Here is a 134,640-nt window from a genome sequence, read left to right as displayed (position 1 = left end):
CTGAGCTCAAACGATCCGCCCGCCTCGGCCTCCCAGAGTGCTAGGATTACAGGCGTGAGCCACCGCGCCCGGCTGGTTTTGAACTCTTGACATCAAGCGATCCTCCCTCCTCAGCCTCCCAGAGGGCTAGGATTACAGGCGTGAGCCACCGCACCCAGTGAGATAAATCCCACAAAATGTTCGTCAAAGTGGTTTCTGCCAGATTTCTTCTCTGCACAGGTACTATGGGAGCCCTTGTTTTGTTGAAGCTAGGGAACTAAAAAAAACATTTTGAGCTCTCATTTTAGGATTATATTCAGAGTCTCTTTGAATTGCCCAGGAAAACAAAACAAAAGGCCTCCTTCACACAGGCAGCCGTGGAAAGTGAAAGCATGAAGGAGCCTCAGGGCCACCGAGGTGTTTCTTGGTCTTGTCTCATTTCCGCTAAGCTTTGCTCTCTTTTTTCCCCCAAGTGCCTCCCTCCCCAGCGGTCCCTCCAGCAGCCCCGGGAGCATCCCTGCCACTGTGCCTGTGCAGATGCCAAAGCCCAGCAGGGTCCAGCAAGCGCTCGCAGGTAGGTGCCCTGTTCTTGGGTTCCAGAACAGATTATGCCCTGTGGGACTTGGTGGGAAGGAGACTGTGGGGTGGTGGCCTTGTCACCTTCTGACCTCACCGAAAACCAGAAGGTGCTCCTTGGGAGGAGCGGTACCTCTTTTAGGTGATGGTGTCCCCTTAGAGTGAGCCTGGGTGCCCCTTCCTTTGGCTCTGGGGAAGTCGGGCCTGATGACTGTGGGGGCCTGGGTGTGGTTCTTTCATGTCCTTTTAAATTTTTGCATCAAATTGAATTATAGTTGAAGAGTCACTTTTCTGTCCTTAAATGCTTGAAGCATTTCCATAAAGGGACCCTCTGGGGAATTCCCTAGAACTCTTTTGGCTGTGGTTGACATTTTGTCTTGAATAAGCATCTTTGGGTCCAGCTAGATCTTTTGCTGCCCTTAGGTCTTGGAACTGTTTTTAAAAGTCCTTTTATAGGTGTTATGGAGCCACTGGGTTTACACTGCTGCTGGGGTTGGGGTTGGAGAGGGGAGTGGGAGCCACCGAGGCTGCGGAGCCACTGGGTTGAGCTTACGGGAAATGCAGAGTGTATAAAAAGGTGGACAGAACAGTGTAGTGTGCCTCCATCAGTCACAGGTTGATGTGGAGGACTTCGATAGCCAGAGCTGGCGTTTTAAGTGAGTCACTGTCATAGTGTAGGGTGGCTTAGAGGGGACAGCCCTGGAGGCAAGGAGGCCGATGCGGGGCCTGACCTCACACTTCAGTGGACCGACTAGGTTCATGGCAGTGGGATGGAGCCGTGGGCTTGGCTTGAGACATTCAGAGGAGAGAGCCTTCTGCCATTTCAGCTGGGTTGGTTGTGAGAGAAGACGAGGGGCAGGGTGAGGCCTGCTGCGACTTTGACCCGGTGCTCTCACATCTTGGAAATCACCCAGGACTCTGCATGTGTGTCGATTAGTTTCATCCCTATATAACTGTGAGGTGGGGGCTTTTGTTCCCATTTTAAATTGGAGGAAGCTGAGGTTAAAATTCTCTGGCAGCCACCTCGTGGCAGAGCTGGGACACAGCCCAGGCATCCTGGCCTTAGATCTGGCTCTTCCTCATCACTGTTGGGTGCTTCTGAGTCTGGTGGGAGCATCGGAAGGGGGCGATGGCTGTGATGTGGCAGGTGTAGCTGTCCCAGGGCAGTGGGGCTTTGGGTGTGTGTCTCAGAGGAGCATTTGGGGGAATAGGTGCCCTTGGCCCCCCGGGGGAGTGTGTGAGCCTTCAGAGACCACCGGCAGCATGCTGGGAAGAGGAGCTCTTGAGGGACACGGAAGGAACAGCCAGAGAGGTGGGGGTGGGAAGCCTGGGAGGGAGACCCTGCCCAGCAGGCTTTCTTGAACGTGTTTCAGCTGCCTGGGCCGAGAGAACAGAGTGAGCAAAGATGTGCTGACTGGAAAGTTCCTGCCCAGTTGAGGTCACCTCGTGGCATTGGGAGTCACAGGATAGTCAGACTGCGTGTGTGTATGTGTGCGGTAGTGTTGGAGAAAGGTTGCCGGTAAACAGGCAGGGCTCCCTATGGCCCAGCCCCTTCCAGCTCTGGGCTCTGAGGCTTTCTTGAGCCTTTGTGGCCCTGACATGGCTAACCTCTGAGGCTGTATGCAGATGTTGCAGTGACCTCTCTTAAGTGAAATGGCTCCTCTCTTAGGGTGCCCTGGGCAGTGAGTGGCACCTGCTCCCTTTGCTCAGAGGCTGAGGACCCTCTCCAGGCTGCCTCCCACATTGTCCTTCACGTCCCCTGTCACCCTGGCTCTCAGGGCAATCCTGGAGCTAGGCTGATGTCTTAACCTCCTTTTACTTAAGGGAGAAACAGCCCCCAAAAGTTCAGGAACTTGGTCCCAGCTAGGAGATAAGGGAGACTGGAGCCTGTGGCCAGACCGCTGTCGCCCTGAAATTTGAGGCTCAGGGATTGGGACCTATTGATGGGACTGAAGTCTGGGGCCCCAGGGAATGAGAGGAGCCTGGCCAGCTCCTGAGAAGCCAGAGCTGGACAGTGTCCTGTCACCTGGGGCCGTGACCTCAGGGAGGTGAGCATTTGGGCACTGGATTTATACCACTGTGGGGGTTGGGGTGGGGGGGTTAGCAGCCTGCCTGAGACAGGGCGAGGCCAGCTGCCTGAGCCCAGGTTGGGGAAGCCAGAGTGGAAGGAAGGTGGGCTTGGATCTCAGCCCTGGTCACTAGATGAAAGACTGGCCTTTGGTGTCAGAAAGGGGGTGCTTGCAAATTGGGAGATGAGGGTCTGAATGGGGCTTCCCTCTCGGGGCTCTGACAGTGGGAGTCCTGTCCCATGACTGGAGAAAAAGCTATGGCTGTCCCAGCTGTTTAGGTGATTTGGGGGTGTCAGGAGTTTGGGGTTGTCCCTGAGCCCTTGCTATTGAGGAAGATGATGGTGCACCCTTGGAGGCCCCCACCCGTCCTGCCCATCTGATGCTGCTTTGTGGGTGTGGGTGGTGTTCAGGCTTGTTTGTGGAGGTGACCCTCAGCGGAGCGGCTGCTTTCCCTCCAGGCTTCTGGGTTGGGACTTATATGTCTGTGGCTCGAATTCCAGGGAGTGGGTCCTGTGTTGAGAAGGGCAGGAGTGGTTCTCATGCTGGCCTCTTGGGGGCTGCTGATGGTGGCCTCGGGGATGTCTTCGCTCCTCAGCACACATGGACCATGGGCCTCAGTAGACCAGGCACTGGGCGCTGGAGACAGCCATTGGCAGAGTCCTCGCCTCACAGAGCTCATGCTCAGGGAAGACACCAAGAACAGATGTGTGAGTGACTTGGGCAGGAAGAGGGCAGAGGGGCTGGCGAGGCGGAGGGAAGTGGCTATTAGGAGAGGGTGTTCTTGTATGCTTGGGATAGAGCAGTCGACTGCCGAGAGTGTTCAGGGAAGGCATGCCCACCGAGGTGACACTGGAGGAGAGATCTGGAGGGCAGCTGGTGGGGAAGGTGTGTTCTGGTCAGAGGATATGGGCAGTACAAAGGCCCCAGGTTCTTGTGAAGAAAACCACACCTGTTCCTATTCTCTCCCATCTTTCTGCCACCTGTGCCTGCTTGTCATTCTGTCCACCTGACGTTTAGTTTCCATGAGAACCGCATTTGAGCCCAGGAACAACCTTGGGATGTTGGTGGCATTACGATAACTGACGCGGAATCTAGGCTGGAACCTCAGTCTTCTGACATGCACGTCAGTGACCCGTGCTGAGCGGCCACCACACTCACCCTGCGTGACTTGGCTGTGCTGCCCAGGCTGGTGGCTGGCCTCTGCTTCTGTCCCCTTCTGGGCACATTTGCCAGAATACGAGTGGTTTTATTCTTCTAGTGGAGGCCCAGTGGCTGGCATGGTTGCCTCCCATGCCTCTGAGTTGCCTCTGGGGATGTCCAGCAGGAGGACACGCTGTGACCCTGGAGTGTTGGGTCATCAGAGAGTGTGGAGGAGGTGTGGGGGGGGTCTAGCCAGGATGCCTGTGGGGCACCAGGCTGAGGAGCCAGGCCTGCCCCCGCGGGCACCAGGCAGTAGTGAGCTCTGGAAGCAGAGGCTGTCCACGTCGGCACAGCTGCCTGCTGTGGGTCCACCCTCGCTTGAGGGCACCAGAGAAGGAAGCCACACCCTGGGGCCTTTGCTGCCATAGCAGAGCCTCCCAGGGACCATGGGGGCGCCTCAGCATGGGAGCCATCTCAAGAGGCAGTGGTCCTGCTCTCCCACCCCGGTGCTGTCACTGTAGGCCGTGGCACCTGGATAAGCCAAATGGGGCATGGGCAGCAGACAGTGCCCCACTGGAGGCAGAGTGACCTGGAGCCAAGAGGGCATGATCAGGCCAGGGGGCTCTAGGGGCCTGGGGAAGGCTGAGCCCTTGAAGCCAGCAGGTGACCCCGTCTTTGCTTCTGGAGCTTGGCTGCGCCCTTCCACGTTGCCCCTTCTGCTCCCTTCCCTGCAGCTGGCACAGGGGATGCCACTTTGAACTTCACAGGCAGCTTTCTGGAGTGGTGTTCTGCCCTCTGTTCTCTGCTCTCCTGAAACAAATGACCACTACCACCTGCACGCTGTGGGCCGGGGCTGGTCTGTTGCTTATACAGACATCTGTGCAACCTGGGGATGGGTGCAGATGAGCCAGGCCGTTTCCTGGGCCTTCTGATTCCTGGCCTGGAGCTCCGTCCTGCCAGCCTGGGCCGGCCCTGGGAGCCTCCAGAGGCCGGATACCCCAGGGAGCTTCGTGGGTCCCAGTGGCCATTCACGGAGCTACCTCCCGGCCTCAGCAGAGTTTGTTGACGTCGTATGCCAAATGATTCCTTCTAATGTTTCTCCCCCTCTCTGCATGTCTGATCTCACATCCCGTGTAGGCATGACGAGTATTCTGATGTCAGCCATTGGACTCCCTGTGTGTCTTAGCCGCGCACCCCAGCCCGCCAGCCCTCCCGCCTCCTGTCTGGCCTCTAAAAGTCACAACTCAGTTAAGAGATTGAGGAAAATGTCCATGAAAGGTAGTTCCTATTCACAAATGCTCTCTGGCCTTTGCTAAGCCTCCTACAAGTCTTGCTGCCTCTGACTCTCCACATGGATGGCTCTTTTTTCTCCGCTTCCTGTCCCCTGGGGGGATGGGCTCTGTGGCCCTTGCTCAGCAGCAGAGATGGTGCCTGGGATCTGACTTTCCACTCAAGACCCGGAGTTCAGCTTCTTCCTCTCTCCCTGGCACAGCTGGGTTGAGAGGGGCTTGTTCTTCAGACATTGTGGCTTTGTAAACACCAAAGTATAGGCAAGGGGTGGGGCCTGGCTCAGGATGGGGACAACTGTCCCTTCCAGTGGGGCCAGTGTCTCACAAAAGACCCCCACAGAGCAGCCCAGTCCTGTTGCCCTGGCCTCCGGCCCTGTCTGGGTGCCCATGTGAGCTATTTGAGAGGGGTCCTCTAATGACTGCTGCCCTGCCTGTCGTGTGGCCAGGGAAGAAGGGATTTCAGAACCACTGCGGGTGTTAGGAGTTTTAACAAGACTTGTGTGGAGGGGCCTGTGGTAGTAAGTTCTGGACCTTTCTTAAGCTAGTGGTGGCTATGCCTCCCTCACTGGGCTATAGAAGCACGGACTGCTGCGAGTCCAGCATGGTGCTGTGCAGGGAGGTGGCCATGGCTCCACCAGTGCCCCCAGCTTTGTGATCTTACGCAGGTCCTCTCCATTCATGAGCCAGTGCCTCCTACTTAGCAGATTGCTTGGTGAGGAATAGGAAATAGACAAATGAAGCGCCTGGCGCGTAGTGACAGTGGCTGTTCCAATTGTGTCCATTGTCTGATCCAGCCCCTGCCCCACGGGCAAGGAGCTAGGCTCAGGGAGGGGTGGGCCTTGAAGCCCCTGACCCCAGCCCAGGGCTCTGCTCACTCTGCTCTTACCCTGCCATGGAGGTAGAGATGCATCTGTGGCAAGCCAGGCTGGCAGCTTCCTCTGGTACTTGAGTTTGCCTGGGAAAGACACAGGCTCTTGGCCTACCTGGACTCAGATGTCCCTTTTGTGTGAGTCCCTTTTGATCTTCACCTGGCCAGCTCCCTTTGAGAAATGTGGCTAAATGAAAAGCTTCCTTGGTTCTGGAAGGCTGCCTGGGCTGGGGTGAGCAGGGGAAACGGATGCTGAGCCAGCCGTGGCGGGGCAACGGTTCCAGGCTCACCTGGAGACGGGCCTAGAGCCAGCAGGCTTTTCAAAAGAGGCTCCTCAGGCCGGGCGCGGTGGCTCACGCCTGTAATCCTAGCACTCTGGGAGGCCGAGGCGGGTGGATCGCTCAAGGTCAGGAGTTCGAGACCAGCCTGAGCAAGAGCGAGAACCTGTCTCTACTGAAAAATAGAAAGAAATGATCTAGACAACTAAAAATATATATAGAGAAAAAATTAGCCGGGCATGGTGGCGCATGCCTGTAGTCCCAGCTACTCAGAGGGGCTGAGGCAGAAGGATTGCTTGAGCCCAGGAATTTGAGGTTGCTGTGAGCTAGGCTGACGCCATGGCACTCACTCTAGCCCGGGCAACAAAGCAAGACTCTGTCTCAAAAAAAAAAAAAAAAAAAAGAGGCTCCCCCAACCTGAGTAAGATGTCCCAGCCATCAGGACGGCCACCCTGTGCCAGCGGTCGGTGTTGTGGTCTGGCTTTCTCCCCATAGTGCCCAGGGTGTGGGGCCTGGAAGTCTGTTGGTGTATATGGGTGTGGGTGGGGTGTGGGGCTGTGTGTGGTCTTCCTTTGTCTGCAGCTGCCTTTCACACGATAGCAGCTAATGCCATTACAGCAGTGACAGCTGTGTTAGGTATTAAGCTTTCACTTTTGGTGGTGTGATTTGGTCCTAGCAGCAGCCAGACTCAAACTCAACGTTCATGTGCTTCCCTCAGCCGCATCCCCGGGTCGCTGTCCACCTGGCTGCCTCTGATCTAGAAGGAGTTCAGCCATACAAGTCTCTGCAGCCCCAGGCTGACGGCTGTGAGCTCAGAGTCAAACCAGAGCCCCCTGTGGTCTCAGAGGCAGGGCCCAGCAGCCCATGGTGACCTGAACTAGAGCCCCTGCCACAGTCGCTTTCTCAGGGCTGCCCTGTTCTTCCTGGTCCCTCCTTTTGCTCCCCTACAGGCTTGGCTGCAATTCTCCAATTCTCTGATTCTGCTGCTCCTACTTCCTGGAGAAACCCCCAGGCCATGCCAGTTCTCTTTCACTAGTCCCGGGAGTTTCTTGTCCTTAGGTGGGACCTATTTGGTGCAGAGTTTGGTGTTTATAGAGACATAGCGCCTGCCCCCCTAGCTAGCTGTGCGCATATGTGCATAGACCAGAGTAGGGCAGCCAGGGAGTACTGCATCTCGGCTCCTCCCCAGAGTCACTCGGCTTAGGAACCGGTAGGCATGCGACTGAGGCTCCCACGGTCAGACACAGGCTGTTTACCACAATAGGGTCAGTGTGGCCGGTGTCTGCAATTGGCGTGCATGCAGGTGCCCGCATGGAGTAGGTTCCCGGTACACACTGGACTCAAAACTTTCTTCTCTTGCTGAGAATAATGAAAGTTGCATAAAATAATGTGGCCAGAACATCCTATGGAGTAGTTCGTTCTTGAAACTGCTCTCTGACTCTCCTGGGCATCGTGAGAAGAGCCTGGGTCAGGCTTCGTGACCAAGTGTGTGCTGGGATGCAGCTCCTAAGAGACGTGCGCCTCTGTCTGCCCTCTTCTGCCTCCTCCAGGGCTCCTGGGGCTGGGCTGGCCCCCACGCGGTTGGGCCTGGATGGGGCTTTGTCTGGCAGAGCTCTGGAGTGTTCTGTGCCTGGCGCTGAGGCTCTCCTGTCTTGCACGCTAACCTTCCCCGTCTCGGCCCTTCTAACGTTTCCTCCTGGCAGCTTGGACTCTCCCTTGTCTTCCTTCCTCTCTGGCATCCTCTGCAGTTCGTACTCTTTGGGACACTGCTTATGTTCTTCTCTCTTCTAGGAGGCTCTCCAAAGCCAGAGCCAGAGCAGGTGATAAAAAACTACACTGAAGAGCTAAAAACACCCCCGGATGAGGTACGTGTCCTGGGAGCCAGGCTGCTTTCATTTTTGTTTGGAAAAAGGGTTGCCTCCAGATGGAAAGGACATCAGCCCATTCTCTGCTTCAAGGGCACTTCCCGGGCATCCCTAGGTGCCAGGGCCATGCTCCAGGCCCTTTGGCTGAGTCTTCCAGCCTCCTGCTGCAGGTGGTGGCTGTGGCTCCTAAGCCCACATCGTTCTGGTCTGAGCTTTGCCACTAAGGAGCTGTGGTCGTGCGCCAAGCTCTCCCGTCCTGGCCCAGGCCTCTGTGTAGCCTGAGGGCCATCCTGGGCCCGGGAGTCCTGGAGACAAGGGTGGGGTATGTCCACTCTACCCCCGGGCTCACGGTGGTATAGAAGTGAGGTGGCCTTGTCCAGGTGGCAGCCCTGCCTCTCTGGCTATTGGGAGAGCTGGGCGTGGTTCCTGTGATTAACAGGCCCCGCCAAATTGCCACAGCTTTAGAACCCAAACCCCTCTGCTGAGCCATGTTTTTGGGGGCTACAGCACCACTTTTCCCCATTTGAACAGAGAGTCCTGGAGATACTGGAGGGATGGGTTAAAGGTCAGGCGTGCCCGTGCAGAACCAAGGACCCTATCGTTCGCTTGCATCTTTTTCCTGAAAACTGAGTATGTGAGAAGAATCTGGTTAGCATAGGTTTGGACAGAAGCCTGAAAGTCCTCATGGCATGTGCCACCCTTCCTCAAGCCCTCACCGTATTCCTCCTTCCCAGCACTCAGATCTGTCTCTTTGTCCTTGTGCCCATCTGGCATAACTGGGCCGTTTGGCCCGGGTTTCCCTCCAAGCTGCCATCTGCATAGCCAACACGCAGCCCAGCTTGTGGACGTGCTCCCTGCACAGTGCTCCCCAGCAGGGTCCCTTGACTCCCAAAATAAGGCCCCAGCTCCTGAGCATAGAGGTCAGAACCTTCCAGGATCCCATCCTCTCTCAGCCCTTTTCTCATCTCCCACCCCCATTGAGGCCTTGCCCCCTTTAGGTGTCCACGAGCTGATTATGTGTTTCAGAACATTGTCTCCCTCTTCCTGGAATGGCCATTCTCTGCTTGTCCGCCTGGCAGTTCTGCCTCTTTTGTAAGGCCTGGCTCGGGGGACTCTCCCCTGAGGAGCCTGCCCTCTTCCGTCCTACCCCTTTGGCTGTTCCTGCTGCTGTCTCAGGCCTGTGCTTCTGGTAAGCCCTTCAAGGGCACAGGTCCTGGTGACTCATCTGTGTTCCCAGCCTATGGAACGAATGACTACTGAATTGACTTTGACCGTAACTCTAGCATCTTGGCAGATGAAGACTTTTTCTACAAGACTGGCCTGCTTCAGCCCAGCCGACATTGGCGAGCACGCCTGTGTTTGTTCTGTCTCTAGGACTGCATCATCTGTATGGAGAAGCTGTCCATGGTATCTGGATACAGTGACGTGACTGATAGCAAGGCCATCGGGCCCACGGCTGTGGGCCGCCTTACCAAGTGCAGCCATGCCTTCCACCTGCTGTGCCTACTGGCCATGTACTGCAATGGCAACAAGGTGCCCATGCTGCCCTGGGGGTGGGGAGCAGGGTGGCCTGCCCCACAGCCCTGAGGTGTCCTCCTCAGTCCTGGCCCTGCAGCAGGGTAAGGGTCCTGAGGGCTAGCTGCCGGGCTCTGGGGACAGTTGCAGGATCACTCCTCCAGCAAAAGATGATTGTGGGCATGTAGAGCCAGCGTGGAGACCTTGGTGGCCCAGCTGGCTGTCTTAGGCCTGCCCCATGCTTTAGGAAGGGAGGCCAGTGGGGCTGGTTCCCCCAACCCCTCTAGCCAGGCCTGGGGTCACCTGGGCTCCTGAGGAGCAGGGCACCATCTTGCTCTCAGCCACTTACACGTGCTCACTCCTTCCTTATGACATCCCTGTGCCGTCAACACGGTACTGACGAAGAGGAGGCCCCATGCCACCCTCCACGGGGAGAGTCCCATTCGAGCCCTCAGCAGCTAACACCAGCTGCTGTTCCTCTAGTGGAGTTTAGCCAAAATGGACAGAGTTTGAGAGGATGAGAGAACCAAGTCATGTGACAGCCCTTCCTGCCTGGACTCTCTCCCCAGTACCCCTGGCCATCCTGTACCAGCCAGAGGCCAGCACCAGCAGGTCAAGTGCAGGAGTTTCTGTTTGATTTTTAACATGATTCAACTGTGGAGACTGGCTCATGAACCTACTTTCCTACTTGATGTCAGTCTCCTGATGTCTCAACCCCCTTATGAAAATTGCATAACTAGTTTCTGGTGCAAAACTTAGCTTTCTAAGGAAGCTGTTAGAATCCAGTTCTGAGAGGGGAGGCTGCCTCAGAGCCAGGCGATCTGCCAGCAACTCTGTAACAGGGTTGGCCCGGTCCTCCGGGCTTCTTCCTATCTAGACAGGGAAGTGACTGTCCAGGCGTTCTCTCAGGGCCACTGGCTCAGTCTGTCGCATCTGCCCTATCCCAGGATGGAAGCTTGCAGTGTCCTTCCTGCAAAACCATCTACGGAGAGAAAACTGGGACCCAGCCCCAGGGGAAGATGGAGGTGATGAGGTTCCAGATGTCACTCCCAGGCCATGAGGACTGCGGGACAATACTTATCATTTACAACATTCCTCACGGCATCCAGGTAAGGGGGACCCCACACTAAGAGGAGCCTCCTGGGAACTTTCTTGAATCTGTCACTCCTGGGCACTCCTTTTCCTAGCCCACGCCTCTCTCAGTGGTCTGCGCCCTGGATCGGGGGTGAGGACGCCTATTGTGCGATGCTCAGGCTCCCAGTTCCCCTTCAGGCCGGAGCTGGGGAGGGCCAGGAACCTGGGGGTAGTAGTGCTGGGAGTTGGGCCAGACTCTTAGGCTGTGGAAATAGAGAGGTGGCCTCAACCCTTGCCTGAGCCAGGGAGCCTTCCTGGAGGAGGAGACATCTTAGCTGGACTTACACTGGGCAGCTAGGGACCCACGGGAAGCGTGTGCGGTGAGGAGCCCTCTGGGTGGCAGAGTATGGGCAGGAGGGGCTGAGGAGCCTGGCAGGACCCTTGTTTTTGAGACCTAGGCCTAGGTTGGCAGCGGCAGGGCCTGGTCTGGGTGTCAGGAGCCGAAGCACAGGTCCAGGGGTCCTGGTGGAGACTGAAGTAAGAGCCCTGACCCTCTGGGTCCCATGCCTGGGGCCGGGGGGGAGGACAGGGTGGCAGCGGGCACCAGGTGCCAGATGGGGTCCGTCTGTCCTCTTGAACCACGTGCCTTTCCCCTGGTTTCCCTTCTCCATGGCTCAGGGAAATTTAGAAACACTCCAGACAGGCTAGCACCTCAGGGCAAAGGAGAATTTCCAGTTGTACACAGACCTGTCCCTGAGTAGCAGAGAGCAGGGGCCATGGGCTGTCCCAGCGCCTCGCCTGTCCAGTGAGCCACTTCTGTCCCAGGGCCCCTCCAGCCTGTTCTCAGTGTTCTCAGGGCTGTGCAGCCCAACATGAGAGCAGAGGGTGTGGCGTGTGGTGTGTGTGGGGTCACGAGGAAGGTCCTTCCATTCAGGCCAGAGAACCCTGTGCCTGGAGGGTCGCCAAAGTAGGAGAGTCTGGCCCTGCCTCTGAAGGGTTCCCAGTGTCATCAGGGAAAGAGAAAGTTAGCAGGAGGTGTCTCGTGCCAGGCAGAGTGGCGCAGGTTCGAGGGAGGGCAGTTGTGGGTTGCGGGGCTGTATGCACTTTAGGTCTCTGAGGGGCGGAACTTATTTGGTCACTTCAGCGCAGGAATGGACTGCAGCCAAGAAGGCCGAGGGGTGAGGCTGGGTGTCTGTGTCCTTCCTGCAAGCCTCTGCGGCTGGCTGGGTGGGCCCTCAGATCACTCCGTCCTTGTGCCTGTTCCCCTTGCAGGGCCCCGAGCACCCCAACCCTGGAAAGCCTTTCACCGCCAGAGGGTTTCCCCGCCAGTGCTACCTTCCGGACAACGCCCAGGGCCGCAAGGTAAAGTCCCCTCCGCCCATTCAGGGCAGGGAAGGTCCCTGACTGCCAGTGGGAGGCCAGGCAGTCACACTCGACCCTGCCTGTGCAGTGGGAGGACAAGACGCAAGGGCTGGTGTTTGCTGCTCCTTCCTGAGGACCCGTCGTGGATACAGGGAGAGAAGCCCGGACGGCACAGGGCTCCCAGCAACCTGCTAGGCCGGGTCACGAGCTCTTCAAAGTCAGAGATTTGAAGGCGGGGGGGACTAGGTGACCCAGGACGGCCTGAGGAGTTGTGTCCACACTGAGACCTGGATGGGGACTTTGCAGCTACAGGAAGGTCAGGGACAAGCTGCACAGAGAGGGCTTGTGAAGGTAGGGCCAGCCCCCAGGCCCACCCTAGGAGCAGGGTGAACCTGAGCACCCTCGGAACCTTGCGGGTGGAGCTGCTGACGCAAGGTTCGGAAAGCTCCTCTGGCTGCGATGGAGAGAGGAAAGGCCCCAGGTGGCCAGGCAGGGAGGCAGGGAGCTCACCCAGCATGGATTTGGGAAGCAGAAGGACTCAGGGTGTTGGCCTGGCAACTAGGCACATGGCGGTGCTGGGCACTGAGGCGGGGCCGGGCTCGTGTGGGATCCTTTTGGGCTGCCCGGTGGGCAGGGCTGGGTGAGACCACCGGGAGGGAGCCCACACTTGCTCACTGGGCCTTCCCTCCTCCCTCCCTCCCTCACCCCCTTCTTCCTCTTCCTCCTCCTGTTGTCTCCTCCTCTCCCCTTACCCCCTCCTCTTCCTCCCCGTCCTCCGGCAGGTCCTGGAGCTCCTGAAGGTGGCCTGGAAGAGGCGCCTCATCTTCACCGTCGGGACGTCCAGCACCACGGGCGAGACCGACACGGTGGTGTGGAACGAGATCCACCACAAGACAGAGATGGACCGCAACGTGACAGGCCACGGCTACCCCGACCCCAACTACCTGCACAACGTGTTGGCTGAGCTGGCCGCCCAGGGGGTGACTGAAGACTGCTTGGAGCAACAGTGACCTGCCAGCCTCCCACACCTGCCTCTGGTGGCCGCCCACCCCCCTTGCTGGGTGGGCAGGCAGGAAGGTGCCCGTCCTGAGAGGCTGGAATGTTTGTTGGGGTGCAGGGCGGGGTGTGCGCCACCTGAAGCCAGGGCCTCTCTCGCCTGCCCCCTGCCTTCCCTCAGCACAGACCTGCACGGGAATTGGGCACGTATCGGCGTGGGAATCGGGTGGCCCTGGGGAGTTGTACTCATGGGGGCTTAAGATGCAGCTACCTCAGTGCACAGGGCCCTTCTGTCCTCCAGGGAGCTGCTTTGGGCCCACAGGACCCAGGGCCTGGCATGGGGCAAGTGGAGACTGCCCCAGCCTGGGCAGACATGGGTTCTGGATCAGCTTCTCATACCTCAGATTTTGTTTGCAATAAATAAATATAGCCAAAGCCAAAAGGCCCTGGTGTGTTGTTAGTGCAGAGCGTGTGTGTGATCTGATCCCTGTTCAGAGGCCAGCACACGTCTGGCTGCCTCAGAGCAGGAAGCCTCCATCCCGCCCCCGTGTGATGAATGCAGAAACAAGCCTCGGCAGGGCTGAAGCCCACGGGCTGGCCTGTGCTGCTTCCCCACCCCTACGCGGATTCTCCTGCAGTGTGCAGTCACCAGCCTGGGCCAGGCCTGTGGTCCCAGAGCAGCCCCTTGCATTCATGTCCCCAGGGTTCTGCTTTCCAAATGCCTTTCTCACAGGGTGGGTGCTGCTGTCTCTATTTTACAGATGAGGAAACAGGCTCAAAGGTGCAGTGAGTGGCCAGAGGTCCCAGGCTAGTTAGGTGATAGAGCCAGGGCTGGAATCCAGGGCAGGGTTGGTCTGATGCTAACCCTCCAAGTTCTAATTCTAGATCCTCTTAAAAGGAGGATTGGATACCCTCAGTCAAGACCTTGCTGCCTGCCCTGTAGGAGTAGTTCTGGCCCAGGGCAGGAGGGAGCAGAGCCACAGTGTGACAGTCACCACCAGGGGCACTTTTGCCTTTGTGAGCCCATTTCTCCATTAAATAATAAGTTCTGTTTACAATATGTTGGTATGAAGGTAAACATAGGGCCGGGTGTGATGGCTCACGCCCGTCATCCTAGCACTCTGGGATGCTGAGGCAGGAGGATTGCTTGAGTTCAGGAGTTCAAGACCATCCTGAGCAAGAGTGAAATCCTGCGTCTACTAAAAATAGAAAAAAAATTAGCCGGGCATGGTGGCGCACACCTGTAGTCCCAGCTGCTCGGGAGGCTAAGGCAGGAGGATGGCTGGAGCCCAGGAGTTTGATGTTGCAGTGAGCTATGGTGACACCACTGCACTTTAGCTGGGGTGACAGAGTAAGATTGTCTAAAAAGGAAAGATATAATAAGGCCATTTTTTTTTTCATGTAAAAGTTCATTTTTTTCCTTCTCACCTTAAAAGAAATCAAAAACATTTTCATGAGCTCCTGTAAGTATTGTGGGCCTGTGGCACTGTGTCTGATGTTAAATTGGTCCTGGGGAAAGGGAAGTGAGGCCTTGATAGAGGACCCCAGCTTGGCTGGACCCCACACCTGTTTGCTTCCACATTAGAGACTCGCCCTCAGGCTCACACGCCCCTGAGCGCAATAGGCTGCCGCCCTCCTAAGCCCCCAAACCTCCACTCTGTCCCATTGAAAGGTACTGAGAATCAGGATGGGAGAAAATACAAGTCACATACCTGGTAAAGGTCGAGGATCCAGAACATGCGTGTATATTTTAGAGACAGGCTCTGGCTGTCACCCAGGCTAGAGTGCAGTGGTGTCATCATAGCTGCAGCCTCAAGCTCCTGGCTTCAAGCAATGATAAAGGAACCACTGTGGAGCGGAAGTGGAGAAATTGGACCCTGTAGAATGTAAAATGCAGCCTGCAGCCGCTTTGGAAAACAGTTCCTTAGAAAATAGAATTAGCATGTGACTCAGCAATTCCACTCCCAGGAATACACCCAAGAGAACTGGAAACTTGTCCACACACAAACCTGTTCACAAGTGCTCATGGTGACATCATAATAGCCAAAAGGTGGAAACCACCGAAATATCTGTGGGCTGATGGCTCCAAAGCGTGGTCTGCCCACACACACGGTGGAACGTTGCTCAGGCGTTGAGGATGAAGCACTGACACAAGCTACAACATGGATGCACCTTGAACACGTGCTGAGTAAAAGGCCAGACACAAAAGGTTCCATCATGTGATTCCTTTCTGCGAAATGCCCACGTTAACAGGCAAACCCATGGAGATGGTAGATGAGCAGCTGCTCAGGGGTGCAGGGCATGGGGAGTGACTGTAATGGGTGCAGGGTTTCCTTCTGGGGGGATGGAAAGGTTGAATTAGTGGTGATGGTTGCACAACGATGTACTAAAATCCACTGAGCTGTGGATTTTATGGTCTGTGAGTTATATCTCAAAAGTCCACGTACTCCGCAGTGATAGTGTGCGTGGAGGGCTGGTCGGCTCTCGGGGGCTCTGCAGTCCTTCCTCTGAGTCCACGTTCTTCCTTTGTACAAGGAGCAGGCTGTGAGCTGGGAGGATGTGGCCCGGTGGGGGCAGGGCCGGCAGGGCTGGAGCCGGCAGGGTGGGGCTGCCCTGGGTGGGGAAGGAAGGCCAGGGGGAGGCTCCTGGCACCTGGGGGACAGGAATCTCAGGCATGCAGCCCTGAGCCAGTGTTTCCAGAGGCTGGGCCTACTCCCCAGGGCTGGGAGGCTGGGAGGACCCCAATCCAGACGTTGGACCCTGGGGTGGCCTGGTGGGCATCTGAGAGTCCAGTGGCCGCTCTCCCTCAGCCCCTGGCCCTGGTGGTGGAGCCAGGCACAGGCCTGCCCCACACCAGAGCCCACCCAGCTCCCTCCCTGTGACGGGCTTGACTGCTGGGGGGGCAGGGGAGTGTTTACAGGTCTTTCCAGCTGCCAGCCTGACTAACCAGCTTTTCCAGGCTGGGGGTGGGGTGCAGCCCTAGGCGCAGACCAGCCCCTGACCTCTGGGGTGCAGGCTGGTGGCATGGGGCTCCTCTGGAGGCAGCCTCCCCTGGAGCTGGTGCTCCTCCTCTTCCTCCTCACGGTGCTGAGCTATCTTGGGCCCAGCTTGAGCCTGGGTGAGTGGGGTCCAGGACGGATGTGCCTGGCCAGACCCAAGGGGCTGGGGCACCTGCCGGAATGGGTGGGAGCCCACCCCTGGGTGGGAACCCACCCCCCTACGACATGGGGAGGCAGCCCCAGGGGCAGCAGCTGGCCCCTCACTCCTGTCTCCAAGGCCCCCACCGCTCACTCTTGTGCCCCGTACCCACAGATCTGATCCCCTACACGCCGCAGATAACAGCCTGGGACCTGGAAGGGAAGGTTACGGCCACCACCTTCTCCCTGGAGCAGCCTCGCTGTGTCCTTGACGGACATGCCAGTGCCGGAGACACCGTCTGGCTGGTGGTGGCCCTCAGCAATGGTAAGGGGCTACTCTAGGGCCTGGGGAGTGTGGGGGCCGAGTGGCACGATGGCCTGAGAGTCCCTCACTAGCACCTGCAGTTGTTAGGTCTGCGGGGGGGTCCGCTGGGTGGGTGTGGATTGGGCTCCAACCCAACGGGGCTCTTAGAGGGTGACCAAGTCTGATTTGTGTCTGGACTGTCTCTGGGGGTCCCGAAGGAGGCGGTGATGCGGGGGTCAGGGCTGGAGAATGGTGAACACAGGCCCCCGGTCGGCATGACGAGGCCCATCTCTGCTCCCACATCCCCATCTATCTGCTCTTCCATTCTGCAGCCTCCAGGGGCTTCCAGAACCCGCAGACCCTGGCCGAGATCCCGGCCTCCCCACAGCTGCTGACTGACGGCTACTACATGACGCTGCCCCTGTCCTTGGACCAGCTGCCCTGTGAGGATCCCGCAGGGGGTAGTGGAGATGCCCCTCTGCTGCGGGTGGGCAATGACCACGGCTGCCACCAGCCGCTCTACTGCAACGCCCCCCTCCCCAGCCCTGGACCTTACAGGTGGGTCGTCCCTCCAGGGCTCTGGGAGTGGGCTGTGCATGGGGGGAGGGGGCTCTGAGACCTGCATTCTCCTCCCCAGCATCTTCCCAGAGTCAGCAGAGCAAGCGAGGGCTCATCCCAGTGGGGGCCCAAGGCCCAGGAGCAGGGGGTGGGCACCAGGAGAGGTGGAGATTTAGTCAAGGTGGGAGGGGGCTTAAGGCTGAAGTCAGGGCAGTAAATGGCCGGGGGGCTGGGTTCAGACCCAGTCAAGGGGGTATGAGGCAGAGAGCAGGAGAAATGGCTCCCACCACATTTTACAGATGGAGAAACTGAGGCACAGAGTGCCAAGTGGCCTGTCAAGGTCGGGGTGGAGCCGGGAGGGGAAAGCAGGTGTCTCCCCAGTGTCCAGATCACAACTGTCCGGCCGCAGGAGGAGGCCAGGTGTCCTCAGGCGGCCAGGGCCTAGGGTGAGCAGGAATGCAGGGTGGGTGTGGCTGGAACCTCCGACCCCCAGGCCCCCTCTGCCCTCTCACCCACCCTCTGTGTCCCTCTCCCCTCCTGTGCCGCACCCTGTCTCTGCTCCAGCCCCGCCCCACCCTATCCACAGCAGCCGCCAGCACCAGGGCCAGCCTGCTGCGTCCCTCACTGTGCTCAGACCTCCCAGGGCTCCCGCCTCACATGCTCTTGGTGCGGGGCCCCTGCCTCCCTCCCTGACCCGCCAACCCCCACTGGGCCTTTGCCAGTGACCTTCCCCATCAGGGGGCCCTCACTCTCCTTCCGTGGTCTCGCAGACCCCTCTGGGCCAGTGCTGCTTGTCTGGGAGGCCTGGGGCCCCCACGCCATGTGCCCTGCAGGGCTACCTCACCCTGCTTATTGTGTATGTGACATTTAGTAACAGGGGCCACTAAACCAGCATGCCCAGCCCAGACAGAGTAGAGAGGGACTGTCCTGGTGGACTGGGGCTGCTGGTGCAGGTCACCTGGCTGGAGGGGTCTCAGAGGGTTCTCAGAGCAGGACTGGCAGGTCATTCCCTGGGGCCTGGCCGCAGGGGGGGCGCCTGCCTGGGGCAGTTGAGTGTCTGAGCCTCACCCCACCTCCCCGACTGCCTCCTGCCTCCAGCGTGAAGTTCCTCCTGATGGACACCAGGGGCTCACCCAAGGCCGAGACCAGGTGGTCAGACCACATCACTCTCCACCAAGGTAGTGCTGCGGGGAGGGGCGCCCTGGCTTCCATGAGCCATGGACTCACCTGCCTCTCCGGCCGGAAACCCCCTGCACAACTGTCATGCGTGGCTGGCCCTCCCCTGCTCAGTGTCCAAGTCCGGCCCAACCCCCAACAGAGCCTGGGGCTGGGGGTGGGGCACTAGGCTAGTCCCATCGCCAGGGGCACCAGCTCTGCCCGTCCCCAGCGCTCACCAACCCTCGGGTATCCTGTCCTGGGCAGAAACACGTGGGCCTTCCCACTACAGGCCAGGCCCATGCCAGCCCCTGCTCGGTGGGAGGAGATGGGCATGGAGACCAGAGTCAGGGTCCAGGCTGGCTAGATCAGCAGGTTCTAGAGGCTTCTCTGAGCAAAGAAGTGAGCACGAGTCACCAGGCTGAGGAAACTGCACGTACCAAGGCCCGAGTCTCGGGTGTGGGGGTTGCCTGGGAGACAGACCAGGGTTGTGGGTGGGGGTCTTGTCATCGAAGGCCTTGACTGCTGCGCTCCAGGGAGCGGGGAGGTGCCCCACTCATTCCTGAGGCCTGGAGCACCCTGCCTGCCACATTCCGGCAGCGGGTGGGTGGGCACATGGTGGGAATAGCCTAGAAGGTGAGACTGGCTGCAGCTGAGGGTGGCCCAGGCTGGAAGAGCAGATGCTGTGCCGTCCTGAGACGGACAGATAAATGGGTTCAGGGGCCTGTCTGGGGACACAAATCGGCCAGGCCTTGAGGTATGAGCATGGATGGGGAGAGCAGGAGGTGACAGCCAGCCTTGGGGTCCACGGGCAGCCTCCCAGCAGCCACTGTGTGTGCAGGGAAGGCCCCAGGCTCCATTGACACGTGGCCAGGACGGCGAAGCGGCGGCATGATCGTCATCACCTCCATCCTCTCTTCTCTGGCTGGCCTCCTGCTCTTGGCCTTCCTGGCAGCCTCCACTGTGCGCTTGTGAGTAGCGACATCCCCGAGGGACACTTGCTGACAGAATGCCTTCCCTCTCCCAGGCCACAGCCTGGAAGCCCTCCACTCACGCTGCCATTAGAGCTGGGCGGTGCCCTTCCCAGGGACTGTGTATCTCTCCCCTCCGGGGTCAGTGAGGTGGTCCCACAGCCCCCCTGAGGGCAGGTTCGGGGAGGAGCCGCCTCAGTCCAGCCTGTCCCTCCATGTGTCCTTGGCCAGGACCCTTCCCTCCTGGGCCTTGTCTTCCCCATGGGCCCTCTGGCGAGTTAGTGACCTGACACCAGGGTAATCAGGGTGGCCACCTGGAGGAGGCAGTCCTCCAGCTGGTTCTAGAAGGGAGGAAGGTGGGATCAGAGGCTGCAGGTGAGGGAGCTGGGAAGGGGAGCAGGCCCTGACCTGGCAGCCGCCCCACCTGGCAGGGATATACACCTCCTCTTCCTCTCCCTGTCCAGCTCCAGCCTGTGGTGGCCCGAGGAAGCCCCCGAGCAGCTGCGGATTGGCTCCTTCATGGGGAAGCGCTACATGACGCACCACATCCCACCCAGCGAGGCCGCTACCCTGCCCGTGGGCTGCGAGCCTGGCCTGGACCCTCTCCCCAGCCTCAGCCCCTAGCCTGGACCTTGAGGCCGGGGACGGGGGCGGTGGGTGGAGAGCCAGTGCACGGCCTCATTTCCTGCCCCGTGCCCACATCCCCCAGCCCTGTGCCTCTTCCCTCAGCACAGCTCTGTCCTGCCTGGACCCGCCCCAACCGCCCCTTAGCAGCTCTGCTTCTGGCTTGGCCGTTTCTCTCCCTCTCCGGCTCCTGTAAGTTGCGGGAGAGTTTGGGGGAGGGCCGTCCCCACCTCTGCTCTGTCTGATTTCCTGTGCGCAAGGCTGGAGCAGTGGACAGAAACTTCCAGACCCCAGGAGGAGGCCTGCCGAGGACCTTGCTCTGCCCGGTGCAGGGGGCTGGGCTCATCATGGGACATATGAGGCCTGAGCCACCCTCTGTCCCTGTGTCCCCATCAGTGGCTGGGACCAGAGTGAGGTCTTCAGAGGTACCTCCACTGTCCCGGGCACAGGCCCTCATGAGGGGGACCCACCTGCTGGAAGGTCAGACAGTGCAGATGCACATTATGACCGTCTGCTACCGATTCTGGCCACCACTTCCAACCCCCCTGTGCACACGGATGGTTCATGCACTTACCCACTTACTTCATCAGCATTTATTGAGCATCTGCTGTATGCCACACAGTGTTAGCCATGGGGCTTCAAGTTTAGCCAGTCCTGACCTTGGGTAGCTCACCACTCTGGACCTCAGATGACCACATGTCTAGATATGACCTGTTACTGTTGGGGGGCTTTTGCACCCTGGACTGTCACCCCAATGCTCTCGCTGGGGTCCAGGAGCCCCCATCACTGGAAAGGACACACTCCAGACGCCCAAGCCTCCATCAGTCCGCAAGGCCGGTGGTTCCCATCATCGCCACACGGGGGCGCCAGGGCACCGCAGTCAGGCCGCCCGGCAGCCGGCCCGAGCGCATGCGCACTCCTATTCCTGGCCCCTCCCACCCCAGGCTACTTGAAGTCCGGAGGCGGCGCCGCTACGCGAGGTCTGCGGAAGTCAAGACTCCAGGTCACTTTCTGCCGAGCCAGAGGGGTGAGCAGTCATGCTCCCGCCTGAAAGCCAACTGTGTGCCGTCCGATCCATACAGCCGCAGCGATTATCTAGATGGAGAAACCGAGGCTCGGTGACGCCCACCACACTCCGTGCCCCCCTGGGCCGCCCGCCCTCCCAGGTGCTCTGGTCTGACCACACTGCCAGCATGCAGGCCCTGCCCGCGGGGGGCACCCGGTTGTGGCCCTTGGGCTGCAGCCCTGTTTGGAGGTGAATAAAAGTGATCTGGCTCCTCTACCGTGGCCGGGGTGGTGCCTGCACTAGGACAGGGGCGTTGCACCTGGGAGCGCAACCGCCCTGCTCAGCCTCTGCCCCGAGCCCCGGGGCTGCCCTGAGCCTGTCCCTTGACTGGTGTCCCTGCCTACTTTGGGATGTCCCCATCTCCTAACTGCCCCAGAGAAACCCACTCACACGTTTTGGGGCCGGGAAGCCCACTACCACACAGCGTGCGTGGATTGGGCAGTGCTCCCTCCCAGGCAAGCATTTTACTTTCAAGCCTTTGAACCCCTCCTCCCTGGAGGTCTCTCCCTGATCCTGCCTGCACCCCTCCCAGCCAAAATACCCCTTCCAGGAGTAGACGGAAGCAGATTCAGTCGCATGCTCTGGTGGCCTGGGTTACATCTGGCCATGGGAGCCAGCCCTTTGGGCAGCCACTTTTAAATTCCATTATGGAGCCCAGGTCTCTCTCTGCCTCTTGGAATTGGGAGAGGGTTAAATCCCCACCCCCATCAGCTACCCGGAGCAGAGCCTTCTCACACTGTCTTCTACAGGCCCCAGACACCCAGCTAGGGGCCTGGCTCAGGACGGGTATGACAGGGAGGAGGAGAGGCCGCTGGTGTTTGCTGAATGCAAATGTGAATGAATCCTCCCAGAGCCCAGGATCAGCTAGGAGCAGGCATTGCTACAGACTTTTGCATGACCTGGGGCCCTCCTGTACTTGCTCTTAGTGCCAGAATCCACGCAGATCTGAGGCACAGCCCCAGTGGCTTCCCCTGTGGCTGTACCTCCCTTTTGCACAGACTCTTGACTCCCTGGGGAGCTGCTCTTACCCCCTTGGGCTGCCTGGGGCCTGACCTTGGAAACTGCCTCCAAATAGACATGGCAACACTATGGGGTGAAGACTGAATCATAGCCCAAGGTGTATGGGGGCCCAGGGGAGGCTCCTGGCCCCAGCTGAGGGTCATGGGAGCTTCCTAGGGGTGATTTGCAAGCTGAGTCTCAAAGGGCAAGTGGAAGTCTGTCAGTAGAGGGGAGGAGACAGGAGAGAGGAGACAGGAGAGGGAGTTCCTCAGAGATACCAGGTGTGTTACCAAATCCACAAAGGGGTTCTGGTCTAGGTCTGTTTGCTCGCCACACAGAAAGCCAATTACTGAGACAACGAGGATTGCCAAGGAAGAAAGGGAATTTATTATGGTTGATGTCAGCCAGGAGACAGAAGAACTGCCTCAAATCTGTCTTCTCAACCAAGGGCAGGAGTTTTTATAATGGGTTCAGGAAGGCAGCTACATGCTTTGGGGCAGGTTGTGTTGAAATCAAGGTGTGTAGGAGTCTAACCCAGAATTCACAAGTTAGAGATGAGTCTCAGCATTGTTACCTGTGAAGAATCCACCATTCTGGAAAACACAAGATAAAAAGGTGAGCTAAACAGAAAGATTATAATGTTTTGGTCATCCAGCCCTACTGGCCTGGGAATCCCCAAACATAAGAAAGCCACAGGGAGAACATATATTGGGGGGGGTCACTTTGTGTTTGTTCATGGATCTGATAACAACTCCCCCCTTCTTTTTGTTCCTTCCTCAATCTTGGGGAATCAGGGTGTTGATCTATCTGGGTGCTTCCTGCTGAGATGGGCGTGGTTGGGGCATGAGGAGTGAAAATGCTGGTGAAAGTACTCGCAAGTCCTAAGTCGATGGTTAGATGTCTTCAACATCATTACTTTTGTGCTTTTGTCTATTGTTTTACAGCAACATTTTAACTCACACTGGATTAATATATTTGCCACCAGGCCGGGCGCGGTGGCTCACGCCTATAATCCTAGCACTCTGGGAGGCCAAGGTGGGCGGATTGTTTGAGCTCAGGAGTTCAAGAACAGCCTGAGCAAGAGCGAGACCCCGTCTCTACTAAAATTAGAAAGAAATTAATCGGCCAGCTAAAAATACATAGAAAAAATTAGCCGGGCATGGTGGCGCATGCCTGTAGTCCCAGCTACTCGGGAGGCTGAGGCAGAAGGATCATTTGAGCCCAGGAGTTTGAGGTTGCTGTGAGCTAGGCTGACGCCATGGCATTCACTCTAGCCCGGGCAAAAGAGTGAGACTCTGTCTCAAAAATATATATATATATATATATATTTGCCACCAGGTAAATTAGAAAAATAATTAGTAAAAGGGAGAGACCAAATTTTAGGATCCCAGAAAGAACAGAGCACATTCCCTGAGGAATGTGAGCGAATAGTCTTGAGAACCAGTCTCCCAGCCCTGGTCCATCCTCTCCCGCATGTTGCATCCAAGAAGCCTGCAGTCTGATTTTAGCAATATGTGCTTTTACTTCTGCTGAAGTATTTATATACCTGTAACATGAGGAATTAGCCATCACACAAACACTCCCTTGTTCTGCTAAGATATAAGCAAGAGCTATGCGATTATCAAGAACCACTTAGTCTAAAGAGTCTAGTGGTTTTTGCCGAGCAGCTATTGTAGCTGCAGTTTCATTAGCAATTGTCCTCAAGGTGATGGATAGATTGTGAAGCATGTGTTGTTGATCGGCCACCACCCACCAGGGCAGTAAGGTAAACCCAAAGAAATATCCGTCCCCATCTGGGATCCCTCCCAGGAGATACTGTCCTCGTGTTCCCCAGATGGAGTGTCCATCCAAAATTCCCCTAGTTGCCCATGAAAACAATTTTATGGTTGGTATCTGAGTCATCATGTACAGAGAAAGGAGCAATACAGTAGCTTAATAAACATTGACCCTCATCTCCCTCCTTAATGCATGCGTAGGCCCAAGGCTCTCCTTGTTGACATACAAAAACACATCCCTCTGGGGCATAAGTCATAAAATCGTATGAATGATAAGCTTGCAGAGCTATTTCTTCTAACCAAGGGTCTATGGTGGGCAAGTCACAGCCCTCTAGGGGAAATCTGTCCCAGGAGTCTGAGTGGAGTCTAACATTTTGGCTACAGGGCATGTTATCCAGATCCCTATTAGGGGAATATACTTCTTTCCCATCGGTCTGATTCCGAGGGTTTGTAGGGACTGGATGTCCCCACCGGGAGGCCAAGAAGAAATGAGGGGGCTTTCGAGTCCCAGTCGTTGACCAAGTGAGTCTTACTCAGCATTCCATTCTTTTAGGATTTCAAACGTGTTCAAAGGTACATTTGGGGACATCAGAAGAGTTGTACACTAATTGAGCTAGGGGATCATGATGGTGTAGGACCGACTGGGGTTTAGGGTGGCGTATCCAGCATGTGGGTAGATTAGCTGAGGAAGCAAGGGTCTGAGAGATTCAAACTAATGAATTGTCCTTCCAAGCAAAGGAGGACAGGACTGGCAGAATAATTACAATTCCAAGTTCGGGATTCCAATGCATCCTACCTGCTAGTGGGCTTAGCCTGAAATAATAATCTAAGATCACTCGGGCACTCACCAGCCCAATCTGACTTCATCCTTGGTTTAAGTTCAGGGGCAGCAAATTTTACCCCAGTATGATGAACCGGTGATTTCAGTGCTGCTAGCTTGACTGAAGAGTGAGTTGTCAGAGACCCCTCAACAGGGCCAATGCATGGTGGCTTTGGGATGCTGTTTCCTCCAAGTTTTCAGCAACATCTCGTCTCCCGCTTTAAGCAGTGGAGGGACACATCCCTGGGGAACTGGAGCCTGCTGGAAGCCAACTCAGCAGTAATAGTTAGCATATTACCCAGCTGTTTTCCATATGAACGAGCCTTCATTTCTAGGGGCAAGGGTCCTTAGGCAAGCCCTGATCGGAGGCTCTTAGGAAAGGTCCCCATGTAAAATTTCAAAAGGGCTAAGTGCCAACATACTTCTGGGGGCCACCAGAATTCTCAGCAAGGCAAGGGATAACATTTTGTCCCAAGGGAAGTTAGTTTCTTGACAAATTTTGGAGACAGTCTTTTTCAAAGTTCTATTTATCCGTTAAGTTTTTCCTGAAGACTGGGGTCTCCATGATGAATGTACCTTCCAGTCAATCCCTAGAATTGGAGATATTTTTTTGAGTAACTTTGACAACAAAGGTTGCTCTGTTACCACTTTGGAGAGTTAAAGGAAGTCCAAACCTAGAAATGATTTCCTTTAAAAGGGCTTTGGTGACCTCCAAAGCCTTCTCAGTCCTAGTTGGGTAAGTGTTAACCCATCCTGAAAAAAATGTCAACAAAGAGTAGTAAATATCAAAACTTCTAGGGACTCATGGCATCTTGGTGAAGTCTACCTGCCAGTCTTCCCCGGGGAGAGTCTCTCTCTACTGAGTTCTTTGCTTTAGGGGTGGCTGCAGCCCCCTGAATGTTTTGGGTTATTTTCCAAGCATATGGGGCCGCTTTAGACCACCACCTGCATGGTTCTCTGCAAGTTAGGCCCAGCCACACGAGGTCGTATCCATTGCAAGGTGGCATCTCACCCCAGACGGGTGCTTTGGGAACCTGCTCAAGCTCTGGTCTGAAGGGAGGAGGATTTTTCTTTCGATGTTTGTAAGCCAGTGTTGATCATTGTATTTAGAGGACCCCCATTCTCTTTTTTTAGCTCTTTCTAAATCATTTTCAGAATATCAAGGATTATATTTATCTAATCGAAGAGAAGGAATCGAAATCAATGGGCAATTCATTTGCCAGGCTGCTTTCTTGGCCACCAAGTCTGTTGTAGTTTTTTTGTTTTTTGGTTTTTTTTGGTGGTATGAGTGTCTATATTTTGATGTCCCAGGCAGCCTCTCTAGGCAAAAAAACTGCTTTTAATCATTCAAAAATCCGTGGCCCATATTTCACTTCCTTATTTTCAGAGGCAAGGTACCCTGGCTTCTTGTGGATAGTTCAACGAACATGCGTGCACCACCATGAAAGCATACTTGGGATCACTATAAGTACGCATACACTCATTTCCCATGACACAGGGCTCTGGTCAGTGCAATCAATTATTTGGCCTTCTGGGCAGACGTTCGGGGGGGTAGGGTGTGTGCCTTAATTACCTGTTGGTTGGTGACCACAGCATTCCCAGCTTCATTGTCCTTGTTCCATTAAGCTGCTTCTGTCCATAAAGAGCTCCTTGTCTGGGTCTGGCAAGGGCTGATTGCTCAAATCTGGGCAACTGTTATACACTTGATATGAATCGGGTCCACACACGTCCTCCCAGGTCGTCCACTAGCCCATACCTCAGGGTCGACTCATGGACAGCTTCAGCTGGCAGAGCCACTTGCAAAGCACAAGTGTGTTCTGGAGGAACTCCAATATGTACTTGCTCATTCTGGAAGGTCACTTGTGCCAGCAATTTAATTTTTTAAATTAATTTATTTATTTTGATACAGAGTCTTACTCTGTCACCCTGGCTAGAGTGCAGTGGCATCGTCATAGCTCACTGCAACCTCAAACTCCTGGGCTGAAGCAATCCTCCCACCTCAGCCTCCTGGAGTGCTGGGACTACAGGCGTGAACCACTGCGCCAGGCCAAACCTGCAGGTTAGAGAGAAGATCTCTTCCCAAAAATGGGAGCAGGCACTGGGCCGTATAGAGAAAGCTCTGTGTAAGGAAAGAATTTCTCATAGCACAATCCACTGGGTGGGGAAAATATTTGGGGGAGGGTTCTCCGGACACTCTGGTCACCAGCACTGAGTCGTTAGTAAGCCTGGCCAATTTAAGGTTGAATACTAAGTCATGCCAGTGAGGATCAGGAAATCAACTGATGTTTGTTACCCCGGGCTCCTGGTGAGCGATCTTAATCACGGGCTGTAATTCCCACAGCTCTTGGGCAGCCCTCAGGTCCTGTCATTCTCTGTCTTTTTGATCTAGTGCCACCAACTGCAGAGTGGGTTCCCTGTCACCCTCTGCTTTAGTTTAGGGCAGTCCTTCCAGCGACCTTCCTCCTGCACTGGCCACACTGCTTTTTCTCTAAGGGAATCTTTTCATTGTTTTTTTCTTTCTCCCTGGGGCTGTGGTCCCCTTTGGGTGGGCCCCTTAGGGTTTTTCATCAAAGCTGCTGCCAAAAATTTTGACTGTTGCTTCATTTTACGTAATCTTCTCTTTTCCTCCTGCCGTTCTGTAGTCTGTTCATAGTTTATGTTAATATTAATAAAAATCTTATAAGCCACTTCAACCAAATGGGATGTGGGTGGGGTTGGAGGACCGGCTAGCTTTTGTAACTTTGCTGCTACCCAGCGTGCTCTGGCCAGTGACGGTCATGTTAGTCAACCTTGAATTTTCAAGGTTCTCTGGATCTACGCCAGTATCCTTCCGATACACTTTCAGAATTCCTTCTAAAAAGGCTGACAGATTTTCATCCGTCTCCTGTCTTATTTCCTGAAGCTTGTTCAGGCTTTTAGTTTTGGGAACGCCCCTTTTCTAACCCCCACAAGGAAAGTCTTGGGAGTGTTGAATCTTAGCTTCATCCCATCATCTGGATTCCAGCTGGGATCACGAGCTGGGACAGGTAGATCAGCTCCAGTCCTCACCCGGGTATCTGGGTCCTCCGCGGACGATCGCTCAGCCTCCTCTCACGCCTTCTCCAGGACGGTATGATGTTCCTCAGGGGTTGGAAGGATGTTAAGCAGGCTCTGGATATCCGCCCAGGTGGGGTGAAGTGAGGTGAAAAGAGTCCCAAACAGATCACTTGTACACTTTGGGTCACCCCCATGGGCAGGATTCTTCTGCGTTCAGTTCTGTAAGTCAGAAGGGGTGGATGTGCTGGAAACCCACATCAATCCGGCCGGTTGTCCTTTTTCATTCAGTCCTCCTAGAGGACCCTGTCTCAGAGGAAATCGCCCTGCTGGGAGGGAGGGAGGAGCCCGGCCAAACCATGCACCCTGACGGTGCACGAGGGAGAGACTGCGTCATGTTGATGCCTCCCAGGACTGTCCTCGGAAAGGGGAGAGTGAAGGAGAGACGGCTGCAGGAGCCAATGGGGTGAACTAGGGGTCCCCGCTCACAGGAGAGCTAGGAAAGGGATTCCTGGGAGGAGTGACGTGCTCGGGGCTGGAGCCAGGTGGCAGCCTCTTCGCAACAAGAACGCTCCTCCAGTGGAGGGACGGGTTCTTGAGTTTGGATTCTCCTCTCCGACCTTTTTAAAGGCTTCTGTCCTCTGTGCTATTAATAGAATAGAATCTCACATTGAATCTGGCCTGGCTTGTTTGGATAAAGAAGCATAAAAGACCGTACGTAGGGATTTTGTGCCATTTCCCAGCACGACGACAGAATAAATATCAGTGGAGAACAGTGTTATCGTTTAGAGATCCATTAAGGGGCTAAGTTTCCCCAGACCCACGAGAGTACTGTGGCCAGACAGTGTTACAGAAAAATACCATTTTCTTCTTCTCCGTGGGCTCCTAACTCTATTCAGACCAAAGGGCTGCACTCAGGGATTGAATTCCGGTTTCCCACGGCCACACACACACCCACTCGCACAACCATTCGACACCCACAAAAAGACAAACGAGTGGGCCACAGTTCCAGCAAATGCGCCTGGGGCGTGCCAGATGGGACCGGTCAGAGCGGTTTCCGCTCTTTCAACCACCTGGGGCTTTTCTAACCCCAAATCCAACAGGAATTGCCTTGGAGTCCCCCAGATTGAGAGGGGTGTTGTGCAGTGCCCTCGAATGGCACTCGCCCACCTGGACAGAGGTGCCAAGAACCCAGGATTCATGCTCCAAGGCAGTCAGGGACGCGCTGGAAGCTGGCGGTGGCCGGCCACCGAGCCACAAGCAACCAACCCAATGTGGGCCACGAAGATTTGTTACCAAACCCACAAGGGGGCTCTGGCCTAGGGCAGGTTGCTCACCACACAGAAAGCCACTTGCTGAGACAACGAGGACTGCCAAGGAGGAAAGGGCATTTATTATGGATGATGCCAGCCGGAGATGGGAGAAATGCCTCAAATCCATCTCTCTGACCAACTGAGCATAGGGTGTCTTTTCTTTTCTTTTCTTTTTTTCTTTTTTTGAGACAGGGTCTCATTCTGTCATCCCGGCTAGAGTGCAGTGGAGCCATCATAGCTGACTGCAACCTTAAACTCCTGGGCTCAAGTGATCTTCCTACCTCAGCCTCCCGAGTAGCTGGGACTACAGGCACGTGCCACCACGCCTGGCTAATTTTTACTATTTTTTGTAGAGACAGGATCTCACTCTTGCTCAGGCTGGTCTCAAACTGGCCTCAAGCAATTCTCCTACCTTGGCCTCCCAGAGTGCCAGGCGTGAGCCACTGGGCCCGGCCTAGAGGCTCGGGGTTTTTATAAGGGGTTCAGCACGCAAGGCAGCTCCATGCATTGGGGCAGGTTATATTGAAATCAAGGTGCACGGGAATCTAACCCAGAAGTCACAAGTTACTGAAGAATGGCAAGTCTCAGCATTATTACCTGTGAAGAATTTGCCAGTTCTTGGAAATAGCTCAAAAGGTAAAAAGGTTAGCTAAACAGAAAAATTGTAATGTTCTTATCAACCGCCCCTACTGGCCTGGGAATTACAAACATAAGAAAGCTACGGGGAGAACGTATATGGGGGGTTGCTTTGTGTTTGTTCATGGATCTGATTACAACTCTCCCTTCTTTGTGCGTTCCTCAATCTTGGGGAGTCAGAGTGTTGCTCTATCTGGCTGCTTCCCGCTGAGATGGGGCGCAGGTGGGGTGTGAGGAGTGAAAATGCTGAGCCTGCTGTTGAAAGTACTCGCGAGTCCTAAGTCGATGGTTAGATGTCTCCAACATCAGTACTTTGTGTGCTTCTGGGTGGCACGATGGGTGACCAGGGGGCTGGGAGGAACCAGGCCTGGACCAGGGTAGATGGGGTGGGAGAGGAAGGGGTGGGTTCCACAAATATTCGGGAGGCGGCCGTAGGATTGGGAGATGAGGCTTCTGCTGCAGGCCTGGGTGGAAATGTGAAATCCAGGCCCTCCGTGCTGTGCAAGTGGTCGCGCCACCCTCGCTTGCTTCACTGCAGATCCCCAGGAAAAGGGGTTCTGGGGATGTCATCTTAACAGCAGGTGTGTCCCACAGAACGTTAACAAATTGTTAATATTCTATGAGGCCTGCCCTGGGTCAGCCGGCGTCACCTTGCAAGGTGCCTGGCTGTGGCTTCTGCCCTGCGCTGTGTTGGCCACCATGCCAAGGCGTCACAGAATCCACAGTCACCGCCCTGCACAGGCACGGTCACACTGGGCCCATGCCAGGGCGTTCTGCCCCAGAGTCACACTCGAGAGAGTCATCAGCCAGCCCCCAGCGCCACATGGGCCGGCTTGTGACAGCCCTGAGAAGAGCTAGTGGGGAGAATCACCCTGTGAAGAATCTTTTATTGAATGGTGTTTTAAAATTGCCCCAGGACTGTAAACGGGGAAGTGCCACGAAATCCATCTGCCGGTAACATAATGGCTCAGCGGTTAAAAACAAGTTCATTGTTAAAAGGGAAAAACAGCACTGCCGTGGGGGTGATGACTTGCGGATGATTCATCAGGCCAAAAATCAACGGAATCAGGTTGGCAGCAGGTGGAAACAGGCAGCTGGCAACGCCCCCCCTTGCTCTCACTTCTGCATTCGCTTCAACCTCCCTGGTGTCTCTCACCACCGCTTCTCTCCACCGTCCCCGCGACCCCAAGCCCCTCGCCTTGGCCTCTTGCTGGGATGGCAGCAGCTGCCTCTCGCTGGGTCTCCCCTTCCATTCCTGACTCCCATCCCGAGGAACCAGGTTATAAACCCGATTGAGTCGCGCCTCTGCTCACAACTCTCAGGGCCTTCGCGCTGCAAGAACAGAATTTAGATCCTTCCATGATCCACCCATTGCTGTCTGTATTCCACTCACCCATAGACCCTTGTTTACCCCTCCTGCCACAGGGCCTTTGCACTTGCTCTGTCCTCTATGCTGTCATTCTGCAGAGCTCAGCCCTCTCTACTGTCCATACGGGGGTCACAGCTGGGGCACAGAATAGGTGTCTCCAGCTCCTGGTCATGCTGCCAGGCGGTGGACCCCGACAGCCCAGTTTGTGACTTCCCTGGCTCCCGTCCCTGCCTGCAAGGGCCTAGGAAGCTGCCCATCTTGTGGTTGAGGGCGGGTGGCACCACCTTCTCGGGAGGGGCTGGCAGGAAACAGGAGCCAAGGGCCACGCCTGACTGCTCACTGTGCGCCTGCACCCGTGCCCTCCCCTGCAGCACCTGCTACCGGCAGGACGGCAGGTCTGGACCCCCCACCCTGAGACCCCACGGGCCCAGCAGAGTGCTCAGATCCTTTCCCCGTCCTTAGAGAGCATCCTGCTCATGGGGAGGCACACCCACTGTTACAGCCTGAATCGTGTCCCCTCAAAACTCCCGTGTCAAAGTCCTAACCCCAGAACCTCAGAATGTGACTGTTTGGAGACGGCCTTTGGAGAGGTGACCGAGTTAAAATGAGGCCATCAGGGTGGGGTGGTCCTCATCCAATCTGGGGTCCTGGTAAGAAGAGACACAGGGACACACGTGCACAGAGGAAAGGTCACGGGTAGAGGCAGCAAGAGGGTGGCCGTCTACAAACCAACCGTAGGAGACTGACCTCAGGAGGAACCAGACCCGCTGGTACCTTGATCTGGGACTTCCCGCCTCCAGCCCTGGGAGGACATAAACATCTGTTGTTGTAGCCGCCCCGTCTGTGGTATTTTGCTATGGTGGCCGCAGCTGACTAACGCACCCCCGTGATGGCCTTGGGGGGAATGAGTGGTTGTGGAGGTGGGTGCACAGGGCGGGTGTCAGTGATGGAGACTGCGGTTAACTGAGAGCCACAGGCAAAGAAGAGGGCCAGCACCTTCCAGGCAGAAGGAACTGTGTGTGCAAAAGCTGAGGGGCAGGAGAACAGGTCCGGGGTGACAGCTGAGCAGGTTGAGGCCTTTGGGATGAACTTGGGCGAGTGCAGGCTGGAGCCTGCCTGCTCTCTGGCCCCGGCCTCCTCCCCCTGCCTCTTCCCCGCATGGCCTAGAGGGACCGGAAGCCATGTGTCCTGCCCTGGCATTGCTCCTCCCCTTCCACCCACCTTACTGCTCCCAGCCTGGGTGTCCCTGACTCCTGGGAGCCCAGGGTCCTCCCTTAGCTTCATTTGCCATGTGAGCCCCACCAGCCTGTCTGCCTGTCTCCCTGGCCTCGGTTTCCCCTCAGTAAAGCAAGTGTTGAACCTAGAAGATCTCTGAGCTCCCTTTGGGCTCATGCTCTGCTCCAGCCTCCCTGAATCCGCTCCCTGTGGGTGAAGCAGTCCCGGGTTAGCCACGGGAAGGAATGTGTTGCCCTTGACAACTATTCTTCCCCCTGGCTTCTCCCCCTGAGGGACAGAGAGACTGTCCCATTAATCATCCCATTAATCACCCAGCCTCTCCCTCCCTGCCCCTGCCCTGCCCTTCCTTCCCCAGCGGAGGTGGCCCAAAGGCCCCAAGAAGGCTTCATGGAACCTTGGGGCTCAGATCATCAGACTTCTCTGGGTGCCTCTTCCACGGGAGGGTGGTGGTGGGGTCTCTGCCAGGCAAGGCTGGGGGCCCCAACAGGACTTGGCCTAGAAAGTGCAGTGCGGGGGGAGGAGCTATGACGGGGGCTACATGGATGGGTGGATGGGGTGGGGGAAGCCCCAGGGGGGACAGCAGGGCATCTGAGCTGCAGCCTGGGTCGAGGGTGGGGAGAGGAAGGCAGGGAGTCAGGCATCACAGAGGGTTTATCGAGTGGCTCAGCTGGCCGCAGAGGGGGGTGTGGAACTGGGGTTCAAGAGGGTGAAGTTGGCCAGCACGGTGGCTCACACCTGTAATCCCAGAACTCTGGGAGGCTGAGGCAGGAGGATCACTTGAGGTCAGGAGTTCGAGACCAGCCTGAGCAAGAGCGAGACCCCGTCTCTACAAAAAATATAAAAATTAGCCTGGTATGGGTGGTGCACGCCTGTAGGAGATGTGGACTGGGCAAGGCGTGGAAGGCCCTGAATGCCACCCCCAGGAGCTGGGCAATGCAGAGGATGTGCAGGTGAGGTGGGACAGACTGGGTTTAGGAAGACCTTCAGTGGCAGAGGTGGACATGAGCTGGGCCTTGGGGGATAGTGTCTCCCATGAACACCCCACCCAGCTGCTCCCAGGGTGAGGGTCAGGGAGCTGGGGTACCTGATGGGACTTGGGCTCCACCCTCTGTCCCCTGACAGCACCTCTTATGCTGCAGCACAGAGAGGCTCCAGGACTTCAGGAAAACTTCGAACCATGGAGCCCTGCTCTCAAGCTAGGACTTCTGAACTGGAGACATCTGGGCCAGGAAGATGGGACTCAGCAGGGAAGCTGGCTTCTGCCTAGAAGCTGTGACATTCCGGTCATCAGCCTGATACTGAGACAAGATGGCACCCATGGGCCACCCGGCCAGACACACAGAGCAGAGAGGTGTCCCTAATATCTGTCAAAAATAACTGTTGGGCACAACTATTGTGCCAGATCCAGGGCCAGCGCTGGAGATACAGTGTCGGGAACCCAATCCATCCCCCTGCGCAGTTAGTTTCATGGAGAAAAGAGTCTTTGTCAAAGAATGACAAACCAACCAGTGACTTACAATTGTGACAGAATAAAACACATTGTAAAGCTGCTGTGAGCTACGATGACGCCACTGCACTCTAGCTGGGGAGAAAGAGCAAGACTGTCTCAAAAAATTAAAAACTTAAAATTAACTAAGAAATTAAAAAATTAAACAAATATTTTAAAAAGAAAAAAACAAGAAAAGGACTGTGCATGACCACAGAAAGACAGTGGCAGTGCTCCTGCAGGGGTCAGGCTGGGGTCCCCCTGTACATGTCCTACTCAACAGTCCGTTCTCTCCCATTGCTTGCGGGACCACTTTTATGTATCACATTCTCACGTGCAAACAGGCCTGTCTCCAACCCTCCCTCTGTCCCACTGCTCTGTGCTTGCCCCAGGCAGGTCCGGAGACCTGAGGTTTAAGCTTCATTGGCTTCACAGTGAGTCTAACTCCGGGAACTCCTATAAGAAAAAGACCTAAGGCCGGGCGCGGTGGCTCACGCCTGTAATCCTAGCTCTCTGGGAGGCTGAGGCGGGCGGATTGTTTGAGCTCAGGAGTTCGAGACCAGCCTGAGCAAGAGCGAGACCCCGTCTCTACTAAAAATAGAAAGAAATTAATTGGACAACTAAAAATATATAGAAAAAACTAGCCGGGCATGGTGGCGCATGCCTGTAGTCCCAGCTACTCGGGAGGCTGAGGCAGGAGGATTGCTTGAGCCCAGGAGTTTGAGGTTGCTGTGAGCTAGGCTGACGCCACGGCACTCACTCTAGCCCGGGCAAAAGAGCGAGACTCTGTCTCAAAAAAAAAAATAGTTCTGAGCAGAAAAGTCATGGAAATATAAACTCCAATGTTTGGCACATATATCATGAGATGTTTAATCTCCCTAGAAAGCTGAGACATGCAAGCTAAAAATGAGATACTGCTTTATTTCCATTAGATTGGTAGAAGTTAGAAAGTTGGATGACAAGTACTGATGAGGAGGTGGGGAGACAGGAACCGTCACGTATGTATTATCGCTGGGGAGATAACCTCGTACTTCCCTGTTAGCAACCAGGCTGGCAGTGTTTCGTGAGGCTGTGTGCATATGCCCTGTCACTTAGCTGTCCTACTCCTGGGTAAAAGTCCCAGAGAAATCTTCCTACATGTCCTTAAGGAGACACGTATGGAGATGCTTTCTGCAGGGCTGTGTGTGGCACAGGGGACACAAGAACATCCCCGGGGGATGGAACTGTGATATGTAGAGCATGTTCATTGTGAAATTTTATCAGAGAAGCAACTGATTCCATGTACACACGATGGAGATTAAATGGTGTTCAGTGAAAAAAGTACAAAAAGAGAATGAAGCCTGTAGCACAAAACCCAGAGGCACCCAAACAACGCTGCCAATTTTGTAAGATGACACACATATCCTAGGACTCCAGCAACCAGTCTCTGATGTGACCCTGCTGTTCCTGGTGCCTGCTTGTCAAGCCCTGGGATAGGCCCCTCCCACACTGCATGGGGGTGTCGTCTGGGTGACCAATAGAAATCTGCAGAAGTGATGGTTTGTTGTTTCTGAGGCTGGGTCATAAAAGACATGATGCTTCTGCAGCTTTCTCTCTTGGATCACTCACTCTGGAGGACACCGGCTGCCATGTCGTGTGGACACTCAGACAGCCAAGAGCCACCTGAGTGAGCCATCGTAGAAATGGCCCCTCCAGCCCCGGGCGAGCCTTCAGATGACCGTGGCCCTGGCCAACCGTTTGCAATCTCATGAGAACCCCTAAGCCAGACCACCCAGTTAAACTGCCCCCAGCTTCCTGACCTCAGAATCACTGAGTTGACAAATGTGTATTATTTTAAGCTGCCAGTTCTAAGGTAATTTGTCACGTAGCCACAGGTGACTGACACAAGCACATACATCACACTGGCTGGAGTAGGTGCCTGGAGGGTGGAACACGAGTGGGATGGAGATGAAGACAAAAAACAAAATAAATCCTGGCCAGGTACGGTGGCTCACACCCATAATTCCAGCACTTTGGGAGGCCGAGGGAGGAGGATCATTTGAGGCCAGGGCTTCAAGATCAGCCTGGGCAAATTAGCAGGGACTCCATCTCTACAAAAAGTAAAAAAAAATGAGCTGGGCACGGTGGTGCATGCCTGTAGTCCCAGCTACTCAGGAGGTGGGGGGAGGCTGAGGCAGGCAGATCACTTGAGCCCACGAGTTGGAGGCTATAGTGAGCTATGATGATGCCACTGCACTCCAGCCTGCGCGACAGAGCAAGACCCTGTTGGAAAGAAAGGAAGGAAGGAAGGGAGGGAGGGAGGAAGGGAGGGAGGAAGGGTCTTGTGCAGAGTGAGGGAGGGGGCTTGTGCAGAGCAGTCATGAAATGTGCCACAAACTGAGAAATAAAATGAATCCTTTGCTTCCGCAGACCCCCAAATTCAACACAGATTAGAAAAAAGGAAAAGAGAGAGTCCTGCTTGTTGGTAGGGGGCCTGGGGCTGCTTCCCAGCTCTGCCACTGACCCCCACGGGGCTGGAGGAAGTTCCTCTCTCTGCTGGGCCCCGTTTTCTGGTGTGCATGAGATTAGTTGTGTGCCCGCCCTGCCCACGTCTGAGGACCATGGAGGCCACGAGTCGATGAGCAAGAACGCGCTTTCAAAAGGGGAAACAAGCTCTTCCCATGTTCCCCGGCGTCTGCTTTCAGCTGCCTTTCGAGCAGGAGAGAAAGGAAAAAAGTCTGTTGTATAGATGTGTGTGTGTGTGTGTGTGTGTGTGTGTGTGTATACATGTACAGTCATGTGTTGCTTAACAACAGGGATACGTTGTGAGAAAGGCATCGTTAGGCGATTTTGTCACCAGTCAGCGCATTGCAGTGTGCACTTACTCCAAGCCGCACTTCGTAGCCTCCTACACACCTGGGCTCTCTGGTCTGCCTATGGCTCCCGGGCTACAAACCTGCACAGCGCGTTACCGCACTGAACGCTGTAGGCGACTGTGACACAAACCACTAGGCGAGAGGGATGTTCCAGCTCCGTTCTCATCCTATGGGACCACCGTTGTATACGTGGTCTGATGTTGGCTGAATCATCGTTATGTGGTGCATGACTGTATATGCACACACAGAAATATTATATTTATATATCTGCATGTTTTATGTGTATATATGAAGGAGAGGCTACAGAGCAAATACAGCAAACTGTCAACAGCTGAGACGCCGGGTGGAGGCTGTACGTGGGTGTGCGTTGCACTAGTCTCTCGCCTTTTCTGTGGCTATGAGCATTCGTAGAATAAAAACTCGAGGAGACAGAAAGAAAGCCTTTGCCAGGCCCAAGCTGGCCTGGACTCGCCCCAGCCAGACCCACTGACACTCACGTCCTCCCTCTTCTGCCTTCGTGCCTGCGCCCAGGCCGAGGAGCTCTGCTCTCTCGGAGGCCACCTGGCCCCTTAAAATTCTGCCTGACTCCTGTGTCCTGTGACCAAATGCTGACTGCAGATGTCCTGTGTCTGCAGCTGCCCGGCAGCTGCCAGGGAGCTGAAATACTCACTTTGTGGGGTGCCCGTGTGAGACCCTGGGAACCCCCAGGCTGGAGGGGCCGGTTCCTGCCTTCATGGGGCTTTCAGCTGGAGCAGGGGGCAGACATTGGATGTGCATGGGCTGAACTTGATGTGTTAATAAATACATTAAGCATATTTCAACAGTTACAAGCTGGAGGTGCCTGCTGGGTGCTGGGGGGCCTTTGAGGGTGTGGACATGAAGGCCAACTAGGGGGTGATTTCTGGTAGTGCCACCTCCCGGAGTGTAACTGGAGGATAAGAGGTGGCACAGGCACAGAGGTGCGAAGCAGCACATGAGCTGTGACAGGCCGTCTGGTGGCCTCTGGCCGGGGCTCACCCAGGCACACCAGGCCTTACCTGTCCCTCTCAACGTCCCCGCAGGCCCAGCCCTGATCTCACCTGTCTTCCTGAGCCTCAGCCCTGGTTTCTGCCTCTAGTACCCTGGGGGCCGAGTCAATCACTGATGAAATTGAGTCATTTTAAAACTTGGAAAATCTGAAACGTTCTGCTAGCATGTCTGAGTACAGAGTTGGTCACGAAAAACCTACTGGGTAATTATACCATGTTGATTCACATACAGTATTTTTCATTTTTGAAGTTCACTGTAATAAACAATTGGCATAGCTCAAGTATTTTTGGAAAGAAAAATAGCATGTGTGGGCTGGCCATCAAACAGAGCGTAAATGCATCATACTAACCAGAGAATGTTTATGGTTGTTTGGAAATTTTAAAACAAAAGCCTCCCCAAAGGAGGGAGTTGGTGCTCAGCCGGCGTGGGTGCAGGGACCAGAGCCATTGGTCACCTTGATGAGACCCCAAGACCCGAGCCAGGGGAGTTGAGGGTGGAAACAGACGGTGGCGAGGCCAGAAGGTGTAGCAGGTGATGAGCAGGTGCAGAGAGAGGCTGGGCTTGAGGGATCGTCAAAGCCCGGTCACACAGGAAGATGGCGTGGCTCTCTGCAGAACATGAGCTTGGCTTGGCCTGGGATGTGTGTTGTCATGGCAGTGGGTGCTCACGAATCAGAAAAGGACTGTGAACTGTTGCCATGGGGAAGGGCTCTTTGATCACCTAGTTGTAACTAGCTTGGTCACGATGTGTCATGCGATGTTTGAAACCAGGCTGGGGGCACGGATGGTCCATTCCTATGAAGAGCAACAGCCCTCAGGTCTGGAAACCACGCTGCCTTCTCTGCGCTGACTCAGGGCTTGGATGAGACAGGGCTCCTGGGTCCTACGACAAGGAGAACTCTCTGACAATGGTCAGCAGAAGGGCCTGAATGTTTGTGTCCCCTCCACCAAACTCATGCATTGAAACCTAGTCCCCAGTGTTGTAGTGTTAAGAGGCGGGGCCCTTCAGAGGTGTTTACGTCATACGTGGGTTTAGTGTCCTTGCACACAAGACCCCAGAGAGCTTCCTCGCCCCTTCTGCTACGTGAGGACCAGAAATCAGGTCCTCACTAGACACCAAATCTTCCAGTATCTTGATCTTTGATGTCTTGGCCTCCAGAGCTATGAGAAAAAATATCTCTGTGATTTATATCCAGTCTATGGTGTTTTGTTATAGCAGCCTGAATAAACTAAGGCAATTAACCTCCCACCTGCCCCAGAGCAGGCTGGGCCCCAAGAAGGTGGACAGCGTGTGGCTGATCGGTCCATGAGCAGCAGGAAGGACACTGGCCTGTGCGAAGTGCCACAGCAACACTGAGAAAGATGGAGTCACTCTGGGAAAGAGGCTGGGAAGAGTGTCTGGGAAGACTCGACGGAGGAGGTGATATTTGAGCTGGGTTTTGCAGTAGCGGTAGAAGTTTTCTCCTTGGGGAGGAGGTGGTCCCAGGCAGGGGAACAGTACATGCAAAGGCTCAGAGGTGTGAGGGAGCGCTGGGTAGAAGGAAGCCAGGAGCAGTGAGGGAGCCTGACTGGGAAGATCTTGAACTTTAAGTAACTGGGGGCCAGCGATTCTCAACCTCTTCCCACTGCGATGCACTCGAGGTTTCCAGCCTGTCCTGCTTATAACAGAAGTTCCTTCCAGAAGTTTTTCTTGTGAGTTGGGGTGGACATCTGAATCTCCCCGGGGAACTGAGATGTATCCTCTTCAGGGGAAGGAAGCCCCCTCTTCACGCAGGAATGGGGGCCATGAGTGATGACAGTCCTGGATTTTCAGCAGACACCTGGGGCGACTGGAGTGTTAGGAGGGCGGCTCCGTCCAGGTGTGGGGGCTGGGCTGAGGGGGCAGGTGCTGCAGTCTAGGTGAGAGGCCGTCACCATGCTCTGCCCACCTGCCCTGGGCCCCATCTGGTAACTTTTTGTCTCAAGGAGGGACTGCCCTGCCCTGGCAGGGGCTGGGGATAGAGCAGGGAGAGATGAGGGAGGGAGCCCCCTCCCTGGGCCAGGCCACATGGTTCGGAGGCAGGGGGGCTGTGTGTGATCTAATCCCCAGCTCTTTGCTGGCAGCCTGGGTGCTGTGGGACAGGCCCCCTTCCCTGTCCATGCTAGGAAGTGGGGGTAACTCCCTCCCCCACAGGGGAAGAGCCCCAGTTACCAGGTTGGGGACTGTTTGGGTGAGGAGATGCCATGGAGTGGGTAGGTGTGGCAGCGTTGTCACTGGGCAGCCTCTGCCTTCCTCAGCCCCTCCCTGGCCAGGCCCTCCTGGGTGGGGTGGGAGTGTCCGGGCTCATCTTGCAACGATTGTTCTGTTCAGACCCTCCCTGGTGATGCTGAATCCACGGGGCCTGCAGATTCTGCCCCAAACCTGTCGGACCAGTTGTTTGGGAGGAGGGGGCACCAGGGAGGGGCACCGGGAGATGCCAGGAGCAGCCTCCCCCAGCCCAGCACAGGCGGAGGAGCCTCCAGGGCAGCGGACGCTGCAAACAGACGCTTGGACAGACCAACAGACTGCTGGGTGCTTGACCTGGCCATGGGACACAGCCGGGGACAGTCCTGGCTGCTCATGCTGCTGTTGGTGCTGTTGACCGGCATCCAGCCACAGCAGGGCCTGGGTGAGTGCGGGCGGGCGCTGGCACAGGGCTGGGGACCTGGCCCATCGTGGGTCAGACAGACAGCCCACCACAAGCTGCCACAAGGCAGACACCTATCCCCCTGCCAAGACTGGGGAGCCATAGTGCTGCCTCTGTCTTTGGGGTTCTCACCCCCACTTTGCACACACGGCTGCCCTCCCTCCCCCCTCATTCCCTGAGGAGAGGGTTAGAGACGTCCCAGAGGTCAGTGCTCGCCCAGGAAGCTCTCTGGCTGGGGCTGTGGCATCGTCTGCTCTTAAACTAGACGAGCTGAGAGGTACAGCTCCCCCCATCTCTGCCACTCCCCTCCTCTTTCCAAACATTGAGTACCTTCTGCATGCAGAGGGCCCCAGAGACAGGACTGAGCCACCCATGGCCCCCGCAGGAAGGTTCTAGCGTGAACCTTTGGGGTTGAGCTGAATTCAATGGGAACGAATTGGACTGAACTGAGGGGGAGAGTGTGGCCGGCCCCAGCACTGGGGGTGGGGAGAGGAGGACACTGTGGCCCTGTTCCTGCCCTCAGGGCGCTCAGGGAGGAGGAGGGGGGTCTGAGTCCCCTCTGGCATATAGCCCCGGCTGCTTGTCCCTGTCCCATACCCTTTCCCAGGGGAGGTTGTGAGGACCTGAGCAGGGACAGGGTCCTGAAGAGGAAGATGCTTTGGGGCTGGGGTGGGAGGTGGCCCCAGAGCCCATGGCCCCCTCTGGGCGGTCCATGTCCAGGCCTGGGGTCTCAGTCAGGGGACCTTCCCATGTCATCCCCTACACCCCTCCCAAGCCGCTCATTCCTCTCATTAAGCAAACCAACCTCGCATAGGCGGGGAGTGGGGGGCAGAGGGACTCAAGCCCAAGGTCACTGGGCATGCCAGGTGCAGGGTGCAGCCGAAGGTTCAGGCTCCCCCCAGATTCAAGTCCCATCCCAACAAGGCCCAGAAGAAGGTGCCTCCATGCCTGCCCTTCCCTGGGACATGGGGGAGCAGGGCAGGGCCACCCCCCCCGACCTCACACAGTGCTCATCCCAGCAGCCTCCGAGGAGACGGCCAGGAGCTGGACTCAGGCCACCCATCCGTGCCCCATGGGGCACAGAGTCGCCAGGGAGATGTCCTGATAACCCCTGACCCGACTTCCCAGGAAGTGTCCCTAAAGCCTCAGACCAGGGCTCCCAAGATGTGTCTATGTCTCTCCCCATGAGACTGGGCTGGGGGAGGTGGCGGGAGCTTGTTGCCATATTCAGCCTCTTCCTCTGCCCTTTCCCTCCCACCCCCCAAGAGCACATTGATTATGTGCCCCGGCTCTCGAGCGCCACCCTGATGGGGAGGCTCACCCAGTCCACTTTCACCCTGGAGCAGCCGCGGGGCCTGTTCAGCGGTCCCAACATCTCAGACCGGGACACCATCTGGCTGGTCGTGGCCCGCAGCAACGGTGGGTGCTCCTGGGGCCGGGCCTCGGTCTTCCCTCTGTGGAATGGGCAGACAGGCCTGAGAGGAGCAGCAGGTGGGGGGGTCAGGGATGGGGCAGTGCTGCAGGAGTTGGGGCCCCAAGAGGGCTGTCAGGCCTGGTGGGGTGGGGATGGGGTCCTGCCCTCGTGGCCTCCACCGTCTGACTGCAGTGCCGCCCTCAGCCACCCAGAGCTTCAGGGCCCCAGAGAATGTAGAGGACAGCCCTGCCCCTGCCGACTTCCCCCAGAGTGGCTACTACCTCACGCTGATGGCCTACCGAGCGCTCTACTCCGGGGGCCAGGCCAGCAACCAGCTCCCTGTCCTCCGTGTGGGCAATGACACCCGCTGTGCCGTGACAACTAGGGGCTGCAACCACCCCCTGCCGGACTCAGGCCCCTACAGGTGACCGCCTCTGCCCTGCCCTGGCCAAGGTGGGGGTGCTCCTGCCCACACCCAAACCCGAACCTGGGGCAGCTCCTAGGAGGTTCCCAGTGGCCCAAGCAGGGTGCCTGGGTTCCGCTCCAGCTCTGACAAAGGGAGGGGGAGGAGAGGGCAGGGCTGGGGTGGCCTGGCTGCATTGTCCCACTTTTCTTGGGCAGAAGGCCCCACCTCCAGCCGCAGTCCCCATGGCCATCTGGACCACTCGGGTAGAGTGTCCCCATCCAGACATGGTGTCCCTCAGGCAGTGACTGGACTCCACCCCTGTCTCCCTCACTAAGTGCTTGACTCACTTGTGTTTGGTGCTGGGAGATCTAATCCCCTCCCCCTATTTTCCAAATGAGGGCACTAAGGCCCAGAGAGGGTGAGGGATGCACCCAAGGTCACACAGGCTAGAAATGTCACACCTGAGCCCCTTCTGTTGGGAGTCAAGGGGACAGACCACAGGCACCAGGGCCTGGTGGTTTCAGGATCTGGGGAACCCCACCCCCAATGCTGGGTGCCCTGTTCAGGGTGAAGTTCCTGGTGATGAATGACAGGGGACCCGCGGCTGAGACAGAGTGGTCCAGGGAGACCCGACTGCCCCAAGGTAGGGAGCCAGAGGCGCAGGTCCAACAGTGGGGGCGGGGCCCAGGGGGCCTGAGGACTGCGGTGGGCTGGGGGAACAGGCCGGCCTGTCAATCAGAGGCACGTGACCATTCCAGATCCGCAGGTGCCCTCCCCCAGCCGCAACGCTGCTTCCCCCAACCCATCTCCTGGCCTGGGCGCGGGGCGGGGTTGGGGGGGTGATGGGGACGGGGGCGTTGGTTGGTCTGGAGGCTGCCCAAGATCCTTTTCGGATCAAATAAGATCTCTTTTCCTGCCTGGCATCACCGCCCTCAGCTCAGGCGCTCCAAGTTGTCCGGGGGCCCCAGAGCGCGGGGGCGTTGGTTGGTCTGGAGGCTGCCCAAGGTCCTTTTCGGATCAAATAAGATCTCTTTTCCTGCCTGGCATCACCGCCCTCAGCTCAGGCGCTCCAAGTTGTCCGGGGGCCCCAGAGCGCGGGCACCGTTGTCATCATCGCCATCCTGTCGATCCTCCTCGCTCTCCTCCTCACCGCCCTCCTCGCTGTGCTCATATACACCTGGTGAGTGGACAGCGCTGAGCCCACTGGGGGCCCAGGGGGCGCATGGCCACGAACCCTCCATCTTCGCCCCCCTTCTAAGCGGGCACCGCCCGCCCCCTGGTGGCGGCATCTGGGATCGCACGTGGGGGCGGGCAGGGACGCCCCAGGTGGAGGTGAACGCCTTCAGGTCAAGGTCTAGGTGTTGCCGCAAGACGTCAGAAAGAGCTCAGGTGCTGGGGCCTGGCGCACAGCGGGTGTCCACAGGCTTCAGAGAGGGGAAGGGAAGCCTGGCCCCTGGTGGGGTTTGGGGAGGAGGGGAGAGAAGCAGTGGTTCCAGGAAGGGAGTGGCAGGGAGGTGGGGAACTGTGGGGGCTCCTGGGGCAGGAGGGCAGCCGGGCAAGGCCCGGGAGGTCGGGTGTCCAGCGAGGACCTGGGCTGTGTCCTGCAGCCCATGTGAACCAATGGTGGGTTTTGATCAGGGGAGACAGATAATGTTTTAGAGGGATCCTGGGGTGCTGGGGGAGAGGGAGAGAGTGCAGGGGGCTGGCCATGACCATGGATCCGAAGGGAAGGGTGGGATTGGCCAGGTCTCCCATGGAGCCTCAGTTTCCCCTGTGCAGTGGGCTGGGGAACTAGGCAGTGGCTGTGGGATCTCTTCCGGCCCTTCCTTCACTCTCCATGTCTCTCCCCATCTCCCCCCGACCCCAGCTTCGACAGCTGCAGGAGCGCTCCCATCTCAGGCCCAAGGGAGACAGTGAGTGTGAGGAGATACACCACCCATGATGCGTTCAGCACTCCCGCTGTGGGGGGCTCCTGAGGGCCTCTGGGGGGTGCCATCTGCCCCATAGCCTTTCCCTGGCCTGGGCTCTGCAGCCTGGCCTGGGACACAGCCTGAAGCTTCCAGAGCCCTGGAAAAGATTGTTTCTAGATGAGGCTGGGGGAAGGTGTCCTTAGCCCAAAGCTTGGGCCAGTCCCTGTTAGAAATAAATGTCCCCAACACCTGTGTGTGACATCGTACACTTGGACGATCTTCCTGCGCCACTGCCCCCAGCTCTGGGGCGGTTCTCAAGGGGATGCAGGCCCAGGGGTGAAGCTCAGGGTCCTAGGCCAGCAGTCACCTGGGGCAGGACCCGCCTCTCTGCGAGCCTCGATGTCCCTGTCTGTGAAATGAGATGGTAACCCTGGCCCCTGGGGCGCTGTGAATCTAAACCACGGTGAACATGCCTTGGGAGCTGTGAGGACTACAGACCGGTGAGAGATGCTCCCCTGTCCTGCCCAGCCAGCTTCCTCTTACCCGAAGGCCACACGTCCGGCGCTTGCCATCCATCCCACCCAAGCTGGCCCCTCCTCCTGGCTGGAGGACTCTGGCCATCTGCCCCCCTGCCTCCAACTCCTCCCTGGAGAACACAAGAGGTGCAGCTTCTAGACCTCACGCCACTCATGTCCACACTGCTGGGTGGGGCAGCCCAGGCTGGGGGGGCAGGAAGGATGTGTGAAGTTGCAGCTCCTAAGAACAGCCTGAACTCAGCCCCAAGCAGACCCCAGCCCCAAACCTAATGCAGGGCACACAGCGTTGATCAGCCCTGCTCCATGCCAGGCCTGGCGATGGCCGAGGCAAGGTGTCACCACTGCAGGGGGAGGACAGTACAAGGGAACGAGGGAATAGGCACCAAAGGGTTGGACTGTTTGGGGCTTCAGAGGGGGGTTCTTGGGGAGGTATGGCTTTGGAGAAGGAGCAGGACACCTGGGCAGGGTGGACATGGGAAGGGTGCCCGGGCAGGAGAAGTGACGAGTTGCTGGTGGGCAGGTTGGGGAGGGTGGCTGAGGGACGGAAGAGAGGCTGGGAGACACCCCATGCCAAAGGCAGGACCTCGCCCTCTGGGGCAGGAGGTCTGGGGAGGAGGGTACTGGCTGGGTCCCAGCTACCTGCCTCTGGGAGGTGCAGATGGCTCTGATGGGTTTATTATCCTGAGCAGACACATCCGGCTCCTGCCCTGGAGGAAATCCTCAAGTACCATGTGGGGCAGCCAGGTTGGGAGGTGCAGGCAGAGGTCAGGGACAAACACTTCCAACCTCTGTGAGTTAAGCCGTGGCCTCTTCACAGCCTTTTCAGAGCAGCCGTGAGCCCTGACTCTGGGGCTGGGTATTCCTGGACAGGTCACTCACCCTCTCTGGGCCTCAGTTTTCCATTGTGTAAAAAGCAAAGGTTGAGTGGAGTGAACTCTAAGATCCTGCACTCCACAAACCTTCACCCACGCCCTGTGTGGGTCAGGCCCTGGCAGGAAACAGATGGCGCACTGGCTCCCTGGGCAAACGAGAGCGTCTGCAGGGGTGTGGGTGCGTCAGGGGAACCAAGGAGAGAGGGTGACCCAGGACTGGCTCTAATGGGGCCATAAGCACTGCCTGGGCTGCGGGGAGGAAGGGAGTGGTGTTTCCAGAGCCAGCCAACAGTAGCCATGGGTGACAGTCCCTGGCAGGAGTGGGGGCTGTAGGTAAAGGGATGAAGCCCCCCGAGGGAGTGGGCTCTGCCCTCCTGCCTCTGATCACGTGCTGGTGCCTCCACCAGCCATACCTCGCCAGAGGCCAGAGGGCAGGGGGTCTGAGGGGTGCTGTCCGTGGAGGTCAGCCTCCTGGCCACAGAGCAGGACAGAGAAGGGCGAGAAATGGCTGCCTTTGTGCTGACCCCGGGGAATCAGACCCTTCCCGCCTTCTGCTGTCCAGACTAGAGGGGGCAGACAGAGGGCTGCAGAGCCTGGGTGGGGGCGTGCAGAGAGGACTCTGCAGGAGCTGACCCCTGAGTCTCGGAGGACAGGGCAATTTTGCCAGCTGAAGAGGGTAGGGCCCTCAAATGTCCGCTTCACCACCTTCCTGCCTCTCCCTTGAGAACACCTCCTCCCTGAACCCCTCCTGAGTAGAACCTACCCACATGCTCCAGGACTTCAAGGTGGGGCATGGAGTCCTTACTTCTCACCCCATCTGGAGTAAATGCCCTGTGCAGCCAAGCTTACCAGTCCCCCTCCACCCTACGTCTTTAGCCCCTGGCAGTCTCTGACTGGACATCCCAGAGGCCCCTCGTGCCAGCATGCCACCCCCACAGCTGAGCCTGGAGCTGCCCCAGCCCCATCCTCCCCCTGGTTCCCTGGTTCCCTGGTCTTCCTGTCCCCAGGCTGAGTGCTAGACAGACCCAGGCACCCTCTCTCCCTGACCACAGGCCCCCACTGGCGACACATACCCCTTCCTCCGACAGACACAGCCTGGCCACAAGGACGTAAGCTGCCGCGGGCCTGCCCCATGCTGAGTCCAGAGCCCCCGGCACGGGGTGGGTGGGATTCTCCCCTGGCCCGAGTTCCCAATGGGAAGCCCGGCCATGCCAGGGCTGCCACTCTGGGCTCTTCTGGGGCCTGGGAGTCCAGGCCTGGCTGGAGGGAAAGGCGTGAGCCAGGGTGCAGGCCCCTTAAAGCCACTGACCATTTGCCCCATGGAGCAGGGAGGGAGCCGTGTCGTGGGACCTGCTCCCAGGGAAGGTGGATGTCGGGACCCCAGTCCTGGCCCTGCCTGACCTGCCCTAGGCCTCGGCCTCCTCACCCATGAAGAGGATGGACGGGAGGGAAAAGGACACCCAGCTCTGGCCCTCGGATCACTCAGTCCCTCCCTCAGCAGACAGTCGCTGACTCTGGCCAGCCATGTGGGGCGCTGACACATGTCGTCCTGGCCCTCAAGGCCAGCCATCTCCGTGGCAGCCAGATATGCACAGAGGTGACAGGGCCCTCGAGAGACAGAGAGGCACACCCTGTCTGCTGATCCTGTCTGGGGGCTGCCTGGAGAATGGGCACAGGTGTGGTCTTGAAGGATGGGTAAGAGGCCAGCGGGTGGAGGGGAATGGGGGGCACTGCAGGGTGGCAGGGGCAGGTGGGTGACACTGGCTCCTTCCCGCTGACCACAGGGAGTGGCCTCACCAGTCCACTCAGCACTCCAACTCTCAAACAAATTCTCAGGACAAACCTGGGAAAACAGACTTGGGGACATGAACTTGAGCCATGAAATGACATCCAGTGTGCCATGCGTAACCAGACATCAGTCTAACAAATGGACAAACAGTAGGGCGGGGGACCTGGTGCACCTCCGCCTGTCTCTCTCTCTCTGCGTCCCCTCTCCATGTCTCCCACTCTTTTTTTGTCCCTGTTTTTAGCTCTGACAAGCCATGGGAACGTGTCTCACATCCCGGGCGAAGCTGTCCGAGCTGGCCCAGACATGGGCACGACCCACCATCTCCCAAAAACACAAGATGTAATAGAACTAGGAAGCTGCTCTGCTCCGGGGTTGGGCCCGGCGAGGAAAGGGGCAAAATGAAGCCGGAATGAGAAGGGGGAAAGAACAGGTGCCAGGGACAGAAACCATTCACAGCTGTCTCTTGAAGCCGGCAGGTGCAGGGGAGTCACCCCTGGAGCCCCCTCCCCTGAAGGCCCTGTCCCCGGCCTCTCTCCAGATACCCCACTCCCACCGAGCAGGAGCCAGGTACCCCAAGGGGAGCGCTGTGGGAAACTAGGCAACTCCCCACTTGTCCGCACAGTGTGTGACTACACCCCCTCTCTGGCCCGGGAGCTGGGGCTGTCTGGGAACTCTTGCTCACACAGAGGTCTGAAGGCCTGGAGGCCGGGGGGACAGAAGCCAGGCAGGCTGTGGGGTGAGGAAGAGGGGCCGGGGTGCATCCAGGTCTGACTCCATCAAAGTGACCTCCCTGAGGACAGTTCCCCAGCTTAGGGGCACAAAGACGCAGGGGGAGTGATCTGAGAGAGGGGTCTCTCTAGGGTCCCACCGCCCTGCTGTGGGGCCCCCTCCCAGGACCCACTGGTGAGCCCTGGCTGAAATGCAGGCTGTCCCCAGACCTGCCTGGGGACTTTGAGGGACGCTGGGACTCTGTTGCAGGGGCTGAAATGCTGCCTGCTGGGCGGGTACGAGCTGTGCAGTCAGACCCAAGGTTCCTGTGTCACCAGGATGATGGCCATTCTGTGCCACCCTCCACCCACCTGCCACCCCCTTCGCTTGGAGCCCAAACTTCCTCGCCCTCCAAGCCCAGCTGAAAAGCCCTCTCCTTCTCCCGCCCGTGACCCTTCCACCTCAAAGGGTTTGTCCTCCTCTGAACCACTTCAAGAATATCTCTTGCTGCCCAAGACGCAGGCTTGAAATCTGTCCCTGGTGGGGTGAAGGGACCGACGGAGACAGATGGGGAGCAGTGGACGGGGAGCAGCGGACAGAGAGACGTGGCGACTGGGACCGCCTTGGCTAGCCATCCGGAAACTTCAGCTGAGCCCAGGGAGGTGAGGGTGGCTCGAGAGACCGCAGCACAGCACTTCCGGCAGCCAGGGCCTGGGCCGAACAGTCCCCATGTGTGAGCCCTGAAGTCCTTGGGGCCATCCCATGATTAACTTCCTTTTTCAGATGACAAAACGCAGGGGGGGTAAGTGCCGTCGGGGTGGGGAACACAGGGAAGCCAGCTGGGGGCGGGGTGCTGAGGGGTCTCCAGGTATCTCGGGGCCCAGCAAGTGGAGAAGGAGAAGAGACCTGGGGTGGCAGGAGCCGCCCAGACATGTGGACGCTGGTGAGGAACAAGTCCCAGAGCCCTCGGGAGCCTGGGTGCAGGGACCGAGGGGGCTGGGCAGGCGGGGGCTGCGATGGGAAGGGTCTGGGGGCTAGGACTGTACCCGGAGGGCTGCGGGGAACCCATGAGGGGCTGTAAGCAGGTGAATCATGAGTGTACGTTGCGAGTTTGCAAAGCAGACTGAAGAGTCGTGATGTGGGGGGAACTGGCCAGGCTGTCCAGCCCTCCCCCTCTCTGCTGTGCAGACCTGCAGAGGCTTGCTGGGGACTGAGGCCCCCGCCCAAGACAGCATCCCCTGCCCGGGACCCTCAGATCTCTGGTCCCCAGCGGCATCTTTGGGTGGTCCCCTGCTGTCCCCTACTCCCACCCCCAGCTTCCTCAGCAGGAGAAGGAGGCAGGGCATTTCCACTCCCTTTCTGGAAGGTTCAGAAGGTTAACGAGTGCAAAGCACGTAACTCCATTCCGGGGGACGAACTTCTGGGAAGAGAGGAACCTGGGTCTGGGCTGAAGGCCAAGGGCGGGGTGGGGGATGGCACCTCTGGCCACAGCGCCTGTCCACTGGCTGCCCCAGGGCCCTGCCTGGGCCCCTCTGACCAGCCACTGACCCCAGAGGGGTCTCTGTGAGTGTCGGAGTCGCTGACTGGGTCCTTCTCTGCCTCGGGCAGCGTGGGAGGCCCCTTCTCCTACTGTGGGCCTGCTCCAGCTTGGAATGCTCAGGAGGTGGATGCTTGGGGCTAGAGGAGGGTGTGGCTGATGTGGCCTTGGTTGTCCCCAACTCGCCTACCTTGGCTCCAAGGCTCGGTGGCCAGGGTGAATGGAAGAACAGGTCCCGAGTCCCACCTGGAGCCTGGAGAGACGCCAGGCCTGCACTGAGGTCCCAGGAAGTTACAAGCTGCCCCGGGCTCAAACAGAGAGCCTGGACCTTGAGCCTACACCTCTACACTCAGTCCCCAAAGTGGGGACATTTGTCCCTAAGCTGTTCTGTCCACCCCACCTTTCTGCGAGTCCCAGGCTGCGTGTGGCCACTGGGTACAAGGAGAGCTTGGCCACAGTTCCTGTCCTGGAGTCGGGGTGGCCAGGCCACAGGGGAATAGACCCCAAGTGGACAGTCCCCAAGTGCCATGAGAGGCGCCCTCAGCCCACAGGAAATATGTTCTGTGTCCCCTTGGGGTAAAGGGCTCCCTCCTCCAACCCATGGGCCCTTCAGCTGTGAGGGGTATGTCCAGGACACACAGGGCAGGGGCAGAAAGCTGCCCTGCTCTGCGAAACAAAGGCTGAAGGGTCTGGAGTTTCTGTTACTGAACTCAGGAGGGAGCTGGAGAAGAGACCTGGTTGGTCCCCCGGGGAGGGCATAGGGACAGGTGTGAAATGCTGGCCTGCTTAGGATTCGTTATTCTTATGCCTGCCTTACCACCCAGCAATCCCCCAAGAGAAGCGAGTGCTTAGTGCCCCAAAAGACATGTGCGAGAACATTCATGGCAGTCCCCAACAGGAAACAACACAAAAGTCCACCCACGGGTGCAAGGATAGGAACCTGCAGGCCCTCCACCCACACAGTGGGACACGCTTCCCAACGGAGAATGGATGGATTGTGCACACGTGCACCAGCGTGGATGGCTCTCCCGGGTGTTGTGTTGAGTGAGGAAGCCAGGCACAGAGGAAGGTACACTGTAGGACTCCTTCCACACACAGAGAAAAGCAGGCCACAGTACTTCACGACAGTAAAGTCAGGAGAGAGGTTATCTCTGGGAGTGGTGGCGACTGGACAAGAAAGTCTCCTGGGGCTGGACGTGCTCTGGGTGGTCATCTGGGACCAGGTGTAGACATGGGTAAAACTTCATCGAGCTGTTCGCTTATGACTCGTGCACTTTGCTGTACACAACAGAGCCCGTGTGTATTCAGCAAGCACCAGGAAACAGTCCGGAGAGCTGCAGGTCAGCAAGACACTGGGTGGCGTCCAGGGTGCATTCTGCGACAGCCACGCAGAAGGTGGGGGGCAGAGAGGGGGCAGAGATGCCAGGGGACAGTGAGGGTCGTATGGGGGCAGCTGGGGCAGGAGGGCCCCAGTGAGCAGAGGGCCGGGAGCGCTCAGAGGCCAGGGCCGCAGTTACTGCCACACACAGGAGCTGTGGGGGCAGCGGGGGAGTGTGTGTGCCCGGAGGGGCTGTTGGATGTGACGAGTGCACAGGGGCTCTGGGCAGGAGCCGCCGCCTCCACCCTCCTGTGCCCCGCCGTGGCTCCATCCTGACTCCTGGTTCCTGTCAGCCGGGCCAGGGCCCTGTCCCAGGCTGGGGGGTGGCCTCGGCGCCAGAAGCCACGACAGGTTTATGTTCCAGCCGAAGCCTAACTGGCCCCGTCCCAAGTCCCCTAGCTCGCACACACATTTTTCTTCCTGTGGAGCCAAGACAGGCCTGGCCAGGGCTCCATGAAGACTGGTCCCGCATGGGGTGCTGGATGCCAGGGTCTCCTTGGAATCAGTGCTGTCTCCCCAAGCCCTGGGCCATCTCTGCTCAAGGAGTGCCCTCAGAACCGTGCCTGGCTCGTCTGCCCTGACTTCCCAGTCCAGCCCTTCTCCTGCCAGACCGGACTGGCACCACCTCCTCCAGGAAGCCCACTCGGAGCACCTCCAGTCTCGGTGGGAGGAAAGTGTCCTTGGTTGCACCCAGAGATTGTAGCAGAGATCCGAACCCAAGACTTCAGGCCGGACGCGGTGGCTCACGCCTGTAATCCTAGCACTCTGGGAGGCCGAGGCGGGCGGATCGTTTGAGCTCAGGAGTTCGAGACCAGCCTGAGCAAGAACGAGACCCCGTCTCTACTAAAAATAGAAATAAACTAATCGGACAACTAAAAATATATAGAAAAAATTAGCCGGGCATGGTGGCGCGTGCCTGTAGTCCCAGCTACTCAGGAGGCTGAGGCAGGAGGATCGCTTGAGCCCAGGAGTTTGAGGTTGCTGTGAGCTAGGATGACGCCACGGCACTCTAGCCAGGCAAAAAAAAAAAAAAAAAAGACTTTAGACTCCCAGCCGGGGGCTCACAGGCAAGACCCAGGACTCCTGGTTTTTTATTTGCCTTTCCATGCCTCAGTTTCCCACTTTGGGAAGGAGCAGCAGTTTTCACCCACAGGGACTGGGGCTGAGTGGGCTGAGGGACTGCAGCTCTGGGAGGCCTCAGAGAAAGGGGCATCAGAGCCTAAGACCGCATGGAAAATGTCTCTTTCTGGAAGGCCTGAGCTCCTCCTGCCAGCCACACCCTGCCCACCTTTGGGATCCCAGCTCCTCAGGGCACTCCCTCAGGTGACACCTGCCACCTGCCCTGTGCCTGCCTCTGCCCACCTTGGCCTCTGCTGGAGACCCTTCTCAGCCACCCCAGGAGATGCCCAGAGGACAGACAACCTGTTCCCACCCTCCCACACACGAGGGGTCCCTGAGGAGAAATGGGGACAACATTCCCTTCCCTCTGCCCCCACCTCTGTCTCTCTGTTTTCTCTTTCTGACTTTCTGTCTCTGCTTCTGACTGTCATCTGTTTCCCTCTCTGTGTCTCCGTCTTTCTCTCTGAGCAGGGTCTTACTCTGTCCTCTCAGGGAGGTTGGGGGGCTGTGCTAGGAGGAGGTGATTTGTCAACGTGACTTTGTAGCTCCTTGTCTCTGAAGTGGATGGGGCAGCATTTAGCCCCAGGGTCCTTGGTGAGGATCCAGGGCATCAGGCATGGCAGGCGCAGGGTTGGGGCCCAGCCGTGGTTTCCACATCCATGAAGGGGGGGTGGGGAGAGCAGCCCTGATCCTGTGAGGACAGATGAGAGGATATCATGAAGTGCTTGCCTCGTCTGAGGTCTGGTGACCAAGCAGCTCCTGGCATGCTCTGTTCCCAGCCACCATTGCCTGCCTTTACAGATTAGGCACATGAGGCTCAGAGAGGGAGAGTAACTTGCCCACAGTCACACAGCAGGTCCTATCATAATAGTGGAGCCAGGATGTGAACTCAGCCATCTGGCTCAAGCCCACACTCTTCACTGTGGGCCTCGGTTTTAAAACCAGTATTCGCTGCTCTCTGTCTAAATGGGGCTGGTGTCTAGATTGGTGGGGCAGGGGAAAGCCGGGGACAGCCCCTTCCAGCCTGTGAATGCCTCCCAGCCTGCCCCTCCAGGTTTCCCACCGATAGCCAGGCTGCTTGATACTGCTGTCACTCAGCCTGGAGCCTGCCGGGGGCAGGGTGGTCACCATGCCCCTGGATCCAGTCCAGACTCCTGCATTTGCACATCCATAGCTGGGGCACTGTGGCCTTTGCAGGGGGCTTCCTCCCATTCCCTGTTCCTCCTCTTATCTACTCTTTCAGGCTTTCCCTCCCGCAGCAATGCCCCTGGTCCCATCTTCCCAGGTCCTGCCTCCTTCCAGATGTCCTCTCTGGGGGCCCTGGGCCAAGGCTTGGCACAGGCAGGACAGACATCAGGAACCACTGTTGGAGCCTGACAGGGGAGAAGGAAAGGTGGAGAAGGCCTTTCTCTGGGCAGGGGCGGGCAGTTGTCTCCAGCAGGCCCAGTGGGCACGAGGCCTCCAGCTCATAAAAATCCTTGAGGTCTAAGAGGGGAAAATGTCCTGGCTCCAAAATATTAAAACCATAAAATTAAAAAATAGGAAATGTTTACTGAAACGTCTTCTAAACGTAACATCATGTCCGCTTCAGCCGTTGTTAAACGCTGTATTTCAAACCACGTCACTGCACGGGAAAACAATTTGTAGGTCACATCTTCTCACTCTGGAAGAATCCCCAAGATTCCCAGGAATGCACAATGTTTGTAGAGAAACCAAGGCCAGCAGCAAAGCGAACGAGTTGCTTGTCCCCAAATAGCTCTGAAAGCTACGTTATAAAATTCTTTCCAAACATTTCTACAGTCAAATACGTGGATAAAGTTGGGGTATAGGTGCATTTTTTCATTGTGGTAAAAAAACACATAAAATTTGCCATCGTAACAGTTTTTAAGTGTATAGTAATGTTAATTTTATGGACATTGTTGTGCAACAGATTTCTAGAACGTTTTCATCTTGCAAAACCTCTACACCTTGGACAATAACTCCCTTTCCCCACCCCCAGCCCCTGGTAGTCACTAGTCCACGTTCTGCTCGTCTGAATTTTACTATTCCAGATGATACCCGACATAGGTGGGCTCATGCAGTATTTGTCTTTGTTTGTGACTGGCTTATTTCACTTAGTATAACATCCTCAAGGTTCATCCATGTTGAAGCATGTGTCAGAACCTCCTTCCTTTTCAAGGCTGAAGGATATTCCATCGTGTGTCTATATACACCACGTGCTGTTGATTCGTTCATCTGTCGGACACTTAGGTCGCTTCCACCTCTCGTCTATTGTGATAACACTGTAATGAACATGGAAGTACAAATATCCCTCCCAGATCCTGTTTTCAGTTCTTTTGGATATAAACCCACTCATTTTGATTGCAATCGGACCCTCACCATTGTCTAAGGCTCTTTCCCCATCCCGGCCCCGCCCAGGCAGGGCTTGCTCAAAGCCCCAACTCCTGCAACTCAAACACTTTTTCTTTCAGCATTATTGATCTGCTTTGAATTTCAAAAGCATACATCGGAACTCAAGACATGCCCCCTGTCCTGTGTCCTGGGTGCACTGTGACTTTTGTGAGCCCTCAGCACTTGTGACTTGCACGTGTCGAGATATTCAAATTTATATTTTATGATTGCTTTGGTATAAAGACAGACACCAGTCAGGTTCGATTCATTATTACATAGTCATCACAATTATATTCATTTTTTTCCTTCTGACCCTAAAAGAAATTAAAACGTTTTTGTGGATCTGTAAAAATACGTGGGCAGGGATACTCCAGTCAACTGCCCACGCGGGTGAGGGGCACAGGAAGTTGGGGGTGGGAAGGAGACACACATGGCAACACATCACAACATGCCACCCACTGCAGTTCCCAAACCCAAGACCCCCACTTCCCTCCTCTGCTCCAAAACCTTCCCAGGGTGAGGCCAAGCTCGTCCTGGCAGCCAAGTCCACCACCGGCTGGGTCCTGTCTGCTTCTCCAGTCTCATGTTCAGGTGAGTTCTAGAAGCATGGCCCAGGTGAGCCTCCTGCACCTGCCTCTTGGATGTTTCCAGAACACCCCAGCTGCCATCACGCCTGCACACCTTCCTCATGCTGTGCATTCCCTCCCCATCGTGCACAGCTCCAATCCTTCCAGACCCAGCTCAAAGGGCACCTCCTCTTTTAAGAGTCCCGAAGTCCCCTTCCTCCTCTATGTTCCCATTTATTTCCCTGCGGTAGCACTCAGCCACCCTTTCATATCCATCCTTCTGTTCACCTCCAACCATGAACCCCCTTGAGGGCAGGGACCATGGCTGGTGCACGGAGCCTAGCACACAGTAGGCAGTCAGGGAATGCTGAGTGAATGAATGAATGAATAAAGGAAACAGCAAATGAGGGCAGTGATCTGCCTAGCAACGGGGTCTCCTCTGTGGCCCACCAGAGAAGGAGAGTCTGGATGGAATGGTGGAGCCAGGGCCGAGCTCCTGCTCCCTCCCCACCCTCTGACTCACCCCCTCTCCAGAGAGGAGTTTCTGGGAATGTGCTGAGAGCTTGGCTCGCCTCCCTGGCTGGATCCTGTGTTGATGATATTCTGCCCCAGGAGTCCTTGCACTCACACACAGGCTGTGCTCCCAAGCCACGGGGGTGATGCTGAGGGACGGGCCTCAAGTGTCAGTGGGGGGAGAGGGGGACTGGCAGAATGGCAGGAGCCAAAGGCAGACGGGAGAACTGCCTGGCACCCCCAGGCATGGAGCCTCCCCGCTTCCTCCTGCAGGAGAGTGGGCTGCAGGAGTCCGGGAGTGTCAGGGAATCTCAAGGAAACAGGGTGATGGTACCTACTGCTTAGGTTGTCGTGAGAATCAAATGAGAAAACTATGTGGGTGCCCAGGGTCCAGGTGACATCTAGTGGATGCTAAAGGCTGTCATCTGGGATGTGACATGCAGAAATTCCAGATCCTGCAGTGACTATTGTCACTCTGTGGGCTGCCCAGCAGAGGATCCCCTTCCTCCGTCCAGGGGCCTCTCCCCTCCCCCTCCCAGCACAGATGCTGACAACGGGTCTCTGGCTGTCCCAGCCTCAGTGTGAGTGGGATGCAGAGTGCAGGAGTTGCAGCACCAGCACCCTGCATCCAGTGCTCATGTGACATGGTGTTCTGGGGCCAGGGCCGCCAGCAGTGGGGGCGTCTGCACCAAGCCACTTGCAGAATAGGATTTAGGATGTTGTTCTTGGCTACATACAGCCTTTGGGCCTGGATATCCAGCCCTTCCAGAGAATTGGTGACACACCCGATAGCCATCTCATGAACCCTTTGGTGTTTATTTGGAGCTGGTTCGCTGCTTGGGACCAGAACTCAGGGAAGTGTGGCCCAGCAAAGCCGGGGGCATGGCGGCCATCATTCAGACTCTAGTGCTCAGGAGAAGGGAGAATTCGGTTTGTTTATGTCTACTTTGTGCAGCCCCGAGTACAGGGTGGGCTACACTCTGGGAGCCACACTCTAGAAGGGCCGGTGACCAGGTCAGTGTGGGGTCTAGAACTCCTGGTGGGGGAGCAGAGCCTGGCTTGAAGCACAGTGGGCTGAAGACTCTGGGGGGAGGGTGGGGCATGCCAGCTGCACCATTCTGGGGAGACCAGCCATGGTTTGGGTCCCAAGGGCCGCTCTGGAGGCTCAGCAGGGTGGAGGGCCCGGCCTTGCTCCCAGCTGCCTCTGGAGGAGGAGGTGAGCCTCCCAGGACCGGGGGTGGGCAAGCAGGGAGCCTAAGGCAGACGCCAGAAGCCGTGGTGGGGAAGGAGCCTTCAGCTTGGGCTTCCCTGGGCCACCCTTGGGGTGTGCATCTCCAGGCTAGGTGAAGGGCCCCCGCGTGCAGTAGATCCTCACACTGGACTCGGCAGAGGCCCTCCCTGCCCACCCTCTTACCAACCAGGCCTCAGAAAAAGCCCAAGCTTGGAGGAGTAAGCCCCCACTCTCCCAAGAAGCCAATATAGCATCTTCCCATCTCCCATTGGCCTGGCCCAAACCCAGGCGTAGGGAGGCGGGGATGGGGACAGGCCTTGGGGATGACGAAGCCAGAGGGGGCAGTATCAAGGATGGCTGATGGCAGCCCTAATAAACCACCTAAAACAGGCCATAAGTACTCTGAGAAGAGATGATTTTCCATGTTCACATAGAGATCGCACGATCAGTAAAGAGTGGGCTGGTAGGGCATGGGGGAGCTGGCACTCTGTGTACGCTGGTGGCCCTGTACATGGGACCAGCCAGCACGTCAGGAAACCTGGCATATCCTATAGACGTCCTGCATGCACGTGTCTTCTGGCCTGAAGAGTCCATTTCTAGGAATTTATCCTCAGCTCCATTCACTCACGTGCAAAACGAGTGAGCCACGCTATTGTCTAGTCAAAGCAAATGATGGCAACAGCCTGCCCAGCCACTAACAGGGGGCCCGGACCTGTCAAAGAGATGTCTGCACAATGGCAAAGAGAATGGGGGTGCTTTTTGATGTATAGAGCTGCATGGCTCTCCAAGATAAAATAAACGAAGCTGTAAGTGTTAACAGTAAGCTACTATTTGTGCATAAAAGAAAAAAATATATATATATCTGCTGTTGAATTATAGGCAAAGACTGTTTCCAGAAGGCTTCGAAAGGAACTGGGAACAGAAGATGCCTTGGGGGAGAGAATTAGTGTGGCTGGAAGAGACTTACTCTTCCTTGTAAGTGCTGCAAACATTCAATAGCTTTTGAATTTGGCAAACTGTGCGTGTAGGTTACAAATAACGAAATAGGAAAAGAAAACAATATAACGGAAACTAGAATCTGTGCTAGACACGCTCACACACAGATTCTCCTGTGTACCTTTGGCAGGTGTTACTGCTCCCAGCACCTCTCTGCAGGAACCAGTTCACAGACTCTAAGGAAACCGCCCAGGGTCACCCTGCAAGGGCGTGGCGGAGCTGTGTCTGGGACCCAAGTATGCCCTCACGGCTTGGGGCAGTGCCCTGGAGGGCGGGGGGCCAGCTTCTCAGGGCCAGTCACTGCTGTGCCAGTCCCCAAACCGAACCACGGTGGCAGACAATTCTAGAGACTCGGCTCTGGGCAGAGCCTGGGAGAGGGACTGTGCTCCAGTGGAAAGACTGGCCATCAAGGAGTCCTGGGGAGGCCTTGCTGGGGCCCACCTGTGTGACCTCCTGACTTCCAGCAGGTAATCTTCCCCCTGGGAACCCGAGCCCCTCAACCACTTTCCCACTGCGGTGGGGGTGGGGGGTTGAATGTAGAAGGAGTAAATGAGGTGACAATTGAGAAAGGCCCCTCCTCCCAAGCAGGCGCACAAAAACCAAACCCAAAACAGGTCTTTTAGACTTTAATGACAGTTCCCAAAGCCTCTGGGCTGTCCTGGCTGTCGTCCCCTCCTTCTGGGTCCAGGTGGCTCCCGCTGCTGGCTGCGTCCGTTGGATCGCTCACGCGTCCAGCTCACGCCTACGCAGCAGACTCTGGAGGCCCCGGCAGTCCCGGCTGCGGGAACCCGCCTCCTCTTCGCAGGTCCCCCTGCCCGTGTGTCCCCACGCACACAGGCAGACCCGCCCCCCGCGCGCCTCTGCACTCGCGCTCGGACCACGCCCGCCGCCCACCCGAACCCGCGGCTTGGGCCACCGGGAACCCGGCGCCCACCCTCGCTCCGGTGGCACTCCCCTCCCTCGCCAGCGCGCTCTGGGTCCGCGGGGCATCAGCGCCTACGCGTAGGCCCCGCCCCTCACGCCCCAGGCGGCAAATGAGCGCCACTACTCGGCCCGGCCCCGCCCCAGCCCGGGGAACCCCGGCCGCTGATTGGCCTGCCCGGTTGCCGTGTCCCCCCCGCACGTGGGGCGGGGGTGGGGGTGAATGAAGTGGAAGCGATTCCCCCGCCCCCGCGCTCGCCTAGCTGCCGGGCGCGGCCCGTCCCCCCCACCGGTGCTCAGTCCCGCGCCCGCCGCCCGCCTTCCCGGACTCTGACGTCCGGCTACCCCTGGCCAGGACCACGCGTCGCGGACTCGCAATGGCCAAGCGCAGCTCGCTGTCCATCCGCATCGTGGAGGGAAAGAACCTGCCCGCCAAGGACATGTGAGCGCGGCTAAGGGTGGGAGCCCCAACTTTCCCGGGAAGGGCGCTGCCCCCTTACGCCTGAACCTTCTGGGGTCTACCCGCAGATCGAGCAGCGGCGAGAGTGTGGGAGCGTGGCAGCGGTGGGGGACGGGCAGGGAAAATGGGGACAGTGAGATTTGCTGCGAGCTCCAGACAGGGAGTGACAACAGTGGGAGAGTGTCACAGAGGGCTGGGGACTACGGAGGGGGCGGGGATCTGTCAGGGGGCTTAGTGAGGGAGCGACCTTGGCTCACTAGTGGAAGGGGCTTTGATGGGACAGGAGCTGGCGCTCGGGGAGACGTCGCAGGGGAGACGTCTTGGTGAACTGCCCCGGGTGTGGCTGGAGAGAGTGGGGTGCCCCCTTACAAACGAGGGCTCTGCTTTAGTAGTTCGGGAGCCCTTAGTACCCTGGAGTGTGCACCTGAAACAGGCCCTGGGGCCCTGGGGCTGTCCCTGGGCTTCCTGCTGTGCACGTGGGCAGGGGGGAAGGTACTGAATAGTGGGTACAGGTCAGGTGCCAGACGGTGGGAGGGAGCTGGGTGGTAACTGTCACTTGAGCCCACCTGTGCCTTTGGCTTTATCTGAGCCATCCTGTTAATCCTCCAACCACCCAGCAGGCAGTTCTCATCCTTTCACTTTACAGATGAGGAAACTGAGGCTCAGAGACCTGAAATGCTGGCTCCGAGTGGCAGAGCAAGGTCTTGAATCTAGGGCTCCTAACAGGTGCTGACATCTAGGGATTACCCTGGTCCCTGGCCAGATTTGAGAAGGTTTCAGGAGCCCCTTGTGCCACCCTTCTCAGTAGGTCCCAGGGCTAAGTCCCGGACCACTCTCTCCCCATCTTGGCTCTGCCACCAGCTTTCCCATTTGCAGCCTCAGGCAGCTCCGGGTGCCCGAAGCCTCAGTTTCCCCTTCTGTAAACGAGGGGTTGAAAGCTATCTAGAGGGAAAGGTGCGAAGCTCAAAGCTTGAGGGGCACTGGCTGCCTGGAGGAGCTGCGGGAGGGTGGGGGCAGGGGAGCCCAGAGGAGGAGGTGTCGGGTCCAAAGTCTGCTGGGCTGGAGCCTTCCCTCCCTTGAGGCTCCGGGATGCAGAGAAGTGGCCAGGAGGGGTGAGGGGGTGGGGTAGGGGTGAGTATCTCTCTCCCAGTATAGTGGCTGCTGTGAGCTTCCCTTCATAGCATGCTCAGTGCCACAGCAAGCAGTTCTAGTTCAAGGCCCCCTGGGCCTGACGAGGCCGAGCTCAGCAGTTGCCATGGCAATGGGTGAGGGAGGAGGGTGGGGGATCTCAAGGTGGGTTTCTGTGCTTGGGGAGAAGTAGGGTGGCAGCTGGGAATGAGGTCTGTGGGGTGGGAAGGCAGATTAGCTCTGAGAAGGGTCTCAGCCCCCAGGCCCAGCCTCTAAGCACCCGCCCACCCCACCAGCTCGAGTAACTAGGTCATCTTGGCCTCCTCTGGCTGGTGGTGGCTGGGAGGAGCAGCCCCTCCGTCTGTCGCTTCCCTCCCCATCTCTGAGACAGCTGGCCCTAGTGCCTGACTCCAGGCTCTCCCCAGCCCAGGGCAGCAAAAGTCTTGGGCTGTGCCTACCTGGGAGCCCAGGTGCCTGGTTCCCTGCCCAGCCCTGCCTCTGCACAGCCCAGGGCCATGGGCAAAGACATGGCCAGGGGCCTCATCTCCCCGGGGGGAGTGGTGCCTCCTAATCTCTTTCCTTGACCTGCCCCCTTGCCTGCCCTACTTGCCACCTCTCCCTTCCTTCCCAGGGTGGGTGGTGGACACAGCCCTGACCTGTGAACCATCTCTTAAACCGTCGTAGACTCAGCCCCTCCCTCCCCTTTGGGCAGCTGCCCTTCACAGCCCCTCTGCCTTCCAGCGCTCTCTTCTGGAGTCCTCCGGAAAACTCCTGTTTATCCTTCAGGACCCCTTTCAAACTCCTCCTCCTTCCCAGGGCTTTCCCTGGTACCCTGGGTAGGGTTCGTGGCTGTGGGTCTGCTGGAGGCAGCCCTTGGCGTGGCACTTGCTCCTGCAGGAGCTGCCTGACTGTGAGGCCAGGGACCTTGGCTCATTCATCTTGGCACTCCGGTGCCCTGAGGGACCTGGTCTGTAGTAGGGGGAGTAAGAGGTATTGAGGACCTTCCCATTAATCCTCTTATTAGCTGTATATGGTAGATAGCCTCAGTTTGCAGATGGGGAAACTGAGACTCAGGATGTAGAAATCGCTTGCCAAGGTGACATGGCAAGTAGGTAGAGAAGTCACGATTGAAACTCCCTCTGTCTGCTGCTGACAGGCCAAGAATCCTAGCTCACGCAAGGCTGCGAGCTTGTCATGGGGCTCAGGGGACTGAGCCTCGGAAATCTCATGCAAAACATCTGGCTGCAGAGACAGCAGGGATTTGGGGATCACAGGAGGCTGTGACCAAGTACCAGAGCCTCGCTATGCCTCACCAGCCCCCGGTCTGTCTCCTGAGCAGCATTCCCTCCATCCAGGTTTGGCACACTTCTTAGGATGGGGAGCTCACCACCTCTCACTGTGGCCCATCTGAGGAGGGAGTCATCCTCACATGGCTGCCACCTGCCTCCCTGCCACTTCCACTCATGGGTTTTTATTCCTCTTCAGGGTGCAGAGCTCAGCTGGGTGCCCCATCACCAGCAGCTTCCAGCGCCTGCCTGCTCTGCCACGCTCCTTCCTACTGCCTCCCATCCCTGGGCACCTGGGTCAGCTGGGCAGGAGCCAAGGCTCATGGTGACCAGTGGCCCCCTGGCTCCCACACCCAGTGGCCCTGGGGACAGGCCCAGGGCTATTTCGGGGTTTTCCCTCGTCCTCCTTCTTCCATAGCCTAGAAACTGCCAAGGCCCTAAATATAGAGGCCCTGCAAGGAGCCAGGCTGGGCCAGTGGCAACTGGCTTGCAAAAGGAGAAGTGGGAGAGGGGCTTGGCGCAGGGGCCTCACCAGGCAGAAGGCGCTAGGCAGACCTGGGTCCCAGCAGCTCACTAGAGACCATGGTTGGGCCTAGGTCCTTAAACCTGGCCTCAGCCCACTCTTGACACTGTCCCCTTCCCAACCCTCTGATCCAGCCACCCAGCTCATCGCAGTCCTTGCACACCGGAGTTCTGTTCCCTTGCCTCCAGGCCTGTGCCCACTCCGGTGATGCCACACCACGCGCCCCAGGCCTCACCATTTATTTGTGTATTCATTCACCACGTGAGAGCTGAGCAGTGGGCAGTGCTGGAGTGGACAAGAGTTTGCCCGGCCCAAGGGTCCCCCAGGCCAGGGAGCAGTAGCAGCCCAGTGGTGGGGGACAGCCCAAAGAAGTCCCCCATTCCCTCAGCCAGCCCTGATCTCTCCCTGCTTCCTCTGGGCTCCTTGAACAAATACATGTGTGGCTCCTGGGTCCTGTAGCCCAGCACCTGGGGTGCACAGGGGCCTCATTGCTTGAGGCCTGGAGCCCCCTGGCTTTGGGCCGGTGGGATGCAAGTTGGGGTGTTCGCAGGAGACTCTCTGCAGAGAGGCTTTTGAATGGTGGGGAGTGGGTGGAGGTTACAGGCAGAGGAGCAGAGTCTCAAGAAGTGTTGGCATTTACTGAGCACCTGCAAGGGGCTGGCCCTGTCAGCTCGTTTCAGGGACCCAGGGTAGCTGCCCTGTGAGCTGGGATTACAATTCCCACATTATAGGCCGGAAAACAGCCTGGGTAGACATTTCCCGTCTATGTCGGGAGTGGTTCTGTGCCGAGTGGCTTCCTCTGCAGGAAGAGCCCCTTTAGAGAAAGAAAGCAGAACTTGGAATTCCCCAATCTACAACATAGAAATACGCTTCCTTGTTATGGATGGAAAGAAGGAGGAACAGTTCTAGAGACAGTTGTCATCCCCCCTTTTGCCCAGTGTCAGCCCTGGGTCTGGCTGGAGGCCCCTCTCAACCCCAGGGACCTGCCACCAACCTGAGCAGTCCCCATTCCTCCTTTCCCAGGTGGCTGGGAGTTCTCCAGGGTGGACTGTTACATTTGTTCATTCAGTCACTTGTTCATTGATTCATCCATTCACCCCTGTCTCGTGCCAAGTCCTGTCCTGGGCCCTGGGGACACAAAAGTGGTCCCCACCCTCAGGGAGTTCATAGCAGGTGGGAGGCAGCTGATGACATACAGCACTAACTGCACTGGGATGGAGGGGGAGGCAGCGTGACCCCAGGGGAGGGCTGGCAGGAGGGCTGGCAGGAGCAAAGGCTGGGGGCAGAGTAAGGTGGTAGACTTTGGTGTGGAGGGTAGGGGTGCCAGGAGCATGCCTGGGCCTGTTGCTTGGACTCTGTTTTGGGACAAGGCAGGCATGGGGTAGAAGTGGGCAGGAAGTAGGGGCATCCTTTCCCAAGCATCCCCTCCCTCTCACCTCCTCCCTCTGTCCCCTCCCTTTCTCTCCCTTCCCCCTCTCTCCCCTTCCCAATCTCTCCCCCTTCCTCCCCCAACCCTGTATATAGGGGTACAGGTTCCTGCTTTTCCATCACCACCCCCCCTCCCAGGCTGAGGGTGGGGGCACATGTTTTGGGCCAGGGAGCCTTTGGGTTCCAGCCCAGGACGAGGTACCTCCTCCCCCTGTGTCCTGTCTTGAGGGCCCGCACCTCCCCTCACCTAGGGGAGGCAAGGGCACTGCTGGAGACCCCGCTGTTGGCCCCGCCCCTGCTGGCTTCCCTCCAGCCCCGCCCCCCGCCCGTCTGTCTTGCAGCACCGGTAGCAGCGACCCCTACTGCATCGTGAAGGTGGACAATGAGGCCATCATCAGGTACTGCCCGCACCCCAGCCCCCACCCACCTCCCTAAGGGCTGTGAATTTTGCGAGAGGTGGGTGAGGGCTGGGAGCGCCTACTCCTCTGGGGCCACCATGCCTGCCGCACCAGCTAGGACGTGAGAAAGAGCTGCCAGTAATTCAGTGGGGACTCAGCCATCTCTTCTCATCTTTACAATCCTTACAGCCCCCGAGAGAGACAGATGATGAGGAGGACTATTAGTAACCACAGCTATCATTTATGGAGCCCTGTCTCTGCCAGGCCCTGTGCTAACCCTTTCCTGGCCTGGTTCATTCTTACCATGAGCTAGATACTATATTACCAAACCCCAATTTCAGATGAGAAAACTGAGGCGCAGGGACACTGAGTAACTTGCTCAAGGTCACATATGTAGTTAGTGGCAAAGCCATCCAAAGTCAGCCCAAGTCTGGCTGACCCCAGAGCCTGATCTCTGGGCAGAGTCTTTGCTGTCCTGTCTCCTCCCCACCCAGACCCCCGCCTCTAAGTCCATGGCCAGAGCCGCTCTGTTCTTCTGCTCACCTGAGTGCCCGTTGCCCACCCCTTGCCAAGGCCGCAGACTCCCAATTCTTGCCCCCTGCATGCAAGAGACACTTTCTCGAGTGTCTCCAAACCAGGGTCACCAAGGAGGGAGGGATGTGATGGCTCTGATGGTCCTGATACAGACAGGGAAACTGAGGCCCCAGAGTTCAGGTGACCTGTCTTAGAAGTGGTTGGCATGAGAGTGGTCCCCTGAGCCTTAATCTGGGTCTTCGTCCAACCCCCGCTGAGCCTGGAGAGGCAAGGCTCTGGACCCTCAGGGGTGTGAGGCTGGCAGGCCAGGCTTGTGGTCCCAGCTGTGTAGCTGTCCCATGACTTGAGGCCAGCTACTGCCAGCTGCGGTCTCAGATTTCCCAAACGTAAAATGGCAGGTTAGAGGCAGCCCTGTGTCCCATCCAGGGCAGGGAGGGAGGCCAGGGACTGGTGACTGGCGGTGGGCAGTGGGGTCTGAGGAGGAAGCATCCGAAGCAGAGCCCACTTTGCTGGGGGTAGGGGTGGGGAGATTTGAGGAAGGTGGGCTCACGTCTTGCAGCCCTGCCTTGCCCCAACCCAGGGCCTGGGGGTGGCCTGGCTGGTGGCCTGGTGGATGCTGAGGGTCCTCTCCTACAGGACAGCCACCGTGTGGAAGACCCTGTGCCCCTTCTGGGGTGAGGAGTATCAGGTGCACTTGCCACCCACCTTCCACGCAGTGGCCTTCTACGTCATGGACGAGGACGCCCTCAGGTGGGTGCCCCCACTCTTCAGCTGGGGCCTGGACGCGACCATCTGCCCAGCTCCCCGGCCCATTTCCCCACTGGGACCGCTGGTCCCTTTGCAGCCTCTTTGCAGCCTGGAGGAAGGCAGAGCCCTGTGGGCCTGGGAGGGGGCAGGGCAGGGATTCATGGGGCACGAGCCACATCACACGGTGCATGTGCGGGGTACAGGCACAGGTGTGCATGGACTATGTGTGTATGGGGGCGTGACCTGTGAAATGGGTACCCAGGGAGCATGAGCTTGGCATGTGTGCGGGTACATGTGTTGGTCCATGTACAGAAATATTATTTGCCCGTTGAGTGTCCAGAATCCAGAAGCCACAGGTCCTCCTCCATTGAGCTACACTGCAAGGGACTGGAATGTCCACCTCCCTGCTCCCCATAGGGGACCCTGAACTTGGTGGGAGGGGGTGCTGGGTCCTTAGCAGGCGCCACAGCCCTGCCCAGCTCTGGCTCCATCTCCACCCTCTAGCCGGGATGACGTTATTGGGAAGGTCTGCCTTACAAGGGACACCCTGGCCTCTCACCCTAAAGGTAAGATCCCTGGGAGGGAGTCCATGGCTTTCTCCCCCTGCCCCTGGTGTGCCCACCCCCTGGCCTCTGTCCCCATCAGAGACCTTCCCTGCCCGCTCCCTCGGTCCCGTGCTCAGGGAAGGCCATCTCTACACTCCCCAGAAGCCTGGGCGTGTGGCCTCTGTGTTCTTCTGCCCACTTTGGGGACTTTGCTTCCCCAGGGTGGAGAGGGGCTGCCAATGGTGGGGTCTGAGGCCTGCCCCTCATACTCCACTGCTGAGGTGCAGGGGCCCCTCCTCCAGTCCAGATAGCGCCTTCCGTACCCCGTGGGGTCCCCTCCACCTGGGCCCCAGTGCCCCTCTGTCCTAAGTCTAAGGGGTTGGCCTGGAGCCAGTCAAGGCTGCAGAGCCCGTTGGATGTTTCCTGGGGATGCAGACATTTTTTTGAGGGGTCAGCCCTGCCCCACCCTCACTGTGTGACCTTGGGCAGGTCCTGCCATCTCTGAGGGTTCAGACCAGGAGTTCCTGGATGCTTCAGGCACTGCGCCCGAGCCTCTGTGACCCTCTCACCGGCTTCCCCGGCACACACCTGCTCCTGTCTGTGAGGCTGGGGCAGGCACGGGGGTGGCGGCAGGCTCTGCTGACTCATGGAACCTCTTGGCCCCAGCCAGGCCAGAGGCCTCTCCTCCCTGCAGCTCCAGCCAGCCCCTCTGGGGTCCAGAGGCCCCAGTGAGGCCCTTCCTCAGGGTCCCATGTAGCTTCCCCACCTGGCCTCAGACCCTCCTCCCAGCAGCCCTAGGGGAGAGCCACTCTCCTCTGTTTTTAGATGGGGAAATTGAGGACAGTCCCGTGATGAGTTAGGGTCAGGACCGCTGAATGCATCGTGGCACCGTGGTGAGGGCGCAGGCCCTCACTTAGATTAGAATCCCAGCTCCTCCACCTGCTGGGACCTCCGACCCCCAGTTTCCCCATCTGTCACTGGAGAAGACAGCCCCTGCCTCGAGGGTGCTCGAGGGGATTCCGAGGGGATTATGGAGGTGCCACGTGGTACCTGGCAGGGCTGAGGGTGAAGGGTTGGCGGGAAAGGGCCCAGCCCCTGGCTGAGCTGCAGCCCCACAGGTTTCAGCGGGTGGGCCCACCTGACGGAGGTTGACCCCGATGAGGAGGTGCAGGGCGAGATCCACCTGCGACTGGAGGTGGTGCCGGGGCCCCGGGCCCACCGGCTGCGCTGCTCCGTGCTGGAGGCCAGGTAAGATGGGGGGCTGGGGCACGGGCATGGGGCCTGTGAAACCAGAGAAACCCACTGAGGAGCCTCCCCTCCCCACACCCCTGCCTCCTGGCCCCAGGGCCGCCTCCCATCAAAGCTTGCCCTCAAGAGAGGGTCTGGGAGGGTTTCCTGACTTGCAGATGTTTCTGGATGTTCTCTAGGAAACTCAGGGGACATGTCCCTTAAGGGAGTGGGTGATGTTCTAATGGTGGAACTTCAGGCATCATAGAGCAGTGGGGTCGGGGTGCAAGGGGACCTTGAACTGTGACCCCAGTACCCCAGCACCAAGGCTGGGCTTCCCCCAGGTTTAACCCCAATGTGAACTTGGCCTGGTGTGTGTGTGTAGGTCCTCGGTGGGGCTCGAGGGTGAAAAGAGTTGCTAACAATCTCCAGATGGGCAGGGTGGCGGTTCTCCCCAGGAGGGACAGTGGCTTGGCTGGCTCAGTGGGCCTGAGTCACCTGTGCCAGGGCCACCCCCGCCCCACTCCCAGGGTATTTTTAGCTGCAGGCTCCACTCCCGTCTGGGCCTGAGTGTGAGTCACACTCCGTGAGAAGTGCCTTCCTTTCTGGCTCCAAACCCACCTCCCTGGAGTCCCTCTCTGCCTCTGGGGCGGGAGGGCAGCCCCCAGCCAGCCAGGGCGTGTGGAATACTGTGCCCCCGACCCTGGGGCAGTCACCCTGTCTGGGAGGAAGATTTATCTCTCTCTGGCAAATGAAAGGCATGGGTTGGATGTGCACAGGGAACGCGTTCTGTGGCTGCCCTGGCTTTATTTTTGCCCTGGGAAAATGGGAACGGATGGAAAATGTCTGGACCTGGGCCGAGCCGCAGCCATGCCCCCATGCACACTCATTCTCCCGCCCCCATCCATCCTCTGCTCCCCTGGCTCCTCCGTGTCCTCAGCCCTGCCTGGCACCAGGCTGTCTGGGACACAGGCATGCACACATGTGCACCCGCTCACATGCATGGCCAGGCTCTGGGACCTCGGGGCTGCTGCTCCCAGGCGTCATCCCCACCCATGGACACGGGCAACACCAAAGCATTTCTCCCTGGCCATCCCCTCCAAGAACCTCTCAGTCCTCTCCTTTCGGGACTGGTGGGGACACAGTCGCTGGGCCAGTCTGGCCGCCTCTTGGCAAGTCCCAGCAGAGGGAGGGGTGTGTCCAGGCCTCTCCTGGCTGTCCTCAGTGCCAAGACCCCTGCTGGAATCCTGAGACATCCCGGGTTGCGGCAGAGGAAGAAAGAACACGTTCTCCTTATGTTTCTGGGCACATTCTCAAGGCCAAACCTTGGAGTTCTATTGGACAGTTTTGAGGGGGAAAGGAAGGCAGGCACAAGAGGCTTAAAACTTAAAATAAAGAGAGGAAACAGGCAGAAAAATTATGTTTATAGTAAACAGGAGCAACGTGGGCTTTGCTGTTCGTCCGCAAAGGGTTCTGCGCTGGAGGTGACCCGACTCGGGCTTTGTGAAGCTCCATCTGTGGGGAGGGAAAGACCGTCTGTCCGGGCTGCACCTCACCCACCCCGAGGAGGACATTACTGGGCCTTCTAGAAGGCCATTATCGCACCAGGCCTCGGTGGGGTAGGGGAGGAAACTGAGGCTCAGAGAGGTCACCCCAGCTCCGGGCTGCCCTGAGAACAGAGGGCAGGGGGCTCGGCCTGGGCTATTCCCCAGCGGCACTTGCCTCCCTGCGTCCCCAGAGCAAGGGGCAGCAGTTGCCCAGTCAGGTGGAGCCTCGGTCTCCACCTCGGGGGAGTCTTGGCCACATGGGGGACACTGGGGAGATGGCCGTGGGAACAGAGGCCCAGAGCGGGAGGGGCCAGGGTGCACCAATGCCTTTCCAGCCTGGTGTGGCTACCTTACAGTGGACACAGGCTGGGGGGGCTCAGATGATGAGTGGGTGACCCATTCCCCCCCAAACCAGGGACCTAGCCCCAAAGGATCGGAATGGTGCATCTGACCCCTTTGTCCGAGTGCGCTACAACGGCCAGACGCAGGAGACCTCGGTGAGGAAGCCAGTGGGCTGGGAGGGGACAGGAGGCTCAGGGCCCTGTCGGCTTTGTCCTCAGCATCACCTGGGAGGTTAGATTGGGACCACCGTCTCACAGAGCAGGCCCAGAGAAGGGGGCAACCTCTCTGAGGGGACATGGCAGGTCTCAGCCCCTTTAGTGCCAACCCCTTTCACCCCGGCCACACTGGGGGGTAGGCAGGGGATTGAGACAGCCAGAGTGGGGTTAACCTGAAAAATTCGATGGCGGCCCACCCTGCCTTCCCCACCCCCGAGAACCGACCAGGGTGGTGGGCTCAGTCCTGGGGGAGGGCACCAAGGTCTGGGTTCTCAGTGCTGTGGGGCCTTGGACAAGTCCCTTTCCTACCCTGGGCTTCAGTTTTCCCCATCTGAGAAATGAGTGTGGGCTTGGACAGGACATTTTGACCTCTGCTGTTGCAAAGCCTCAGAGGCAAGGAGTCTGCAGGGAACCAGGGAGGTGTTTGGGGTGGCTCTGCCCTTGGCTGGGTCAGGGAGCCGTGTGGAGTCAGCCCCAACCCCTCCTCCCCTTCTCTGGGCAGATCGTGAAGAAATCATGCTACCCACGCTGGAACGAGACCTTTGAGTTTGAGCTGGAGGAGAGGGCTGCGGAGGCGCTGTGTGTGGAGGCCTGGGACTGGGACCTCGTCAGCCGGAACGACTTCCTGGGCAAAGTGAGCACTGCCCCAGGGGGCACCTGCTGCCTACAGCACCTGGCCTCACTTCCAGCCATCCCACCCTCAGGGACCTCCCTCCAGCTGCCCCAGAGAGCGGCACTCAGGAAGCCCGGGACTCCCCAGAACCAGCGACTGCCCCCCACTGATGCTGGTGCTCAGGGACCCTTGGAAGGGACCCTTTCCCGCTAACAGAATGGTAGTTTGCAAGGAAGATATGTGAGTGTCCCAGCCCCAGCATGACACCTTCCCTCCACCCATCTGCCCTGCCCCTAGGTGGTGTTCAATGTCCAGAGACTCTGGGTGGCCCAGCAGGAGGAGGGCTGGTTCCGGCTGCAGCCCGACCAGTCCAAGAGCCGGCGGGACAAGTGAGTGCTGGGGACTTGGCAGCAGGGCTGGAGGCTGAGATTTTGAGAGTTGGCTTCAGGCATGCAGGGCAGGTGGGCGCTCAGGGGTCAGGGGACACAGCCCCAGGGTTCCTTCAGCTCTCAGCCTGCCAGGCCAGGATGCTTCTCCTCCAGGCCACACCCACTCTTGTCCTTTCCCACAGCCCTGCGCAGCCTTGTCCTCTGAGCGTGGAGGCAGTCCAGGTCCTCTGTTTTCTGCCTTCTGGCTGTTTCTAGAACATGTCCTCAGACCTTTTCCCTCTGAGGGTTTCCCTGCAGACGTCAGACCAGGGTTCAAGTCCCCAGAGCTGGTGTCCCTGAGCCAAAGCTCTGAGTCACTCCCCAAGATTCTCCAGGCATAGGGCTGCCAGGTAGAAGACAGCACACCCCTCTAAAGCTGAATTTCAAGTAAAATTCAAGTGAGTACTTTTTTAGTATAAGAATGACCATGAAATATTTGAGACATACTCACACTAAAAATATTCAAATATAACTGGGTGTCTTGGGTTTTTATTTCACCAAATCTGGCAGCCTAGCTGGGACCTGGCCTGCTTGCTGTGTCCCCCACAGCCCTTGGGTGGTTCAGCGTTGTCTCCCCTGCAGAAGACCCCAGACCCCCCATCCCCACCCTTGGCAGGGCAGGGCAGGTGGACGGATGTGCGTCCACCGCCAGAGCTTTTCCCATGAACCAGCCAGGGGCTCGTTTTGATGCCTCTGTGTGTGAAGTGTGTGCTGGGCGGGGCAGGGGGCCTTGGAGGATGTGAAGCCTTGGTCCACACCCCCGCAAGGAGGGGTCAGAACAAGAAAGCGTGGAAGTGAGATCTGTGGTGAGTTGCTTGAGCTGCTTGAGCCTCAGTTTCCCCAGCAGGTTGTTATGGGGTTGGGGATTTGCTTCCAGTGTAAAGTGTTCACATGAACCTGCTATTATCTGGGAGTTTATAGATTCGATGTTGGGGAGTCCTGTGTGCCCGCGTGGGTCAAGCTTGAGGGCCACAGGAGCCTGAGGGCGGCATTCCATGAGTGCAGAGGCAGGAAGGGCTTTCAGAGAGAAGAAATAAGCAGTACGGGCAGCACCCTGGGAGGCCAGGCACTGCAGGGAACCCACACAGGATGGGTGGAGGGCAGGAGCAGAGAGATGGGGAGGCTGGCCCCAAGGGGGAAGAACACAGGGGAGCAGGGGAAGGGCGGGGGGAGCACTTGGGTCCCTGGTGGAGAGGTCACGGGCTGCGCTTTCCAGGGGCAACCTGGGCTCCTTGCAGCTGGAGGTGCGGCTGCGGGATGAGACGGTGCTGCCCTCTGGCTGCTACCAGCCCCTGGTGCAGCTGCTGTGCCATGAGGTGAAGCTAGGCACACAGGTGAGAGGGCTCTGCGGGGAGGTGGGAGGGTCTGGCGACGGTAGGCCCTGTCCTCCTAAACCCATTCTGCAGAGCAGGACACGGAGTTCTCAGGATGTAAGGAGCTGGCCAGTGCCCAGGGCCCCGCCCCCAGCCATTTCTTGGGAAAGTGGCCCCTTCCCCATGGTGCTCTAAGGTCCTCAGAGTGAAGGTTCGGGTTCCCGGGTGCCTCTCCCAGCCCTGCCTCTCCCTGCCACCTCCTGCAGGGCTCAGGGCAGCTGATCCCACTCATCGAGGAGACGACCAGCACTGAGTGCCGCCAGGATGTGGCCACTAACCTGCTCAAGCTCTTCCTGGGGCAGGGGCTGGCCAAGGACTTTCTGGACCTGCTGTTCCAGCTGGAGCTGCAGCGCACCAGTGAGGCCTGGGAGGGAGCCAGTCCCGGGGTGCGGGGTGGGAGTAGGGAGTGGGGAGTCTGTAGGGGGGAGATGGGGCAGATGGAGGAGGAGAGAGATGGAGCAAAGGACAGAGGTGGGACAGTGGCAAGGAGGCCTTTTACTGAAGGGCTAGCTTAGAGGCCCCAGCCCCAGGGTCCTCTGTCCTCCTCCCCACAAAACCTTGTCCCAGCGTCCCCCACCCACTGGAACCACTGCTTGTAGGTGAAGCCAACACCTTGTTCCGGAGCAATTCTCTGGCCTCAAAGTCCATGGAGTCTTTTCTGAAGGTGGGTCTGCATGGCATACTGTCCTCGTTTCATAGATGACGACTCTGAGGTTCAGAGAGGCCAAGAGACAGAATTGGAGCTGAAACTCCAGTATTCTGTCTCAGTGTCCAGGGCCCTTTAAGGTTAAGAATTTCATTCATTCATTCATTCATTTGTGGAGAAGCAGTGTGTGGAGCTGCCCTGCTTGTGTAGCTGGCCCCTTTTGGGCAGATACCGCAGGCAGAGGGTGCATTGGTGGCTGCAGAGGCCAGCTACTGGGAAAGGGCAGCTGGAGAGGGGACAGAACCAATGCGGCTCGCGGTGGCCCCTAGGTGGCTGGGATGCGGTACCTGCACGGCATCGTGGGCCCCATCATCGACAAGGTGTTTGAGGAGAAGAAGTACGTGGAGCTGGACCCCAGCAAAGTGGAAGTTAAGGATGTAGGGTGAGGTCGGGTGATCCCTGGGGGTGCTGTGGGTGGGGGGTGCGGGTTCAGGCCCTGTCTGCAAGTGTGTGTTGGTGGCTCTTTCTGCTTGGGTTTACCTGTCGCTGCCCTGCCCACCTGTGTGTTGTTTCTGTGTCCATGTCTCGGCTGATGCCTTTTGGCGCCTGTGTCTGCGGGAGCCCCTGTCCGTGTGGCCTGCGGGCGCTGACCGCACCCCTCTCTGCCGCCCCGCCCGGGCCCACGCAGGTGCTCCGGGCTGCACCGCCCGCAGACAGAAGCCGACGTGCTGGAGCAGAGCGCGCAGACGCTGCGTGCCCACCTGGGGGCGCTGCTGAGCGCACTCAGTCGCTCGGTGCGCGCCTGTCCCGCCGTAGTGCGCGCCACCTTCCGCCAGCTCTTCCGGCGCGTGCGCGAGCGCTTCCCGGGCGCCCAGCACGAGGTGCGCCCTCTGCCGGCCGGGCTGGGGCGGGTTTCAGAGCGGCGGGGAGGCTGGGGAAGGCAGGCAGAGGGTGGGGCCCGCCCGGCTCCCAGGCGCAGGGGAGCCCATGCTCTCCCGCACTCCTCCAGAACGTGCCATTCATCGCCGTCACCAGCTTCCTGTGCCTGCGCTTCTTCTCTCCCGCCATCATGTCTCCCAAGCTCTTCCACCTGCGGGAGCGCCACGCGGATGCCCGCACCAGCCGCACCCTGCTCCTGCTGGCCAAGGTGCGGGCCTGCGGGGTGGGAAGCCCGAACGGGTGTTGCACCGGGGCCCCTGCCTGGACTGCACTACGGCCCCTACTGGCTCCGGGAAGGCCTTGTGGCGAGGCTGCTGATACTGTAACGTGGTTACTGCACCTGACAGTATGCAAAGCTTTCCTGGGGTTGCCTCACCTGACCCCTATCTCATAGATAAGGGAACAGGCTCGCGAGGGGTCGCAGGCTGCCCAAGGCCGCACAGTAGACCTTCCAACCTGAGTCTACATACTCCCAGGCTCGGTCACTCAGCGCAGCAGTCTGAGATTAAACTTAAAGAGGAAGGTTAATAGGTTGGGTCAATATGGTCTCAATTGTCAGAACCTCAAAGGCCGTGATTCATCCATGATCCCCTGAGGGGCTGGAGTGGGCCCGTGGGCAGGGCCTCTGCTGCCTCTGCCTCCATCCCTACAGCTGAAGCAGAGGCTTGCAGGGGTGTTGGGGGCATGCAATGGCCAGGCCCCTGTCCCAGCAGAGCCTGGTCCTTCGTGCTGTCACCCCCCAGGCGGTCCAGAACGTGGGCAACATGGACACGCCGGCTTCCAGAGCCAAGGAGGCTTGGATGGAGCCGCTGCAGCCCACCGTGCGCCAAGGCGTGGCGCAGCTGAAGGACTTCATCACCAAGCTCGTGGACATCGAGGAGAAGGAGGGTGGGCGGTTCCCCGCGCGGCCCCGCCCACAGCCTCCTGCTTGCGTTTGCCCCGCCCGCTGCCTGCTGCTGGTGCTTGCTCCGCCCTGGCCCCGCCCCCTCACTGGGCTCCCTTTTCCTCTCCCTCCCTGCCCCGCCCCCCTACAGAGCTGGACCTGCAGCGGACACTGAGCTTGCAGGCGCCACCCGTGAAGGAGGGGCCGCTCTTCATCCACAGGACCAAGGGCAAGGGCCCCCTCTCGTCGTCCTCCTTCAAGAAGCTCCACTTCTCCCTCACCACCGAGGCCCTCAGCTTCGCCAAGACACCCAGCTCCAAGGTGAGTAAGGAGGGAAGATGGCGAGAGGGGCTCCGGGAGATTATAGCACCCTAAAGGCACCTGTCCCCTTCCTGAGAGTGCACCTGAGGTCCACCAGGGTCAGAGAAGAAAGCCTGGCTAGGACCAGGTTTCTGGTGTCTTTACTGTTTGTCAGCTGAGGCAGGGGGAGCACTCAGACCAGGAGTTAGAGGTTGCAGTTATGATGACACCACTACACTCTCGCCCGGGCAACCGAGCAAGATCCTGTCTCAAAAAATGTCAAAGAAAAAACAAACTTAAGGCCGGGGCTTAGCATTTATTTTTTTTAAACTTGACCTTGTTTCAATTGGCCCTTGGCTCCAGCTGGCTGAGGTCTTCTCCAGTTCTGATTCTGAGCACCTGAGTCCTTCCCCAGGTCACTGGTGCTCAGGGTGCTGCTGAGGACAGAGCTTGGGGCCTGTCCCTGAGGCATCCCCAGGTGAGGAGGGCAGACTCCATCGACAGTCATCCTCCATAGTGGCCCTTACATTCTCCTGACTTTGTAACTTAGCTGCAAACGAAATAAGCTTGGAGGGGCAGGCCCCATGGCCACCCAGTGACCCAACCTCTCCCCGTCCAGCTCCATCCCAGCCATCTCTGATAATCTGGCCCAGAATCTGCCCACTGCCTATGGCTTGCAGAGCCTAGGAAAACAAAGGTGGGTTGGAGGATTAATAAGTGCAAAGGCACAGGGCCTGGTCCGTCGCAGGCATGACTTTGTAGCCCAGGGAATGCGGGGTGTCCAGACGCTGTTCCAAACACCTGCGGGGAGCCCCCGAGAAGCCGTGCTCCTTCCTTCCCAGTCACTGGGCACGTGGTCACCGGCAGTCTGGGCTCTGCCCTGGCTGAGGCCACTCACAGAGCAGACTCTGGGGAGCAGTAGGCACTCTGGGTCCCCTCCACCACCCTCTGGTGCTGCAGAAAGGGAGGCTGAGGCCCAGAGGCAGGGAGGGGAGTGGCCCCGGCCAGAAACCTGAGCCCCCCTTTCCCTGCCTGCTCCAGAAAAGTGCCTTCATCAGGCTGGCGAACATCCGGGCAGCAGAAAAGGTGGAAGAGAAGAGCTTTGGCAGCTCGCACGTCATGCAGGTCATCTACACTGACGATGCAGGCAGGGCCCAGACGGCCTACCTGCAGTGCAAGGTGCGGCTCTGGCGGGTGCTGCAGGAGTGAGGAGGGAGCGAGGCCACCGCCCGTGTCTTTCCACGGGCACCCACGTGTAGGTCTGTGTGTGGTCCACTGCGTGGACAGCCGTGTCCCTGTGATTCGGAGCTTGCACCTGTTTGTGGGAAACTATTTCCAGAAGTCTGAGTTGGCGCCTGTGTGTTTTGTGTGTGTATCAATGCGTGACAATCATATTATGCACGTGTTTGGCTTTGAGTACTGCCTTTCCAATACTCCCCTCATCTGTTTGTTTATTAACTCAGTCATTTATTTAAAAAATACCTATTGAGCACCTACTAGGTCCCAGGCACAACTCTAGGTGAGGGGACACAGTGGCAGACAGAGCAGAGTGCCCACCCTCATGGAGCTTTTATCCCAGGGGAGAAGGTGGGCCAATAAGTAAATACTTAAGGTGTCCGATGGCAATGTACCTTGAGGGGAACTGCAGGAGACTAAGAGAGAAGAAGAGGGAACAGAGTGGGTGCAGCAGGGAGGGTGCTGATTTATAAAGGGTGGTCAGGGAGGGCCTCTGACAGGTGGCATTGAGCAGGACCTCGTGAGGGGTGAGCCAGATGCATATCTGGGCAGGGACACCCGCAACAGGGAGGAAGACAATGGTTGGAGGGGCCTTGGATTCCTCCCAGGAGTGACGTCCTTGGCTGGTGGGGAGGAGATCACAGGCCCATCCCCTGGGGTCATACCCTTTAGGGGTTCCCTTTTGGGTCAGGCCACAAGGAAAAGGGGTGACAGCAGGGCCACCACATATGCTTGCAGGTTCTGGGTTGCCCACAGGCATGGCGGAGGAGCTGGTGGTGGCTAGAATCTAGCCCACGCTCTGCTGAGCAGGCCATGTGCCCGGGGAAATGCTGGAGCAGGGGCCGCCTTTCCCAACTTACAGCTGCTGGGAACATGGCGCTGGAGCAGTACAGGAGCTACAGGGAAGGAGGGCATCCTGGAGGAGGTGACTTCTGAACGGGCCACCCTTTCCATGTCCCCCGCAGTGTGTGAACGAGCTGAACCAGTGGCTGTCTGCACTGCGGAAAGTGAGCATCAACAACTCTGGCCTGCTGGGCTCCTACCACCCCGGCATCTTCCGTGGGGACAAGTGGAGTTGCTGCCACCAGAAAGACAAGACAGGTGAGTGCGGAGGCCTGGGCCCCATGCTTTGCATCTGTCCTGGCAGGCCTCAGGCCATTGCATGGGGCCCTTGTGCCCTGCCTGTGCGCCTGGGGGAACCAACCTGAGGAAAGCCAGCCCCGTCTTTGTGCTCTGGGCAAAGATGGTTCGAGACCAGGTAGTTTGGGAAATGCTAGTCAACGTGTGGGTTGCACGAGAGTATGTGGAAGGCTCTGAAGTGGCCTGAAAACTCATTAGAATCCCGTTTCTAATGCTGTGTAACCCTGCTAGCACTTCCCAAACTCATCTGACGGGGAACCCTAGGGAACCCTCCTCTTGGCCAGTGAGCTCCTTGCAGACCCACCTGCTTTTAGAGCAGTACGTGGAGCCCCCTGGCCTTCAGGCCAGGCCAAGCCTCTGTCCCCAGAGCCCTGCGTGGCAGAGGCTATCTGAACCTGACCCACTGCTCTGGTTCTGCCCTGGATTTGTGGTTGAGCAGTGGGTGGGGATGGCTTTTGGTGACTCTTTGCAAGGGCATTGCTGGCTGGTTGACCTGACCTGCAGCTTCTGGCTGTAACTGTCACAGACATACCCTCATTATCGGTGAAGTGGGGCCCACCATGGCCCAAGAGGCAGGGCCTGTTATCCCATTTTATGGATGAGAAACTGAGGCTTATTGAAAGCAGATGACTCGGCCAAAGTCATAATGCCAGCAAGTGGCAGGGCCAGCTCATTCCAAGGCACTAACCCCCTGTGGCCCACCTCACCGTGATCTCACAGTTCCAGGCTGTCCCTGCTTCCTCCCAGGCAGGAAACCTTCCAGAAAGTGATCCCCAGGTTGCGTCCTGCACAACTCGCCGGCTCTGTAGGAATGTATCCCGTGGTTCAGGAACCAAATCCGAGATGAGGCTCTGTGCTGGGGGCCCCTGAGTCCACACTCTGCTTCCCCAAGCCTCAGTTTCCCCATACGTACTGCCAGGAAGTTGGATGTGGTCCCATGGTACCTGCTCATAACTGTGCCTTCTCTCTGCCACCAGATCGGGGCTGTGATAAGACCCGGTCTCGGGTGACCCTGCAGGAGTGGAACGATCCTCTTGACCATGACCTTGAGGCCCAGCTCATCTACCGGCACCTGCTGGGCGTGGAGCCCGCCCTGCGGTGAGGAGGCTCGTGTGGGGGCTGCGAATCCCACACAGGAGAGCCTGTGCGGGCCTGGGGCATGTGCCAGACCAGGGCTGGAGCTGGGATTTGGGCTTGGGGCTGCTGCACCGTGGTGGCTGGCCACCCCTCTTCTAATTGCGCCCAGCACCGTCCCACCCCACAGCCCCGTCTGGCTGGAGCCCCGGAACATCTCTGCAACACAGGGTGCTCAGGTTAGGACGGAGGACCCAAGGGTCAGGGCTGTGGCTGCTTCCTGGCCTGACCTGGGCTGAGCCCACCTCCCGACCTGCCCAGCCGGCTCACAGGGCCCTTGGAACGCAGGCCCTGCCCTCTGCCAGCTCCCTGGGTTCTTCAGCCAGCTCGCTTAATCCAGTGGCTCTTGGCCCTGGTAGCAGCTTAGAAAAAACAGGATGCTTTCAAAAATCAACTTCAGACAAGAGGATGCCTGGGCCCCATCAACTGGGAATCTCCAGGCATGGGGCCCGTGCTTCCTGAGAGCTCGGCTTCCCTGAGCTTGCGCGGGCGGGGCTCTTCTCCCCCATGCCCCTGCCTTCTGGGTCCTCTTCGCTCATCAACTCCTCCAAGGTTTCTCTCTTTCCCGAAAACCCTTCGAAGCTCGCGCTGTCCATCTGGAAACACCTGCTCCCCTGTGAGCCGCAGCCACTTTGCAGCCACCTCCTCTCTGATAGTGTGGCCCTGGCATGCTGCCCCTTTGTTCGGTGACTTCATCCTCCAGTAAGGGATGCGTGCACCACCCCCACCTGGACCCTCACACCCACGGCCACGCCCTAGCACTTGCCCTCCTCCTCCTCTTCCTCTTCATTTGCAAGGCTCCATTTTAACTTCACTTCACATGTGAACTCATTTAATAGTCAGTTGCTAACCCAGGTCACCGCTCTTATGATCCACCCTTAAGCCAGGAAATGGCAGAGTCGAAATTCGAACCCAAGTAGCCTGGCTCTGGCGCCCTCGGTCCTGACCACCTGTGCACCTGCTGTCCTGAGAATGTCCCCACCCCGTCCCAGCTCACTTCCTCTGGATCCAGCCCACCAGGAGCTCGGATCCACCGGCCCCCACTCGCATCCACTGTCCGTGGTCCCCGGCTGTGCTGGCTTCCTATGGCTTCTTTAGCAAATGAGTGCAAACTTGGTGGCTGAAAGCATGGATTTATTCCCTTACTGTTCTGGATGTTGGCAGGGCTGGTTCCTCCTCCTGGTGGCTGTAAGGGAGAATCTGTTTCCTGGCCGTTTACAGCTTCTAGAAACCACTTACCTTCCTGGGCTCAGGGCCTCTTCCTCCATCTCTGAAGTGCGTCACTCTCATCTCCGCTTCCGTCCTCTCGTCATCTTCCTGTGGCTTTCCTGCCTCCCTTTCATAAGACGCTTGTGGACTCGTTCGTGGCCCACCTGGAGGATCCTCTGCCCAACTCAGGATCCTTAATCACGTCTGCAAAGTCCCTTTTGCCATGTCAGGTGACAGTCACAGGTTCCAGGGACTAGAGCCTGGTTATCCTGGGAGGCCACTGTCCAGCCTGGCCCCTCCCCGCCTGCTGTTCCCACCTCCCCAGCCTATACCCAGGCAGCTCATGGAAAATTGCATTTCCTGGAGGAACCTCTTTTCGAGGGGCCCACTTTGCATTTTCCACCCAACATCTCTGCCCGGTGCTCCTCCCGCCAGTCCTGTGGCAGGTCACTTGGTTGGGTTGCCCTCTGGTGACTTTCTCATACTTTGTCTCTGCTCCCCTTTGGCACATGATCCCAGCCCTGGCCCCACACCATCTGTGCCGCTTTGGCCCTGAACACAAGCATGACCCGCAAGTGAGCGCTCGTCTTCCCACAGCCTGGCCCACGCCCACCTGCGTCACCTGCGCCTGCGTTTCCCGCCTTCTCATTCCATGGACGAACCAAGTCTCCTGCCAAGGCCTCTACCCACTGCGTCCTTCATGCAGGGGCCCCTTCCACCTTCAGAGATTTTTCTCTCTCTCCTGGACCATTTCCTCAGCCCCCAAACACTCTGTCCCCATCTTAAGAAATGAGCCCTCCCTTGACCTCACATTCCCTCCAAGCATGGCTGCTTTTTCCATTTGCTCCTTTGAGGGCAAAACTTTGTATTTTTGAGACAAGGTCTTGCTCTGTCACCCAGTGCAGTGGTTCATGCCTGTAATCCCAGCACTTTGGGAGGCCAAGGCAAGAGGATTGCTTGAGCCTAGGGGTTCGAGACCAGCCTGGGCAACATAACAAAACTGCACCTCTACAAAACATTTAAAATTTAGCTGGGCATGGTGGCACGCACCTATATCCGGGCTACTCAGGAGGCTGAGGCAGGTGGATTACTTGAGGCCAGGAGTTGGAGGTTGCAGTGAGCTATGATGATGCCACTGCACTCCAGCCTGGGCAACAGAGTGAGACCACATCTCTAAAAAGAAAAATAGACCAGGGGACAGTGAAAAGGACTCAGCGAGAATTCCTAAATAAAGGACTTCAAGCAGGGATCCACCTGGCTCTCATCTTCCTCCTGTAAACACGTGGAGAATTGCACCTGTAAGGGCCTGGGGTCTTTGGTGAGCCCTATTAAGAACATGTCATTGTCTCCTGTCCCATAAGAAGGAAATTCACTCTGTGGCCAGCTAGGGGACTTTCAGGCCCCACTTGGCTATTTCCCACAGGCCCTGCAATGTGAGAGTGATGGGGCCTGAGCTTGGTTTTCAAAGGCCCTTCTGGCTACCCACCGCGGTGGGAGGGGAGGAAGGAACCGGGAAGGTGACCAGGGGCTCCTGTTGCTTCTTTGGAGACTGAGAGTCAGCTCCCACCCCCCAGAGCCACCTGCAGCTCGGGAGGCCCATGCTGGGTCACCAGCCTTCCCAGCAGGGGTGCCAGGAGCCCAGGCAGGGTGGGCTGTGGCCGCAGGCCCTCACTCTGTCCTCCCCCACAGGGAGAAACTCCGGGAGCCGAGCAGGGGCACAGAGGCGGGTGCCGTGCCCATGGGCCCTGGCCAAGGTAGGTCCTTCCCATCTGGGACTCCCTCTGCGTCCCCAGCCACCTTCAGGGATGCATGGGTGGGGAGCCCAGGCCCATTCCCAGGGCCCTCTGGCCTCCGAGGCCCTGCCGGCCACCCTCATGGCCACATTTGCCTCCAGGCCCCAAGGACCCGCTGGCCCAGCTGCTCCAGGTGCTGCAGGACCTCCGGGAGGCCCACAGCTCCAGCCCGGCCAGCCCCCCGCCCTCGAGGCCCACCCGCCTCCTGGAGCTGCAGACGTGAGGCCCACCCTGCACTCCCATGCCGAGCCCCCTGCCAGGCGTTTGGAGGCCCCCCGGAGCCCTCTGGACCCTCCCCCCAGGCCCCTCGCTGGGCAGGGCGAGTAGGGGGAGCAAGTCCAGAGCTGACAAGCTTGGGCCCGTCATGGCTGACCTGACATCTCTCTGGACTGCAGTGGCTCCTGCTCCTCTGTGAGGCCTGTCTGCTGCCTGTGGCCCCTACAGCCATTGCTGCCACTGGCAGGAACTCTCCAGGGACCCTCCTCTCCTGCCTAGGACAGACCCTGCCAGAAACCATCCCTTGGAAGGTCCATGCCCGGGTGGGCTGGGAGGTGGGAGCATGGGCCCCAGGGGGCCAGGCCGCGACCTCAGCACCCCTCACTCCTGGCCTCCACCCCACCCACTCCCCTCCCCTTCCCGCTCACCTGCCACCGACAGTAAACCTGCTGAGACTGCCAAGGCTCTGGGGTCTTGTGAGGGGGTGTCTCGGGAGAGTGGCCCTAGGGGAACCTCAGAGGCTGCCGGTGGGTGTGGCCAAGGATGGGTCCAACAGCATGGCCTCTGGGCATCCCTGGCCCCCTTCTCTACTTCCTACATCTGGGGTCTGGGGCTCCTTTCCTCTCCCCACCATACCCCTGGGTCCCGATCCTCCCTTCCCACAGGCCACAGATACCTGTTTGTCTTACCAGCTGTTCTTTCCTCAGGGCAGCCCCCTCCTCGGTGTCCCTGAAGGTGGCACAGCACGGGCGGGGCTGAGAACCTTGAATCTCGAGTGGTGGCCTGGCTCTGGTAGCATCCTTCCCTCTGTGTGGGCTGGGGGTGTTGGCCACGTGGGGGATCCTGGCTTCCCCTAGCGGCGTCTTGCCAGGCTCAGCTCCCACAGGCATCCACAGTGACCTGGCTCAGTGTGGGGAGAAGGCCCTGGACCTTCCCCCCGCATCCACTGCTTCCCCACAAGGCCTTCAGCCCCTGCCTTGGCCATGCAGTCACCACCCCCACCCTCTGACCCAGATCCCAAAGGATCCCTCTTGCCCCATTCCTGGCCCTGTGAGGTTGGTCCAATGCCTCCATCAACAGAGGCTCCGGCTGGTCTGACTGTTGGCAAAGGTTGACTCTGGGCCAGTCCCCCCTCTTGGGGGCAGGGTCCCTGGCATCCTGGGGGCTAGTCTGACTTTCCTTGTCAGTCCCCTCTGAGGCCCACCAGCTGCCCACCAAGCCCTGTCCCCTGCCCAAGAGGAGCCCCCACTGCCTCTGTGGGGCAGTGATGACTAGCCACTGGCTCACGCTGCCAAAGTGGTCCTGGGGTGGCTGGAGCAGCAGGCGATGGGGACGGGGTTTGCATCCCTCCTTGCCCCGCCCCGCGGTGCCCACTCCTGTGGCTGACCTGCTGCCCAGGTACAGGGTGGGTGGCCTTTGTGCCTGTGAGGGCACAGAAGCCCCTAAGGCCTCCAGACCCAGCCTCCTGCCCGGCTCCCCAAAAAAAGCCTCCCTCCCTGCCCCGACAGCGCCCCCTGGCTTCAGCCTCACCCCTGACCACAGCTGCTAATAGACACAGCACACCTCCAGGGGGGGCCTGTTCTAGTGTTTGCCTCCATCAATTCATTAATTCCTCACCTGTTATCCTATTGTCATCTCCATTTATTTTAGCTCCTGGGAACATAAGGTGAGAGTAGTAATTTGCCCAAGATCATGAAGCTGTGACACCCGGAGAGAGGAGTTGGGCTTTGAACTTAGGCAGCCAGCTCAGAGCTCAAATGTATTGTTTGAAATCACTTTCAATCGTAAGATTTAGGATAGAAAGATGAATGTTACAGATTAAAAGAGACGTGAGATTTTGGAACTAGATAGTAGTGATGGTTGCACATCGAGAATGTAATTAATGCCACTGAGTTGAAAACTTAAAAATGGGTAAAATGGCAAGTTTTATGTTGTACTACTTTACTACAATAAAAAAAAAAAAAAGACTAAAGAGACTTTTTAGCAACCACTTGCAACAAAAGCAAAATGTTGAAGGCTGGGTGTGGTGGGGTGCACCTGTAGTCCCAGCTACTCTGGAGGCTGAGGCAGGAGGATTGCTTGAGCTCAGGAGTTCAGGGCTGCAGTGAGCTATGATCCTGCCTGTGAATAGCCACTGCACTCCAGCCTGGATGACATAGTGAGACACTGTCTCTAAAAAACAAAAGAGGTGTGAAATGACATCTTTATGAGACCACTGGAAATTTGGACACTGCCTGTAGGATGATAGGAATTATTGTTAATTTTTTAAAGGTGTGATAAGATATTTCAATTGTGAGTGGTTGCCCAGGCTGGAGTGCAGTGGCCTCATCATAGCTTACTACAGCCTCAAACTCCTGGGCTCAAGTGATCCTCCTGCCTCGGCCTCCAGAGCAGCTGGGACTACAGGCATGTGCCATCACCCTTGGCTAATTTTTAAATTTTTTGTAGAAGTGGGGTCTTGCTATGTTGCCCAGGCTAGTCTTGAACTCCTGGCCTCAAACGATCTTTCTGCTTCAGCTTCCCAAAGTTGTAGGATTACAGGCAACCGGCAGATTGTGAGTGTTTTAGGAGCCTTTATCTTTCAGAGATACATGCTGGAATATTGATGGATAAATGGTAGGAGTGTTGGGATTTGCTTCAAAATAACCCAGAGGCAGGAGTGGCGGCGGGTGGAGGCAGAGATGGGACAACAGTGGCCATGAGCTGATACTAAAGCGGAATTGAGGAGTGTATGGGGCTTCATTATACCACACAGTCTACCTCTGTGTATCTTTGAACATTTCAAGAATAAAAAGTTTAAAAAGCTCACGTGCCCTGGTCCTACCAGAGACTCACCTGCTGCAAACCTTCAGCCAGCGAGGCCCAGGGTCTGCATTTTAACACCAGGTATAGATATTCCACAAGCTGCAGGAGGAGCTGTGGGTCTTCATGAATGGGGTCCTAGCACATGCATATTGGACAAGCATGTAGTGTATGATCCATGTTCACCTTGGGGTGGAGACTTAACATTTGAATGTGCTACAGTTAGGTCCTAAACATCAAAAGGTGAAGCAGGGACAGGAAGGCACTCAAGTAAACTAGCCAGAACCAGTCTGTGGCTGGAGATGTCTTATGGGGAGAAAGTTCCAGAAATCAGTCTTTTGTCCAATCAAAGCCATGGAACAAGGGGGTCAGTTAGCGTCTGGTGGCAGATAAGCTGCAATGGCCTTTTTTTCCCCAATGGTTTGAATGTTGCTCATTGAGAGGCCAGTGCTTGTTTAGTTGCTACAGAAAAAAACCTTGTGGCAGTTAGCACATAGTTTAAGTGTAGGGGTGCGTGACTTAACCCTCGCCTGGCACAGCCTTAGGCCATGTTTATAATTTGGTATTGGTAGCCACAGAGTCCATTCTTATGTCCATTCAGTCGTATGATCTCGATTTTAACGTTCCTGCTGGTTAGTTGTGTCTAAACCACATAAAGGGAGGGGTATAATGAGGCATGTCTGACCTCCATTCTTGTCATCGCAGGAACTCAGGTTTTAAGGTTTCTCTGGTGTCCCGTTGGCCAAGAGGGGGTCTATTCAGTGCCTGGGGGGCTTAGGATTTTATTTTTAGTTCTCACCTTGATACCACCATCTTATGGACTCCGTGAGGCTTTTTGCAGGGCTGGGTCTCTCCCCTCCCTCCCTGGCCCAAGGCCTGGGTGCAGGGGTAGCTGAGTCTGCTATACCCCTGACCCTAACCCCAAATTGCCAACACACGGTTCTCTGGCTACCTCTTAGGGTTTCACAAAAGTCCTCATGCCTTTTGGATGTTCTGGGGTTTCAAGGACCTAGCATTCCAGGACTGGTGTTCACCACAGGGTGGGCACCCTGGGAATCCCTGAGTGGGTACCTGCTTCTCTCATCCTCTGGGCCTATCCCTTAGGAAATCTGAGCAGGGTCCCAACAACTGCCTCCTGACAAAGCCTTAAAGTATAATTTTCAATATGTAAGAGAAAAAAGATTCATACAAATATAGAATGAACACATGAAAAATCTATTACAGCCAGGTGAGGTGGCTCACACCTGTAATCCCAGCACTTTGGGAGGCTAAGGCAGAAGGATCGCTTAAGGCCAGGAGTTTGAGATCAGCCTGGGCAATATACCTAGACCCCATCTCTACCAAAAATAAAAAACTAGCCAAGTGTGGTGGTGTGCACATGTAGTCTCAGCTATTTGGGAGGCTGCGGCAGGAGGATCGCTTGAGCCCAAGAGTTTGAAGTTACAGCCAGCTATGATGAGACCACTGCACTCCAGCCGGGGTGACAGAGCGAGTCCCTGTCTCAAAAGAAAGAAAAAGAAGACCTATTGCACATCAATTCAGAAGGGAGTGTTTTGGAAAGCTGATTCATAGAACATTCTAGGAAGATGGGTACATGTATTTGTAAGCATTTTGAGAGAAGAATGCTAGAAAGAGATTGTGATGTGTAGAGGACACCTTTGTCTGGGAATGTTTCCTTGTTGTTTTTCTCAAGAACATGTCTGTGGCCTTGCACGCAAGTCCAGAGCGCCCTAACCCTGCAAACAGGAGGGGCTAGAGAGTTTAGATGCAAACATCTGCTCGCCGGAGACGAAACAACAAGGAACAGGGACGTGTTGAGTCGGGACAGTGTGGGAACAAAGAAATTGCGGTGGGACAGTTGCCAAACAGGCTGTGTTAAAAATAAACCGCTGCAGCAGGAAAAATGGCTGCAGTCTTATACCGTCTTTGTGTGTCTGTGTCTCTTTGTAGTGGCTGCAGTCATGTACCGTCTTTATGTGTGTCTGTGTCTTTTTGTCTCTGTGTTCATTCCTCGGCCCCAAGAAACGGGCCACAGCAGTGATGTTAGATACAAAACTGGTCAATGGAGTTTTATTCTCTGTGGGATAGAAACGTACAGGTTAATAAATAACTTTAATGTCTGGACTCTAATCAAACAAAAAAGTCAGGGCCGGGTGCGGTGGCTCACACCTGTAATCCTAGCACTTTGGGAGGCTGAGGTGGGAGGATCACTTGAGGCCAGGAGTTCCAGACCAGCTTGAGCAAGAGTGAGACCCTGTCTCTACAAAAAATAGAAAAATTAGCTGGGTGTGGTGGCACGTACCTGTAGTCCTAGCTACTCGGGAGGTTGAGGTGGGAGTATTGCTTGAGCCCAGGAGTTTGAGGTTACAGTGAGCTATGATGAGGCCACTGCACTCCAGCCCAGGCAACAGAGCAAGACCTGTCTCAAAAAAAAAAAAAAGTCAAACACAGGCACAGTCCCCACGATTAGGATCAGCAAACTTTTTCTCTAAAGGACCAGGCATGCAGGTCTCAGTCACAACTACTATGCCATGTAGCAGGAAGGCATCCACACAGATGATGTGCTAATACGTGGGCATGATGTACTCCAATAAAACCTTATTTACAAGCACAGGCAGGATTTGGTCCCCAGACTCCAGTAGTTTGCCAGCCTTTGCCCTAGATAATTAAATAACTCTTGGTCAGGCCTGTCCAACAACGTCTCCAGTATGACACTGTCAGAACGTGCCACACACTGTCCTTTCACTTGATGTCCAAGGCTGGATAATTTTACTTAACAGCTCATGTTCCAGCAGCCCCTTCTTGCAGTTGTGCCGGGCCGAGCCATCTTCCTTAGTCTCATGAGAGATGGGAATGGTCACTTCGCCTTCTCTTGGGCAGCCCAACATCGAGCCACCAAAAACTCTTTGCAGGCTGACTTCTGGGGCCCAGGGTCTCATGTTGGTCTAAGAAGGAAAGGGCAACTGTTGTCACAACTCCCCAAGAGAGAACAGACTTCCACAGTGGCTGGGGGTGAGGCCCCTGGTAGATGAAAATCCTGTCCCCACTCTACCCTAGCCCAGGTAAGGGTGGCCAGCCTCATCACCTCCAGGCCTCTGCAATCCTGGTACAGATAGCATCCTTGACCCAAACTTTTCCAGGGTGACCCAGAGAGGGGAGGTTACAACCCCAGGGAATCATTTTCTATTCCGCATCAGTTAAAGAGGTGCCCGCCCACTTGCCTGGAGAGTCAGGTTCTAGGTGGGGCCCCGGCAGAGTAACATTTCCTCACCCAGAGCTCAGGGTGGGAATTGGCCCTGCCCCATCAGTGGTGGTGGAAGTTCCAGATTTCCTTGGAGGCTCCACAGCTGCTGCCCAGCCCTGGAGAAGCAGCTGTCAAGCCCTTAGGGGTCCAATAGCTAAGAGCCCCTAGTTCGTGTTGCTTCAAACAGCTCAAGCAGGGCCTTTATAGTCTGCAAAATATCAACCAACCAAACGGGATGATACACTTAGCCCTCGGAGTGTTTCTCTCACCGCTGTCTACACCTGCCTCCTCCACCAGCCCTCACCCAATTGTCCCTCCTGGCTAAGAAGCTAGTGACAACCCAGACGGCTCTTGGCGCAGTGCGCCCAGGCAGCCTTGGCAGGAGGCACAGCCATACAACCGCCTCCAGCCACAGCTGCAGCCCCCACCGCTGCCAGCCACAGCTGCCCACTACCCCACGCTTCCATTCTCTACTCAGGAGCCTCCTGCTATGTACTCCAAGGGCACATTTCCAAAAAGAGATCATGGGACATGGGCAGCGGAGAGAGACACAGCTTGGGGTTCCCGCTCAGCCTGGGCGAGAAAGCCTCTGCAGTCCCAGAGCGGCCCTCTCGGCGCTCGGAGCATGCGCCGAAGGGTTCCTACGGCCGGAGGCACAAAGCGGGCCTTCTGGACCGACGCATGCGCAGAGCCATGGGCCTCCCTCGTGCATTTCCCGCGCCTGCGCAAGATCCTCCAGGCCGGTAGGGGGCGATGAGACGGTCCTTACCCGGGTTTGGCACCGGCGGCGTAACCCGGAAGAGGTTACTTAATAGGACTCTGGAGGCCGTGGAAGCGGCTGCTTGGAGTCTGCACGTAGCTGTGGCGCTACAATGAACGCTCCTCCAGCCTTCGAGTCGTTCCTGCTCTTCGAAGGCGAGAAAAAGTAAGTGAGGCCGGTTGGGGTCGCGGAGGGTCTGGCCGAGGCTCGCGAGCCCTCGACCGTCGGCCGTCAGCCCTGCGGGTCCTGTGGTTCTCCCGCCGGTCCTCCGCTCGGGGACGGAAGCGGGTTTTGCTTGAGCAAAAGGTTGGCTTGGGCCGGGCCCTGTAGCTCACGCCTGTAATCCTAGCACTCTTGGGAGTACAGGACGGAAGGATTGCTTGAGGTCAGGAGCTCGAGACCAGCCTGAGTAAGAGCGAGACCCGGTCTCTACTAAACGTAGAAAAAGTAGCCGGGCGTGGTGGCGCGCACTGTAGTTCCAGCTACTCGGGAGGCTGAGGCAGGAAGATTACTTGAGCCCAGTAGTTTGAGGTTGCACTGAGCTACGATGACGGCACTGCACTATACCGGGTGACAGAGTGAGACTCTGTCTCAAAAATAAATAAATAAATAAAAAGGTCGGCCTGTGTCTGCCAAGCTTAAGGCAGTCCTGAGCGGTTAGCGGCAAGTGTACTCATTTTGCAGAAGGGGAAACTGAGGCTCAGACAAGTTGAGTAACTTGCCTCGGGCACGCAGGAAGTGGCGAGGCTTGTATTCGAACCCAGATTGTCTGCCTCCAAAGTCCTTTTCCTCTGGGGTCTGGCAGCCTCCCCACTGGTCTCCCATCCACCACCTTCATCTTCCATGTGACAGCCGGAGTGATGGTTCTAAAGCCCACATCTGATCTGTCACGTGCCTGTGTAAAACCTGCTGTGACTAGGCCGGGCGCGGTGGCTCACGCCTGTAATCCTAGCACTCTGGGAGGCTGAGGTGGGTGGATTGCTCAAGGTCAGGAGTTCGAGACCAGCCTGAGCAAGAGCGAGACCCCGTCTCTACTAAAAATAGAAAGAAATTATTTGGACAACTAAAAAATCTATATAGAAAAAATTAGCCAGGCATGGTGGCGCATGTCTGTAGTCCCAGCTGCTTGGGAGGCTGAGGCAGTACCATTGCTCGAGCCCAGGAGTTTGAGGTTGCTGTGAGCTAGGCTGACGCCATGGCATTCTACTCCAGGCAACAGAGTGAGACTCTGTCTCAAAAAAAAAAAACAAAAACAAACCTGCTGTGACTTCTCACCACCTGCTGGTTGAAGGAGCCTAGTGGTCAGACAGCCTGGGCTTGGCTTCTGTATCCCCCACTTAATGAGACTCTTATTTTTGGGCGAGTGACTTGCACTGTCTGAGGCCATTTCCTCACCTGGAAAATGGGTGTATTACTGTATTTAAACACGAGATTTTTCTGTTAGATTAAGTGAGGTAATTTGTGTAAAGTACTTAGTCCAGGGCTGAGCACATAGAAGTCGGCTTAAATATTGTCTCTTCTTATTAATATTTGTAACAGCCTGGAATGCAGAGTCTTATGACCTGCACTTCAGCCTCACTTTAGAGCAGACTCTCAACTGGGGACCATCTTGCCCTCCCAGGGACATCTGGCAAAAATGAAAAGTTTTGGTTGTCATAGGGGTTACTACTGACATCTACTGGGTAGATCCTGAGATGCTGCTGATGTCCTGCAGTGTACAAGACAGCTCCCCGCAGAAAAGAATTATCTGGCCTAGAATGTCAGTGGTGTCAAGACTGAGAAACTCTGCTTTAGGAAAAAGGAGCAGTCCAGAGTGGGTGAGGGCACCAGAGTGGGGTTAGCTGGGGTCCGTGTAGACACAGTGCTGCGCTGAGTCAGAGAGGTCTTCGTGGGATGAACAGATTGAGAAGGGCCTGGTCGGGGAGGGAGGCAGCACGTGAGCCCGCTTCCAAGGGCAGGGTTTAGCCCCTGCCCCTCATCTGTGGCCTCTCTTTCTAGGATCACCATTAACAAGGACACCAAAGTACCCAATGCCTGTTTGTTCACCATCAACAAAGAAGACCACACACTAGGAAACATTATTAAATCGTAAGTTCCAGCTCAGAGGCTCTCAGGGATTGTGTTTAAATGGGGCTCTTCAGGGCAAGGCATGAGTTCCATAAGATTTTTTTAGTTTCTCTGGGTGCTTGCTCTGGTATTTCATAATCCTGGTACCTTTTTCTCAAGGGGACACTGAACCGTATCTGTTCACGTAAGCCACATTTCTGCATTGGCTTATTTATCTATCTAGAGTGAGTGTGCGGCAAGTGAAAAGTACACCTACTTGTGTCATCATGCTGGTGAGTACGGAGAAGCAGTCAAGGTTAGCTCTCTCCACCACACCTCTGTCAGTGATCTGACCGCCACAGAACAAGGCAGAGAATTGGAAGAGGCGTTCTGTGGCTGTCCAGGGCCCCTGGTGGGCCCCAGACATTGGTTGGTGGGTGTTTGCTCACTCTGGCCCAGGAACTTGTTACTTGACTGCAGATGTGGCTCTTCCCTCGGGTGCCATTGGTGAAGCCAGGCCTTTCCCAGGCTTGCGTATTGGAGGCCAAGGGTCTCCTGGTGCATTAGGGTGTTGGGATGTCTACTGCTGCCTGGAGAACTCTTGCCTGGTGTCCTCACCCATGCAAGGGCCCCCCTCATGGTACTCACACTTGACTCTGAGCCGCTCTAGAGACCGCTGTGTGCCAGGGCATGTACACAACACAGCCTTGTAGAACGGCCCAGTGTGCGTGGACAGCCTGTGCTGCCTAGAGGACTTGTTTCCATCTCCCTGACTGCTCAGAGTCTTGCCCTTCTCACCCCGTTGATGTGCTGAGCAGATGCTCTTTTTGGGCTTTTGTTCTTGTTTACTCAACACCGGCTGGACATGACTGTGCAGGGAGGTCTGTCAGCACTGCAGGGTCCCCGACTTCCGCTGAGGGAAGAGGTTGTTGGAAACTCTATTCACAGTTAGGTCCTTGATCCTGACGGATGCAGGGGGCAAGGGGGTGTGGGTGGGGTGGTATATCTTCTCGAAAGTGTGTTTTACTTGAAGATTTAGGGGAAGAGAAAGCTCTTTGGCTAGAAAGCCTTGAGCCATGAGCTGGGGGCCACCTAGTAGCCTTGAGGGCCTGTCTCAGGCCAGAGGCTCAACCTCCCTCACATTGCCTGTCTCTGTGTCTCAGACAGCTGCTGAAGGACCCACAGGTGCTCTTTGCTGGCTATAAAGTCCCCCACCCCTTGGAGCACAAGATCATCATCCGCGTGCAGACCACACCGGACTACAGCCCCCAGGAGGCCTTCACCAATGCCATCACCGACCTCATCAGCGAGCTGTCCCTGCTGGAAGAGCGGTTCCGGGTAGGAGCCCGGGGTGCAGCTGAGGGGGGGATGGTGCAGGGCGCTGGAGCTGCCAGTGCTCCCAGAATTCCAGTGTCCGCAGGCCACGCCTAGGCTGCTTCCTCAGGGCATTTCGGGGGAGGGGACGGCAATGACAGAGCAAGGATGTGTGGACTGAGGGATTGTGGAGTTGAGGCCTATGGCCTGCTGTCTGCTCCAGGGTCCCTCCTTGTGTGCTCTAATTGTCCCTGGAGCGACAGGAGACCTACTGCCCTTTGGGGCTGCTCTTCCAAGTCCCTCATCTAGTGCTATAGGCTCTGGTTTGTAAGGCCTGGCTACTTGCAGACATTTGTTTAGCAGGCAGCTCATCCCAGGGTGGTGTTACACCTGTCGGGGGGAGGGTCTCAGGGTCTAGAACAATTCAGAGTGGGAAAGAACCATGGCTTGTGAGATGTTCAGTGTCTGAGCTGTCTGCGCACCAGTACGCACCCCTGCTATACGACTCCAGCCCCAGGCTGCAGAGAATGGGGTGGGCTGGGCTAGCTCAGAGGTACCCTTTGCCCAGCTCCCTGGAGCTGCCTGGGGCCTGGTTTGCTGCCTCGGCTTAATCTCCCGTGGAGTGTAGCCGATGGCTGCCCTCGGGAGGGCGTGGCAGCAGCTTCTGGTTGGACTTTGGTTAGGGGATATTGGGGGGGGTTTCCACCATTCTTGCCCTGGCCATGCAGCTAAGTCGCTGCCTTCTTCTCTCCCAGGTGGCCATTAAAGACAAGCAAGAAGGAATTGAGTAGTGGGCTGCAAGGACCTTTGCCTGGCCTGTAAGCCCAGTTTCTACTTGGCGCCAGGCCCTTCTCTCCAGGCACGAGAGGAGAATGGCCAGTCCTGGCTGTGGCAGCTGTGACCCTCCTTGGAGCCATCTGTGAGCCCCTGACACTGATGGGGCCTGTACATAGATTCTGTTTTATCTTCCTAATAAAGTATAGCGGGAAAAGACTCAGCCGTGGGCGTAAGCACATGGATTGTCAGGCTCGATGGAGGCAGATGACCTGTTTCAGACACACTCTGGGACATTTCAAAGCGTGGATTGGCCCAGAGACCTTGATTTCAGTCTGAGAGGTTGGCAGGGACAAACTCATTTTGGACCAAAACTTGGGAACCTGGGGACACTGCTGGGAGGCAGTCTTGAGCAGCAGGGAACTGTGAGAACCCTCGACCTTCCATGAATCTCTCTTCTAGAAGCCTCAGCTGCCAGGTTTGCCTGTCTTAAGGTGGGACCCACACAGCTGCAGACAGCTCTCCAAAGGCTCTCGTCCACAGTAGAATTTAATACAAATATTCACTGGTAAAAAGACCACCACTGCCAGCGCAAAAGCTGAATAAGTTAAGTTGTGTCCCTGGTGCTTTGTGGTAGAGGCAAGAGCTCCTGTCAGAGGCTACTGTCTCTTCCAGATGGCAACAATGTTGGAGTCCGTCAGAGCGGTGAGGTAGGTAAAGGTGGGGTTGGCCACCACCGTGTTCACCATGGTCTTGGTCACCGTCTGGCTGTGGGCCCAGGGCTGTGGCCACTTAAGGATCTGGTGGGAAGAAAGGGGTTGGGCACCTGCTTCCCAGAGACCAGGCCTGCACACTGCACAGAGCCGGCCCTGGCCCGGGGAGGAGTGAGCTGGGCAGTACCTGCGTGGGGGCCTGCGGGGCAGCTGGCAGCGGGGAAGGCTGCTTCAGGATGCTCCTGACATCGTAGATCCACACGCTGCCCTCCTCATCCCCACACAGCACGATGCCCTCATCTGCCAGGACAGGGTGGGAGCCTAAGGTGGGGCGGAGCTCCAGGAGGAGTGGGTGGGAGGGGGTGGGCAGGGGGGCTCACCAGGGCAGGCGCTGAGCGAGAAGTAGGCCAGCTCGGTTGGGGACCACTGCAGCCGGGCCAGGACGACCACTGCCACTGTGGACTGGTGGCCCCGACCCACCCATGTCTGCCTCCAGCTCCATAGGCAGATGGTGCCCAGGCCGTTCCCCTTGGAGGCTGTGGGGGAAAGAGAACTGTGGTGGGTCCCTCCCAGACACCTCTGGTCCACACTGGAGACACCTCAGAAGCCCTTGGGCCTAAACCCTAGCCCAGGGAGAAACCACCCATGTGGGTGCCCGGAAGCCAGGCCGTCCCCCAGGCCAGGCTCACTCACCCACAACATCGTCATTCACGAATGCCAGCCCATCCACTCTCCGTGCAGATGCCTCGGAGCCCTCAGAGAAGACGAACTCCACCTCACACACCCTGCGGGCAGCAGAAGACACAGGCTGGCTACTCCTTGCACCTGCAAAGAGCTGCCCCGGGCACCTGCTCTGGGCCAGGCCCTGTGTGAAGGTTGGAAGATGGGACCCCCGACGCTTTCTTGGCACTGGAGAGGGTCAGCCTTGCCTGGAAGGTGGGACCAGCAGCTCGGTGTCCCGAGTCGCTGTAGTGGGAGCCCAGACGCGTGAGGGGTGGGCAGTGTGGTCACGAAAGGTTCTGGAGGGAGCCGGTGCCTCTGGGACTGAGTGTGAAGTGAGCAGGGTCCACCAGGGCCGAGCAGAGCAGGTGTTTCTAGGCCCGCCCTTGGACTTGGCCGGCATGGGTGGGGTTTGCTCTGACAGGAGGCAGTGGGGAGTGGCTGCTGAGCGTGTGGTGGGCAGAGTATGACCTCTGCTTGGAAAGGCCACCAGGCAGCTGTCCGAGTGCTGAAGAGGCCAGCCTGGAGCCAGAAAGGCAGCCAAGCACTCAACTATGGGATGGGCATGAGCCACGACTGCGGCGGGGGAGTAGGAGAATCAGATGCATCCAGCACAGGGGACCAACTCCACAGGACATGGCAACCAGGCAGGACGCTGCCACCGTCTCTGCCGAGGCTTTGCTGCTTTCTTCCATATAGTAGCTACTTCACTCCTGCCACCCACCCTACCATTCCTCCGGAGTTATTCATTATACTTCTTACCATGGCCAGCAAAGCCCAGTGTGCCTGGGCCAACTGCACCTGTCTTGTCAAGCAGTGGCCAAACAGCTGCATGGTCAGCCAGCTCTCCCCACCACTGGCCCTTTGCACATTGCCATTCTATGAGCACCTTCTCTCCCTCTGCCCGGCTGACTCCCCTGTAGGGCCCCCTGGGAGGAAAGCATGAGCCCTAGAACGTACCCATTTGTCCCCTGGTCACCTCAGCAGAGTCCCCTTGCTCCCCATCACTCTTTCCTTTGTGGGGTTTTAACTGGCTTTGCTTAGTGCCTGTCTCCCCCACTAGGCTGGGAGCCCCAGGCCAGGCGCCGTGTCAGGGGCTTCCCGGGTGCTGCACATGAGCCTCAGTGTGGCATTTCCAGCTTCTTCCCTAGCCAGATACCACCTCACCTGCCCTCTGCTAGTACTGGGATACGAGTCATTGTTCCCTTTTTACAGATGAGGACATTATGCTAAGACAGAAAGGTCACACTACCAATGAGTGCCAGGACCTGGGCTTGATCACTTGGGGACACTGTGGTGCTGAAGCCTCTAGTAAAGGTGAGGTGACCACAGCCCAGTCTGAGAGAGAACACCAGGGTGAGGAAGGGATCACACATCACATGGTCCTTTTGAGAACCTAGCAGAAGGTGGGGAACAGGCCAGCTCTGCAAAGAGGCCTCTGAAAACAGCCCCCAGGGCAGAGGGCGTGGTGTGCCCTGGCTGATTCGAGTCCACCTTGGCGACAGCTGCCCAGCTCAGCTTTCGAGACACCCCTGCCTGCAGCCTCACCTCTTCTTCTGGGGCTGGTCCAGCCGCACATCCCAGCAGCAGCAGCCCCCCTCGCAGCCAGCCAGCAGGTAGGCATCCGGGCAGGAGGCGACAGGGCAGAGGCGCAGCGGGATGGAGGTGGTGTCGAGCATGAGCAGCTGGCTGGTGGCAGGCCAGTGGGAGAGCGTGAGTCTGTGGACCCACGCCCCCAGCCACTGCCCAAAGGTCTGCCCCAAGCATCACCTGGCCTGGAATTCGTAGTCTTGGTTGGGCACCCCAATGTCCCAGAGGATGATCCGCTTGTCATACGAGGCCGCTGAGGACGGGGTGGAGAAGGCAAGGGGAGAGGTGGCCCTGAGCAGGCCCTGCTCCCTCCTGTAGGCTGAGCCCGTGGTCCCAAGGCCAGCCCCTCGGGCAGGGAGGGAGGCCTGAGGCTAGGAGACAGGAAGACTCATGGGCCCAGGATCCCCGTCGTCCTGCTCTAACCTAACGTGCCTGGCACCAGCAGCCTCTTTTACAGCTCATGCCTCACCCCTGGTTTGCCACACCTGGAGGGCCAGGGCTATCCCTCCAGGTCCCTGACAAGGAAAACAAAGTGGCCTAGGTTGTTGGAAAACTCCAAGACCACAGAGTAGACTGGGGACAAAGCCAGGATCCAAAGCCCAGCCAGCTAACTGTGAAGCCATGTCGCCTCCTACCAACATCAGAGCCAGACAGAGAAGCCCAGAATTGGGCCTAACAGCCACCAAGCTCCCTACAGTCCCAGAGGGTAGCACTGTGCCATCCGGGCAACGGGACAGGGGTGCTGAGGGGAGCCCTGGGGTGAGAGGAGAGGGTCTTACTGAAGAGGTGGGTCTCGTGGGTGGGACTGAAGCAGAGAGTGGCGATGGCCTTCTTGTGGGCCCGGATGACTCCGCAGCAGAAGCCAGCCCGCACATGCAGCAGACGGACCTGGCCCCGCAGGCCCGCGGCTGCCAGCACACTCCAGCGCTTCTTGTGGCCCGTCTGCGTGACCACCATCAGGGCTGTCCAGGCCACAGAGAAGAACTCCTGGGCCGGGTGGGGGGTAGAGGAAGCAGTCACTGGGCAGAGATACAGGTATGACCACACATGCAGGCCTGGGCCCGGAGCAGTGAGGCCCAGCACAAAATAAAAAGGTCGTGGTGAGGAGGGGGCTGGTTGGACCACCACCCCAGCCTCCCATCCCGAGAGTAGGCTGTACCCGCCACCCTGCACTCACCTCGCCTGGTGCCTTGTACTTGTGTAGCACGATGCCCGTCTGGCAGTCTATCACGCACACGGCCTCCCCACCACACGTGGCCACCGTCTGAGACGTGGCCCCTGAATGCCCAGTTTGCAGGGGGTCAGCTGAGTGGCAACGGCATCTATGCTCTTCCCTGCAAACCCCTCCTCCCGGCCTTGAGGAAGCATCTTCACCTGTCTCTCCTAACTCCCTCATCGTCCAGGCTGTCCCCTGTTTCTGTGGCCCTTTCCCTTCCCAATGCCCTCCTGCCCAAGGACGTACCCTCCTCCCAGGCCGGCTCAAAGGCGCAGGCCCACAGTTGGGTCTTGAGGTCATCGGGGCTGTTGTTCTTACTGTGGCACTGTAGGAAGTGCAGGGGCTCCAGCTTCGGGGCAGGCTGTGGGGACAGAGGGGGTGGTCACGGCTGCCCCAGCTCTGGCTCGCCCGCCACACACTCCCTGCCACCCCGTTAGCTTACCTGGCCACCATTGGAGCCCACAGGGCTGCCCTCCACCTGGGCTGACAGGGAGGCACACGCCCGCTTGTTGGGAGACAGGTTGAGTGGGACATCATCTGGCCGTTTCAAGGCCACCAGCCTGGCCTGTGGAGCGGGCCATGTGACCATAGGCCCATCTGGCCAAGGCTTCCTTCCTTCCCCTCTCACACTGGACCGCACCTTCCCATGAGGGCAAGAGGCCAGGGCTGGCCCGGGCTCACAGAGGGAGCTAACTTAGTCACTGGCAGCAACTTCCTGGGCTCACCTCCAGGACCCCCTGTTTGCTTCCCCAGGCAGAAGGGCCAAGGCAGGTCTCAGAGCCCTGAGGGCCACACTCACCCTGGGCTTGTGGGCAGCTGCAGCTTTTGGGTGCCTCTGTGGGTTGTCTGCCTCATGTACCAAGGTCCCACCGGAGGCCACCAGCTCCTCAGAGATCATCTGTACCTGGGTAGGGCCAAGCTGTCAGGGTCAGGAAGCCAAACACAGTCCTGGGTGTCCCCAGTCCCTCCCCAGACGCCTGGTCAGAGGGAGCCTGTGCTTCCCAAGTTGAGGCAGGGTCTCTTCGGCCAATAGGGCTGCCTTCCCTGACCCACCCCACTCCCACAGCCCCTCAGCCCCCTCATGATAAGGGACCTCCAGGGTAGCTTAAGGCCATGAGAGCTAGCAAGGGGCAAGAGAACTGACTCCCAATCCAATGGGACAAAGACATACCCTCCACTGGGTGAACTCGCTGAGGGACTCAGGCCCGTAGCGGACATCCCTGACGGCAGACTTCACAAAGTCCGCCTGGGCCTTCTCATCCTTCTCTTCAGGGCCCACTGCAGCCATGAACTTCTCCCAGTGAGCTGTGACCTGGCGCAAGAGGGACCAGATCCAGGCCCAGCCCACCCCAGCTCTCCTGGACCCCTACCGGCAATCTCATGGCTGCAGGTATCTCAATCTCACGGGCTGCTGGAAGGCTCCCCGAACCATAGCCTCTCATCTGCAGGTTGCATGAACCTCAGCACCACATACATGTCAGAAACATCCCAGGAAAAGCTACTTGGAAGTGTCTCAGCCTCCCCTGCTGGGCCCTGCAAGGCAGGACCACAGCCAGGCTTAGAGCACGTCAGGCTAGGCACTGTCAGGGCAAAGAGCCCCTGTCAGCCACCCTCCCTCAATATCCTCCAAATGTCCGATGCTGTCACTCCCTCCGCAACACCCTCTATGGCTCCCAAGTACTCCACAATGAACTGCCTGTCTCCTTACCCTGTTAGTCAGTTCCCGGTTCAGGTTCTCCACCTGAGAGCAAGCCAAGGATGCATCTTTGCCATTGACCTTACGAAGCTTGGGCAGGAGAAAGGAGACCTTCAGGTTGTCATTGACCTGGGGGAGTGAAGGAGCAGTGGCTCAGGGGCTGAAGAGCCTGAGCCCAAGGGTCCTGGCCTCTGGCTCGGGGCTGGTGGGGGCCCCTACTTACTGTCAGGAAGGGGTTGCCCTCCAGGCTGAGCTCCTCGAGCTGCAGGAACTGGCACAAGGCGGTGACATCCCTCAGCTGGTTGTTACCACAGCGGAGGATGCGCAGGTGGGACAGGCCCAGGTTGTCAGGCAGCGTCTCTAGCTGGTTGTTGGAGAGGTCCAGCTCCTGCAGCTGCGTCAGGCGGCACATGAGCTTGGGGTCCAAGTGCTCTGAGATCAGCTTCAGCCCGGACAGGCTGGGCAGGGGCAGACAGGAAGGGCTCAGGGGTTGGCAGGCCACCCAGCCCACACCAACCTCGGCCTCAGGAAGCTCTTCCACCTGAATGGCCTGTGCATGTGCAGCCTCCCCTACCCGCTTTGAATAAAATCTTGTAGCTACTTTAGAACTAGGGGCCACATGGCCCCATCCGGGATGCACTTCCTGATCCTCTGGGGGCTCCTCTGGCTTCCCTGGCCCTGGCCCTCTATGATCTCTCTCTGCAAGACTATGTCCCCAGCTGCCAAGAGCCCACCCAGCAAGCGGGTAGGACAGTGATCCTGCGCATCTCGTAACAAGAAAACGTTAGGTGCGACTCTGCCAAACGGGTACAACCAGGATGGGAAGAAAGTGGGGAAGCGTCCCAGCTTTGCTTCCCCATCGCCCGGCGACCCAGGCCGCGGTGGGGTCCCAGCTCCGTGGACACAGCCTCACCCCCGGCCCGGCTCTTACTCCAGGATCCGGATCTTCCCCAGCCGGTCGCTCTTGGGTCGCCCGCGCTGCATCAGCAGCCGCGCCGAGAGGGGGCCCATGGCGAGGAGGCGCGGCCCACGCTGGCTCGGTCGGCGGCGCTGGCGTCTGGCAGAGCCCGCGTCTCCCCGAGTCCGCTGCTGGCGTCTGCGAGTGGCCGAGTACCGGAGGTGATGCCGCGCAAGCCCGCGAGTGACGGCGACCGGAAGGAAGCGGAGCCAAGACTTCGTGCCCCGCCTGCGGACTACAACTCCCAGCGGCCCCCGCGGCCCCGCGCCTGCGCCCTGGCCGCCCAGACAGCGCAATGGCGGCAGCGGCGGCTGCCGAGGTGCCAGAAATCTTTCGGCGGTGCGGTTGCAAGGGCATCCGGACCTGCCTGATCTGCGAGCGGCAGCGCGGTGGTGACCCGCCCTGGCAGGTGCCCCCGGGGGTAAGGACTGGGAGAGGGACCGCGCCCACAAACTCCGTTCTTCATACGGGGAAACTGAGGCCCAGCTTGGTCATGAGACAGGCTGGCTTCAAAGCCTGTCAGGGGCTCTGGCGGTAAGGGCGTTGCGGGCTGAGTCTTGGGAGTGAGGAAGGGGCTGGCAGGTGGGTGGGTCTGACCGCAGCTCGCCTGTGGGACTTTGGGGGAATCTGTCAGCAAACCTCGACTTAGCCCTTCGGGTCAGGTGCTGGCAGGGTCAGTGGCACGAGGGGTAAACGACGTGGAAAGGGCGGAGGGTACTGAATACTAGACCACGGTGCCTAAGGGCCATAGACAAAAGTGGGCACGGGGGCAATTAATTCCAGTTAACTAATGAAAAAAGAGCGTTTGGACTGACCTGGAAGTATCGTGGTCGGTTGCAGGGGCGTATCCGCCGGGCAACTGCGTGGGTAGAGGCCTGGGGTAGGAAGGTGGAGCGATGCTTCACGTGAGGCAGATGAGGCTGGAGACGTTGAGGGGCTCTGATCACAGAGGGTCCCCCTGTGTCAGCTGAGCAGGCTGGACTTGTCCTGAAAGCCATGGAGAGCTCCTGAAGGGGTTTAAAGGAGTGACTAGGTCAAATGTGAATTTTAGAAAGATTCTGGGAGAGGAGTGGGACAGATATGACCGCGTAGAAGCTGGGAAGCCAACAAGGAAACTGCCCAGTGTATGTGGTAAAAGTACCCAAGGTCCCGTGGAAAACAGATGGCATGCCTCAGAAATTAAACATAAAATTACTTACAATTCCACAATCCCACTTCTGGGTATATATCCAAGAGAACTGAAAGCAAGGTCATGAAGAAATATTTTTATCTCAGGTTCATAGCAACATTATTCACTTTAGCTAAAATATGGAAGCAACCCAGTACCCTTGACAGGGGAATGGATAAACAAAATGTGACACATTCACACAGTGGATTATTCAGCCTTAATAAGGAAGGAAATTCTGACACATGCTACAACATGGATGAACCTCGAGGACATTATGCTAAGAGAAAGAAGCCAGTCACAAAAGACAAATACTGTATGATTCCTGTTATATGGGTACCTAGAGTAGTCGCATAGAGACAGAAAGAAGTGTTGTTGCTGGGGGATGGGGATGGGGAGAGGGGAATTATTGTTTAATGGGGACAGAGTTTCAGTTTTACAGGATGAAAAAGTTCTGGAGGAGGACAGTGGGGACGGCTGCACAACAATGTGAATGAGCTGATAAACTTTTTTTTTTCTTTAAATTGCACAATGTCTGAACTGTACCAGTAGCCATGGGTGTGAAGACACAGGACACTGTGTAGGGGACACCATCCCAGCCTGATGGCCGTGGGACAAGGAGAGTGAGATGTCCAGGATGCCTCCCCAGTTTTAACATGCCCCATGTGAGGGGCCCAGGAGACGGAGGAGATGGTCTGAAGCTCAGGAAGCGTCTGAGCTGGAGTCGGAGGCTGGAGGTGAAGCTTTAGGATGGAGTGAAATCCACAGAGAAAATCAGAGGGCCCACAGCTGGGCATGTGAGAGGAAGAGGAGCAGGGCCACAGAAGCCAGGCCTGAGTTCTGGAAGCCTCTGAGGTCCTCGCTGGGTGGCTCTGGCCAGAACCTGCAACATCTGCGTCTCTAGCTCACACATAGGGATGGTTATGCTACACTCCTCCTAGAGTTGTCCTGGGGGTGAAACTATTAATAGATAATCTGGCCAGGCGTGGTGGCTCATGCCTGTAATTCTAGCACTCTGGGAGGCTGAGGTGGGAGGATCGCTCAAGGTCAGGAGTTTTGACACCAGCCTAAGCAAGAGCGAGACCCCATCTCTACTAAAAATAGAAAGAAATTAGGAAATTAAAAATACATAGAAAAAATTAGCCGGGCATGGTGGCACATGCCTATAGTCCTAGCTACTTGGCAGGCTGAGGCAGAAGGACTGCTTGAGTCCAGGAGTTTGAGGTTGCTGTGAGCTAGGATGACGCCACAGCACTCTAGCCCAGGCAACACAGTAAGACTCTGTCGCAAAAAAAAAAAAAAAAACCAGCAAAAAAAAAAAAAGCTTAATGCTGTGGACGTGAATATTAGCTATTTCATTAACTAACTCTTTTTAATGCAGAGAGCCAGGAGAGGAGAGTATAGCTGAAACCAAAGGAGAGATTTAAGCAGCAGTCATTGGCAGTGTGACTGGGGGTCTGCCTGGAGAACAGAGTGAGGGAGAGAGGCTCAGCTCGGTGGGGAGAGCAGGGCGAGGCCCAGGGAAGGGGACTGCCCTCTTGGGCAGCACTCAGACTTGTGATAGGCCCGGGCCAGCGCGACCTAAAGAGGCTGGGGACACAGATATGGAGCAGGGGAGGGTGGCTGGGTGCTCCTGGAAGCAGCTGTTGAGACAGTGTGAGGAGTGCAGGGGTGCGAGTGTACACGCGTGTGATGTGTATGAACAGGAAGAGGAGGAGGGCAGGGGCACGGACAGACGCCACCCCCTGGCCTCCCAACATGTGCCACTCACCCCGTGGACAGCCTGGAGGCTCCAGCTCTAGGATGAGCAGTTTTCTCAACCCCTGGCCTGGCTGGATGCTTTCACACAGGTCTGCTCCTTCAGTCCTCCTGAGGCTGGGGAGGACAGAAGATGTCCCGCAGAAACAAGGAACAGTGCAGGTGTGCAGGCTGCTCCCTGGCTGTGCAGGCTCGGGCCGGCTCCTTAACTTCGCTGAGCCACCTTTGTAAAATGGAGAATGAAAATAGGATTGTGCAGAGGCTCTTCTTTTACAGAGGCGGAGCATGAGAAGGGAGCCCGAGTTGTTCACTCAAGAGGGCTGCAGGCCTTCCTTGGGGCAGCCTGGGGCAGGGGTTCTGCCTTCCGAGGTGGCTTCCGGGGAGGGCTAAGCCGTCAGAAACTCAACTCGGAGGCAGCCAGGTGGGCAGGGGCTGTGCTCACAGGGGGCCTCTGGAAGACACACGAGTGCCGGGTGAAGGAGGTTTGCCATGGCTCTAGGACCCGTGCTTCTTTTGCAGAAAACACACCGTTTCATTTACTGCTCGGACACTGGCTGGGCTGTGGGAGCCGAGGAGTCAGACTTTGAGGGCTGGGCCTTCCCCTTCCCAGGAGTGATGCTGATAGAGGACTTCGTGACCCGGGAGGAAGAAGCCGAGATGGTGCATCTCATGGACCTGGAGCCCTGGAAGCTCTCACAGTCTGGACGGAGGAAGCAGGTAAGCCAGGCCCTAGCTGGGAGGCCGGGGGAAAGGCCAGGCCAGACTGAAGGGACAGCCCCACTGCTCAGAGTCCTCTGTAGCCACACCTCACGCACCTCCCTTGCAGGGAGGACAAGCCTCCCCTGACCTTGGGGCTGTGGGTAGCCAGGGTCACTGCAGAGTGTGTTTTAGTTCCAGAACATTTTCATGTGCAAAAAGAAACCCCACACCCGTTAGCAGTCAATCCCCATTGGCCCCGCTCCTGGCAGCCACCAAGCTGCTTACTGTCTCCTCAGGGTCTGCCTCCTCCTGCTGGAATGTCCCATCCTTGAAGTCAGGGCTTCCCTTTGCCTTGGTCACTACGATTGAATTCTTCAGACCTGATCTGTGATGAACGTTTCTGTGAGCTCAGACACTTCTTCACCTCCCTTTGTCTTCACCCTCCAGGACTACGGCCCCAAAGTCAACTTTCGGAAACAGAAGCTGAAGACCGCGGGCTTCCGAGGCCTCCCCAGCTTTAGCCGTGAGGTGGTGCGGAGGATGGGCCTCTACCCCGGGCTGGAGGGCTTCCGGCCAGTTGAGCAGTGTAACCTGGACTACTGCCCCGAGCGGGGCTCTGCCATCGACTCCCACTTGGATGACGCCTGGCTGTGGGGGGAGCGGCTAGTGAGCCTCAACCTCCTGTCCCCAACCGTGCTGTCCATGTGCCGCGAGGCGCCCGGCAGCCTCCTGCTCTGCTCAGCCCCGTTGGCTGCCCCAGAGGCCTTGGTGGACAGCGTGATAGCCCCCAGCAGGTCCGTGCTGTGCCAGGAGGTGGAGGTGGCTATCCCCTTACCCCGCCGCTCCCTGCTGGTGCTCACGGGGGCCGCACGGCACCAGTGGAAGCATGCCATCCACCGCAGACACATCAAGGCCCGCCGCGTCTGTGCCACCTTCAGGGAGCTGTCCGCCGAGTTCTGTCCCGGAGGGAGGCAGCAAGAACTGGGCCACGAACTCCTGCAAATCGCTCTCTCCTTCCAAGGAAGGCCCGTGTGAGTTCCACTTGGGGACAGGAGCTGGCGCTGGGCCTGGCCGGAGTCGCTGGCCCCAGAGTTGGCCATTCTTGGGATTGAAGTGGGGAGCCCAGTGCAGGGCTTTTTTCCCAGCTCATTAGGTTTTAGGAGAAGACATCTGACCCCCGAAGCCACAGGCAGTGTGAGCCCTGCCCAGGCGCTGGTTCTGGCAGGAGTACACCTCAGTCAGTCCCCTTAGACCTGCGCTGTGGCCACTCTGCTTCTGTTATTTAAAATTGGACACAGTTTGGGGAGAGTGGGATACTTTGAGCTTTAAAAAGGTTGAGAACATTTAAAACCATTTTCTTCTTTATCCGTCTCTCTGAGGCTTCCTGATGTCCCACTGTCCAGTCCCTTCGTTTGGGGAGCGTGTTGGATTGGAGAACAGAATTGGTAGAGGCTTTGAGGTTCAGACTTCACAGTTGGGGACAGCTTTGAGCCAGGCTCAGCCTGGGCCATGCTTGACCCTTGTGGTAGGGGCTGCGACGAGGGCAGGGAAGTCTGAGAGAGCCTGGCCCCCACTTCCCATAATGCTGTAGGGGAAGCAGGGAAAAGGCTCCTACTTCCCAGGACACCACAAGGTTGTTCACTGTGTGGCTCTGATGCAGTGTGGGGTGCTTACCTGGATGGACAGCTGCCCAGGTACAACAGCGGCCAGGTGAGGAGCAGGCCAAGGAGGCCGAGGAGGGGCCCGTGAGCCTGGACCCCATGGCTGTGTCTCCTGTGCTTATGAGACAAACACACTCAGCTCACTGCCATGTGCCAGCAGCCGAATTCAGGGGAGCAAGGCCTCGTCACGTGGTCAGCACCGTTCTGCAAAGTCAGTCCAGAACCTTCCCCAGAGCTGTCCGGCAGGGGAGCTGCTGGCTGCCCAGCTACTGCGCCCCTGGTGAGGTCTAAAGAACCCTGTGAAGACCCAGTGGAGAGGCTGCCCAGTTGCAGGGCCTGGTGGGTGGGGCAGGCACCTAGACCACCTGGCTGCCGCTCCCATCAGCTCACGGGGAGCATGAGAGGGGAGCACGTCCTCTTCCCAGTGTCAGGACCCCAGATGCAAGCAGATGCCAGCTGGGCCTGGTGGTCTGCTCTAGAGGGGTTTGTGCGAGGTCTCTGCCCCTCACAGCGGGCACCCCCAGGCAGAGCCTGCAAGATGCTCTGCGGGAAACGCACACTCGGGGAACGCTGCACACGGAGACCTCGCCAGGAGAGGCCCAGTGAGGCTTGGGGAGATACTGAGCAAAGATAGCTGTTCTCCCCAGCTATCTTTTGATAGCGTCCTCAGATATACTTTAGGAAACATTTGTTACATGATCGGTCGGTGACCCCCCCAAGTTGAGTCTGTCCTGGAAACTGTGACATGAAGACCACTAGGCCCCACGTGCCTGCTGTCTCCACAGCCACGCCTCGCCTGGCTGGATCGGGCAGGAGGGCGCCAGACCAGGACGCTTCCGCCACAGCCCGGCTCCTGGCACGCTGCCCTGCACACTTCTGAAGGGCTGGGCCCTCCTGCCACCGCCTGCGGGTACCACCTGCTTACCTCATGTTGGCCAGGTGGCCTCACACATCCTCCAGCACTTTCCTTAGGCAGCAGACCTGTGTTGTGCAGACTAGGCTGTCTGCTCTGATGTTCCTGCAGTCTCAACAAGGGGCAAGCAGGAGTCCCCTGTGGGGGACTCACTAATACAGAAGTGTCCACTCTGAGGGCAGCTTCCTGTGGCGTCCTGCTCCTGAGTAAGCCGAGGGGTAGCTCAGCTGACATCAGCCTGCCCTTCGCAGAGATTTATTCAGAGTGGTGGGTGGTGAGGTCTGGGCTGGTCCTAACTCGGGAGCATTCTCTGGGGCTACTCCTGCCTAGACTGGCGTTTAACCTGCCTGTCCCATGTCCCACAGCAACCCCCAGGCGGCCAGCAGGTGGCCTAGAAAGAGGGCTTCGCGAGGAGCCTCTGGGCTCAGTCCTGTCCCAGCCCTGCCCTGGCCGGCCCCACTCAGGACTCCACCTGTTAACTTTCCAGAGCCATCCGATTCAAGACAAAAGCCTCCTCTCGATGAGTCTGCAATGTGAAGTGGATCCCAGCACGGCAGGCTCCTTGGGCTCACTGCAGGAGTGGCCCACGGAGCCAACAGCACCGTGTGCCCTGCCCTTGACAGGGGCGGGGCAGCGTCTTCTCTAAGGAAGCTGCACCCCCACTTTAAGTGCTGTCTGGCTCAAGGCTGGGTGGGCCTCTGGACTGGCAGGGCACAGGTGCTGCCAGTTGCTTTGCACACCCGATTCCCAGGAGCCTCTAGGTTGAAGTGCCAGAAAATTAAAAATATGGGGCAGAAATTCTTTCCTGGAAGGGGGCCTCCACCTCAGTGGGTGACTGTTAGGAAACACAGCACGTGTGGGTGCTTCCTCATCAGCGCCGCCAGCCCGTGGGAGGGCCCTGCATGCGCCTGCACAGCCTGGGCCCGGGCCCCAGAGCCACAGGGACCTGGGGATGGAGAACGTCCCACGCAACCAGAACATCAGGGGTTTTTCTGGACGGCTTAGGAGGACGTTCCTACCAACCATTTAGATTGGGCTCTGCTGGCGCTCCGCCACCCACGTGGGCTGCCTCTTCCTCTGTTTCCGGAAAGAGAGGGCCCTGCCTGGGAAGTGGCAGGCAGAGGCACTCACTGTCGGGGACAGCGTGTCTGGTGTTAGCACCCTGACTCTCCATTCCAGAGATGTCCACGCCCCTCACCAGGGCAGCCTGTTAGGACACCAGCCAGTGACCAGCCACAGGAGGCGGCAGGTGGGGTCCAGGAGAAGGGCCCTCGTGCCAGGGTGGGGGTCACCCATGCAGCAGACACAGGGGAAGGACCAAGGCTGCACACGTCCCCCTGCCTGCAGCATCCTGCCAGGAACAGAAAGCGCCTTCAACAGCTTTACTGGTTTATTCAGTTCAATCCAGGGCAACTGTTTTAAGAACCCACACACGGGACAGGAGGTATGTTGGCCATACATGGTCTGCGTAATGTCATGCATAAATAATCAGCACAGGACAGTAACGGCTGCAGGTGAACTCTGACCCACTCAGGCTTATGTGGTTTTGTCCTCAACAGACCTTCCTAGAAGACGCTAAAACACATTCTGCCTTCTAAGTTTCTAAAATAGAAACACTTGCTTTTCGAGACTGTGTCAGGTGCTAAATGAGAGTGTTCCACATTGGAAGGGCCTCAGCGTGTCTGGAGCACCAGGAGGGCTGGAAACTAGGGCAAGCCCACGATGGCTCCAGGGCGGCCCGAGGCACCTCTCACCACGGCAGAGGCTACGGTTCTCAGAACACTCTTCAAAATCAGGCTAAATCTCCAAAAACCAAATTTCTAACCTGCAAGTGGCTTCTGCAGCTCCCCGTCCATCTCCCCGCAAGCTCTGGGGTGACCCTGAGGTTTCCCCTCCTGACAAGCATGGCCCGTGCCCCCGGTCAGGTCTGCCCCACACAAACCGTCTGCCTCACGCCGCAGAACTGGACAGGCTGGAGCCGGGAGAGCACTCTCGGGATGAAACCAGAGAACAAGAAACTACAAGGCCACCATCCTCCTGATAAGAGCACTAAAGACATACACGTGGCATTGTCTCTACCCACATGGCACCATCACTGGGCCCCTGGTGTGTGGGGACCAGGTGTAACACTGGTCCCGGCTGGCCTTGGAGGTGTCCCTTCCACAGACTGAGTGTGGCACTCTGTGGGCTGGGGCACCAGATGGCCCGGGAAGGGGAGCAGCAGGAGGGGGCCGTGCCGGGACCTCTCAAAAGGCTCAGGCCAGAGTAAGGGCCTGCTGCCCCAAACCCTGGAGAGCCACCACTCATGAGCCAGCCCGTCTTGTCCCTGCCAGGACACAAGGCAGCCGTCTTGGAGTGACACCGACATTCTTTAGCGAAGCAAACATATCAAACCAGAAGAGCCTCTCGGCTCCAGGGAAGTACAGACATGCGCTAGAAGGCGAGTGAGTCACAGACAGACGTCTGCAGGGGCCACAGAGGTCATACCCTTTGGAAGGTGTAGGGCTCTTGTCTGGCCCCACAGGGCACGATGTCCACGCTCCCCATAGATGCCACGACATACAGTGGGCCGTCTGGGCACAGCTCCCTGAGGCCCCCAGCACCTCTGAGCTGTGTATTAAGGTCTCTGTTCTCAACGGTATGTCACATCCCAGAGACCTCTGGGCCATCCAGAATCCCACAGCCCGGATAGCCCAGACCCCGCAGAGATATTAAACTGGTACAAGAAATGTAATCAGAGCATGACCAAGCCCAATGACTATGAGAACAAAAGACAAAGTGTCCCTCTCCAGGTGACTGCTGGGGAGTGGGGTCAACACGGTTTCTAACGGCAGCTCAGGTGCCACATGCTCCCACGTCAGCTGCTGCTGTGGCGTGTGCATGTGTCCCAAGAACACAGGGGCAGGTCTAGTAGGTGCCTTTAGTGAAATGCCAGACCCGACACCACACAGCTGGGTCAGCAAGTGCACGGGGGACCCTGTGCTGGCTGAGAGGCCTGGAGGGCCCAGCAGGGAGCACGTGTGGGGTCTCACCCCGCTGCAGTTGCTTGGTGTCCTAACAAGGAGGGCCTGCATTTGGCCCCTGGACCCACTACCCACGGGCTAGGCCAGGCCAAGCCAATGGCCTGGTCTAAATAGGAAGCCCCCCAGGGTGTCCCCTCCTGCTACCTGGGGCCAGGGGCAGCAGCAACCTGGGCAGGCTTCTGGACTGTGGGTCCTTTCCCCAACCTGGTGGCTTTGCTGAGTCCATGTGGTCTGGCCTCCAGGCTGGCTGGGAAAAGAGAACCTGAGCCTACTGCGCCTCAGGTACCCCTCGATTAATTTGTCCTTCTCAGTGGGCACCTCACACTGATGCCCACAGACATGCCTTCCTGACCCTGGCCAGGCCTCCCACTCTTGGAATCTCCCCAGGGCCTGGCAACTCTGACATTAGCTGCAGCACCCACCCCACCTCTGCGCTGATGTGTGCCCCAGGCTTCCGCCTCTCCCCTCCCCCCAAAGCCAGGCCACCCAACTCCCTCCAGGGCTAGAGGGAGGAAACACCAAGCTGTCCTCCTGCATCCAGCTGATAGCCACAGTCCCCGCCTAATCGCCACTAGACATGCTCCCCTCAGGTCTCCTGGGGCAACTCTCTGAACTCACGCCCCTGCCAAGATGCTCCCTTCCCCAGCCAGATGCATGTTCCAGGTCTCAGAGAGTCCCTTGGCCACTGAGTACTGCTCATAGCCCTTCAGGAGACGGGCCCTGTGGACGGATCCCCGGAGCCCCTTTTGCTTGCCCCGACCCAGGAAATCCCAGGGCCAAGGAATCAGCCTTTCTTTGCCCCCTAAGCTCTCAGCAACACAGTGTCTTGGTTAATTACCAGATGTTCCATCTTCTCAGGGAAGATCATCCAGGTTGTTACATTAGGACAAGAGTAAAACTTTGGTCTTGAACCATCTGGCAGTGTCTAAGCAGCCTGGTGAGCAGTTCGGCATTGTTGAGTCTCCCCAAACGCAAGCGGTTTTCGTCTGGCCCCTGGGCACCGGCCCAGCCGCTCACACGACCTGCAGGCTGCGCTCGTGCCCGTCCAGCTGCACCTTGAGCTTGTGCAGCTCCTCGATCTCGCGGTTGTGGCGCTCCGTCTTGTGGCGCACCAGCGAGCGGTAGAAGTGGATGGTGAAGACCACGAAGATGAGGCCCACAGGCACCATGATGATGGTGGACACCAGGGCGGCCTGCCAGCCCGTGTGGCTGCCGGGGCCGGGCTGGCGCCTGGCGTCCACGGGGAGGAACTTGATCCAGCAGAGCAGCACCACCTCGGCCAGGAAGAGCAGGATGCCCAGCACGGTGGAGAAGCCCCAGGCGAGCTCGATGTAGGGGTGCATGCGCTCGTGCGGCGACTCGCTGATGGAGTTGAGGTTGTGGATGTTGCTCACGGCCTCCACGTTGGGCAGGATGCACGTGCTGATGAGCAGGGCGAACAGGTGCACGGCCACCAGCACCGTGGTGCAGGCGCTGAAGGCGATGAGCAGCGGCCGCGGGTACTGGTACTGCGTCTCCAGCTGCACCTCCACCATGGCCACCTGCGAGGAGGAGCGGGGCTGGGTGGGGAGGGCAGGACAGGGTGCACCCCCACCATGGCCACCTGCCAGGCAGTATGGAGGGCTGCAGGCACCCACGGACTCACCTACCTGGGGACTCACCAAGTTCTGGGCCCCTGAAGATCAGAGGATCTCTCCTCGATAGTTAAATATTTCAAACTTCCCTTTTTCTGTCTAGCTAAAGATGATCACACTAAGGGAAAATCTAAAAAGTACAGAACAGAGTAGAGACACACAGGTGATCACCTCCAGGTGCCCTCCCGGACCCAGAAGCAAGGATGCCTCTGTGGTGCCCAGCTAGCACCCAGGTCACAGGTCCACTGCCCTGGGCACGGTCTGCACAGCTTTGCTGATGTCAGAGCCAGGCCAAAGCTGGCTTAGCTGCAAAAAACGGCTGTTTTTCAAAAAATAAAAACTGACCTTTCAAAAGGTAAAAAGGGAGACTCCTGATGGTCCCCGGACTTGGAGCTGCGCACCTGGACGGCCTCGTACAGACCACACAGGGCAGCTTGCAGCCGAGACCAGAAGCTGGGGGAAAGCTGCATGTCTGAAGGCCAGGAAAGGCGGGAGAGGCGAGGGGAGCAGCTGCGGGAAGGAGCCTGGGCTGGGCCAAGGGAGAGAAATCGGCACTGCAGGCAGGGGATACCAGTGGTGAGCGAGGCCTGAAACGGATGCGCCAAGCACCACGGTCTCCACGTGTCATCTGGAAACCTGCAGCAGCTAAGTGCCCTCCTCGAGGGGGTGGGGTCGCAGGGCTGCTAGGGTTTGCTATAAGCATTTTTAAAACTATATTCACGTATTACACTTTGATGAAATAAAAATTATTTTTAAATGAAAGGAAGAAAAAGCCCCAAAGAGGGAGCCGGAAGCCCCAGCTTATTTCTGTGGCAGGCGGTGTCTACTGCCACTGCTGCCTGCTCACCATGCACCCCAAGGGGTTTTCACAGCACGCCCTTCCCACACTTCCCCTGCAGTCAGACCAAGGCCACACCCAGTGGCGCTCTCCTGGGCCCCCCACCTGCCCCCAGCACTGTGGATCCCCCTCCTCCCCCCAGGAGGGTTTAGTCCAGGCCCAACAAGGACTGCAGGGGAACCAAAGACCTCCCCAGCAGCCAAAGAAGCCAGACTAGTCAAAGAATTAGGCAGGGAGGCAAAAAGAAAAAGACTGAGGAAGGTTTTCCACCCACAGTGCTTGCCTCCTAGATCAGCCATCCCTGTTTTTTAATATATATAAGAAGATTTCATAACTTTTAGCAATTACTGCCTCTTGGGGAACCTTATCCCTTCACCTCACCTTCAATGATGATGGAATACTTGGTAGGTAGAAGAAGATACGGCAGTCTTAGTGGACCAGAGCTGAATAGTAACTCAATAGTGCTATGGCTGCAGCCATTGTCAAAAATATCTAAAAGACAGTAGTCACAATACAACACTGAGGGGTAGTCTCTTCCCAGTGCCCCTGTGGCTCTAGGTGGGCTCTTATTACCACAAACGATATGGCCCAACAAAAGGATATCACAAACTACAGAGGGTTCCAAGAAGGAACTAAATAGATTAAAAGGTAGGAGATAAGGTCTACAAAGAGTGGTTGTGTTCCACCTCAAGAGAAAAGGCCCAAGGGCCATTTTCACTGTGTTTATGCAGAGATTTTATGAGGGGCCTGGGATCACTGGTTCTCTGTGTTAGGGCAAGGGTAAACATGAGGAAATAAGCTAATGGTTAGGCCTAAGTGCTTGCTGCTGGACAAAGGAACAGCTTTGCAATTCTAATTAGGGAATACATAATATAAACAAGGGACCCCACCTAGCAAAGTGCCTGTTTTCACTGTTCTGTGTCCCTGCCCCATTCAGCTAGGATTTCTGATGATCTGCATCTGCCACTTATTTTCCCTAAGCTGCCCCCAGTCTGAAGAACCATCTGATTGAATGGTGGTAGATTAATTGAATCAATCGAGGGGGCGTACGCTGGCTTCCCAGTGCAGCCCTCATATCCGCAGCTTCTGAATCTGGAGATGCAACCAACCATGCAGCAAAAATATTGTGGGAGGGGAACCACAATAACAAATAATACAAATAAGAAATCAATACGGTATAACCATTCACATGGCATTTACACTGTATGAGGTGTTCTAAGTAATCTAGAGATGACTTAGAGTATACAGGAGGATGTGCATAGGCTATATGCAAACACCACACCAGGGACTCAAGCATCCGTGGATTTTGGTACCCCCGGGGGTCCTGGAATCCAGCCCTCCAGGATACCAAGGTATGACTGCATACTCTGTCATGGCCAATACAGGTCAGGCTGGGGCAATCTGGCTGAGAGAGAACTTCTAGAAGAGAGAGCAAAGGCACTTCTGGAATGTGCCTCCAAACTGCATAAGGAAGCACTTGCTGGTAGAGAGGAGATACTCATCAATGAGCAGGAAATGACTGATTACAGGAGAATCGGACTGCCCCCAGGCCAGGTCAAGCTGGGTGACCCGGATTCCCACCCCTACTATTCTCATTCTAACACCACTGCATACCCCCGAGGGCAGTCATTAAGTCTCAAACTCTTCCTCCAGAATTCACAAGTCCAGTTTTATAGCTTTATTCACAGGCCTTCTTTTCAAATTTTATTTAGTGATCTTGAAGCCTCAGTCTTGGGGGAGCATCTTGTTGGCTGAAAAACTGTAAAGCTGTCTAAGTTTGCAAAGCCAAATATTTGGAAGGCCAAGGTCTAAAAAAGACAGCTGCAGCCAGGAAATGATTTCCAAAACCCAGGCCCCACACAAAAGGAAACCACTTGTGTTAAGTACTTAAGAGTTAATTTTTCAAAGGTGTTTGGGGGAAGCACAGGCCAGAAAAATTTAATGCAATATTTTAATTCTTCTGTCCTATAAAAAACAAGCTTCAATGGTGACATCTAAACTTCTCACACATGTTCCTTAAAATTAAGCTTGAGAAAATATTCTGTCTTTTTAATGAGATGAAAACCATGGAAGTCACTCTGAGCCAAAGTTGTGCACCATATAATTATATGCTTCGTCAATATGTTAAAAAAAATAAAACACAGGACCTAAATAAGCCTTTGCTTTAACCTACAGTCTTAAACACAAAACTAGGTGACCTCTGTCCCGCCTTGTACAAAGCCTCACCCTCTCTATGAAACGTCCCATTTGTCCAAGAGTGGCCCGTACGGATGACTGAGCAGGCCCTCATGGCCACAGTGGCTCACTGTCAGTTTATTATTTGAAATTAACCTACCAGTTTAACAACTGAGGCTCTGGGCTATAGAAAAAGAATTGTTTTTACATAAAGAAATAAATGGCTTCCAGCCCAGTTAGACCTCTGAGCACACTGTTGGGTCTCACTCCCAGTACTCGACCTCTGGAACCATTCCCCCAAGGGACGTGGGTTTGGAGTCAACAGGAGATAGGCTTTGCCTCCAGACTGATTTTTGTCCTAGGGGATGATGCTTGGGGAATGACTCAGGGAAACTGGCAGCCGGGAGCCAGGCCAGAGGTTCTGCTTCGTCACCCCAGAGGCCACATTCAGGGAACAAGTCTGCATCCCCAATTGGGCTAAACTGAGCAAACCCCAATCAATCTGTGAGTCCCTGCTCAAATCTCTCAGATTTCCAAACTTTTGGGTGGTGCCCGAGATGGGACAGACGTGGGTATCTTTCCCCAGGAAACCCTGTACACTGAAACACTGAAGCTATTTTAATTACCCTGCACTAACCTCCTTGCTAAGCAAATACTTTCCGGGCACAGAAAGAGGGGCTGAGGACTTAGGGCCTTGGAATCCCACCCTCCATCCTCCCCGCACAGCCTCCCTCCACCGCCCCCCCGCCCCAAAGAACAGCCCTTTTGGAGGAGCTGGTACATGGGCAAACACTTCCCAATGGTCCATCCTGGCTGCCAGCGGCCTGGAGGGAGCACTCTGCCCCCTAATTTGACCAGCCGAGCTCCCCAAATGGGCTGCACTCACCATGGCAAAGCCCGAAAGGAGGGCTGAGGTCCTGCTGGAGGCCTTCAGCTTGGCCCTGCTCAGGTACAGCTTCCTCCAGGACAGGGCCTGTACCGAGTGGTGATTGGAGGTGACCAGTTCCAGGTAGCTGCGGCGGACCCAGTCGCGGTAATCCATGCCCTTGTGGCCAGGCTCAGAGCAGGCAGGAGTGGAGGGGTCCACAGGCACATTGAGCTCAGCATTCATGGTGGGAGCCAGGCTGGGGAAGGGAGAGAGACATACTCAGGCCGCTAAGAGGGTTTCTATGGCCTTGAAAAGCCAGACTCAGGCTGGGCGTGGTGGCTCATGCCTGTAATCCTAGCACTCAGGGAGGCCGAGGCAGGAGGATTGCTTGAGGTCAGGCGTTCAAGACCAGCCTCAGCAAGACCCCGTCTCTACTAAAAATAGAAAGAAAGTAGCCAGGTAACTAAAATAGAAAAAATTAGCTGGTCGTGGTGGTGCACCCCTGTAGTCTGAGCTACTCAGGAGGCTGAGGCAGGAGGATTGCTTAAGCCCAGGAGTTTGAGGTTGCGGTGAACTAGGCTGACGCCACGGCACTCTAGCCCAGGGCAAAGAGCAAGACTCTGTCTCAAAAAAAAAAAAAAAAAAAGAAAAAGAAAAGCCAGACTCCAAGCCCATTTAATATTTCCCGGGCCCTGCCGTACGACCTCACGTCAGAGCCATGGGGGTCCAAAGGGAGTGTGGGTGTGGGGCCCTAGTCTCCAAGGCAGTCCCCAAACCAAACACGAGGACCACCTGCAGGAAAGGAAGGTCAGGCTTGCATTCCCAGGCACTGCTGCAGCGAGGTCATCTGTCCACAAAGCCGGAACCCAGCCTCCTGATGGCCAGAAGGCCCCAATCAGGCGTGGCCAAAAGTCCCTACTGAATCCTCTGACTTGCGCCTACCTTCAGGGAACAGCAGCTGTAGTGTTTGGAAAGAGCCTAGCACCTAAAGTCAAAACACCTGGATTTGAGTCGACTACGTGATTCTGAGCATGGCAGCTGAACTCTGACCTCCCGCCCTCATGTTCAGAACGATTCCCACCTGTAGGACTTTTGAACAAGCTAGCTGGAGACTCAAACCTGCTTTCAACGTCCAGGTGCCAACCATGGAATAAACATTTTCAAGTAGCTGCTAGTTTCTCAAATCTAACGTAAATTTTAATCAGTACAGTTTACCCTAAAAAAATGCTGGGTTTATAAAACTAAAGTAAAGCCACATCCAGGCTGCAACGGAACCCTTCTACAAAATGAAAACTAAATCCACCAACTGACACAGTACGTTTTAAGGAGAAACAGACACTGGAGATGTCTGGACTTGTACCTGGTAGACATCTGGTTTGACAACAATAAGGACTGAGTATCAGAAGGAATAATCTGTCAAGATCTGTGAATTCAAACCCAAATCTCCACTAATCCAAACAGAGGATTGGCAGTCTCATGTGGCCCACGGGGCTGGCCTGGCTGCACCACGCCGGGATCCGGTGCTAATTAATCCGCAGGGCACACTTCAAGGGCACAGGCACCGTGTGGCGTACTTGGCCTCAGAAAGTAACTTCTCTGTTCCGACCCCCACAGGCTCCATGGGGAGCCTACTTTAGGCTACTACAAACAGATCAGCGTTTCTAGGGCCCAGGGAGCGCGTGGATGGGTGGGCCCGGGGGTGTTTACCAGGGTCAGCAGCTGAGGAAATGCCCCAGACTTCACCCATCCACACCGGCCTCCAGCAGGCCTTAACAAGAAGGTGCTGGAGGTGGAGAAAGGTCTCTCTTCGTTTGCCAGGCCGCAAAGCCACAGCTTCCACTGGCCAACAGCATCCCCGGGAACAGTTCTGCGCTCTCCTATCTCTGCCAGGGGATGCCAATTACCAGGTCATTTATAGGAAAGCCAACTCGGGTGCTCGGTCCCATCTCAGCCAGCAGCACTGCGCTCGAGCGCTTCCATCCCTGGAATGTCCCTTCCCTTGGGGAGAATACAGAGAAGTGTTGCTCATTAAACCAATCCGTTGGTTAGCTCCACATAATTGAAAATGTCATAGTCTGGAAATGCATTTTTCCCTCCCCCTGCCTCTCCCATAGAGGACGGAATCGAGCCTGCAGGTCTGAGGAAGACGGTACACAGAGCGCGGGGGTAAGACGGTGAGGGGCTGACCTCTGCTCCCCTCAAGCATCTCTCCTTCCTCCCTCCTGCATCTCACAGATGCTTCTTGCACTTGGTTTGAAGGCAGCAAAGGTGAAAGAGGCAAGAATCTCACTGCCCAGTGGGGGAGCAAGACAAGGGGGTGACCTCTTCCAATGAGCTGCAGTGGATAGGGAGGGTGGCAGCGGAAAGGTCACTGCAGGCAACACCAGGGGGCAGGCAACACCAGGGAGGGCATGAGGATGTAGGAGGTAGTGAAGGCAGCCTTGGCAAAGCGGGACCCTCCCTCAAAGATAAGGTGTTGCCGGCATGGTAGGGTCCTGAGAGGCAGGAAGACAAGCTCCAGGCACATTTGGGATGGCTCCCATCCTCCAGGGGACACGGCGGGAAGGCTGGCTGCCTGGGGGATGGGGGCAGCATGACCCTGCTGGCCTTTCTCTAGCGGTGTCCAGCTGTAGGGGCATGGAAGGAGTTGGTTAGTGGAACAGTCTGGGAACTGCTGGGTCAGTCTTGTTTGGGACCACAGTTCAACCCAGGGAATGTCTGGCAGACTGGGAGGCATGGGAAGGCCTGGTGGCTTCCAAAGGGACACGGGTGAAGAAGAGGGAAGTTCAGGGGCCGTGAGTGTAGGCTGGGCTCAAGTCTGAGAGTGGAGATGGAGCGCTCAGGCAATGAGGACTGAGGGTGGCCTCCAGGGCGTGGCCAGGGCAGTCTTGGCCCTGCAGATGTCCCCAGAGTGGGTGGGGTTGGGAAGGAAGGGCTGGCTGTCTGCCTGGAGACAGGCCTGCAGGTCCTGAAGGTAGAGAAGCTGCCTCCTCCAGAGAGTGCAGCCCAGGTCGGGTTCAAATCCATCTTTAGTTGGCAGTGGCCTACCTTGTGCGAGGCCTCATGGCCCAAGGGGAGGGGCAGAGTCTGGTCCCCAGACTCTGGAGCTCAGGCAGCAGGTGGGGTGGGGCCAGAAGGAGCCCTACATTTCTGCCAGGTGGCACAGGCTCCAAAGGATGCGCTCCTGGCTGAAGCCTGTGGGGTTTTTTTGTTTCGTTGTTTTTATAAGGAGCAGAGAAAAGAGTTCTTGTAGGACAACGGTGACCCTCTCTCTAAAGATGAGCGATTCTCCCTGGCAGGTCTATTAGGAATATTTCCAGGGGGGAGGTTTTGGAGTTAGCCTGTCTTGATTCCTCTAAACATCTGGGGCACGGGCAATGGCGAGTGTCTGTCACACAGGCGCGCGGGGCGGGAGCCTCCCAGAGGTGTCCACCTGCATCCCTGCCCCTTTCCCTGGGAAGCCCCAGCGGCTGCAGGACCCGGACTTGGCGCCGCACCCCGCCAGGGATCCCGCGGGGCTGGGGACACCTGGCCGCCCCCCAACTCCGCGGCGGTCCTCTCTTTCTTCCGCTCCATCCCGAGCCTGCCCAGGAAGAAGCCGCGTCCCTCCCCTGGCGAGCGTCCCCGGTCCAATTCCGGCCCCCATAGCTGGGAGGGGACCCCCTCCCCGCCAACCCCCCGCGGGCAAGGGAAGGGTGGGCGCGGAGCCGCCGCCGAGCACTCACCCGAGCTGCCCTGCCCGCCCCGCCCGGCTCCGGGCTCGCGGCAGGCGGCGGTGGCGTGGCCGTGCGGCCCAGTGGCCAGGCCGGGGCGCCGAGCGCGGCCCCCTCCCTCCTTCCGCCGGTCGCACGGGGTACCCCCCCCGGCCCCGCCTCCGCGGGCCGCCCCGCCCCCGCCGGCCGCCGCAGCCGCTGCCATGGCAACGGCGCGCCGCCGTCACGTGACTGGCCCGCGGGGGCGCTGCCGCCACGTCACCCTCCGGGCCGGGAGGGGCGGTGCTCGAGGGCTCTCCTCTGGGAGAGCGGGGGCGGGGGTCTCCGCCCTGTGGCCCCGCAGCCGCCGGGACCACCCCAGGCCCGCGCGCAGGGGAGTGTGGGGTGCCGGGGAGACCGCGAGCCGCGCGCATCCCTCCTTTCCCGGCCCGGGCTCACCGGGAGTGGCCTCAGGGCGGCGACGGGGCGCGTGGGAGGACTGGGCCCGGCCTCCGCGACAGACCAGGAGCTGGGCTTCCTATGCCCCTAGGTCTGAGCGCAGAATGGGAGCCCGGGGTTGGCAGCGTGAACCTCGAGGGGTGCCTGGCACCGGTGCATGGACGCGTGGAGGGGTGGGGCGTGGGAACAGGGCGGGCAGGCGTGAGGTAGGCAGGGTCGGGGAGAGAGGTGGAAGGGGAGGGAGGCTGCGTCTGGCCGCTCAAGTCTGCCCAGGTGCACAATGGCACCACGCAGAGCTCCTCGGGGGGTCGCCCGTACCGCACCGGCCCAGCGACACCAGCGGGGACCCAAGCCTGGCGCAGCGCTCTCTTTCTCATGGCTGTTGGCTGACGGCACCGAAAGGTTTCTGCAGTTCCCAGCCCCTTCTGTTCGCTACTGCAGATAAACTCTGCGGTTTTACCACCCAGATACTCAAACAGTAAAGTTCTTATCAGGAAGTGCATATGAGTAATTCACTGAAGGCGAGATGGGTTCCTATCAGCCTTTGGTGCCACACGGCCCCCTGGTATCCTTCCTACGAGCCTGGTAGGCTGCCGCGTGCCCTACATAGGATTTTTCCATCTGTCACAACAGCATTGGACCGTGACACATTTATCCAATCGCAAGAAAAATTCCACTTGTGTCAACCAATCCAAGTTTTCTGGCAATTGGCAGAGTAGATGTTACAGACATCAGGCTAAATCCATTTACACTTCAGGTTGCACTTTTTTTTGAGCCCAGGCTGGAGTGCAGTGGCACTATCATACCTAACTGCAACCTCAAACTCGTCCCCTCAAGTGATCCTCCCGCCTCAGCCTCCCAAAATGCTGGGATTACAGGTGTGAGCCACCGTGCCCAGCTCAAGTTGCGCTGTAGTGGCCATTGCTGGGAGCCGGAACGATACCTTTTAATCCAGGAGAGCATTTAGAAACTAATAAACCAGGTTCCCTCCTCCTGGTTACTGACCTAACAGACAGGTTAGGCCCTAACAAGGGCATAAGAAAAATCCCAGGTTGACTCCTGCCCCTCCCACCCTACCCCTATATATGGTTATGGGAAAGATATGTTTGAATTTCAGGGGCAAAGTTCCCCAAATGCAATCATACTGTGGCTTTCAAATGTGGAGCTCTTGGTAAGAGGAAATGGAAAACAGGAAGAAAACACTTTGCAAACTGCAGCAGTTGCATCATAGATGAACATCCTTTCTGCAAGGGAGGCCTTGGCTTGTTGAATGCTCACTCCTGCAGCCTGACTTAGCTCATCCTTGAGAAAGCTTCTCATGCCAGTTAGCGTGCCTCCGCCCCCGGGCACGTTTATGCAGCTTGCCGAGACAGAAGCAAAATGCAAGTCATAATTACCAGTGCTTTTCAGAGCTAGTTTCCTAACCAAACACAGAGAATGGCTTTGTTTTTCCCCTAAAAGACCGAGGAGGGTGACAGCACCATGTTGAAAGGAGATCTAACAATTACAAAACTAGTATTAATAGTAGGAGGGTCCCCCTCGGGTGCACAGGTAGTTGAGTGGGAGTTACACAGAGGGGAAGGAGGTTCAGGTCAAGGTGCACAAGTGCCAGCCACCCAGCCAGAATGTCCGGGCTACAGTCTGGGCTATTTCCCTAGTTGGTTGACCTGGGCAAGTCACTTCCTCTCCTATGGCCTCAGCTACCCCACATTTGCAAAAGACCAGTTCTTAGTGGCACACGTAGAGGGTCAGCCACCTTCTAGTCCTGCTCATGGATGCATGTCCCCTCTGTTAGTGGACCGTGGTCCTTGCTTTCCTCTAGACCCCAGGTCTTAGCGCTGATGGCCTCCAAGTTAGTGTGGCTTGTGTCCCCTCGTGTCAGTTCTGGCCCCTCGGCCATTCACTCCTATGATCTAGCGCCTGTCCTCACCCAGTGTCCATCTTCTGACCTTTCTCACTCACTCCAGTCCCCACTACCCCTCCTCCCCGACCCAGCAAGCTCCACCTTCCTCCCGCTCCCTCTCCTTTCCCCTGAGCCTGATGCTTTCCAGCCACGCTCCTGCCACTGTCTTACCTTCTTTAACCTCCTGCCACCACCTTTCCCCACTTGATGGCCAGCCTTCTCAAGAGCTGCACCCAGCCATTTCCTCCTCGGCCCTCTGCAGTCTAGACGGTGTGTTGCCAACCTCAGAGGATGTTTAGCAGTCAGCCTTCTCTGCCATTGGGGGCCCCTCCCTTGTCAGGAAACACCCTCCTTGCTTAGCTCTGGTGACTCTGCCTGTTTGACCCCCTGCTGTCTCCTAGATACATGTGCTCCTCGGGGTTCCGTCTGGGTCCCCTCTCTTATCTTGACTCCTGATGGGTCTCATCCGCCCCTGTTGTTTCAAGGACCATGGCCGCCTGACGGCCCCCCAGCTATCGCCTCCAGCCCTGATCTCTCTTCCCAGCCTGGGGGACATCTCTGCAGCACATATCCCTACGGACCTCAACTTCACCGTGCCCACAAATGAGCCTGTCATCTTTCCCTCACATGCTTGCTCCACCTCCATCATCCCCTCAGCTGGTGACACTGAATCTCATGTCCTCCTGGACTCCTCCCCTCCCTAGCAGGTCTTGTGAATTCTCTCCCGGAGGTCTCTGGTCTCCCCCACGTCTCCCTGTCCCTGCTCGCCTCCACACTAACTCAGGCCCTCGTAATCTCTGACCTGCACTACTGCAGGGCCCCCCCATCTGTCCCCTTCCCGTCTGTTCTCTGCACCGCAAAGTCAAAGGCCCCCCTCGAGTCTCTCCACTCCAGCCCCATCCCTTCAGAGGCTACTCTTGGCCTGGCCGATAAAGTCTAGTCCCATAGCAGGGTCTAGAGGCCATGGCAGGGTGTCTGCTCCCCTGTGTTCTCTGGGTGCTCTGGCATTACTGAGCCACCCCGGAGCTCAGCTCAGCCCCCTCCCGGAGGCCTGGGTCAGGTGCCCACTTGGCACCCAGCGCCACACTCATCAGACCTTGTTCCTGATCACACCTGGAGCTTGGTATCTTGCTCGCCACCCTCCCAGTGCCTAGAACTGGGCTTGGGAGTCCTCCGGGTTTAGCTGTTAGTGGGCGTTCAGTGAGCACCTGCCACATTCTGCAGAGTAAGAACGCTAGAAACTGCCTCACGGGACTTGTTCCAGGTTAATTTCTACGAGTGTTCTCTTTACTGAAATATATGTTAATGTATGGTAATTGCAGCTCACTTTAGTTAAGTATGCCAAGTAGTAAACATACACTCCAAAGGGGAGGAGGAGAAAACATGCCTGTTCCTTTGATGATTGCAAAGAAACTGGATTGTGTCATATTTCTATTTCCGAAAGTCAGTAGAATATCACTCTTCTAACTCAATTTAGTAATTTTTGTTTTTTCCAAAAGGTAATGTTGAAAGCAGGGAAATAAATTTAAAATAGAAACAGTACTGGCCAGGTGCGGTGGCTCACGCCTGTAATCCTAGCACTCTGGGACGCCGAGGTAGGAGGATCGCTCGAGGTCAGGAGTTCAAAACCAGCCTGAGCAAGAGTGAGACCTCTGTCTCTACTAAAAAATAGAAAGAAATTAGCTGGACAGCTAAAAATATATAGAAAAAATTAGCTGGACATGGTGGCACATGCCTGTAGTCCCAGTTACTCGGGAGGCTGAGGCAGGAGGATGGCTTGAGCCTAGGAGTTTGAGGTTGCTGTGAGCTAGGCTGATGCCACGGCACCCTAGCCTGGGCAACAGAGCAAGATTCTGTCCCCACCGCCCCCCCAAAAAAGAAACAGTACTTAATATGCTCCAAACCAGTGTTTCTCAAGGTAAGGGGGTGGCGGGGGCGGGGTGAGGGGTGTGCGGTAGAATCTCCTGAGGCACCTGTTTAAAATGCGTATTTGGGCCTGAACTGTAAGGACTTGATCTCTGGGGTATCACCTGGGGATCTGGATTTTTCAGCAGCCTCTGCAGGTGCTGCTGCGGCACAGGTGTGAGCCCTCTGGCAGTCCCCAGCGAATATAGCTAGCTGCATGCGTCCTCCCCCAAGTTTTTCCTGCCATAAAAGCAGTTTTTCGGGTGGGAAGAACTTCCCTGTCTACTTTCAGCCACTGGGATTGGCTCAGTCACTTAGCAACATTTACTGAGCATCAGTTACGTCCCGAGAGCTGTGCTGGCACTAGGGATACAGCAAGAACCAGGACAGGCGTGGTCCTTGCTCTCAGGGAGCTGAGGGCTGTGGGGTGCTGGGGTGGCAGGGGCTAGATGAGTGAACGAGTGAAAGGTCCAGACAGACAGTGGTGGGTGGGTGGAAAGGCCTCTCCAAGGAGGTGACACCTGAGCTGAGGCCTAAGAGGAGGAGGCAGAACACGTGTGGATTCCCTGAGGCAGGTATGAGTGTGGAGATGAGGCCTTCGGGAGCAAGAGTAAGGGTGGCACAGGAGGCGGGTTGAGAAAGAGGCAGGGGCGGACAGGAGGGCCTGGCACCTCTGTTCTATTCCAAGTGTGAGAGAAGCCAGCAGGGACTTAGCACAGAGTGGTGACAAGATCTGGTGTCTGTTTTTAAAGGGCCACTTTGGCTGCCATGTAGGGAGCGGGCTGGGGGCAGAGCAGGCCAGAGCTGCTGGTGGTGTGCACAGGGGGCATATGGGGGACGGGGCAGAGCCTCAAGAGCCAGCAGCCCTGCCCTGCTGATGCGTGGCTGTGGGGAGGGGGTGAGATAAACAGGAACCAAGGCTGACCCTGACTCCTAGGTGAGGGGCTCAAGAACTGGACAGCACCGGTGCAATTTACCAAGGTGGGAGGCAGAGGAGGAAAAGGCTTAGGGACTGAGATGTGGGTTCTTCTTACACTGAGCTCTCAGTGCCCATGAGACATCCAAGGGGAGATGCCACATTGGCAGATGGACACGAGTCTGGGGCTCCAAAGGGAAGTCGAAGCCACAGACAGACTCAGAAGGCACCAGTGAGGGTGGAAGTCAAAGCCACAGGCTCCTGGGGCCTGAGTGTAACAGAGGACAGAAGGCAGCACTGCAGGTCACCCTGGCGCGTTAGAGTCTGAGCAGAGGAACAGAAGGCAAGCTGGGAGGGGACTGGCAGGAATGCTGAGAAGGGGGAGAACTGCACAGAATGCCACCAGGGGGCTGGATTTGGCAAGACTAGGAGGATGGGGATGCAAACTTGGAGTGGGATAAGAGGTGAAGGGGCAGGCCGGGTGCAGTGGCTCACGCCTGTAATCCTGGCACTCTCTGGGAGGCCAAGGTGGGAGGATTGCTTGAGCTCAGGAGTTTGAGACCAGCCTGAGCAAGAGTGAGACCCCGTCTCTACTAAAAATAGAAAAAAATTGGCCAAACAACTAAAAATAGAAAAAGTTAGCCAGGCATGGTGGCACAAGCCTGTAGTCCCAGCTACCCAGGAGGCTGAGGCAGGAGGATCGCTTGAGCCCAGGAGTTTGAGGTTGCTGTGAGCTAGGCTGACGCCACGGCACTCTAGCCTGGGCAACAGAGTGAGACTCTGTCTCAAAAAAAAAAAAAAAAGAGGTGAAGGGGCAGAAGTGAGACGGGGAGGAGAGAAATAGGGGGTGGCTAGAGGAGAACATGGAGACAGGCTTTTGTTATTTCACACAGGGGGACACCAGAGCACAGGGAGTGAGCCAGAGGTTCAGGAGACTGAGGCAGGAACTGTCCTGCACTGGACCAGGAGGGAAGCAGAGTGCAGCCCAGGTGCTGTGGGCTGGGAGGTGCGTGTGGGCCGTGAGGGGAGAGGACGTGCAAAGACTCCATGTAGAAGGTGGGAGAGTCCAAGGGTCAGCAGCCAGTGCTGGGTTCCTGTGTGACAGCTCTGGTCCTATACTCGAAGTAGGACTGACCAGTACAGCTGCCGGATTCTCCAGGTTGCCATGGCAAGGAGCAATAAGGTCCATTTTCTTGTGTTAAGAAACACTTATCCCTGTAATTCCAGGCTTGCTCACGCACTCTCACTGCCTATCAATACACACACACACACACACACACACACACACACACACACACACAGAGCTGATCTTCATTAGCCACAGTAGTTATACTCTAAAAAGTCACCATGAACAGTGCATTAGTGAATACTGAACCATTGTTCCTATGGGAAATGTAGGGTTAGGTTCCTGCGAGCCGCTGATTACATTTACAGCAACCGATCAATGCATAACCTTGTTTTGTGTGTGTTTCTGTTAAAGACACCTTATTTAATATCTATTGTTGATTCATAAACACTGGACTCAGGGCCAACAGCACGTAACTCAAGCCTGAACAGAGCTTATCTAATGCACATACTTTCTCCATAAGGCACATCACAGCCTGCTTGCTCTCAGGGACACTGCACAGCGCTTCAGCACTATGCTTGGGGCCCACTTTAAACAGCAAAATCACCAAGAAAAAGCAAAAAAAATGCCAAAAACTGGACACTAAATAGACCATGAAAAGGATTTTAGAGTATGAGCTGAAACAAGAAAGCAGAGGGTCGCCTCCATCAATCTCAGCTGGGAACATATATATGTGTCACTTGAATTTTTTGATACTCTCCACATGTCTGTAAATGAGTGTAAAAGCACCATATTGATTTTGGGGTTCCAAATAAATTTTAGTGAACAGGCAAATTCACAAATATGGAATCTATGAATGAGGATCAACTATACTTAAAACTATTTTATGATATGCTATTATTATGCACACACACAGCCCCCGATGTACCAGAGAGCTCATTAAAGGAAGCGCCTGCAGCCCACAGCCCTGGTACCAAACGAGAAGCACCTGGGCACCCCTCCCTGCCAAGCCTGGGCTGCGCACAGCTTCCCCTCAGAGTAGGTACGTGAGATGCTGAAGTCACATGTCTGGGTTCAAATCCCAACTCTACCACTTACTTGCTGGGTCTCCTGGGCAAGTTTCCAGACCTCTCTGTGTTTATAAATCTTGTCTAGCCAATCCTAGGGGGAATGTAATTGAGGGACAAAGAGTATTCTAATAGAAATAATGAGGCCTGACGCAGGCTGTCATATGGAAAAGCTCAGTGCATGTCTGTTGAGTTAAGTGAATGAATCACAGAAGGCTACCCTGTCCGGTAAATCAGCCTTCTTATACATGAGGTTTTCTGAACAACCAAGTCATGTTATATACACCTTTGCGTTCAGTTCCAGACTTCTCCCCACCCTCGAGCCATCAACAAGGGCATTACTTCACGATTCTCCCCTAATCGTGGCTTTTTTGGGGGGAAGGGGCTCTCAGTATCACCCACTCCCTTCTCAGTGCCATCTGTTTGTTCCTCTTTTCCCAAACAAATTAACATCTTGAACAAAGACAGAGTCATTCAACCTAAGGTACTGATGACCCCTTAAAAATGGTGAGAAACTGGTCGGATGCGGTGGCTCACGCCTGTAGTCCTAGCACTCTCGGAGGCCGAGGCGGGTGGATCGTTTGAGCTCAGGAGTTCAAAACCAGCCTGAGCAAGAGCGAGACCCCGTCTCTACTAAAAATAGAAAGAAATTAATCGGACAACTAAAAATATATAGAAGAAATTAGCTGGGCATGGTGGCGCATGCCTGTAGTCCCAGCTACTTGGAAGGCTGAGGCAGGAGGATCGCTTGAGCCCAGGAGTTTGAGGTTGCTGTGGGCTAGGATGACGCCACAGCACTCTAGCCTGGGCAAAAGAGTGAGACTCTGTCTCAAAAAAAAAAAAAAAAAAAGGGTGAGAAACCAGCCAAGCATGGTGGCTCACGCCTGTAATCCTAATGTTCTGGGAGGCCAAGGCAGGAAGATCACTCAAGGCCAGGAGTTCAAGACCAGTCTGGGCAAAGTGAGACTCCGTCTCTACAAAAAGTAGGAAAATTAGCTGGGCATGGTAGCACGTGCCTGTAGTCCCAGCTACTCAGGTTGAGGTGGGAGGATTGCTGGAGCCTAGGAGTTCGAGGCTGCAGTGAGCTATGATGAGGCCACTGTATCTAGCCCGGGTGACAGAGCGAGACCCTGTGTCAAAAAAAAAAAATGGCTAGGTGCGATGGCTCAAGCCTGTAATCCTAGCACTTTGGGAGGCTGAGGTGTGAGGATTGCTTGAGGCCAGGAGTTCCAAGTCCAAACTGAGTGAGACCCCATCTCTACTAAAAACAGAAAAATTAGCCAGGCATGGTTTCGCACCTGTAGTCCTAGCTACTCAGGAGGCTGAGGCAGGAGGATTGCTTGGGCCCAGAAGTCTGAGGTTGCTATGAGCTGTGATCACACCACTACACTCTAGCCTGGGTAACAGAGCGAGACCCTGTCTCAAAAAAAAAAAAACAGAAGTCTGAAACTGCTACAAGACATATCCTGCCTAAACATCATCTTCTGAAATCTAGTAAGGGTATAAAACATCAGCCTCTGTCCTGGCATCCTGCTGATCTTTTAGTCATTTGTCCATCCAGCCAACACACATCTGCCAAGTAAACTGGCAGAGGCAGGAGGGACCTGTCCATAGCACCCTGACTTGGCAGACACAGCATCAGGACTGAAACCCAAGCTTCCGGTCTGCAAGCTCTGGCACCCTCGACATCCTAGGCGTACAAGAGAATGCCCACGAGCTCCAGGTGCAGACTCAAAGTAAGAGTTGTGACACATGGGGGAGGTATAGAAACAGTCCAAAGACAGGGGAACTAAGAACAAAACACACAACTAACCAGCTGGTCCCTGACAAAAGAGAAACACAGGTTTCAAAATGCACGGGCAGGGTGTGTGCTAATTTATTAGGACTGACTCTCCATTTCAGCTTCCTGGGGGAAAAAATTCCTGTGACTTGAACGTCTGAAGGGACAGAAGTTATCATAGATGTCACTCAGAGTGGGGTCAGGGAAATCTATACTAGGGAAGTAAAAGTAAAATGTTTCTTGGTTTCCCTTCACTCAAAACCACTATTTCCTTAATTTCATCAAAGTGTATAAAAGGCACAAAATATATTAATACTTAGGACCTTAGAGTTGAGATAAATTATCCAAAAATGGAGCAAAGACTCTAATTAGAAACTATCTTTATTGCCCCTGCTGGCCTGGAAGCACCTGAGGGCAAAGGTCAAAGGCTGACCGGCTCCTCCCTGGCCTGTGGAAGTTGGTTTGGGGCTGCATTCACTCTAGGACACACAGCCCAAGTTCTGCACCCACATCCCCAGCTCTGGTGACCCAGTGGAAAGCCCCAAAGGCTTCAGTCATGCAGGGTTCTGCCACCTGCTCAAGTCAAGTCTCTCTTGGCCCCTTTACTGTTTAGACCCCCTTTGACCTTGGCATGAAACGCAGCTTTTGGCTGACAGTCCCCCCCCACCCCCGCAGCTGGGCTAGAAGTCCCTGTGCCCTCCACTCTGGCTCAGCCCGGCCGATTCTCCTCCTGCTTATTTTCCTAGTCACCGACTATCTCCCCCGCAGCTCTTTTCACACACCAGGTTCCCTTCTTGTGGCCCAGCCTGGTGAAAGTCCCTGGCCCGCGCTCCCTGTTGAAAGGAACAGGGGTCAGGGGCCCAGCAACGTGGTTCAGCCCCCAAGCCAAGGCCATTTCCTTCACCAAGTCAGGGAACAGTTCGAGGTAACAGCCTGTTGACTCTTGAGGCCCCGCTGCGATAGTGTCATCTCACAGCCTTCCCTGCAGTGTTTGTAATTCGTGTTTCACATGTCTGAACAAAGCCTGAAGGTTCTCTGTCCTTTACTAAGTAAATGTTCCCTTCACAAAAACCAGCCCCAAACTCATCACCGTTGAAATATGTGAGAACAGGCGCTGGCAGCAGCAGGCCGGGCACTGTCCCCTTTCGGCAGGCACGTGGATGAGCTCTGGCAGGTGGCGCCCTCAAGTGTCCAGGAGGCGCTGCGTCCTCCACAGGCTCCAAGTCCCGCTCACAGGCAGGACCTGGAGCAGCTCAGAAGGGTCCCATTTGCTCTCTATCCAGGGGGTCCTTGGGAGGGAAGCTGAGTCAAACAGGGCCTCCTTTCCCTCTGCGCACAGCACGAGCCAGGCTCTGGACAGCTGTGGCGGCAGACTTGGTCATCGCCCCATGATGAAGCTGGGCTCGTCTTCCTCTTCCTCCTCCTCCGTTCCAGACGCCTCCTCAGAGCTACCAGACCGCTGCTCCTGGGCCTGGCTGGATCCTGTAACCACACAACATTCAGATTCAGATCACAGACGTATAAATCTGCTCGGAGAGTCAAGGGCGCCTTAAAGAAGGAGGGGCGCTGACGGAAAATTAGGAACTACCTGTTCCTGGACAGAGGTGGCCTCATGCCCACCAGGCCCCAAAGCTGTTCCTTGGGAAGTCAGGGTGGGTCACAGAATTGATCTACCACTGCTGACAGGTGCACCCCATCCTTACCAAAAGGTCCAGTAGCACACACAAATGACACCCCATAAATCAGGCCCTGCTGCATTTTATATGGCTCCTACCACCTACAATGTCTGCCACCTTGGCAGGTGACTCCCCGCCCTCAGCTCTTCTGCATGTAATGCTTGGCTGACAGCATTCCTGAAGTCTCAAGTTCTCACTGCAGTAGGCAAAAGGATTTTCAAAAACTGTGTAGTAGAGGGCTCTGCCCACAGCAAATATGCCAGCTTCCTGGCTCTTCCCCAGAGTCCCAGAACCACACCCCACCTCCATCCTTACCACCCCACGTGCAGCTCTTGAGTGCGGCTGAGCTGGCCAAAAGCAGAGTACAAAGACAACTTGTCCCCAAATCCTCCTCCTCCCCTCTTCCTGGGAACAGGAGAATGGGCGAGAGTTGGAAAGAGACAAAGTCAGAACTACAAAGCAGCAGGTGGCCCAGCTCAGGGGCTCTAGGCAGCCACTTGCAGGCACGGTGGCCTCACCAACTCACAACCAGTGGCTCCTCCTTGCAAACGTGCAAAGCTCACTCCAGCCACTCCACCCCGTCCCACCCAACACACCCAGAGCTTTGCTACTGCTGTGCTGCTACAGGGTCAAAGAGCTTCGAGGTGGGAGGCCTCACGCAGCCTAGAATTCACCTTCATACCCTAGGATGGGACAGTAAAAAGAACACTCACTGCAACGGGTAGAAACCATCTGTAAGATTTAACTTAATTTGGGGTCTCCCTTCCTCTCAACCTCATGTCAAACAGAATGAGAAGCTTCAAAAGTTCAAATGGTGAGGATATTTTAATAGCTAATATTTGTTGAACACCTACTATGTGCCAGGCACTGTGCTAAGTCTACGTATAGTATCTTGTTTATTACTAACAATGGTCTATGAGGTAAGTACCACTATCATATTAATAGATCCATTTTACAGATGAAGAAGATGAAGCCAAGACAGGTTAAATAGTTTTCTGCTTAAGATGCAATGAGACAAAGACCCAGGATTCAAACCCAGACTGACTCTTTAGGCCTCTGCCTACATCACCTGCATGAACTGCATAAGGAAACTGAGGCAAAAGGAGAAGGTGGAGCCAGGGGCGAAGTGAGCACACAAAGTGCATGCTATGGAGAGACTGCACAGAAGACCAGAGAAGGATCAAAAGCCCCTCTGAGTTCCCTGGACTGGCAGGGCCGGGTTCACCAAGCTGTGGCAGCTCGTGGCATGCATGAAAAGGACAATGCTTCTATGGCACGTGGGACATCTGGACAGGATGCTCACTGCCCGAGGCAAATGGTCCAAGGCCTTGGGCACTGTCTGCACCTTGAAGGCTGGGGGTGGGGAGGTAGGTCAGATATTCTGTCTTCTGTAGCCTACTCCTCATGCACTAGCTGGGGAGCTCTGCTCTAGAACTTGGGCTTCACGGTGGAAACTGGTGAATAAGTCCGCTTTGTTCCCAAGTCACATTCTGCCCATTTGAAGCCTAAGAACCACCACACACTCGCACTCGCACAGTTCTGAACGTAGCAGGACGGGAGCACAGGATCTGATCCTTAACTCTGATCTTAATCAGTCAGTAACATGCTGATGAACTAGGATGTTTGTGGAATGGGGTGTAACAGAGGAGGGCTCAAAGCATTCCTTAGGGCTGAGAAGCCTCTGAAAATGTAACACAGGTTGAGTATGCCTTATCTTAAATGCCTGGGACCAGAAGTGTTTTGGATTTTGGATTTTCCCAGATTTTGGAATATTCGCATGTACATAATGAGGTATCTTGGGGATGGGACCTAAGTCTAAACAAAAATTCATTTATGTTTCATATATACCTTATACACATAGCCTGAAGGTAATTTTATACAATATTTTTAAAGGTGCCTATCTCAGCCAGCCATGTGGATGACCTGTGGGTGTCTGGAGTCACCACCACTCCTGACTGTGTGTTCAGAGCAACTAAGCGGCCTGGCAGCATCACCATAGTCCCTGTCTCGGCTGTTAAACAACAGAGGCAATAGGCTTTTAGTCTCCACCTACGATGCTGTGTTTTGATTAAAAGGTCACTGCATACTGTATTTTATTTTTTTAGTTGAGAATAAACATCAGTAGTCGTCAAGGGACCAGGAAGTATGTCCTCTAGGGATAAGGAGGCATTCTGCGGGACGGCTTTTAAAAATGTTTCCTCCAGAGTCATCTGCCTCTAACAAAGGTTTTTCTTACAAGTCTCTCTTGGATTCTATCAACTGACATGACTTCTTGTTCTGCATGAATGCACGCTCTCTTGTCCTTCTAAGCCTGTCACGCATTTTCGCCATGTCATCTGTAGGTACTTCCTCTGTAGCCTTAACATCATCATTGTCATTATTATCATGATCACCCTGATTCAGAACCATTTCAGCTGTTTCACTATTGATTGGTAAATGAACAACCTTATTTTCGATGTAAAAACTTCAATATTCACTTCTTCCAACTTGCTTATGGACTCTGAAGGTATATGTTCTGCATACCTAAGGAGGTCAGACATCATTTTTTCTCACTAGACATACGGAATCCTTCAAAGTTACCATCCTGTTCAACATCATCACTGAACACAGTTGCAGACCAGAGTTGTGCTAGGCATGGATAATTGAGTCTTCAGTCACCGTGTTCCAAGTGTTGGCAATAGCACATACAGCATCCTTCGTGGTAAGCTTCTTCTGAAAACCTCCCACACCCACGCCTTATTCACTGCTGCTAGCACGTTGTTCAAGAAAGTGGTTTTATATTTAATCTTCATTGATCTAAGGATACCCTGGCCACATGGCTGAATTAATGAAGTCACATTTGGGGGAAGTACATGGCATAAACATTATTTATTTTATTTTATTTTTTTGAGACAGAGTCTGGCTCTGTTGCCCTGGCTAGAGTGCTGTGGCGTCAGCCTAGCTCACAGCAACCTCAAACTCCTGGGCTCAAGCGATCCTCCTGCCTCAGCCTCCCAAGTAGCTGGGACTACAGGCATGTGCCACCATGCCCGGCTAATTTTTTCTACATATTTTTAGTTGTCCAGCTAATTTCTTTCTATTTTTTAGTAGAGATGGGGTCTCGCTCTTGCTCAGGCTGGTCTCGAACTCCTGAGTTCAAACGATCCTTCCGCCCTGGCCTCCCACAGTGCTAGGATTACACCTAGGTCTTGGTTTCTAATACCATTCTTCCAGTAAAAGGAGCCAGGGCTTCTTAGACAAATGGCTGATTTTAGGCCTAGGGCAGGAAATACACAAGATGAATCTGGAATATCTTGTAGTGCCAGACAGTAAGGAAGTGCTAAAAAAGAAAAAAACAAAAAGCCAAAAAAAGCAACAATGGGACTTTGTCAAAGGGACACAGGAGCCAACTGAAAGAGCTCCCAATGGCCAAAGCTGGAATAATTTCAGCAACAAGATAAATAGCGTAGTACTGATGATAACCTAAAGCATAAAATAAATATCCATGAGTCCATACTGATATAAAGAAATGATTAAATAAATAAATGCAGAAGAGAAGTAAGTCTCCCGTGCAGAATTTCGAATAATGTATGTAGACACTCTGCTGTCATGGAGGAGGAGCACAGCTAACCTGCTCCTTAAGGGTGGGCTGCACAGTGACCTCCTTCCACAAAGTATGGGATGTGGGGAAAGGGTAAGTTCATAGTGGAGAGACCTGACAAACGCTACCTCGGTACCATCTTTGCAATTTTTTGTAAATCTAAAACCAATCTAAAATGAAAAGTTTATTTACAAAGAAGGATGAAATTGACATTATAGCTGAATAGGTAAGCACCTTATGTGATTTTGCAGGTTCTATAACCAAGTACATGCAAAGCCTTATGGGGGCAAGGTAGAGGGAAATGCTAGATCTGTAGGTTGGGGTGGGGTGGAAGGGAGGTTAGCAAAGGCCTTACTGAGAGAGAAAACATGCAAGAGGAAGTGACCGGGCAAGAGGAAGTGACTGGTGAACTGAAGTTCTCCAAGCAGGTTACAAGTCAGGTAGCATGAAGTTTAAGAAAGCACCACGGCCTGGGCACATGCAGCGAGGCTGAAGGACAGAGGCCTGAGCACAGTGAGAGCACAGGGTCTGTGGCAGGGAGTGGAGAGGCAGGAGGGTGGACACCAAAGGCCAGGAGCCCCGAAGGCTGTGACTAGGCTTCAAGCAAGATCGCCTCTTAGGTAAGTGCGAGTCCCAGGGATCAAATGCCAGCCTGCCACGCACACCCTCTGCATCTCTGCGGGCACCAGCACTTGGTGCCCAAGGTCTGTCATTTGTAAAATGGGGATAACAGCAACACTGACTACCTCCCAGGGCTGCTGTGAGGAATAGGTTAGTCAATGTATACAAAGTACTTAGAATTAGGGCTACATAACAAACACTCAATAAATGTTGGCGATTGTTATATAAGCAGAAAAATGAATGACAGTTTATGTTTTATATTACAGAAGAGCTTTGGAGGCTATACACAGGTGGGTGGCATGGGTGGGGTGGGGTGGGAAGAGAGTGGAGGCTGCCACCATGGTCCAGCAAGGTCTCTATCTATATTTTTAAAGTTTTTTTTTTTTTTTTACTAAATTCCCAATAAGATCTTGACTTCCTCTGACATACATCATTCTTATCCACATGGAAGAAGAATAATTTTTAAAAGCCAGTGATGGCAAGAATATGATAAAAGTACACACAGTTGCACACCATTGACAGCAGTAAAAACTCGTGCTATTCCTTTGGAAAGTGACTGACAATATATTTCCAGAGTCTAAAGTTCTTTTTATGTTCTGTGATCCAGTAATTCCTACCGTTGGAAATTTATTTTAATTTACTCTTCCCACCCCCCGCCTGGAAAAGGGGAAGGGAGGCAGGTACAGAGTTGTTCACCAAAGTGCCTTCTACAGAAGCCAAGAACTGGAATCAACCTAATGTCTCATAAAAGGAAAAGGGTCAGGTATATCACTGCATGCCAACTGCTGGATATTAGGTCACTGAAAAAATTATGAAGAAATGGAAATGCTTACAATGTTAAAATAAACAAAATGGAAAACCTCCTACACTATGCTTATAACTGCGTACAAACTACATGTACGTTGACTAAAAGAAAATGGATAGAAAGAAAGGTCACCTATTCAGATGATGATATTTGAGCTTTTCCCATGATTTGCTTCCACTGCTCTTATACTATTGTTTACACAATAGTGTATTTTCAAATCCAGGAACCTGAGATTTTCTTCACAGATTACAGGCATAATGGGTAAAATGCCAATGAGTGCAACTGAAGCAAATTACTAACTTTTTTCTGGTCATGACAGCCTACCATTGAATAACTTTTTTTCCCAACCAGATGAAATGAGTCAACTAGAAAAAAATCCTTGTACTATGGAATTGTAAGGACATGGGAAAATACTTGTGATGCATATTATGTGACAAAATTAGGATGACTATAAATATTTATATATAATAAATAAATATCATAAATATGGTATTATAGTAATATATATTTGTTTAAATATTTATAAAATATAAATAAGTTTACATGTGAAAAAATTAAAATCAAAGAAATAAAATGTTAAAGTTATTTTTGGTAAGAATTACAGATAACTTTTATTTTTGACTTTGTTCTTTTCTGCACCTTCTAAAAAATTTTTTTTCTAGTTGACGCTACTAAAAATTTCTAAAATGACCATATAGTACCTTTATTCTCAAAAGACACAAAGGATATGGGTAGTTTTCCAACATGGTATATTTAAGAAGTTTGGCTTTGAAATAACAGTTTAACCCAAAACACATATTAAGTACCCTCTAGACATCAGACAAATGCATCTAGATTAGTAGTTCTCAGCGGGGGGCAATTCTGTCCCCCTCCCCAACTAGGGGACATTTGGCAATGTCTGGAGACATCTTTGACTGCCAATGAAGGACTGGGATGGAGGTGGGTGCTACTGGCATCTGGTGGATAGAGACTAGGATGCTGTTAACATCCTGCAATGAACAGGATTCACCTGCCCCAACAAAGAATTATTCAGCCTAAAACACGAGAAGCTGAGAAACTCTGCCCTAGATACACCTAGTAACAAATCACCTTTAGTCACTCTGGATTTCTAGGCAGGCCTATGTTAGGATAAGTAACACTGGTGTTAGAATACATCATTTTGGGATTTTAAGGCTTTATAATAATCCTGATCAGCTCAGTACCATCCAGTAGTATCATTCAGACATGAGTCCTACACTGCACGGTGTTTTCCCTGAGTTACCTGGCCAAGCACAGAAAAGAACTGGGGATACTTCCTCTCCAACAACAGAACTCCCAGCCAGCCTACTGCTTTGTGTAACAGCCAAAAAAAGCTTCAGTGATCTACCTCCTAGACCATCAAAAACCCAACAGCGCACTGAAGCCACCTTGTGGCACAACTCAGTATTACCACATTAATTTCCACTCATTTCAACTAGACAACTAGAAAATCTTACTTACTCTTTCACAAAATGAAAAATAGGAAGGAAATTGAGAAGGTGAGATAAATGGCCTTCAAACCATTTTTATGACAGTTATCCCTAGAACACTCTATTCTATTCTGCTCATTTGGTACACAGCATGTACAACCATGTAGTGTTCATTATTTTTTAATATGTCAGGTGCTAACTTCCCAATTAAATATAAGAGCAGGGCCTACATACTTTAACAATGACTTCCAAATTTGTCTGACTGCAGCCCAGAGCCCACACAGAAACTGAAAGAAAATTTCGCAAAACAGTATTTATTCAGAATGTGATGCACTGTGATATTTTTTAGTCTTATTTTATTCATGTTTTAGAAAGATTGCTGCAACCTCTAAACTGATTTCATGACCCAGTGATTAAAGGATCACACCCTCAGTTTGAAAACTGTGCCACCAGGCCAGGCGCGGTGGCTCACGCCCGTAATCCTAGCACCCTGGGAGGCTGAGGCGGGCGGATTGTTTGAGCTCAGGAGTTCAAGA

General features: G+C 56.3%; 9 protein-coding genes across 11 annotated transcripts in view; 6 read left to right on the top strand and 3 right to left on the bottom strand.

The window, feature by feature from the left end:
* Positions 1-13,446, top strand: part of DTX2 (deltex 2, E3 ubiquitin ligase) — a 34,858-nt gene extending 21,412 nt beyond the window's left edge. For both annotated transcript variants that reach the window (XM_012640361.1, XM_012640360.1), the window contains exons 4-10: positions 453-553; positions 4,902-5,042; positions 7,991-8,064; positions 9,439-9,597; positions 10,527-10,688; positions 11,926-12,015; positions 12,798-13,446. In XM_012640361.1, coding sequence (XP_012495815.1) covers positions 453-553; positions 4,902-5,042; positions 7,991-8,064; positions 9,439-9,597; positions 10,527-10,688; positions 11,926-12,015; positions 12,798-13,025 — 955 coding nt within the window. In that variant the 3' untranslated portion in view covers positions 13,026-13,446. The remainder of the gene's footprint in view (positions 1-452; positions 554-4,901; positions 5,043-7,990; positions 8,065-9,438; positions 9,598-10,526; positions 10,689-11,925; positions 12,016-12,797) is intronic.
* A 2,589-nt stretch (positions 13,447-16,035) lies between these two features.
* Positions 16,036-19,760, top strand: LOC105807080 (uroplakin-3b). Its single transcript, XM_012640362.1, has 6 exons — positions 16,036-16,129; positions 16,324-16,473; positions 16,785-17,010; positions 18,109-18,188; positions 19,007-19,136; positions 19,601-19,760. Exons 1-6 carry the CDS (start codon positions 16,036-16,038, stop codon positions 19,758-19,760), a joined length of 840 nt encoding a protein of 279 aa, XP_012495816.1.
* A 20,182-nt stretch (positions 19,761-39,942) lies between these two features.
* On the top strand, positions 39,943-43,838 carry LOC105806981 (uroplakin-3b-like protein). Its single transcript, XM_012640232.1, has 6 exons — positions 39,943-40,024; positions 41,309-41,461; positions 41,661-41,880; positions 42,429-42,505; positions 42,922-43,042; positions 43,730-43,838. The coding sequence occupies exons 1-6, from the start codon at positions 39,943-39,945 to the stop codon at positions 43,836-43,838; spliced, it is 762 nt and encodes a 253-aa protein (XP_012495686.1).
* A 14,868-nt stretch (positions 43,839-58,706) lies between these two features.
* On the top strand, positions 58,707-80,734 carry LOC105807051 (ras GTPase-activating protein 4). Of its 2 annotated transcripts, XM_012640322.1 has the most exons (21): positions 58,707-58,771; positions 63,496-63,552; positions 64,723-64,836; positions 65,338-65,399; positions 66,497-66,626; positions 68,568-68,649; positions 69,212-69,343; positions 69,620-69,711; positions 70,967-71,084; positions 71,330-71,480; positions 71,723-71,787; positions 72,099-72,211; positions 72,458-72,650; positions 72,779-72,916; positions 73,452-73,596; positions 73,743-73,912; positions 74,933-75,070; positions 76,093-76,228; positions 77,245-77,365; positions 80,300-80,364; positions 80,505-80,734. In XM_012640322.1, exons 1-21 carry the CDS (start codon positions 58,707-58,709, stop codon positions 80,624-80,626), a joined length of 2,409 nt encoding a protein of 802 aa, XP_012495776.1. In that variant the 3' UTR covers positions 80,627-80,734. The 2 variants fall into 2 exon arrangements, with proteins under 2 accessions (XP_012495776.1, XP_012495777.1); XM_012640323.1 differs by lacking the exon at positions 74,933-75,070 and having other exon boundaries at positions 80,505-80,663.
* Positions 80,735-87,392: 6,658 nt separating this feature from the next.
* POLR2J (polymerase (RNA) II (DNA directed) polypeptide J, 13.3kDa) lies at positions 87,393-91,773 on the top strand. The gene is made up of 4 exons (XM_012640321.1): positions 87,393-87,590; positions 89,424-89,513; positions 90,635-90,809; positions 91,541-91,773. Exons 1-4 carry the CDS (start codon positions 87,538-87,540, stop codon positions 91,574-91,576), a joined length of 354 nt encoding a protein of 117 aa, XP_012495775.1. The 5' UTR covers positions 87,393-87,537; the 3' UTR covers positions 91,577-91,773.
* Positions 91,774-92,090: 317 nt separating this feature from the next.
* LRWD1 (leucine-rich repeats and WD repeat domain containing 1) lies at positions 92,091-98,651 on the bottom strand. The gene is made up of 15 exons (XM_012640320.1): positions 98,426-98,651; positions 97,718-97,952; positions 97,507-97,623; positions 96,970-97,110; positions 96,598-96,702; positions 96,241-96,363; positions 96,045-96,159; positions 95,760-95,860; positions 95,362-95,569; positions 94,763-94,835; positions 94,541-94,681; positions 92,966-93,057; positions 92,653-92,808; positions 92,460-92,572; positions 92,091-92,359 (listed from the first exon to the last, which is right to left on the bottom strand). The coding sequence occupies exons 1-15, from the start codon at positions 98,503-98,505 to the stop codon at positions 92,219-92,221; spliced, it is 1,941 nt and encodes a 646-aa protein (XP_012495774.1). The 5' UTR covers positions 98,506-98,651; the 3' UTR covers positions 92,091-92,218.
* Positions 98,652-98,711: 60 nt separating this feature from the next.
* Positions 98,712-103,394, top strand: ALKBH4 (alkB, alkylation repair homolog 4 (E. coli)). Its single transcript, XM_012640319.1, has 3 exons — positions 98,712-98,873; positions 101,895-102,092; positions 102,522-103,394. The coding sequence occupies exons 1-3, from the start codon at positions 98,748-98,750 to the stop codon at positions 103,107-103,109; spliced, it is 912 nt and encodes a 303-aa protein (XP_012495773.1). The 5' UTR covers positions 98,712-98,747; the 3' UTR covers positions 103,110-103,394.
* A 5,274-nt stretch (positions 103,395-108,668) lies between these two features.
* ORAI2 (ORAI calcium release-activated calcium modulator 2) lies at positions 108,669-115,137 on the bottom strand. Its single transcript, XM_012640318.1, has 3 exons — positions 115,091-115,137; positions 113,205-113,442; positions 108,669-109,212 (listed from the first exon to the last, which is right to left on the bottom strand). Exons 1-3 carry the CDS (start codon positions 115,096-115,098, stop codon positions 108,685-108,687), a joined length of 774 nt encoding a protein of 257 aa, XP_012495772.1. The 5' UTR covers positions 115,099-115,137; the 3' UTR covers positions 108,669-108,684.
* Positions 115,138-126,440: 11,303 nt separating this feature from the next.
* Positions 126,441-134,640, bottom strand: part of PRKRIP1 (PRKR interacting protein 1 (IL11 inducible)) — a 22,889-nt gene continuing 14,689 nt past the window's right edge. The window contains exon 6 of the mRNA XM_012640252.1: positions 126,441-127,456. Within this exon, the coding sequence (XP_012495706.1) occupies positions 127,353-127,456 (104 nt within the window). The 3' untranslated portion in view covers positions 126,441-127,352. The remainder of the gene's footprint in view (positions 127,457-134,640) is intronic.

The sequence above is a fragment of the Propithecus coquereli genome, unplaced genomic scaffold, assembly GCF_000956105.1.
Source record: "Propithecus coquereli isolate 6110/MARCELLA unplaced genomic scaffold, Pcoq_1.0 Scaffold150, whole genome shotgun sequence".
In the NCBI taxonomy this organism is placed as follows: domain Eukaryota; kingdom Metazoa; phylum Chordata; class Mammalia; order Primates; family Indriidae; genus Propithecus; species Propithecus coquereli.
The sequence above is the reverse complement of the archived record's forward strand: the minus strand, read 5'-3'. Positions and strand labels throughout refer to the sequence as shown.

Excerpts from the sequence above, each read along its gene's own strand:
- LOC105807080 (XM_012640362.1), top strand. The coding sequence starts at position 16,036 with ATGGGGCTCCTCTGGAGGCAGCCTCCCCTGGAGCTGGTGCTCCTCCTC. Across the intron at positions 17,011-18,108 it reads CCCAGCCCTGGACCTTACAG|CGTGAAGTTCCTCCTGATGG; the intron begins GTGGGTCGTCCC and ends TCCTGCCTCCAG. Across the intron at positions 18,189-19,006 it reads CCACATCACTCTCCACCAAG|GGAAGGCCCCAGGCTCCATT; the intron begins GTAGTGCTGCGG and ends CTGTGTGTGCAG.
- LOC105806981 (XM_012640232.1), top strand. The coding sequence starts at position 39,943 with ATGGGACACAGCCGGGGACAGTCCTGGCTGCTCATGCTGCTGTTGGTG. Across the intron at positions 41,881-42,428 it reads CCGGACTCAGGCCCCTACAG|GGTGAAGTTCCTGGTGATGA; the intron begins GTGACCGCCTCT and ends TGCCCTGTTCAG. Across the intron at positions 43,043-43,729 it reads GCTGTGCTCATATACACCTG|CTTCGACAGCTGCAGGAGCG; the intron begins GTGAGTGGACAG and ends CCCCGACCCCAG.
- LOC105807051 (XM_012640322.1), top strand. The coding sequence starts at position 58,707 with ATGGCCAAGCGCAGCTCGCTGTCCATCCGCATCGTGGAGGGAAAGAAC. Across the intron at positions 58,772-63,495 it reads AACCTGCCCGCCAAGGACAT|CACCGGTAGCAGCGACCCCT; the intron begins GTGAGCGCGGCT and ends TCTGTCTTGCAG. Across the intron at positions 75,071-76,092 it reads CGGCCTACCTGCAGTGCAAG|TGTGTGAACGAGCTGAACCA; the intron begins GTGCGGCTCTGG and ends TGTCCCCCGCAG.
- POLR2J (XM_012640321.1), top strand. The coding sequence starts at position 87,538 with ATGAACGCTCCTCCAGCCTTCGAGTCGTTCCTGCTCTTCGAAGGCGAG. Across the intron at positions 89,514-90,634 it reads CTAGGAAACATTATTAAATC|ACAGCTGCTGAAGGACCCAC; the intron begins GTAAGTTCCAGC and ends TCTGTGTCTCAG. Across the intron at positions 90,810-91,540 it reads TGCTGGAAGAGCGGTTCCGG|GTGGCCATTAAAGACAAGCA; the intron begins GTAGGAGCCCGG and ends CTTCTCTCCCAG.
- LRWD1 (XM_012640320.1), bottom strand. The coding sequence starts at position 98,505 with ATGGGCCCCCTCTCGGCGCGGCTGCTGATGCAGCGCGGGCGACCCAAG. Across the intron at positions 95,861-96,044 it reads TGAGCCGGCCTGGGAGGAGG|GGGCCACGTCTCAGACGGTG; the intron begins GTACGTCCTTGG and ends CTGGGCATTCAG. Across the intron at positions 94,682-94,762 it reads GACTACGAATTCCAGGCCAG|CCAGCTGCTCATGCTCGACA; the intron begins GTGATGCTTGGG and ends GCCTGCCACCAG.
- ALKBH4 (XM_012640319.1), top strand. The coding sequence starts at position 98,748 with ATGGCGGCAGCGGCGGCTGCCGAGGTGCCAGAAATCTTTCGGCGGTGC. Across the intron at positions 98,874-101,894 it reads CCTGGCAGGTGCCCCCGGGG|AAAACACACCGTTTCATTTA; the intron begins GTAAGGACTGGG and ends CTTCTTTTGCAG. Across the intron at positions 102,093-102,521 it reads AGTCTGGACGGAGGAAGCAG|GACTACGGCCCCAAAGTCAA; the intron begins GTAAGCCAGGCC and ends TTCACCCTCCAG.
- ORAI2 (XM_012640318.1), bottom strand. Across the intron at positions 109,213-113,204 it reads TCCTTTCGGGCTTTGCCATG|GTGGCCATGGTGGAGGTGCA; the intron begins GTGAGTGCAGCC and ends TCCTCCTCGCAG.